At 43.2% G+C, this 144,179-nt stretch overlaps 1 protein-coding gene and 1 long non-coding RNA gene across 5 annotated transcripts; one reads left to right on the top strand and one right to left on the bottom strand.

The window, feature by feature from the left end:
- Nucleotides 1-72,511: 72,511 nt before the first annotated feature.
- Nucleotides 72,512-116,093, bottom strand: tdh (L-threonine dehydrogenase). Of its 3 annotated transcripts, none has more exons than XM_039749465.1 (9): nucleotides 115,954-116,093; nucleotides 99,852-100,045; nucleotides 97,246-97,288; nucleotides 94,868-94,938; nucleotides 94,544-94,693; nucleotides 86,080-86,252; nucleotides 81,336-81,426; nucleotides 77,970-78,239; nucleotides 72,512-72,955 (listed from the first exon to the last, which is right to left on the bottom strand). In XM_039749465.1, the coding sequence occupies exons 2-9, from the start codon at nucleotides 100,033-100,035 to the stop codon at nucleotides 72,816-72,818; spliced, it is 1,122 nt and encodes a 373-aa protein (XP_039605399.1). In that variant the 5' UTR covers nucleotides 100,036-100,045; nucleotides 115,954-116,093; the 3' UTR covers nucleotides 72,512-72,815. The 3 variants fall into 3 exon arrangements, with proteins under 3 accessions (XP_039605399.1, XP_039605398.1, XP_039605400.1); XM_039749464.1 differs by lacking the exon at nucleotides 115,954-116,093 and adding an exon at nucleotides 114,905-115,032; XM_039749466.1 differs by lacking the exon at nucleotides 115,954-116,093 and adding an exon at nucleotides 114,253-114,446.
- LOC120526323 lies at nucleotides 102,986-139,438 on the top strand. 2 transcript variants are annotated; one of them, XR_005633115.1, is made up of 3 exons: nucleotides 102,986-103,206; nucleotides 135,525-136,311; nucleotides 139,402-139,438. It is a non-coding gene; the product is annotated as an uncharacterized LOC120526323 (long non-coding RNA). The 2 variants fall into 2 exon arrangements; XR_005633116.1 differs by lacking the exon at nucleotides 102,986-103,206 and adding an exon at nucleotides 115,087-115,230.
- Nucleotides 139,439-144,179: the final 4,741 nt, after the last annotated feature.

Here is a 144,179-nt window from a genome sequence, read left to right as displayed (position 1 = left end):
TTCCAACAGAAGGCACATCTCAAATATTTGCAGGAGTAAAATGCATTTTGTTTGCCCTTCTAAACAGATGGCACATCATAAACAGTTGTAGTAATAAAATGCATGGGAGTTGCCATTCCAACAGATGGCACATCGCAAACAGTTGTAGTAATAAAGTGCTGGGCATTTGTCATTCCAACAGATGACACATCATACACATTTGTAGTAATACAATGCATTGTATTTGTCATTCCAACATATACCACATTACAGACATTTCTATTAATAAAATGCATTTCATTTGCCCTTCCAAACAGATAGCCATCACAAACAGTTGTAGTAATAAAATGCATTGCATTTTTAATTCCAACAAATGACACACCATAGATATTAAAATTGCTTTTAAAACTCCTTTATCAAATGTTATATAACAGAGGCATACCCATTGCTGGGGAACAAGTGTGACAGGACAAGGTAACAAAATTAATGACCACAAGTGGAGAGCTCAGAACAAAACACAAGTGACTTAGAAGTCCTGGGTTACAAAAACCTAACAGACAATACCAGTTAGACAGAAATTCACCAAAGAAGAGGGTCTTCAAACGCTTCTTAAACACATTGAGGGAGTCAGATTTTGGAATGGAGGTGGGCAGCTCATTCCACCAGTGCTCAGCGTGATGGTGTTTCCAATGTGGACTATCCTGGGTCTTTCTGTCTGGAAGTCCAGGATCCAGGTGCATAAAGAAGTGTGGTAGCCTGGCAGATTCAGCTTCCTAATGAGCTGACCTTACATCGCTTGGTGAAACTCTTAGATTCAGAAAATTGAGGTCTCATCTCTGGACCACCCACCTGACTAAAGCTACGTGGGGATCATGCTTTCCAGTCATGTAGTGTCGAGGTTATGGAGTCATCTCCCTCTTGTCTTCCTGCGGCAGGTTCATTCCATTGAGACGCTCAAAGGCCAGCGTAAAATATCCTTGTTCAGGCACACCGTGGGGCGGCCCGTTTCTGTGTGTCATTTTGTTCTTTTTTTGCTTCTTCAGTGTATCTCCAGTGCCTGCTTAACTAATTGTATCATTGATTCTGCCATGGATGTTTAGAACTGTGTATATAACTGTGAAATTGCATTGTGGGTGGTGCTGGTGAAAGGCGCTTTATAAATGCATTTTTAGTTACTTTTAATTTATACTAAATATCAGCATTGCTGTGGGTTCCATTAATTAACTGACTGCCTTGTCTTCGAAGACTTAATGTGTAAAACTTATCTGAGTGAATTCTCACCTTGGGTCCTGTTAAGCTAAAAAGACACAAGACCCCCTGTGGCCCCTAAATAACTGTGTGTGTGTGTGTGTGTGTGCAAAGTGACTGAACGAATGGCCCATAACTTGCAGTGTCACTAGACTTGATGTCTTCCCGGTCGAATTATGTGAATTTCCCCTTGGGATTAATAAAGTATCTATCTATCTATCTACTCTACTGTACATTGGTGCAGCAGGTCTAAGTCAGTTCCAAAGTTATCCACTAAGAGGCGATGTTTCCCCATATAAACTAAAAATATGAACACCTAAGAAATGTTAACAAAATAAAGGAGATTACTGAGAATCAGATTCACTTTTATTAGCCAGTACTTCATGTAGAGGAGTTTAGCTTCATAGCTTTGGAGCTGCTCATAACAGGACATAACATCACATACAAATGACATAAAGGGTACAGCAGTGGCTTTGTGGCTAAGTATCTGGGCTGGGACCTGTAAGGTTGCTGGTTCAAATCCCATTACTGTACTGCCAAAAGGGATCTTAATCCGACCTTAACCTGACAATTGATCCAGGGGTGCTGTACAATGGGTGACCCTGTGCTTTGACCACCAAAGGTCATGCTAAAAGAAAATTCCCCTCAGAGAGTAACAAATAATATACATTATAATGTCAATCATCTGCGGTGGGCTAGCGCCCTGCCTGGGGTTTGTTTCCTACCTTGCGCCCTGTGTTGGCTGGGATTGGCTCCAGCAGACCCCCGTGACCCTGTAGTTAGGATATAGCAGGTTGGATAATGGATGGATGGATGTCAATCATGATAAATAAATGTAGACCTCAGTGTTAACATTTGCAGTGCACCACCTATTGGAATATCTTTTGTAAGGCGTGTAGTAATACAATGCATTGCATTTGTCATTTCAACAGATGGCACATCACACATAGTTGTAGTAATACAATGCATTACATTTATCATTCTAACAGATGGCACATCACACACACACATTTTTAGTAATACAATGCATTGAATTTGTCATTTCAACAGATGGCGCGTCACAAACAGCTGTAGTAATAAAATGCATCTGCATTTGCCATTTTAGCATTTGGCACATCACAAATCAGTTGTAGTAATACAATGCATTGCATTTATCATTCCAACAGATGGCACATCACACACATTTTTAGTAATAAAATGCATTGCATTTATCATTGCAACAGATGGCGCATCACAAACAGTTGTAGTAATACAATGCACAGAATTTGTTATTTCAACAGATGGCGCCTCACAGTTGTAGTAATACAATGCATTGCGTTTATCATTCCAACAAATGACACTTCACACACATTTGTAGTAATACAATGCATTGAATTTGTCATGACCCGGGTTCACTTCCCAGGTCCTCCCTGCATGGAGTTTGCATGTTCTCCCCGTGTCTGCGTGGGTTTCCTCCCACAGTCCAAAGACATGCAGGTTAGATGGACTGGCGATTTTAAATTGTTCCTAGTGTGTGGTTGGTGTGTGTGTGTGTGTGCGCCCTGCGGTGGGCTGGCACTCTGCCTGGGGTTTGTTTCCTGCCTTGCGTCCTGTGTTGGCTGGGATTGGCTCCAGCAGACCCTTGTGACCCTGTAGTTGGGATGTTGCAGGTTGGAAAATGGATGGATGGATGGATGAATTTGTCATTTTAACAAATGGCGCATTACAAACATTTGTAGTAATACAGTGCATTGCGTTTGTCATACCAACAGGTGGTGCATAGCACACATCTGTCATAATACAATGCATTGAATTTGTCACTTCAACAGGTGGCGCTTCACAAACATTTGTAGTAATAAAATGCATCTGCATTTGCCATTCCAACAGATTACGTATCACAAGCATTTGTAGCAAATAAACGCATTGTATTTTTTATTCTAACAAATCATAAATATTACAATGGCTTTTACAAATGCCATACCAAATTGCATATAACAGAGACATATGCATTTCTTGGATACAAGTGTGATAGCAAAATTAAAGACCATAAGTGGAGAGCTCAGAACCACTCCCTGGGCACAGTGGTGGGCTCTCTTTTAAATGTGACCTAATGGTAGTACCGACACCAAAAAGGTTTGGTGTGAAGCACATCCGAGTCAGGCAAAAAAAAAAAACCTGGAACAGGGGATTCCTTTTCCAACAGTTCCACTTGGTGGCCCACAGGGAACCCAATAGCCCTATGGGACCACAATTCCCATGGTGGGCTTGCAAACAGGGGCTCACCATAAAGCAGTGGTTCTCAAACTGTGGGGCGTGAAGATGTGAAAAAAATATGAAAAAAAAATCTGTTGAAACCAAAACAAATTAACTTAAACTACATTCTGATACTAGAAAAATAAATATAGAGTTAGATAAATGTCGATAAAAGTTAAGTAGGTAAAATAAAATATGCATCTATGGTATATCATAGAACAAACTGGTATTAGTGGGCTCCTTTCAAAAAAACTTTAGGTGGTGCGATTAAAACTGTTATGAAAACTCGGGTCGCAAATAAAGTTTGAGAAACGCTGCCAATAAGGGATGCTGCCATCCAGTGTACAGTATTTGGAGTCTAGGAGGCAAAATGCTACTGTCCCTTATTTCTTCTAGTGTCTCAACTGAGAAAGGGGTCACTGGCCACCCCTGTTGGAATGTTTCTCCTTCCCGGCCATTGGCCTCCCTGGTGGGTAAAGGATTTCCATCCTCTCTCAGTGTACCAGCTGTCCCAGTGTCCCTTCATATCTGCCTCTTGGTCAGGACAAGGACTGTCACAAATCCCAGAGAATGTGGGGTCCATTCAAGCTGGGTTGCCAGTTCCTCTGTGACCGAGTAAATCTGTAAGGCCGAGAAACCGTATGGTGCCTGATGGACAGCTGGTGACCGATCACCACCCCAAAGTTGCGCACCAACTTGGCAGGTGTTTGCGGTAATGAGACCTGCACCTCCTCCTCTCCAGTCACATCCTTTTCCTTCAGATCTTCTTTTCATTTTGTCCATCCACCTCCGCTTTGGCCTCCTTCGCTCTCCCTGAGATGGGGCTGCAGAGTAGACGGACAGGCTGGTATAGCAAGAGGGTCTATCTTTGCCAGGTTGATCTGGAGGTGGTGTTCCTTCGTCCAGGTTGCAATATCAGTGAGACATGCAGAGATTTCAGCTGATACCGTGCGGTCCACTGCAGGGGATGACATGCAAGGCTATCATATCAGTACTTATAGGAAAAACTTTTAGTTTGTAGAACTTTAGTTAACAACAGTTCAGGAACAATGATGTTGAATGCTAAACTCAAGTCTAGTTTCTTGTACCTTCCTAGATGTCTCTCCCACTTTTGTTGTACCTCTGATGGCCTCATGTCTTATTCTGTCCTTTTTTGTAACTCCACACATCCATCTTAACGTTCTCGTTTCTACCACATTCAACTTCTTCTCCTGTGTTCACTTCACAGCCTATGTCTCGGCTCCATACATCATCGGTGGTTTTAATAACCTCACCTTGAACCATCGCCTTCATTAATCAATCACTCCTGATACCTTTTTCCAATTGTTCCATCCACACTGCACTCTGTGGCTTATCTCTGACACTAATTCTCCATCTTGGACTACTACCTATATATTTAAACATATTCACTCTTTTCAAAAGCTCTCTCTGGGGGCTAACTTCTTAATCCTAATCATCATTAAACATCAGATGTTTTGTCTTCTTCTTCCTATTTATCTTCAGCCCTCTGTCTTTTAAAGCCCTTCTCCATTCTTCCAACTTCCTCTCCACTTCCTTGTTTTCTGGTGCTACACAACACAATGCCATCAGCACAAAGCTTGCACCTTTGGGGCTGGTCTGTTATCCCATGAGTCAACACATCCATGACCAGATCAAAGAGGTCAGGACTTCAAGAAGACCCCTGGTGCAGACCTCGTCCCACTGGTATCTTGTCTGTTATCCCGGAAAGAATGAAACTGTGAGCCAAGACATTCCATTAATGCCCATTTGGTTCACATCCCAGGTCCTTCTTGCATGGAGACCACTTTGAGTAGTGAGAAAAGTGCTATATAAATGTAAAGAATTATTATTATTATTATGATGATGATGTTGGGGTGGCACGGTGGTACAGTGGGTAGCGCTGCTGCCTCGCAGTAAGGAGACCTGGGTGTTCGCTTCCCGGGTCCTCCCTGCGTGGAGTTTGCGTGTTCTCCCGTGTCTGCGTTGGTTTCCTCCCACAGTCCAAAGACATGCAGGTAGGTGCATTGGCCATCCTAAGTTGTCCCTAGTGTGTGCCCTTTGGTGGGCCGGCGCCATGCCCAGGGTTTGTTCCTGCCCTGCACCCTGGGATTGGCTCCAGCAGACCCCCGTGACCCTGTATTAGGATATAATGGGTTGGATAATGGATGGATTATTACGTTGAGACTGATGAACATCTTGGTTCAAAGTGTGATTCATTTATTTTGAGGCAAAGTAGCAGACGTGATGGTGCAGTACGTCTATGGCTGGCTTCTTGGTAAAGTAACTGGCTGAACCCTCAGTATTTTCATATGACTTCTACTATTCATTGTAACCGTAATCCCATCATTGCATGTGCCAGGTGAGAGCGGCTACTCGCTCCGAAGCTGGCACCTTATTCCTTTCCTTGACCCCCAGAATGCAGAGGAGAGTCACTATAATGCCACACTTGGTCTTGAACTCTCAGTTGCAGAGCACAGGCTGATGCTTTTGAATGCAGGTGGTAGGGTCTTGACACTTCAGGTGGGAGGCTGCGATACCAGCCAATGAAGTTCTGCAGCATCCTGTCTGCATATGCATGAGGTTGATTAGCCTGCTCCATATTTGGATGTTTCAGGGTGATGTTCAAGGAACGTTCCTCTATTTTTGGCATCTGTCATTTAGGGGTCGCCACAGTGGATCATCCGTCTCCATCCCTCCGTCGTTTACATCATTTTCGGCCACACCGACTGCCTTCGTGTCCTGCATCACCACATCCATAATCCTCCTCTTTGGTCTTCCTCGTCCATCCTCCACATTCTTTTCCCGATGTACCCCTCACCTCTTCTCTGCACATGTCCAAACCATCTCAATCTCGCCTCACTCACTTGGTCACCAAACTGTCGTACCTGTGTAGTCCTTCTAATATCCTCATTCCTAATCCTGTCCACCCTCGTTACTCCAAACGAAAATCGTAGCATCTTCAACTCCACCATTTCCAACTCTGCTTCCTGTCTTCGCGTCAGTGCCAACGTCTCCAAACCATACAACATGGCTGCTATCAGTACCGTTTTATAGACCTTCCCTTTCACTCTTGCAGATACTCTTTTATCACAAAGCACTCCTGACACTCTTCTTCACCCAATCCACCACCTCTCTTTTTCACCTCCCTGTCTCACTCTCCATTGCTTTGGACTGATGAACCCAAGTATTTAAATTCGTCTGTCTTCTCCAACTCTTCTCTTTACAGTCGACCCCTTCCACCACCTTCCCTCTCATTCACACACATGTACTCTGTCTTACTCCGACTGACTCTCATTCCTCTTCTCTCCAGTGATTACCTCTGCCTCTCCTGGTTTGTCTCAAAAACTATTTACTATCACTACATATGACAACGTCATGTGCGAACATCATAATCCACAGAGACTCCTGCCTGACCTCATCTGTCAAACTGTCCATCACCTCTGCAAACAGGGAAGGGCTCAGATCTGATCCTTGATGTAATTCCACCCTCACCTTAAACCTGGCTGTCATTTCTACCAAACACCTCACCACTGTCCTCATATCCTGCACCACCTCACATACTTTTCTGCTACTCCCGACTCCCTCATTCAGTACCATAACTCCTCTCTTGGCACCCCAACATATACTTTCTCTAGATCCACAAACGCTCAATTCAATTACTTCTAATTTTCTCTCTACTTCTCAATCAAAGCAAACATCACATCTGTAGTACTCTTTGCTGGCATGAAACCTTATTGCTGCTCACAGACTGCCACCTCTTCTCTCAGACGAGCATTCATCACACTTTCCCATATCTTCATGGTGTGGCTGATCAACTTTATACCCCGTAGTTATTGCAGCTCTGCACATCCCCCTTGTTCTTAAAAATTGATACTAATATACTTCTTCTCCACTCCTCGAGCATCTTCTTGCTTTTAAAGATTTTGTTAAACAATTTAGTTACAAACTCTACTACCATCTCACCTAAACATCTCCATGACTCCACTGGTATATCGTCCGGGCCAACTGCTGTTCCACTTTTCATCCTTTTCGTAACTTCCCTCACTTCAGCCTTGCTTGTGATTTACTATCTCCGCTTCATCCATCCTGAACTCTCTCTCATTTTTTTAGATTCATAAGCTGTTCTGAGTACCCCTTCCACCTTTTCAACACACTCTCCCCACTTGTCAGTAAATTTCCATCTGGATCCCCTATCACGCTGACCTGTTCGGTCCCTCTGCCAGGCCAATCAACACAAGTGCTTTTCTCCTTCCTTTGTGTCCAGCTTCTTATATAGCTCAATATCTGCTCTCTCCACCTCTATCTTCAGTTAGTGTTGCATCCCTTTGTACCTTGTTCCCTTCTGTCTGCTTTCGTCATCTCTCTGGTTATCAAAACCTTTTTTCGGTAACTTCTTCTTCATACTTTCCTGTACTTTCTTGTTTAACCACCGAGTCTCTCTGTCTTCCTTCCTCTGTCCAGTCGTCACACCAAACACCTTCTTAGCTCACTTCAGCTTTGATGATCCAATCATCCATCCTGTCTTCACCACCAATGAGAACCTGTCTTACTTCCTCTCTAAATTTCACACAATAGTCTGATCCTTGGATACACCTGATCCCTGGTTCCATTCTCACTCTCTTCCTGACCATACATTGCTCTTCTCTCTTGTTAAATGAATCTTTTCCTGAAGAGCTCTATTAATTTTTTACATTTACGATGTCTCACTTAAAGGTTCTACGATGTTGTTACTTGTCCTAGTGTCTATATAAACACAAAGAACTCCACTTTCTGTATTATATCTTGCCTGAAGAAGGGGCCTGAGTTGCCTCGAAAGCCCGCTGTGGTCCCCGGCCGGGACGCCCAGGAGGACGAGAGGAGGGCTTGTGCCTCCTCCAGACCGCGAGGGGGCGTCCGTCCTGGTTGTATTGGGGGCCACGGGTAGAGGGCTTGGAAGCCCAACCCTGTAGGGGCCTGTGGCCACCGCCAGGCGGCGCCCCGATGCCGGTTTATCCCGTGTGGTCCTCGGCCGGGGCTGGAGCCCGGCCGGGACGCCTCGGAGGACCAGAAGAGGGCGTGTGCCTCCTCCAGACCGAGAGGGGGCGTCCGTCCTGGTTATGCAGGAGGCCTCGGGTAGGGGGCTTGGAAGCCCAGCCCTGTAGGAACCCGTGGCCACCGCCAGGCGGCACCCCAGTGCCTATTTGTCCCTGGAGCCCAGCACTTCCGCCACACCAGGAAGTGCTGGGGGGAAGACTTAGTGTGGCGCCCGGAGAGCTGCCAGGAGGACAGCCGGCACTTCCGCCACGCTGGGGCGTGGCCAAGGAGGGAATGCCGGGAACACCTGGTGCTCATCCGGGAGCGTTATATAAGGGGCCGCCTCCCTCCAGTCATGAACAGAAGTCGGGTGGAAGAGGACGGAGCGAGAGGAAGGACTGGAGGCGGCCAGGAGAAAAGAGGCACAGGACTGTGTGGCCTGGACTTGGGGGAATCGATGCTGAAGGCACTGGGGTTCGTGAGTGCACAGAACATTGTATATATTGTAAATAAACGGTGTGTGGGTGAACAATATGTTGTCCGTCTGTGTGTGTCCGGACCAGCGTTCACACCGCATATTGTAATCTTTTTAGTTAGCCAATAAAAGGGGTCATTTTGCTTGACTTCTCACTCTTTTTAACCTCAAAATGTATCCTGCATACCACCAGTCGATGCTGTCTAGCTACACTATCTATCCCCCTGCAACCACCTTACCGTCTCTGATCTCTTTCACATTCCATCTATTTAAAAAGTGTGCATGTGCAAGGGAGACAGCTGAAGCGCACAGGTGATGGTCATTCTCCACCAACACTGAGGGTGGTACTGTGTGATGACATTCTTTCTTTTCCTTTTCCTCCCTCGGCAGCAGTGATGTGCGGTGATGTCAATGGCTGGTTACTCCTTCAGAGTCAGATTTACAAATATATGTACCCCAAAGAGCAGCTTATTGACAATTCAGCTGGCAGCCAGCATGCACATTGGCTGCTGGTTATGTTTCATATCTCATCAGCATTCTTTACACACACATAGACAGGTAAGGCGCATATTTAGATAATAAAGAAGGTTACATTTATAGTGTGTCTGCGTGGGTTTCCTCCCACAGTCCAAAGACATGCAGGTTAAGTGCACTGGCGATTCTAAATTGTGCTTGGTGTGTGTGTGTGTGTGTGTGCGCCCTGCGGTGGGCTGGCGCCCTGCCCAGGGTTTGTTTCCTGCCTTGCGCCCTGTGTTGGCTGGGATTGCCTCCAGCAGACCCCCATGACCCTGTAGTTAGGATATAGCAGGTTGGATACTGGATGGATGGATTATTATTACTACTTCATTCTTCGTATTTTGAGTGGCACGGTGCCGCAGTGGTAGCGCTGCTGCCTTGCAGTAAGGAGACTTGGGTTTGCTTCCTGGGTCCTCCCTGTGTGGAGTTTGCATGTCCTCCCCGTGTCTGCGTGGGTTTCCTCCCACAGTCCAAAGACATGCAGGTTAGGTGGACTGGCGATTCTAAATTGTCCCAAGTGTGTGCTTGGTGTGTGGGTGTGTGCTCTGCAGAGGGCTGGCGTCCTGCCTGGGGTTTATTCCTGCCTTGTGCCCATGCTCTGCTCCCCATACCAACCAAGGTGGCTGCCCTCTCGTGGTTTGGAGGAGGCGTAATCCCTCTTCCGGTCTTCAGCCCCCAGCCACTCGTCACAGTATTTAGAAGGTAGAAATATGGTTAGCTTTAAATGTTTTTTCATTTTTTTTCTTTCCTGCAGCTGATAGGTGGCCAATGAACTTTGACGACAACAACGCACGTAACGACTGGGGCTGGAAACATGACTATGATCTTCCAGAGCTGGTGACGACAATGCTCAACTACATTGGCTCGGATTCTCGGATTGCTCGGGCCAACTGAATTGTGGAAGGGAATGATGGTCCTTGGAGGGGACTAACCAGAGCCAGTGTATATAATGTAAAAGCTTTATATATTTATATATATTAAGAGAAGTAATGGTGTGTAAATAATTACTTCTTTTCGCTCCAAAGGCTGCTGTTGCTTGGTACCCCGCTGATCTGCAGGAAAGTGGTGTTTAAAAGACTGACTGGCATGAGCAACTTTGCAGAATCTATTTTTATTATTATTTTTTTGTGTATTTCTCAGATGAGTATCACAAGAAACAAATCCACTTTGAAAATTGAATAAAGCTGGTCAGATGGCAGTAGCTGCTTCTTTTTTTTTGCATGCATGTAATGAAGTGTCTTGTGAGATTGGAAGAGGTGTATGACAATAGTGGGCAGAGAATGGCTTGGCACTCCATGATAATAGTGAGGGAGATGTGCATTTGCTCGATAAGACTGCGCCACCTGCTGGTCATTATATGGCATAAATTCTTCCCGTTCAAGTAGAGGCTGCGCCATCTGCTGGTCAACAGTCACAATTTAGGGTCTAATTTTTACTTCCAAGTAAAACTGATGCCAACCAGCGGTCAATGCTCACGATTAATGGCTGAGTAGATGCTATGCCACCTGCTGGTCAGCGGCCCCATCCTGCGACTTGTAGAAATGTCTGTTTCACTCAGCGTGACAAAACTGTCTTTGGAAACTAAAACAAATGCTTCCTGTATATTTGGAATTTTAAGTACAGGAGGAGCACTCTTTAATTTTCTAAAAATAAATGGTTTGACTGCGGTGGGTTGGCGCCCTGCCCGAGATTTGTTCCTGCCTTGCGCCCTGTGTTGGCCGGGATTGGCTCCAGCAGATCCCCGTGACCCTGTGTTAGGATATAGCAGGTTGGATAATGACTGATTGACTGACTTCATATTTTTTTTTGGCATACACATTTTCCTGTTTTTTTGGTGCAGGCCTATCTTCACACGTAATCTACATAAAGATTCATAAATCAGTCACTCCTGAATCCAATTTCTCATGGGTTTTCATTTTCACAAGGTAGCTGGGAAAACAGGTTTTAGATGGCGGTGCCAAAAATGACGCCTGATCCAATATAACTAATATTTATCTTGCCACAGCACCATTTTAGGAACTAATATGAGCAAGGGCCCATAACAAGTAGAATGGGACATCTTTGAATTAAACCCGTTAAATATTCTGGTGGACTAAAAGGTGCCTTTTACCAAACGGGTACCCCCTTGCTGGATTGGCACCCTGTGCCAATGGAAACCCTGAAATGAATAGCTAGGTTAGAAACTGGATGGAACCTAAAACACTACCAAGGAGAGTCAAATTATATAAAGTGTTCAACGAGAAGTCCCTGACTCAGATATTGATAGTGATTCCATTGAAGCCCCTCTGAGTCACTATGGCTCTGAGAGCACAGATCTGCTCAGCCCTGCGAGACCGCTTTTAAGACGGGTACCCAGAGTGTGGCGCTCACTGCAGCTGTGTTATTCAATCAGATAGGGCTGGTCGCTGCTGGCACACGTTCTTCCTAATCAAAGAAAAGAAAGAAACACAAACATGTTATGTAACTCTGCAAATCGAAGTGAAAGTAAAGGCCGAGCAGCAGTATGGTATTTACTGAGAGATTAGTCAGGTGCTCCCTTATCGTCCTCAAAAAGGGGACAAAAAGAAGAATAACAACTGCACCCATCCAGGATATTGACATTTCCAGGTGTTTATTGACACTCTAACCTTGCCCTGGCATTTGCACATTCTCCCCAAGTCAGCAAGGGCTTGTTTTCCAGCTTCTCCAAGGCAGTGTGGTGTAGGTGTTAAGGCTTTGGACTTCACACCCTCAGGATGTACGTTCAGATCTCACTACTGACACTGTGTGACCATCAGCAAGTCACTTGACCTTCCTGGGCTCCAATTGGAAAACCAAAAAGAAATGTATCATAAATGTTGCAAGTCACCATGAATAAAGACATCAGCCAAATAAGTAAATGTAAAATGTTCTCCAGTCTTCCTTCCGCCTCATCAAATGTGCGCTGGTTTGATGAATTGATGATTCCAAATGGGCTCAATTAAAAGGTGTTGTGCTTCAGTCGGGGTTCCTTGATGGACTGGGTGTCGGCTTCTGGTCCACAAAGAGAAGAGAATTTCACCTTCACGGCTCAACACCTTCTTAGTTTGAGATACGATTTGAGAAATTCGTTTTGCAGAATGTGCACAGAATGCCCCTGGGAAAACTTCCAGAGTTCTCTAGAATTCCCTTAAGAATTTCAGTGAGTGTGTTTAATTCCCAGTTCTCCAAGTTTCTCTTTGCTTCACCCCGTTCTCTGCTGCTTGTTCTTCTTCCCCTGAGAGATGGAGTGTGTGCAGTTTTAAAGGAAGTTTGAACCTTCTCCTGATTGGAATGAAAGTCACTTCCAGTTACAAGATCAGTGTCTTCTAATAGGCGAGTTCTTCTGTATATCTTAGTTGTCATCCCTTCAATTATAGGTCTTTGTCCTTACTCGAGTCCATTGTGTGCCTTCCTGCTCAAGACATCTGCAGAAATGCCTCTGAGAGGAGAAGCTGCAGTCAGGACAATTGTAGGCCTCTGATAGATCTGAGCACTTCAGAAATTATTAGGCATGGAACCTCTTTGTACTCGTGAGAAAAACGATAATGTTTATTTTGACCTGTTGTAGAATTGTACAGTTAGTAAATGACTTAACTGGATTCAGTAGACATTTTTAATGTGATGTGCTGCTTTACTTAGAAAACTGAATTTACAGTTTGGTCCATAAATATTTGGACAGAGACAACTTTTTTCTAATTTTGTTCTGTACATCACCACAATGAATTTGAAATGAAACAACTCAGATGCAGTTGAAGTGCAGACTTTCAGCTTTAATTCAGTGGGTTGAACAAAACGATTTCATAAAAATGTGAGGCAACTAAAGTATTTTTAACACAATCCCTTCATTTCAGGGGCTCAAAAGTAATTGGACAAATTAAATAACTGGGAAATAAAATGTTCATTTCTAATACTTGGTTGAAAACCCTTTGCTGGCAATGCCAGCCTGAAGTCTTGAACTCGTGGACATCACCAGATGCTGGGTTTCCTCCTTTTTAATGCTCTGCCAGGCCTTTACTTGCAGTTGCTGTTTGTTTGTCGGCCTTTCTGTCTGAAGTTTAGTCTTCAACAAGTGAAATGCCTGCTCAGTTGGGTGAAGATCAGGTGACTGACTTGGCCATTCAAGAATTTTCCACTTCTTTGCTTTAATAAACTCCTGGGTTGCTTTGGCTGTATGTTTTGGGTCATTGTCCATCTGTATCATGAAACAATCAATTTGACGTCATTTAGCTGGATTTGAGCAGACAGTATGTCTCTGAACACCTCAGAATTCATTCGGCTGCTTCTGTCCTGTGTCACATCATCAATAAACACGAGTGTCCCAGTGCCACTGGCAGCCATGCACGCCAAGCCATCACACTGCCTGACTCCACCGTGTTTTACAGATGATGTGCTATGCTTTGGATAATGAGCTGTTCCACGCCTTCTCCATACTTTTTTCTTGCCATCATTCTGGTAGAGGTTGATCTTGGTTTCATCTGTCCAAAGAATGTTTTTCCAGAACTGTGCTGGCTTTTTTAGATGTTCTTTAGCAAAGTCCAATCTAGCCTTTCTATTCTTGAGGCTTATGAGTGGCTGGCACCTTGCAGTGCACCCTCTGTATTTACTTTCATGCAGTCTTCTCTTTATGGTAGACTTGGATATCGATCACCACCAAGCCCTGGAGTGTTGTTCACTTGGTGGGCTGTTGTGAAGGGTTTCTCTTCACCATGGAAATGATTCTGCGATCATCCACCACTGTTGTCTTCCGTGGGCGTCCAGGTCTTTTCGTGCTGAGTTCACCAGTGCTTGCTTTCTTTCTCAGGATGTACCAAACTGTAGATTTTGCCACTCGTAATATTGTAGCAATTTCTCAGATGGGTTTTCTGTTTTAAAGGTTGGCTTCTTTCACCTGCATGGAGAGCTCCTTTGACCGCATGTTGTCTGTTCACAGCAAAATCTTCCACATGCAAGCAGCACACCTCAAATCAACTGCAGGCCTTTTATCTCTTAACTGATAAGACATAACAACGGACTTGAACACACCTGCCATGAAATAGCCTTTGAGTCAATTGTCCAATTACTTTTGAGCCCCTGAAATGAAGGGATTGTGTTCAAAAAATGCTTTAGTTGCCTCACATTTTAATGCAATCTTTTGTTCAACCCACTGAATTAAAGCTGAAAGTCTGCACTTCAACTGCATCTGAGTTGTTTCATTTAAAATTCATTGTGGTAATGTACAGAACTAAAATGAGAAAAAAGTCGTCTCTGTCCAAATATTTATGGACCTAACTGTAATTCTTTTACACCAGGGGTCCCCAACGCTGGTTCTGGAGAGCCCCAATGGCTGCAGGTTTCCATTCTAATCCTTTTCTTAATTAGTGACCTGTTTGTGGTGCTAATTAACTTCTTTTTTATTCATTTTATTTGACTCGCTCTTGAAGACTCAGACCCCTCAATTAGCAGCCAAACAATAATGAGATACAAAATTAAACAAAACACGACCAACATTGTCAATCATACAATATCTGAAAATAAAGCAAGATGAAGGTCTCAGGAATGTTGATCTACTCAGGACCACAAAACATTTTACCAGTGGTCTTAGAAAAGAGAAAATCAACAATTTCAGAAATGTCTGCTATTGCACAATGAGAGCAGCAACAAGCCACGGAATTAAAGAACGGGTTTAATTAACAACGAGAATCGGCACCTGATTGAGCAACTGGTGGGAGTGAAATTGGTTGGAGTTTCAGGCCCTGACTTAGGTGGTCTTCTGTAGGCTCACTCACTTCAAATGTCATTTCTGTTTGGGTGCCATTTAAGGAAAGAAATGAAGCAATTCAGAGGAACAAATCTTAAAAAAACAAGTCAATTAAAATTAATTCAAAGAGGGTCACTCATTAAGAAAAGGGTTAGAATGGAAACCCTGCAGCCACTGGGGCCCTCCAGAACCAGCGATGGGGACCCCTGTTTCACACTAAAAAGTTAGGTTGACTTATGGCAATATATATATATATATATATATATATATATATATATATATATATATATATATATATATATAGTGGTAAAATAAAGAGACTTGCAGACTGAAAAATAGTTGGGGGAATTGCCCCGTATAATGTGCAGTGGACTTGTGAAAGAATTGAAGAAATATTGATCAAAAATCAGAGAAATTTGGCAACATATTGCAGTACGTTGGTGGTTTTTACAGACAAAATGGTGACCGGAAGGAAGTATGAATGGAAATGATGTCACAGTGGGAAAGGCGGATGTGATATCATCAATCTGAGATCGGAGGTGAAGTCATCATGTTGAGCCAGAAAGTGACATCATCATGTTTGGGACCGGAATTGGTGTCATCAGAATGAGGCAGACGTGGAAGTGATGTCTTGTCTTAGAACGTCACTTTGTGCATCTAAAATTGTAGGCGGTATGTCAAGTATTTCATTATTTTTCTTCAGTAGTTCTGGTGAGAGAAGAAGAGAGGCATTAAGGCTCAATAATAGACCTTTATCTTGCGAGGATTCACTCACCTCAAGGCTTGTTGGCTGTAAGTGCTCGTGTGTGACTATATATACATATATTTATTGTGAGCGCTGGCCCTGGCACAGACAGACGGACATCATGTTGTCACCACACATCATTTATTATATACACTATTTACAGTTTGCTCACGTGCACCCCAGTGCCTTCTTGCACCGATTTCCCCAAGTCCAGGCCACACAGTCCTGTGCCTCTTTACTCCTGGCGCCTCAGTCCTTCCTCTCGCTCAGTCCTTCCTCCCGACTGGAGGGAGGCGCGGGCCCTAAATAATGCTCCCGGATGAGCCCCAGGTGTTCCCGGCATTCCCTCCTTAGCCACGCCCAGCGTGGCGGAAGTGTCGGCTGTCTTCCTGGCAGCTCTCCGGGCGCTGCATAAAGTCTTCCCCGGCACTTCCTGGTGTGGCGGAGGTGCCGGGGGCCCGGAATAATTAGGCACTGGGGCACCGCCTGGCGGTGGCCATGGGTCTCTACAGGGCTGGGCTTCCAAGCCCTGTACCCGAGTCCCCTGCATAACCAGGACGGACGCCCCACTCGGTCTGGAGGAGGTACTCGCCCTCCTCTGGTCCTCAAAGCGTCGGCCGGGCTCCAGCCCAGCCGAGGACCGTGCGGGATAAACCGGCATCGGGCGGCGCCTGGCAGTGACTACGGGCCCCTACAGGGCTGGGCTTCCAAGCCCTCCACCCGTGGCCCCCAACAGAACCAGGACGGGCGCCTCGCGGTCTGGAGGAGGCACAAGCCCTCCTCACGTGGAGCCCGGCCGGGGACCACAATATATATAGTGACAGATAGGGGGCGATATTGTCCCCTTGAACCCTCAGACCACACATTAGACACCAGGTCTAAGAAATGAATTTAATATTTCTATAATGTGCACAAAGCACCTCCATCTCCACTATACACAATAAACAATCAATAATCAAATACAATAATCCTCTAATCCACCCATACAATAATCCTCTAATCCACCCAACTTGGCTCCGCCTGCTGGGGTTTCCCAGAGTCCTTTTATATTTCTTGACCCGGAAGTGCTTCTGTCCCTCAGTCCATGTGATTTCCCAGCACTTCTGGGACAGATAAAAACTCCTTCTTTTTTTCAGCCTGGAAGTATTTAGTTTCTTCTGTCCCCGTGACTAGGGAGTACTTCCGGGCTATATGGAAAATACAACTCCCTGTTCTTCCCTGCAGCATCCCCTGGTGGCCCCCACGGTATCCAGCAGGGCTGTGAAATAAAACTCCTAAAAATCTGTTCTTGATTGGCCAGCAAACTCGCCTGACCTTAACCCCATAGAAAATCTATGGGGTGTTGTGAAGAGGAAGATGCAACACACCAGACCCAACAATTCAGAAGAGCTGAAGGCCACTATCAGAGCAACATGGGCTCTCCTAACACCTGAGCAGTGCCACAGACTGATGGACTCCATGCCACGCTGCACTGCTGCAGTAATCCAGGCCAAAGGAGCCCCAACTAAATATTGATTAAATTTTTTTTACTTATAAAAATGAATACATTTGACATTATTTGACCATCAAGCTACTCTTAATAGCCCACAAGGACAAAGTGACAACATGTTGTGGTCCCCGGCGGAGCAGGGAGGACGAGAGGAGGGCTTGTGCCTCCTCCACACCGCGAGGGGGCGTCCGTCCTGGTTTTGTTGGGAGCCACGGGTCGAGGGCATGGAAGCCCTACCCTGTAGGGGCCCGTGGATACCGCCAGGCGGCGCCCCGATGCCGGTTTATCCCACGCAGTCGCCGGCCGGAGCTGGAGCCCGGCCGGGACGCCTTGGAGGACGTGAGGACGGCTTGTGCCTCCTCCACACCGCGAGGGGGCGTCCGTCCTGGTTTTGTTGGGGACCACGGGTCAAGGGCATGGAAGCCCAGCCCTGTAGGGGCCCGTGGTCACCGCCAGGCGGCGCTCCGATGCCGGTTTATCCCGTACGGTCCGCGGCTGGGGCTGGAGGCCGGGCGGGGCGCTCTGGAGGACAAGAGGAGGGCGAGTGCCTCCTCCAGACAGAGTGGGGGCGTCCGTCCTGGTTAGGCAGGGGGCCTCGGGTACAGGGCATGGAAGCCCAGCCTGTAGGGACCCGTGGCCACCGCCAGGCGGCGCCCAGGGCCTAATTATCCCGGGAGCCGGCACTTCCGCCACACCAGGAAGTGCGGGAAGACTTTGTGTGGCGCCGGAGAGCTGCCGGAAAGCAGCCGACACTTCTGCCACGCTGGGGCATGGCTAAAGAAGAGGCCGGAAACACCTGGGGCTCATCCGGGCATTATTTAGGGCCGCCTCCCTCCAGTCATTTGGTGGAAGTCGGGAGGAAGCGGACTGAGCTTGTCGAAGGACTGGAGGCGGCCAGGAAGGCACAAGGACTGTGGGCCTGGACTTTGGGAATTGTGCGAGAGGCACTGGGGTGCATGGCGCCGGCAGGGTGCAAGTAGGTGCACGTGCACCCCTAGCTTTTGAAAAAAGGAAATGGAGAAAAAAATAAATCTTTCAATAATAAGAAAAAACGCGAAAAAATAGTTTTTATTTTAAATTTTTAAATTACAATTAGACGTTTACATTTTACAACTATACATAAACAATCATTCACTTTGTTTCTAAAAGAGCATCTCAAGCCTTCTTTTTTGTTGTCCAAACTTGTCTACAACTTTGTCGATAAATTTTGGACAATTATTTATTCTTTTTTTGTGTACACTAAGCATACATAATCCACTTAATCTATCGTCACTCATTGTAGATCGGTTCCAAGTTTTGACGCGTAATGTGCTAAAAGATCCTGCAGGTTGTTGCAGGAAGTGTCATGCCAATCTTGAGTGCCTCGGAAACAGCCGGATAAAACTTCGTAGCCTCTTCAATTAAACTCATGCAATCGGTAATTTCGTTTGCAATGTTTTTATTTTTCCACATCTCATATTGCCGTGTGTGTGAGGGCGACCGGCGGCTTATACTGTCCGATTTTCACGTGGTCGTGTATGACGGTGGTTGCTCTTATAATATAAGAGCATACATATTATGTAACCAATCAACTGCATTTGCTTAAGACAACTGGGCGTGTCTTAAGCAAAAGGTAGTATCTAATTATAATTTGAAGCTTCGATAGTGGTATATTTTTGTCATTTGCATTCATTATTTTGTAATTATTACGTAAATAATAATATTTTGCATTCAGAGCGTGCTATTATTTGTGTATTGTTATTATATGTATAGGTGTATAGCTACAAAATGTATTTTCAAAATAATTATGCAAATGCGAAAAAAAATGTAAACTTTTTTTAAAATTTATAATTCCCCCAACCCCTTCTTTCTACGCCACTAATACTTTAAAACCCGAAAAATAATTATATCTATTTTACCAACATACAAGTATATAGTGTACAGCTAGATCTCTTTTACGCGATGTATAGTTCCGATTTATGGGAGAACAGTGCTTTAGAGAAAATATTTATCATAAAAGTTGTAGAACTTATCAATGTCTACAATTTTTATTTGAAATATTTTCTCTAAAGTGTACTGTTCTCCCAGAAATCGCAACTATTAACCGTAAAAGAGTCTAGCTGTATGTAAGTGCTTACAAAATTACATTAAAAACTTAAGGAAAAAAGCACTACCTATGCCACTGAATACATCAATAACATTTTTAACTATATTCCAGTGATCATATGATAACAAAAAAAAGTCGATGATTTTTTGTCAGAAAATTAAAAATTAGGTCATGCCTTAAGTGGTTAATCTATCTATGCAAAACTGACTGCTCTGTACTGTTCAGAGATAGCGACTGTATTGGCAGGTATTTAATGGGCACATACATATACAAAAAGTTTTTGTTGCGGGAGCGTAGAAAGAAAAATCTCTTTATGCACCCCTGAATTAAATCCTGGCGGTAATGGGTGCACGTGAGCAAAGACTTTGTAAATAGTGTATAATAAACAGTGTGTGGTTTGGAAAAATGTTGTCCGTCTGTCTGTGCGGGCCAGCGTTCACCATGTCTACAGAAAAGGTTTGCAAATTTATTAAAAATCAAAAACTGAACTCTCCCATTTCTAGAAGTACTCAGATGACCCTTTGCTTTGGCACTCCACATTATGGTCAGGTTCCTCCTGTTTGCTTTACTTCTCCTGGAGATGTTTCTAGAACTTGACTGGAGTCCACCTGTGGAACAATGAATTGGCTGGATGTCATTTATAGAAAGGCACACATGTACCTGTGGATAGAAGGCCCAACAATTCACACTGCACATCAGGACAAAAAGCAAACTATAAAGTCCAATGAACACTCTGTAGACATTCACAATCAAATTGTGGTGAGGCATTGATTGGGGATAAAACCATTTGTAGAGCTGTAAGTGTCCCCAGAAACACAGTGACCTCAAGAATTGTGAAATGGAAGATGTTTGGAACCACCAGAACAATCCCTACAATTGGCCATCTGACCAAACTGAATAACCAAGCAAAAATGGTCTTAATCAGGGAGGCAACCAAGAACTCAAAGGTCACTCAAACAGATCTTCAGAAGTCCTCTGATGAAATGTAATAGCCAGTTGGAAGGACCACTATCTCAGTAGCGCTCCATCAACTAGATAGATAGATAGATAGATAGATAGATAGATAGATAGATAGATAGATAGATAGATAGATAGATAGATGTGAAAGGCACTATATAATAGATAGATAGATAGATAGATAGATAGATAGATAGATAGATAGATAGATAGATAGATAGATAGATAGATAGATACTTACTTTATTAATCCCAAGGGAAATTCACATACTCCAGTACCAGCATACTGATAATAACAATATTAAATTAAAGAGTGATAACAATGCAGGTATAACAGACAATAACTTTGTATAATGTTAGCGTTTACTGCCGGGTGGAATTGAAGAGTCGCATAGTGTGGGATCTCCTCAGTCTGTCAGTGAGCAGGACGGTGACAACAGTCTGTCTGTCGCTGAAGCTGCTCCTCTGTCTGGAGATGATCCTGTTCAGTGGATGGCAGTGGATTCTCCATGATTGACAGCAGTCTGCTCAGCGCCCGTCGCTCTGCCACGGATGTCAAACTGTCCAGCTCTGTGCTTACAATAGAGCCTGCCTTCCTCACCAGTTTGTCCAGGCATGAGGCATCCCTCTTCTTTATGCTGCCTCCCAGCACACCACCGTGTAGAAGAGGCTCTTCACAACCGTCTGATAGAACATCTGCAGCATCTTATTGCAGATGTTGAAGGACACCAGCCTTTTAAGGAAGTATAGTCAGCTCTGTCCTCTCTTGCACAGAGCATCAGTATTGGCAGTCCAGTCCAATTTATCATCCCGCTGCTCTCCCAGGTATTTATAGGTCATCACCCTCTGCACAGTCACCTCTGATGATCACGGGGTCCATGAGGGGCCTGGGCCTCCTAAAATCCACCACCTGTTCCTTGGTTGTGCTGGTGTAAGTGGTTTGAGTCGCACCATTTAACAAAGTCCTCAAATAGGTTCCTATACTCCTCCTCCTGCCCACTCCTGATGCAGCCCACCATAGCAATGTCGTTAGTCAACTTTTGCACGTGGCAGGACTCCGAGTCGTATTGGAAGTCTGATGTATGTTGGCTGAACAGGACTGGAGAAAGTCCAGTCCCTCTTGCGCTCCTGTGTTGCTGACCACAATGTCAGACCTGAGTTGCTGAGACGCACATACTGAGGTCTGTCTGTAAGATAGTCCATGATCCATGCCACCAGGTTTGAATCTACTCCCATCTCTGTCAGCTTGTCACTAAGGAACAGAGGTTTTAGGTGTTTATGGTAGAGTTGGCAGACAGAAGCCACTCTTGAGTAAAAGGCACATGACAGTTTAAAGTACCCTGAGAGCTAAGGACAAAGAATTCTCTTTTTAATATACTTTATTAATCCAGACCTGCTAGGAAAGAGGGAAAGAGGAAGGCCAAAGAGAAGGTTTATGGATATGATGAGAGAGAACATGCAGGTGATGGGTGTAACAGAACAAGATGCAGAAAACAAAACAATATGGAAGAAGATGATCCACTGTGGCAACCCTTAACAAGAGCAACCGAACAAAGAAGAAGATTAATCCATCCATCCATTTTCTAATCCGCTGAATCCGAATACAGGGTCACGGGGGTCTGCTGGAGCCAATCCAAGCCAACACAGGGCACAAGGCAGGAACCAATCCTGAGCAGGGTGCCAACCCACTGCAGGACGCACACAAACACACCAGGGCCAATTTAGAATCGCCAATCCACCTAACCTGCATGTCTTTGGATTGTGGGAGGAAACCCAGGGGAGAACATGCAAACTCCACACAGGGAGGACCGGGAGGCGAACCGGGTCTCCTAACTGCAAGGCAGCAGTGCTACCACTGCGCCACGGTGCCACCAGAAGATTAATCCCCAAGGGAAATTGTCTTTTAATGACCTTAAGCGGGTCCACGCCCAGGCTGAAGAGACAAGAAAAGATTAAAGTCCAAGCACCATGTCCAATGAAGACTAGGCACTGCTCATCACCTGCCTAATACCATCTCTACGGTGAAGCATGGTGGGCACAGCATCATTCTATAGGAGTGCAGGGACAAGGAGGACTGATGAAAACTGAGGAGAGGATGAATGCAGCAAAATTCAGAGGGTCCTTGAAGACAATCTGTGCACACCACATCACCAGTAAAGACAATTTGAAAATTACGGTAACCACAATGGACGAAAGAAATGAATCGATACAACACTTTTGCAATGGCTTATGGGTAGTTGGATCACATACACAGTAGCACAGCTCCTGCTATTAATCCAGCTGGAGCCAAGCTGAAATGAACATGGACGCTCTATTGCAGGATTGGATCATTGGATTGAACAGCGTGCCATAGTGAGATTTGTTAGGGAAGGGCGAGTGAAATCTGCTCCAGAGTGCACACCACATCAGATTAACTTTCAGCATCACAATGGCAGCCAAGACAATGTTGGGCGGCTTTGGGACGAGTCTGACTGTCCTTGACAAGCCCAGACTTAAACCCCAGAGACCAAAGGGTACTCCGTTACAATCCTGGAGAGTCGGTGGCAGATTTTGACTTTCACCAGTTTCTTAATTAGAACCCTTTTATTTATTAACAAAACAAATTGTAGGTGTTTAGTTTTAGTGAACTTGTTTATGATTCAGACCCCTTCATTATCCATTTTAGTTTTAAGCGGCTGCATCTCGGTTTAAATTATCACCTGTTTTCATAACCAGCTAACAGCTAATAATAAGATGCAGATATCAAAGGAAGCAGCAGCTCTCCAGCTAACTTGTTTCCATTTAAACCTGTGCACCTTCATCATGAAGTATCTGTGTTAATACAATGTTTTGAGATAAAGAGAAGTGAAGAAGGACCAAGAGGTACAAATCTGTTCGAACCACAAAACAAAAGATACACAATTTTTGTCTTGAAAGGATGAAAGCACTAACAAGTTTCATTATCTGTCAAGCCCGGCTACTACAGTTGGGCTTGAAAGTTTGTGAACCCTTTATAATTTTCTATATTTCTGCATAAATATGACCTCAAACATCATCAGATTTTCACTCAAGTCCTAAAAGTAGATAAAGAGAAACCAGTTAAACAAATGAGACAAAAATATTATACTTGGTCATTTATTTATTGAGGAAAATGATCGAATATTACATATCTGTGAGTGGCAGAAGTATGTGAACCTCAAGGATGATCAGTTAGTTTGAAGGTGAAATTCGAGTCCAGTGTTTTCAATCAATGTGATGCCAATCAGGTGTGAGTGGGCACCCTGTGTTATTTAAAGAACAGGATCTATCAAAGTCTGCTCTTCACACACATGTTTGTGGAAGTGTATCATGGCACGAACAAAGGAGATTACTGAGGACCTCACAAAAAGAGTTGTTGATGCTCATCAGGCTGGAAAAGGTTACAAACCATCTCTAAAGAGTTTGGACTTCACCAATCCACAGTCAGACAGATTGTGTACAAATGGAGGACATTCAAGACCATTGTTACACTCCCCAGGTGTGGTCGACCAACAAAGATCACTCCAAGAGCAAGGCGTGTAATAGTCGGCGAGGTCACAAAGGACCCCAGGGTAACTTCTAAGCAACTGAAGGCCTCTCTCACATTGGCTAATGTTCATGTTCATGAGTCCACCATCAGGAGAACACTGAACAACAATGGTGTGCATGGCAGGGTTACAAGGAGAAAGCCACTGCTCTCCAAAAAAACATTGCTGCTCATCTGCAGTTTGCTAAAGATCACGTGGACAAACCAGAAGGCTATTGGAAGAATGTTTAGTGGACGGATGAGACCAAAATAGAACTTTTTGGTTCAAATGAAAAGCGTTATGTTTGGAGAAAGGAAAACACTGCATTCCAGCATAAGAACCTTATCCCATCTGAGAAACATGGTGGTGGTAGTATCAGGGTTTGGGCCTGTTCTGCTGCATCTGTGCCAGGACGGCTTGCCTTCATTGATGGAACAATGAATTCTGAATTATAATATCAGAGAATTCTAAAGGAAAATGTCAGGACATCTGTCTATGAACTGAATCTCAAGATGGGTCTGTGGTGTTATGGGTCCACAGCTCGTTGAGAAAAGGCCATTCATTTTAAATAAATAATCACCGCACCCGAGGCGGCTTGTGAGGGCGTTGTTATGTAGCGAGCTGGGGGCAGTCGTCGATGTGGCGTTTCTCACCGTGTGCACAGGTGAGGAACTGCCCACATTCGTGATTGCTCCGTGGCTAATGCTACAGCTGGAATGGCCCCTCACGTTTTAAAAGCGCGAGTTGGTTTTGCGGGGAGGGGTAGAAAGCGATCGGAGAGAAGAAGGAAAAGAAACGATAAGAGGGGAAAAAGTGGAGAGAGAAAGGAAAGGAGAGGAGAGGACGGAGGTTACGGGAGCAGGAGAGGAAGCAGGTCGGTGAAAGAGAGAGCGCGCGAAAGCGGCGGAGGCGGCGAATGGCGCTCGTGGACAGCTGCGTGGAAGCTGGGTGTTAGGCCGACACCCAGGTGTTTGTGTTGATGTCGCTCCCGCTGAGCGATCAGGTAGCGGGAGTGACCAGGGAAGGCGACTGGCGCAGAGAGGCCATGGAAGGCAGCGGAAGTCGGGAGACTTGGTGGTGGAATCCCCAACATGGCGACCTGGCGTTGTGGGAAACCAAGTTCTCGGGACTGGGATGAGTGCCATACGGAGCCAGGGTTCGGAGGTCTCAGTCTCATGCGTGTGTTTCAGGAGGGCAGCTGCAGAGGCGTCTTGCCTGCTGCTTGGCCCAAGCAGGGATAAGCAGGTGAGGCGCTAATAAGCGATGCACTGGATTTGTTGTTTTAAAGAACTGCTTCCTAGAGAAGATTTTAACCTCTGGTTTTAAGGATTGTTTTTTCTATTTATTGGTTTTACTCCCACGTTCTTTTATGGATTATTTATTGACTCTTTTGAATGAACTGCACTATTTATTTGAGGGTCATGCAGCAAGACAACGACCCTAAGCACACAAGTCGTTCTACCAAAGAATAGTTAAAGAAGAATAAAGTGAATGTTTAGGAATGGCCAAGTCAAAGTCCTGACCTTAATCCAATCGAAATGTTGTGGAAGGACCTGAAGCGAGCAGTTCATGTGAAGAAACCCACCAACATCCCAGAGTTGAAGCTCTTCTGTACGGAGGAATGGGCTCAAATTCCTCCAAGCCGGTGTGCAGGATGATCAGAAGTTACCGGAAACATTTAGTTGCAGTTATTGGGGGTCACAGCAGATACTGAAAGCAAAGGTTCACATACTTTTGCCACTCACAGATATGTAATATTTGATCATTTTCCTTAATAAATAAATGACCAAGTATAATATTTTTGTCTCATTTGTTTAACTGGTTTCTCTTTATCTACTTTTAGGACTTGAGTGAAAATCTGATGATGTTTTAGGTCGTATTTTTGCAGAAATATAGAAAATTCTAAAGGGTTCACAAACTTTCAAGCACAACTGTATTTATGAAACTGATTGTTAGGAAAACCTGCAGCCTCTGCGGACCTCCAACACTGTAATTGAGGACCCCCTGCCATAGAACATGTGTAGAGAGACCTGAAGATGTCACTTTGCAGTCTAATAGATCTTGAGAGGATCTGCTAGGAAGAATGGGATTAGCTGCCCAAATCCAGGAGTACAAAGCTTGTAGGGACTTACCCACAAAGACTCGAAGCTGGAATGGCTGCCAAAGGGGCCTCTACAAAATTGTGAATTAAGGGTCTGAATACTTCTAGGAATGAGCAATTTCCGTTTCTGATTTTTAATTAAGTTTGCAAACCTTTCCAAAAACTTGTCATTCTGGGTGACTGAGTGTAGACTGACGGTGTACAATGGAAAATGTATCTATTTATACTTAAATCTCCAACACAATAGAGAGTGCAGAAAGTGAAGGTGTGTGAGTACAAGTCCGAGTCCACCGTAAATGAGAGACAGGACCAGCCCTCACACAGGCACCTCCAAGTTTTCCGCACCCAGATAAGCACATCTTCTCATTTCAGTCCTAACTGGACTGCCCGCAACCCGGGTTTAGTAAGCTCTAGTTGGTCCCATGCTGTGAAAAAGTATTTGCCCCATCTCATTCTTCTACCTTACTGTTTTTCATATTAATATCCTCCCATCGTCGACTGTAGTTCTACTTTAAATAGAGGGACCCTCCTGTAAGACGTGCATCTTTTGTTAGGTCACTTTGAATAAAAGCATCTTTTAAGCAAATAAATATAAATGTCAAAACTCACCTCAAAGCGTGGAGTCTCCCTTCCTTTGTTCAGTGCACAGGGTTGGTCAACGCTGCAATACTCTGGAGCAGAAATGAAGGAAGTTAATTCAATTAAAGAATTGTGGAGCGACGTACATCAGGGTGTCACAATGCAGCTGAAAAGAAAAGACAGAGACGGGTTAGAGGGTGCAGACCCCTGGGTTCAAATTCCAGCCCAGTAACTACTTGTATGCACTTTAAACATTCTTCTAGTATCTATGTGAGATACCCAACAATCCCACCACAAACCCCTGAACCACCAATGTTCTCCAGTTCTCCTCTGACATACCAAACGCATTAGTTCTGCTAAATTAGCCCGATGTGAGTGTCAAAATGGGTGTGTGTGGGATTGGCTGGCATCCCATCAAGGGTTGGCACCTGGTAGATTATCAAAAATTTCCAGTAATTATAATGAGAAAAAATGTTACAATGCCAGGAAATTACAAAACAGCAATCACGACAATTGTTGAGTCTAATTAAGTCTGAAGCATATTGCAAGGGCAGGAAAATAATCATAATTTTCTTTCAAGGTTTTTATATCTCTTTTAGCTTTGCTGGTCGAAGTCTAAACAGGGTGGGGGACAGGAAGGGTGCCCTTCAATGTATAGACGGTAGTCAGTATTAAGCCCAGTTTATACTGACCTCATGAACTTGGCATGGCAAAGCGCACACACGCACGGGGAGCAACCAAAACACATTCATACCTGAGTGACCCGTCCAATCAGCACACTGATATTCTGCTAGTCCATAAGTGACACCAGGGCTGTTTCTGGGAATACTCAGTCTAGGCAAGCGCCTGGGATGCCCTCTAGGAGTCAAGGCGCATTACTGGAGACCCATGTAGAGATTCCTACCTTTATTTTGGTTTGAAAAATGTGTCCGGCCTGAACCGCAACACAGAGAAATGCACAGCACAGTCTGTTGTCCAGAAACGACTCTGGGTGATGCAACATTATTTTGTTACAATACAGAACAGTTGGACACAAAGCAAATGTGCAATTATAATGTTTTATATTATTTCGCATACTAGCGATGTTTGTCTTAATGTCTGACGACGTCTACGACATTCTACTTTAATGACAAAATAAACTATGAGATTAAATTGGAAATTTCCACTTTAATCACGAAAAAGACTTTTTTTCGTCATCGTGTACCTAATTGTTTTTACTCTGTGGCTTAAATACGCTTCCGTATAATCTGATCTTGTTGCAATTGTGCAAAAAAAAAAAGACAGCACAGAAGATTGTATTTGAGACCTTTAAAATGTATTGCGTCATTGCCTATGCAAAAAACTGATGAAGAATTTCAGTTTAATAATTTGCTTAACCACATCGAAGCATTCATCAAACTCTGAAGCATGTACACTGATCCATCTGCCAAGCGCGTTGACTGTAAACGGAGACTCTGACGTCTCATTTCAACTTGATCACACTGTGCACCCTGACTTATTGCTGGCACTGGAACTCACATGCGTCACGTTAATTTCTGAGGACTTGCTCAGAGGATGCGTCAAATGAATGCTGGGGATGTGTGGCAGCTATGATGCACGTGTGTACGTGCACTGAGTGCAAAGTACAGACCACCCCTTACCAGTTATATGTTGAAAAACAGTTAAGAGTAACCCTATGTGAGTTTATTTAGGATCTGAAAAATCTGTGGTAAGAAGATGCAGAGATGGCGTATACACTCACCTAAAGGATTATTAGGAACACCTGTTCAATTTCTCATTAATGCAATTATCTAATCAACCAATCACATGGCAGTTGCTTCAATGCATTTAGGGGTGTGGTCCTGGTCAAGACATTCACATTGTGAATTTCCCCTTGGGATTAATAAATTATCTATCTATCTATTATATAGTGCCTTTCACATCTATCTATCTATCTATCTATCTATCTATCTATCTATTATATAGTGCCTTTCACATCTATCTATCTATCTATCTATTATATAGTGCCTTTCACATCTATCTATCTATCTATCTATCTATCTATCTATCTATCTATCTATCTATCTATCTATTATATAGTGCCTTTCACATCTATCTATCTATCTATCTATTATATAGTGCCTTTCACATCTATCTATCTATCTATCTATCTATCTATCTATCTATCTATCTATCTATTATATAGTGCCTTTCACATCTATCTATCTATCTATCTATCTATCTATCTATCTACTATCTATCTATCTATCTATCTATCTATCTATCTATCTATCTTCTGAACTCCAAACTGAATGTCAGAATGGGAAAGAAAGGTGATTTAAGCAATTTGGAGCGTGGCATGGTGGTTGGTGCCAGACGGGCCGGTCTGAGTATTTCACAATCTGCTCAGTTACTGGGATTTTCACGCACAACCATTTCTAGGGTTTACAAAGAATGGTGTGAAAAGGGAAAAACATCCAGTATGCGGCAGTCCTGTGGGCAAAAATGCCTTGTTGATGCTAGAGGTCAGAGGAGAATGAATGGGCCGACTGATTCAAGCTGATAGAAGAGCAACTTTGACTGAAATAACCAACCGATGTATGCAGCAAAGCATTTGTGAAGCCACAACACAGTGTGCTAAACTGAAGTTGTGAGTCTTCAGCTGATATTTAAAAGCTGACACCGAAGGGGCATCTCTTATAGTAGCAGGCAGACCACCCCACAGTTTAGGGGGTCCTGTAACTAAAAGCTCGACCTCCCACTGTTATTTTATTATTCCTTGGAATCATAAGCAGACCGGCATCTTGAGATCTTAATGTGCGCTCAGTTTTGTAAGTCATGAGTAAGTTGGAACTCAGGCATTTAAAGCTTTACATGTTAAAAGGAGGATTTTGAAATCTCCCCTAAACTTAACCGGGAGCCAGTGTAACGACTCTAGAACTGGGGTTATGTGTTCGTATTTTCTTGCTCTTGTAATAATTCTTACAGCCGCATTTTGGATTAACTGGAGGCTGAATAAAGAACAGTTTGAACATCCAGTGAGTCAATCCTACTAGAAATAAATGCAGGAATTAATTTCTCAGAATCCTGTTTATTTAGAAAGCATCTTCATTTTTAAGATGGAAGAAACATGTTTTGGACAACTTTGTAATGTGCGCTTTAAATGACCTGCTAGAGTCAAAGATAACTCAGTAAAAATAATGGTGATTCCAGCTGAGTTAAACGATGACAGAATATTGTTGTGGTCAGCGTCATTCCCTCCAACAATTAACATCTCTGTTTTATCTGTGTTTAAAGTTTACCTTGATATTCTGTATATGCATTTAACTATTTAACTATTTAACTATTTATTTTTAACTATTTTTTTATCATGGCTCCACAATCCGTATTAATCCTTACTTTCTCTGCTGTTCTTATTCTGGTTTTCTGCGCCACCACCACCTGATCAACGCACCATACAGCCCCTACATTAATGGATGGAAGGCCAGAGGTCCACATGACCATCATCATCAAATTCTTCTACTTGAAGCCTGAAAGCCATGAGGACTGATTGAGATTCTTGATGTTAGGTAGAATGGAGGCTGGGTGGTCCTCATGGCCTCGGACCCCCTGCAGATTTTGTTTTTTTTTTTTCCTCCAGCCCTCTGGATTTTTTTTTTTTTATGTCCTCCTAGCCACCGGACCTTACTTTATTCTTTATTAATTAGTATTGCCTAATTTTTTATATTTTTCTTGTAAAGCACTCTGAGCTACACCATTTGTATGAAAGTGTGCTCTAGAAATAAATGTTGTTGTTGTTACGGAACTCAAACCGTCAACTTTCCGATTGCTGGTGCAGATCCCTACTCACTGAGCCACCACTCAGCCCCACACCTTTAGCTCCAAATTAAATCTTGTGTTCATTACAAAATGCTTCTCTTTACGGAAGCCGAGATTGTTTTTTAAAATTGTTTCCCAGAGATAACGGACTAATTTTATTGAGATCTCGAGAAAGCGAACTTTGTTTTCTCGAGATAACGGAATAATTTTATCGAGATCTTGATAAAACAAAAGATCTTGTTTTCTGAAATTTATGAAATATTTGTATCTAACGTTTAATGTTTAGCTTATTGAAGCCACGTCCTGTTTTAAATGGCAGAAAAGCAGAACTGTATTGATCAGCATGTCACATTTTTGTTCAATCAAGGGCTGACGCAGGCTGAAATAGGTTTATGCCTCAGTTTAGAAAATAATAACGTTAGTGTCCGTCGTTTAAGAAGACAGTTAGCAAGTCTTCAGCTGTATATGCGAGCCTGATGCCAAGAGCAAAGGTTAAGTTTCGTTTATCTCGAGATCACAAGAAAAATTATTCCATTATCTCGATAAAATTAGTCTGTTATCTCGAGGAGACAATTGAAAAAAATAACGATATTGCACGTCCTCTCTCGGCGTCCGTATCTCTTAACTTAACAAAGCTGCAAAGGATAAGTTTGATATTTTTTAAGTCAAATTTACTTCTTCACAGACATTGTAAATGTGTCATTTTCCAGATAAAATTGTGTTCTAAAGTAAAGCGTTGTCTAGAAATTTAACAAAATACATTGCTAGTCCTATCGTTTTATACTGGAATGAATGAACAGGGAACGAGGCAGAACAAGAAAACGAAAAGCCTAAAAACTTTCTGAATACATCCTCTTTGATGCAACAAAAGTTTCGATACAAGAAAACACACCGTCAGTGTTTCCAATGCCTACCTGTGACTGCGAAACGGTTCTGGAAATAATCATTTTATCGCATGTTCCTGGTGTTGCTGTTCTCAAGGTTCAGTAAGGATAAGTTTTCTATTTGTTTGTGTGATTATCACAGGAATTTTGAGTGAAATCAAAATGAAACCAAGTTTGCTGTTGATGCTAAAATTCAGAACTCCAACTCCACCTCCAACTTAGAAAACGCACTCCGAATTACTACTCGCAAACTCGGGCCTGATCTCTCAAGTTTGTCCAACCTCATATTATTATGTCAAGCCAATATGGCAGTGTGCACTGCAAATAGGGAGTAACACTTTATAGGTTTAATTTGTTTATTAGAAGAGTTTACTTTAAAAGAATCCCCAACTGTGGACCACCCAGGCTGGCACTGCCACCTGAACCCGACACAGACAAGCGTGTGACACAAGTTCAAAGCACACACTGATTTTTTTTCTTTTTACCTTGTGGGCAACGCCTTCCCCGTTACCACAAGCTCAACACAGTCCAGCACAAGCGCAGCACAAAAAAAAATTCTCTTCCTTCTCTTAATCTCCTTTCTCTTCCTCGGGTCAACCTTTGTCTTCCTCCTCCCGACTCTGGCTCTCTGAGTAGTGGCTGCTGGCTCCTTTTATAAGGCACACGGAAAGACACCAGGTGCTTGATGTTGTCTCATTTCTGGCAGCACTTCCGGGTGTGGCATTAGAACTGCCCATAAGGACTCAGCAGGTCCTGCTACAGCACCTCCTGGTGGCGAACGCAGATCTCAACAGGGCTGTACCACACTCCGACTCCCATGAAGCCCTGCGGGAGTCCGAGGCACCACTGCAACCTAGAGAGGGTGCCAGGTAACGCTCTGTCCATGTTTGATCCCCCAGTCCTCCCAGCACGGTGGTGTCCGGCCATATGCTACACACCTCAACCCATAATACTGAATACTGAGAAGGTAAACATTAACATGACCAGCATGAAGAGTAGCGTACTCACTGATACAACAGCATTTATTTTTTCACACAAATGATGTATCTAAAAGTGCTATGCAAGATAGATAGATAGATAGATAGATAGATAGATAGATAGATAGATAGATAGATAGATAGATAGATATTTATTAGATAGATAGATAAATGAAAGTATCTAGATAGATAGATAGATAGATAGATAGATAGATAGATAGATAGATAGATAGATAGATAGATAGATAGATAGATAGATAGATAGATACTTTATTAATCCCAAGGGGATATTCACATACTCCAGCAGCAGCATACTGATAATAACAATATTAAATTAAAGAGTGATAAACATGCGGGTATAACAGACAATAACTTTGTATAATGTTAACGTTTACCCCCCAGGTGGAACTGAAGAGTCTCATAGTGTGGGGTCTCCTCAGTCTGTCGGTGGAGCAGGACGGTGACAGCAGTCTGTCGTGAAGCTGCTCCTCTGTCTGGAGATGATCCTGTTCAGTGGATGCAGTGGATTCTCCATGATTGACAGGAGTCTGCTCAGCGCCCGTCGCTCTGCCACGGATGTCAAACTGTCCAGCTCCGTGCCTACAATAGAGCCTGCCTTCCTCACCAGTTTGTCCAGGCGTGAGGCGTCCTTCTTCTTTATGCTGCCTCCCCAGCACACCACCGTGTAGAAGAGGGCGCTCGCCACAACCATCTGATAGAACATCTGCAGCATCTTATTGGACTGTGGGGGGAAACCGGAGTGCCCGGAGGAAACCCACGCAGACACGGGGAGAACATGCAAACTCCACGCAGGGAGGAACCGGGAAGCGAACCTGGGTCTCCTAACTGCGAGGCAGCAGCGCTACCACTGCACCACCGTGCCACCCTCTATGTTAACTAGTGTTCCCTAATTTTAATTATTTTTCTCTCTTTCTTCATCATGTAAAGCACTTTCAGGTTTCTTGTTTAGAAATGACATGTATAAGCAATTTTACAATGTGTGTGTGATCTCAAGATGCAGATCATCCATTCATCCATCCATTATCCAACCCGCTATATCCTAACTGCAGGGTCACCGGGGTCTGCTGGAGCCAACACAGGGCGCAAAGCAGGAAACAAACCCCAGGCAGGGCACACACGCCCACACCAAGCACACACACGGGACAATTTAGAATCGCCAAAGCACCTCAACTGCATGTCAAAGGAAACCCACGCAGACATGGGGAGAACATGCAAACTCCACGCAGGGAGGAGCCGGGAAGCAAACCCAGGTGTCCTTATTGCGAGGCAGCAGCGCTACCCACTGCGCCACCGTGCCATCCAGATGCAGATCAATGCTTGACAATTTTCTCGACTTGCAAAATGAACATATTCGGTAAGTTTTTTGTCTTTGCTTTTCCAGTTTTACCCCATGTTCGGTTAATAATAATAATATTAATATCAATATATTAATTAATTAATTAATTAAAAAATAAATAAATAAATAATTAATTAATATTATTATTTATTATTATTAATTGATACATTTAATTTTTAAGTAGACATCTTTCTAAACACTCAAGGACACCAACCAATAAATAAAACACACATTATAAACTCAATTAAAAAATACAAAAATTAAAATCAGTCAGAGCAACTATAATCAAAGAGAAAAAGCAGTCTTAAACAGATGAGTTTTAAGTTTCGATCTGAAAAAAGAGAATGATTCAATATTTCTAAGCTCCGATGGTAGTGAGTTCCAGAGCTGGTGGGCAGAGCAACTGAATGATGTGCCCGCCATGGTGGTAAGACGGGTGAAAGGGACGGTCAAGTGGATGGAGGAAGAGGATCTCAGGGTGCAGGAGGGAATGGCAACATGGAGGAGGTCAGACAGATATGGAGGGGCGAGGTTGTGGATGGCCTTAAATGTTAGCAGGAGAATTTTGAAGTTAGTACGGAACATCACCGGAAACCAGTGACGCTGCTGCAGGACGGGAGTGATATGGTGAATAGAGAGGGTTCTAGTAATGATGCGGGCAGCTGAATTCTGGACCAGTTGAAGCTTATAAAGGGATTTGTGAGAAAGACTAAAGAAAAGGGAATTGTAATAATCAAGACGAGAAGTGATAAGGCTATGAACCAGGATAGCAGAGGTGTGGGGCGAATACGATTCATGTTACGCAGGTGGAAACATGCAGACCGGGAGATGTTATTGATGTGGGACTGAAAAGATACGAGTACTCGAGTACTAATAGAGTAAGGGTTCTATTGTAAAACATCAGGACTGGCTATGTATATATTTTTAAAATTTATAGAAAACGCTTAACTTTAGAGCACAATTTACTGTGGCAAATGCACATCCTTATACCATACAGTGGTGTGAAGACATAACCTTGACTTGAAAAATACCCAATTTATCCTTCTGCTTAAAACGCATTACTTTAACATGGCCTTTTATAACTTCACTTTAACTTAATCCTGATACTCTGTATGTTCAATTCCTCATAATAACTATTCATGGTGGCTCTAAAATCCGTACTGACCCCCTACTCTCTCTTCTGTTTCTTTTTCCGGTTTCTTTGTGGTGGCGGCCTGCGCCACCACCACCTACTCAAAGCATCATGATGCACCAACATTGATGGACTGAAAGCCAGAAGTCTACGTGAACATCATCATCAGGTCCTTCCATGAAAACCCTAAATACAAAGAGGACTGTTTGACTTATGTTAGGTAGATTGTCCAGAGGGGACTGGGCGGTCTCGTGGTCTGGAACCCCTACAGATTTTATTTTTGTTTTTTCTGTCCACCCTGGCCATCGGACCTTACTCTTATTCTATGTTAATTAATGTTGACTTATGTTTATTTTTTATTGTGTCTTCTATTTTTCTATTCATTTTGTAAAGCACTTTGAGCTACATTTTTTTGTATGAATATGTGCTATATAAATAAATATTGATTGATTGATTGATTAAATGACCAAGCTCCATCTTGTCTCTTTGACCTTTTAGTCCTTCCTGCCCGCTAACTCTGATTATCTCAAATCAGCCTTCCGTGTTTCAGCTCCAGCTGTGAGGAACGCTCCTCCTCAGACGCTCAGAGAAGTCAAGTCACCACCATTTTACTAAAAGTACCCTTAAAACGTATCTTTTTATGTATTTCTAACCATTTTTATTATTCTTTGTACTGCATCCTTGGGCACTAAAATTTCTTGTAATCTCCCAAAGGATATGAGGAGTCCACAGATAATAGCTGTCTGGCAACCCCATTTAATAGAAGCAAACAAAAACATGAGGGACACAACAGACAATAGGCCAACTTAGCCTGTGATATAAATGCAACATGTCAGTTCATGCAGAAGCTCTGCCTTCTACCAGGCGCAGGTACAAAATGAGACACCACTTTCCTGTCACGACCCTTTTTTATGATTTTTTTTTCCGCTGGTAGGGGCGGGGCCTTCTCTGGGCACCTTGGGTGGGGTCAGATACCCTCACTGGGTCTGTTCTCAGAGCTACAGGTGGAAGAGAAAGCACAGTTACCAACAGCGCCACCTCTTGGTATGTGTTGGTGCATCTCTAGATGCATACAGTATGTGTGACAATATGTTATAAATAAAATTCATTATTATTATGTGCTTAATTACTTATTTATTGAGCTTATGTGAAAAGACAAATTTCCTCATGGGACAAACAAAGTTCTACTTATCTGTAATCATAAGAATACTATATGCAATTTGTCACTATTTAAAATTAAGACTAGCGTTTCTTCATGGCGGCAGTATGTTTTGCTTTTTATCAAGTGAGATCAAACCAGCACAGCCCGTCTTCTCTTCTTTCTCTTTTCCTGTTCTTAGCCAGAGCCAATGATGCTTCAGCTTCATTCAATTTCCTGAACGCAAAAGGATGTCCGCATCCTCACTGCAGCCTGAATTCACATCAGCAGACTTGTACTTATTTTTTGTCTCATTTTGCTAGTCACGTTGACTCAGCACACAGGCAATGCATAGTCAGGTTACAGTCATCACCAAGGTGTCACTTTCACACCTTAGCTGCAGGTGGAGAAATGCCAAAAAGAGACGAATCGTGTCAGGGCAGGGCCTTCTGAGAGGCGATGGAGTTGGTGCGGTTCACTTCTATGTCTGCGCTTCTTCAAGCAGTTGGGTAACACTGAGATAGATAGATAGATAGATAGATAGATAGATAGATAGATAGATAGATAGATAGATAGATAGATAGGAAAGTCACTATATGATAGATAGATAGATAGATAGATAGATAGATAGATAGATAGATAGATAGATAGATAGATAGATAGATAGATAGATAGATAGATAGAAGGGCACTATATAATAGATAGATAGATAGATAGATAGATAGATAGATAGATAGATAGATAGATAGATAGATAGATAGATAGATAGAAGGGCACTATATAATAGATAGATAGATAGATAGATAGATAGATAGATAGATAGATAGATAGATAGATAGATAGAAGGGCACTATATAATAGATAGATAGATAGATAGATAGATAGATAGATAGATAGATAGATAGATAGATAGATAGATAGGCACGTCTTCCCCGTGTCCCTCAGCTACAGCACAGTCCCAAAACACACCAAATGAAAACACCAACACATTCTTCTTCCTCCACTTCTCCCAGGCAGCTTTGTCCTCCTCCTCCTCCTCCTCGAGTAGTGGCTGCAGGCTGCTCTTATAGACCACCCAGAAGTGCTTCAGGTGATAATCAACCTAATTCAGGCTGCACTTCCAGGTGTGGCTGCATTCAAGCCCACATGGGCTTATTAAGCCATGTAGCTCCTCCGTGGTGGTGACCACGGAACGCAACAGGGCTGAGCCCTGAAGTTCCAGGCCTGTGGCCCCCCATGTAACCCAGGAGGGCTGCCACCATACATTCCGGGGGACATAATGTGCATCAAATGGCTGCTCCCCTGGATCCAGTGTCAAAGGGGCGTCCCAGCCGGGCATGGGACTCGGCCATCCACCAAAATAGATAGATAGACAGATAAGGCACCGTATACTGTACAATACAATACAATACAATACAATTTATTTACAATTTATACAATTTACAATATACAATTTATTCTATAGCCCAAAATCACACAGGAAGTGCCACAATGGGCTTTAACAGGCCCTGCAGCCTTGACTCTCTAAGAAGACAAGAAGAAACTCCCAAAAAAAACCCTTGTAGGGAAAAAATGGAAGAAAACCTTGTGAAAGGCAGTTCAGAGAGAGACCCCTTTCCAGGTAGGTTGGGCAGGCAGTGGGTGTCATATGATAGACAGACAGATAGATAGATAGATAGATATGAAAGGCACTATATGATAGATAGATAGATAGATAGATAGATAGATAGATAGATAGATAGATAGATAGATAGATAGATAGATAGATAACAAAGCTCTGTAATACTGACTCATGTAATATTTAACAATAACAAAATTAACAGTAATATACAGTCCTGTTGTAGATAGATATACACACACACTTTGATCTGGATACACACTGGAATGACCATATCACAGACATTCACTTCCGCATATATAATATATATATATATATTTATAAAAAATAACATATTTAATTAAATATAATATATATATACAGTATATATATAAACTGTATATATATATAAACTATATATATATATATCCATCCATTCTCTAACCCGCTGAATCCGAACACAGGATCACGGGGGTCTGCTGGAGCCAATCCCAGCCAACATAGGGCAGGAACCATATATATATATATATATATATATATATATATACTGTATAATATATTGTGAAGGATGGCCATTGATGCTGCCCGGACGGGACGCCCTTTATAAGAGAAGACCAGGGGAATGGGCATACTACCAGGAGTACCTCCCCTGGGACACCAGAGGACAGCCCCCTGGGTTTACATCGGGGCCACAGATTTGGAGCTCAGAAGCTCAATCCACTGGGGGTCCGTGGTCATCACCAGGGGGCACCTGGACAGCTCCAGAGTCTGGGCATACAGAACTTCAACCACACCCAGAAGTGCTGCCGGAGGTTAATTATGAGACACCTGGAGCACTTCCGGGTGCTCTATAAAGGAGGCCGCCTCCCTCCATTCAGGAGCCAGAGTCGGGAGGAGGAGGACGAAGCTTGGGAAGAGAGGAGTAGAGGCAGCGAAAGGAAAGAAAGGGAAGATTATTTTGTTATTGGAGCACTGTGTTGTGTGCGGGACAGTTAAAAGAAATAAACAGGTGTATTCTGGACATTCTCGGTCTGTGTGTCTGTCTGTAGCCGGGCTATATTCTACAATATATTTATATATAGAATTTATATATATACACATGGAAGTGAAGGTCTGTGATTCGGTTTGCATATTTGTAGCTAGAGAACCACAAAGGGAGTAAATGAGTCGCGTATCTTAAAATAGTTTTTTATTCTAAGCTAAGCTTTCTACAACCTGGCAGGAATCAAAGACAATACATAGCAAATGAGGAGGGGGGAGTAGGTGGTTGTTAGAGTTGGGGGGGGGGTTAATAAGTTGGGTTTTTGGAGGGTGTTGGTTAGATAAATGTTAATAAAAGTTAAGTAGGTATAATAAAATATGCATCTATGATATATCATTAATTAAAATGGAACAAATTGGTATTAGTGGGCTCCTTTCAAAATAACGTTAGGGAGGCGAGATTAAAGCTGTTATGAAAACTCAGGTCGCAAATACTTAAAGGTTGAGAAATGCTGTGCTAAGCAAATAAATATAAATGTAAATACGTGTAAAATGGGCTGGGAGCAGAACAAGATTTCCTAAAGTCAGCAATCATCTCCATGGTTGCACACACATGAGGTTAAGGTGAATATCCCAGTTAAGGCAGAAGCCTGGTTTCTTATTAATAAACTGTTTTCTGAATTATCATTAGAGCGGAAGTAGACCTTCAAGTGCCATTAAGTGCCATATTTACAGTAGACACTTCAGGTGTGGCACGGTGGTGCAGTGAGTCGCTTCCCCGGTCCTCCCTGCGTGGAGTTTGCATGTTCTCCCCGTGTCTGCGTGGGTTTCCTCCCACAGTCCAAAGACATGCAGGTTAGGTGCATTGGTGATTCTAAATTGTCCCTAGTGTGTGTGTGGGTGTGTGTGTGTGTGCTTGGTGTGTGTGTGTGTGCGCCTTGCGGTGGGCTGGCACCCTGCCCAGGGTTTGTTTCCTGCCTTGCACCCTGTGTTGGCTGGGATTGGCTCCAGCAGACCACCATGACCCTGTAGTTAGGATATAGCGGGTTGGATAATGGATGGATGGATGGACTTCAGGTGTGGACTCCTAATGATAAATTTAGATCTTCTTGAATAAAAGTAGCTTCTTCACGCAGGAATTCTGAGCGACCTTTTCTTGCACTCCTACCTGACGTACAGAGTCACAACTCTGAGCACATGATTTTGAAGTCAAGCAAAGTGCACATGGCCACTCTGCGGGCGAATCACCAATCACAAAAAATGTGCACTGGCCAGGGCCCACCCCCTCAAATTTAACGAGTGACAATGACAGTTTTCACTTCAGGGCTTATTTCATCCTAGAGGTGGCCAAACGGAATAACCAGGCAAGAAGAGCCATGGTCAGGGAGGTGAACAAGAACCCAATGGGCATCTAACAGAACTTCAGAAGTTAATTGCTGAGCTGGGAGAACCTCTCAGGAGGACAACCATCTTAGCAGCAGCTCATCAATCAGGTGTTTATTGCAGAGGTGGAAGCCACTCTGGAGTAAGAGGAATGTGACAGTTTAAAGGACTCCGTGCGCATGAAGAATACGATTCTGTGGTCTAACGAAGCAAAGAAACAAACACTTTGTGTCTGGCCACAGAATTTCAAGCACTATGTCTGGTGAAGACCAGGCACTGCTAGTCACCTGCTTAGTACCATCCCTATGGTGGAGTATGGTGGTGGTAGCATCATGATATGGGGATGCAGGGACATGGAGACTGGTCAGAATGGAGTGGAAGATGAATATGGCCAAATACAGAGAGGTCTTTGAAGAAAACCTACTCTGGAGTGCACACGCCAGGTTCACCTTTCAGCATGAGAAGCATACGGCCAAGACAACGCTGGAGAGGCATCAGGGTGGTGTTCTTGAGTGCCCAGCAAAAACCCAGACTCCCCATAGAACATCTGTGGAGAGACCTGAAGATGGCAGCTTACAGATGCTTCCCGTTTAGTTAGAGAGGATCTGCCAGAAAAAATGGGACCAGCTGCTAAAATTCAGGTATGCGAAGTGTGTAGAGACTTACCAAGACGTACAAGGGGTTTCTAGAAAATACTGAATTAAAGAGTTGCAAACTTCTAAGAAGGAAACATTTCCGTTTTTGATGTTTAATAAATTGGCAAATCTTTCTGACAACATGTTGTCACTTTGTCATGACGGGCTATTGATTGTACCTTCCATCCATCCATCCATTATCCAACCGGCTATATCCTAACTACAGGGTCACGGGGGTCTGCTGGAGCCAATCCCAGCCAACACAGGGAGCACGGCAGGAAACAAACCCCAGGCAGGGCACCAGCCCACCGCAGGGCGCAGACACACACACCAAGCACACAGTACGACCAATTTAGAATTGATAAGCAAAAATGGCAAATTTCTGCTTTTCACAATGAAATCTACAACACAACCAAAGTGTCAAGAAAGTGAACGGGGGTCTGAATACTTTCTGATTCCACTGTGAGTGTCAGGGACTCACCATGTGCTGCCTAAGACATTGTCAGAGTCAACAGCATGTGTCGGACCAAAAGGACTGTCAATGAAGGGGCTATGAACAGCATCTCACTTGACCTAAGGTCCTGCCAGTGGCCTGTCATATGTCCTAAAGGCCTGCCAGTAGCTTGTCATCTGAACTAAGCGGCTGTCGGTGGCCCATCCCCTGACCTACGCGGCTGCCAGCTACTCACATTATTAATAAGGAAACATGAACTTGGTGCACCTGGCAGCTCCCCATTACCTCACTTTCTGTTTGGCTGACACATTCCATTGTGGTAGGTGTCCTTGGCTGCCGATCTGAAAGTTCTAGACAGGATCTTGGCTCTAAACTCTCTCTCAGTAGCCAACTCCGATTAATGTTGCACAAGCACTGGCCCTGTTTGCCGACTCCAGAAATTTTATCCAGAAAGTGTGGATGGAATCATTACATTAGCAGAGTTCAGACAGAAGTGAATCTAGCATCCCAGAGTGGAATAACCTATGCTGATGTTCTTAGCAACATGGTGTCGTGCATGTGCGTCGGAGGACCACTTCACAGACTCGATTGGGGTATGCGATAACCTACCGGGGGCAGAGAGGGCGCTGTCGCTAACGTTCTTTTCTCCTTCTCTCCTCGTAACTCAGAGGAACCGCTCAGTGAGGGCCCTTAGCCCCGCCCCTTCCGGTGTTCACCCTATAAAGAAGCACAGAAGGAGTCGTCATTCACTCACGAGAGCAGACCGCCAGACGGAGCATCCCAAGGACAACCCCTCTTTGCTAAGAGCCAAGACTATGTTTTTTGTAAATTGCCCAAGAGGCGGTTTTCCTTTCTGCCTACTGGCATTTTTTTTTTGGACTTGTTTTTGAATTAAACGGGACAACCTAGTTGGTATCCAAGATTGGCCACAATGGGCACTTAGGGCACATCCCATAAAGTAACATCAGGAAATTAAATGAAAATTGATTGTTAAATCCCAACAGGATCTAAAAACTACAAATCTTATCTTATATATATATATAATTTGACAGTAAAACTATTTCAACCATTCTACGATCTGCTTCTTGCAACTGAAAGAGGGCACCGTGGCGGACGTTAGCCGACTTGCTGACCAACCACAAGCGTTACCTGGTAGGTAACCACCCATACAGTCAGATTGTGATTCAGACTACGAATGCCTTGAATGTAATTACCGCGATCTACATACTGTCAAATAAACGAACCACGCGGCGTGGCGCAACGCAAGAGGCTTCGCCTCTAGCGCTGACATCTGAGGTTCGATTCCCAAGAAGGGGTGCAGTATGCCTGATGAGCCCAGAATTAGGGAGAAACACGTGTCGCGTACTCTTTGCATTATTTGACAGTAAAACTACTTCATATATTATAATATATATATATATATATATATATATACTGTCGGAGATGACTGTGGGGCGGGCGATCTGGCTGGGACGCTCAGCAGGACTGGAGGAGGGCTCACACCTTCCCCAGACCATGTGGGGGTGACTGCCCTGGTACCCTTGGGGGCCACAGGTACAGAGCTTTGAAGTTCAACCCTGTAGGAGCCCGTGGTCACCGCCAGGGGGCGCCCCTATGCCTTTGCAGCCCTAGACCTTCCCCCTGGGGGGAAGAGGAGCAGGGACACCTGGAGTGCTTCTGGGGATGCAGCCGGCACTTCCGCCATACTGGGGTGAGTCTGTGAAAGATTGCCGGGACACACCTGGAGCACATCCGGGGGAGTATAAAAGGGGCCGCCTCCCTTCATACAATGACTAGAGTCGGGTGGAAGAGGACGAGGTCCCTGGAGGAGGCAAGGGGGTGGCCTGAGGAGAAAGTGAGGCATTTTGGTGTTGGCTAGGACTTTGGGGGACTTTTGGGGTTTGTGCACTTATTGTAATTATAATTATGTATAATAAACGTGTTGTAGTTGAAAATATGATGTCCACCTGTCTGTGTCCGGGCCGGTCTCCACAATAAATACTGTATATATATACAGGGTGGCCCTCGAAAAAGTAGCCCGCCTCCCTGGCGCAAAAAGGTGCCATTCCATAAAGAAAGAAAGAACTTGAAATGCAAAAATCTTTACTCACTCTTTACAGAAAGTGCTGAAAATGATCTCCTTGTGCGTCAATACGTGTCGCTCAGCTCGTACTCACACGTTTGCACTACGTCTACACAGCTTTCGTGATGAGGGTAGTCAATCGGCGCGCCACTCTGGCAAGAAGGCGGGCTACTTTTTCGTGGGCCATCCTGTATATATATACTGTATATATACACACACACACACACACACACACACACACACAAGTCAATGTATGTATTTATGTATGTATGTATGTTCCAGCATCACGTGTGAACGGCTGGAGCGATTTTCATGAAACTCGGTACACATGTTTCTCATTGGTCGACTAAAAGTACTGTAGGATGAAATCAACCCTAACCCACTGCCTTCTGGGTAGGATGAGGGGTGATCTTGCACTGTTGTATGCATGTTATCATCCAGTTGACACTTGGAACGACCACCAGAGGGCAAACTGGAGGTGACTGCCAGCACTCTTTATGTTTGAGCAGCACCCCTGCGCCCACCTGTTGCTTTTCAAATTAAATACAGTTGGCCGGTTCTGAGCGTCAACTGGATGATAACATACATACAAGATCGCAAGACACCCATATTAGTGAGACTTCATCGTTTGTTAATTTATTTTTATTTTTAAAGATTTTTTTTTTAATTATGTTTTTCTTAAACAATCTATCTATCTATTATATAGTGTCTTTCCTATCTATCTATTATATAGTACCTGTCCTATCTATCTATCTATCTATCTATCTATTATATAGTGCCTTTCCTATCTATCTATCTATCTATCCATCTATCATATAGTGCCTTTCCTATCTATCTATCTATCTATTATATAGTGCCTTTCATATATCTATCTATCTATTATATAGTGCCTTTCCTATCTATCTATCTATTATATAGTGCCTTTCCTATCTATCTATCTATTATATAGTGCCTTTCATATATCTATCTATCTATCTATTATATAGTGCCTTTCCTATCTATCTATCTATCTATTATATAGTGCCTTTCCTATCTATCTATCTATCTATCTATCTATCTATTATATAGTGCCTTTCCTATCTATCTATCTATCTATCTAATGAAATGAAATGAATTTGGCTCCGTGTGTGTCCGCCAGGGGCCATGTAATGGACTGACATGTCATGTACATAGCTTTGGTTTCTGTCTTAAATTCATTGCGAATGGGATAGGCCGTGGCCCCCAGCAGTCCTGAACTGGATTAAGTGAGTCTGAGACTTAGATCATAAGATTTGATACATGTAGGCAAAGATACTAAAACAAGCAGTGATTATGGAATTTTCAGTGCCTCTGGGATACATTTCAGTCACCTAAGTAGGCTTAAAAAGAAAACCAATGGATGAAAATTACGATATTTTCTGTTAGGGTCCCTAACCTTAATTGCTCATTTCAATCTTAAACAGCTGTATTTGCCTTTTTAATGGCTCCTTATTAACAATAAGATGTAAATGAGAAAACAGCCAGCAGTTCTCCATCTAGCTTGTTTCCATTTACATCAGTGTGTTCATCATACACTGTTTGATTTAATAAATCACTCAATAGAAAAATGTGACAGACTGAAGAATATCCGTTTAAGGCTTCAAATCATTTGGATGATATCTTTGGAAGGGATAAAATCTATGATATAAGAACCTTGCGTTGTAGACTAACAAGCCATAAAATTAAATAAGGTCTGAGATTAGCAAGGACTGGTTTCTAATTAAGCAATTGGGTTGGAGTGAAAACCTGCAGCCACTGTGGCCCTCCAGGACCGACACTGCCCAGCCCTGGACTAGACAGTAAAATACGAAATTGCAGGTCCACACACTAAATCACTGTAATCCAGAATAAGTCAATAAATCTGCAACAGCAATATCAAAAGACTAGAACTACCGTGCTTATAAAAAATATTCACCCCCTTAGAAGTTTTCACATTTTCCTGTTTTACAAATTTCAATCCTAGTGGATTTAGTTTGGTTTATTTAACAGTAAAAGGCCCTTCAATGTCAAAATGAAAAGAGATCTCTGCAAAGTGGTCTAAATGACTCTACGGTCGGACACATGCGTGAGTAGTGGGCATTCTAAGGGCTCGTGCACAGGTTGCAATTCCACTCTGAGTCAGGAGAGGGCGATGTCATTCATATTTTCTTCTCTTTCATCCAATGAACAGAGGCTCCAAGGGTCGAAGGTGGAAATACAATGACTCTAACTGGCTGGCAGTCTTCTTATGGATTCGAGTCAAGAAAGCCATTCCTCTCATTGTCCATCCATCCATTATCCTACCCGCTATATCCCAACCACAGAGTCACGGGGGTCTGCTGGAGCCAGTCCCAGCCAACACAGGGTGCAAGACAGGAAACAAACCCTGGACAGGGCGCCAGCTCACCGCAGGGCGTGCACACACACACACACACACTAAGCACACTAAGCACACACTAGGAACAATTTAGGATTGCCAATGCACCTAACTTGCATGTCTTTGGACTGTGGGAGGAAACCAGAGCACTCCTAACTGCGAGGCAGCAGCACTACTCACTGCGCCACCGTGCCTTCCTGTCCGGAGGAAACCCACGGAGGCACGGAGAGAACATGCAAACTCCACACAGGGAGGACCTCCTCTCATTATCTGCATTGCAATTGTCTCATATTATACAGAGATCACTGGCTGGTGCGTCAACTCTACTTTGGTGTGTTTAACACTCTAAGAAAGTTAAGCTGACCATCTGAGAGAGCCTGAAATCAAGTAATCAATGCCGACCGCAGTGTTAACGTTTCTAGTGCACCATCTACTGGAATGTACTTTGTATTGCATGTAGTAATAAAATGCATTGCGTTCATCAATTCAACAGATGGTGCATCACAAACATTGATCATGATTAAATGTATTACTACAGATGTTTGTGATGCGCCATCTGTTGGAATGACAAATGCAATGCCTATGTCTCTTCTATATGCCATTTGGTATGGGATTCGTAACATCAATGTTAAATGTATGTGATGCATCTCTTGAAATGACAAATTTAATGCATTTTATTATTACAAATGTTTGTGATGTGCCATTTGTTGGAATAAAACAGACACAGCAACTGAATGGACACACACATGCACAGACACTTACCCTTTAACTAGTTGTGCTACATGCCTAAGATGGGTTGAAACCTAAATAATCAATGTAGCTTAACGTTTGCTGTGCACCATGCAATGCATATGCTTCTGTTATATAATAATAATAATAATAATAATAATAATTCTTTGTATTTATATAGCGCTTTTCTCACTTCTCAATGCGCTCAGCAATTGCAGGTTAAGGGCCTTGCTCTATTTGAGATTTGAAATTGGAATCATAAAGTTAGTGTTAATGTTTGTGATACAGTGGGATGCAAAAGTTTGGGCAACCTTGTTAATAGTCATTATTTTCCTGTACAAATCGTTGGTTGTTACGATAAAAAATATCAGTTAAATATCTCATATAGGAGACACACACAGTGATATTTGAGAAGTGAAATGAAGTTTATTGATTTACAGAAAGTGTGCAGTAATTGTTCAAACAAAATCAGGCTGGTGCATAAATTTGGGCACCACAAAAAAGAAATGAAATTAATATTTAGTAGATCCGCCTTCTGCAGAAATTCCAGCCTCTAAACGCTTCCTGTAGGTTCCAATGAGAGTCTGGATTGTGGTTGAAGGTATTTTGGACCATTCCTCTTTACAAAACATCTCGAGTTCATTCAGGTTTGATGGCTTCCGAGCATGGACAGCTCTCTTTAACTCACACCACAGCAGGTCTGGGGACTGAGATGGCCATTCCAGAACGTTGTACTTGTTCCTCTGTGTGAATGCCTTAGTGGATTTTGAGCAGTGTTTCGGGTCGTTGTCCTGTTGAAAGATCCAGCCCCGGCGCAGCTTCAGCTTTGTCACTGATTCCTGGACATTGGTCTCCAGAATCTGCTGATACTGAGTGGAATCCATGCGTCCCTCAACTTTGACAAGATTCCCAGTCCCTGCACTGGCCACACAGCCCCACAGCATGATGGAACCACCACCATATTTTACTGTAGGTAGCAGGTGTTTTTCTTAGAATGCTGTGTTCTTTTTCCTCCATACATAACGCCCCTTGTTATGTCCAAATAACTCCATTTTAGTTTCATCAGTCCACAGCACCTTATTCCAAAATGAAGCTGGCTCGTCCAAATGTGCTTGAGCAGACCTCAAGCGGCTCTGTTTGTGCTTCCTCTTCATCACTCTCGCATACAACATCTCCTTGTGTAAAGTGCGCCGAATGGTTGAACGATGCACAGTGACTCCATCTGCTGCAAGATGATGTTGTAGGTCTTTGGTGCTGGTCTGTGGGTTGACTCTGACTGTTCTCACCATTCGTCGCTTCTGTCTATCCGAAATCTTTCTTGGTCTGCCACTTCGAGCCTTAACTTGCACTGAGCCTGTGGTCTTCCATTTCCTCAATATGTTCCTAACTGTGGAAACAGACAGCTTCAATCTCTGGGACAGCTTTCTGTATCCTTCCCCTAAACCATGATGGTGAACAATCTTTGTCTTCAGGTCATTTGAGAGTTGTTTTGTGACCCCCATGTTGCTACTCTTCAGAGAAAATTAAAGGAGGAGGGAAACTTACAATTGACCCCCTTAAATACTCGGATTCACCTGTGTATGGAGGTCAGGGGTCACTGAGCTTACCAAGCCAATTGGAGTTCCAATAATTACTTCGAAAAGTTTGGGAATCAATAAAATGACAACGGTGCTCAAATGTATGCACCTGCCTGATTTTGTTTGAACAATTATTGCACACTTTCTGTAAATCCAATAAACTTCATTTCACTTCTCAAATATCACTGTGTGTGTCTCCTATATGATAGATTTAACTGACATTTTTTATCGTAACAACCAACGATTTATACAGGAAAACAATGACTATTAACAAGGTTGCCCAAACTTTTGCATCCCACTGTACGCCATATGACAAATGCAATGTGCTTCATCACTAAAAATTATTGTGATGTTCCACCTGTTGGAATGACAAATGCAATGCATATTTCTCTGATACATGCCATTTGAAATATAAACTGTGAAAGTCGTATCCATTTTTGTGATATTCCGTCTCTGTTGGAATGACAAATGCAATATTTATGCCTCTGTTATATGTCATTTGGTATGGGATTCATAAAAGAAGTGTTAATGTTTGTGATGCACTATCTGTGTGAATGACAGAGACATAGACATTCAGCTAAAGAGCTGAAATTTGCGACTTCTCTCATCGCGCTAAGAATCATAGTTCACTTGCATGAGCGATATGTTCACGCGAATCTGAGAGAGAGGCTGCGGGCCAAGGGGAGGAGGAAGTGTGACGTTAGAAGTGGGGAGCCGGGCGGGACCCTCACTGTCCAGTTTCACTTCTACGCGGGCCGAGCCACGGGGGACAGCTAGTCAGATATAAAAACAAAGTATAGAACTTTCAAAAGTAATATGGTGTTTATTACGTGAATAGTAATAATACCCAATAGAACAAGGAATACTAGAAACTAAGATTGTACTAAGATGTAGTCTTAAAGAAAGCTTACCGAAAGAAATTAGAGATGTCAAGGATGAATGTTGCAGGGCGGCGTTGATTTAGCAATCGATGTTCGTGAAATGCCGTTAACTGACGATCGGATTAAACTGATCACACGTGTCTTTCTTTTCTCTTCTGTCGTCACTTTCAGACGAGATATCCTCTTGAATCAAACCCTTGTGTGCGTCCAGGTGTCCGTGTGTGTGTGTCTTCTGGTGAAGTGCGCATGCGCGGGGCCACACAGCACGTGTTCAGTCTCTTCTTGTGCATTCCCTGTGCAGAGAGATACACACACAGGCGCGTGCGCGTCACACACACACACACACGCCACGCGAGACACACACACACAGACAGACAGACAGACAGACAGACACACACACACAGGCGAGACACACAACACACACACACACACACACACACGCACAGCACATGCACATGCACATGCACATGCACATGCAAGACACACACACAGACACACAGACAGACAGACACACACACACACACACACACACACACACACACACACACACACACACACACACACACACACACACACACAGGCAAGACACACACACACACACACACGCACATGCACATGCAAGACACACACGCACGCACGCACGACAGACAGACACACACACACACACACACACACACAGGCGAGAGACAGACAGACAGACACACACAGACACAGAGGTGCGCGCTTAAGAGACACACAAGAGCGAGAGAGACACACACACAGGCGCACGTGTGCATTGTTTCAATGCTACTTTTCTTGGTTGTTTATTAAATTACAGATTTTTCAAATGTTCATTTTTTCCCCTGTGCTTAAAACTCATTAAAAAAAGAGTTTTTAGCGAGCGGGTCATAAGGCTATAGCGCAAATTCTTGCAGTGTTAGTTTTCTCTGTTGTTCAAGGTTTTCTTAGTGTTAGTCAATGTTTTTACATTTAGTTTACTATTACGCTGTGCTTTCTATGGTATCGTAAACTATATTTGTGCTTAAAAACGTAAAAAAAATATATATTTACATACAGTTCATACGGTCTGGAATGGATTAATTGTAGTTACATACAATCCTATGGGGGGAAATTACTTCGATTCACGACCAAATCGGGTTACAACCAGAGTTTTGGACCGGATTATGGTCGCGAGCCGAGGTTCCACTGTATTACTGTCAGACAAAATTACAGGCATTTCACGGAAATACAAACCAGTATTACTGAGAGAGAAACATAAAGGCACACAATACAGTGACGTATATTACAGCCACATACAAGGTCCCTTGCCATTTAATATTGACTGTTCCTACTAATGTTTATGCACTATTGTTCTAGCGCACGTTATTGTAACGGGCTTAATGTCTAGTATTTATTATAAAATTCTACATGGGTTTCGCAACACATTATTGTTAGATATTCTGTCAATATGACGGATGAATTTGCTCAGATTCTTTAATCTTCTTTGAGTAAGTCCATTTTTTTTTAAGGAATAAAGACTCTAATGTTTTACTGATCTCCAGTCTCAAGCTGTGATTTCCAGTCCCATATCATCTCCTTCTGGTCACAGGTTGTAAAGTAATCGGATGCAGCTTGAACCACAGCATGTCTTCCTTTTCCAAGCTGTAAACCAATTTAGTCCTAGTGGCCTTCCCTTCACTGGTGATAAAATCATCGATACAGCTTGAGGCGGCTCCTGAATTCCTGACATTAGTAACAATTCAGGAAGACGGATTGCCTTTGATGTTAACTGTCCATGCAGGTGACCTTAAGATCATCTGCTGTTTGGTTTTGAGCAAAATATAATGAAACTATAGAGCAATAAGGACAGATGTTGCACACCACAGCAGAGATCGCCAATATGTCACATGTATGCTATCAATGTGGTCCTAATTAACTAATGTCACATACAGTATGTATGGCAGAGGATCATCGAGAGGGGGTCCTGATGTTAATCCCATCCTCTCCCTTTCCCTCCAGCTCTGCTGAGAAGATGGCAAGTGAGGGCAACTGGCTCTGCCCCTTCCAGGTCAGCAGCCCGTAGATTCCGAGTTGGGCAGAAAGGGGCATCTTTAACTGATTGAAAAACCCCAGCCAGACAAACAGCCAAGGAACTGTGTTGTTTGTGAGAGACCCCAGAGGGGCTATCTTTGGATTTATGTTCACAGATCGTGCCATCCTTTTTGTTTGTACTGGACAATTAAGGGCTTTGAAGTAAATGGGGACAACCTGGCTGGCACCCCAACATTTCTTCTATGGGACTGTCATTCCTCGCACGACCAGCACACTAACATGTCCAAACTTTGAGCAGCATAACAAAAGCAAATACAACTTAAGACGAAGTCCAGCACATGGACTTCCAATACAACTTGTGCAAAAGTTCGCTGACGACACTGCTATGGTGGGCTGCATCAGGAGTGGGCAGGAGGAAGAGTATAGGAACCTAATCAAGGACTTTGTTAAATGGTGCGACTCAAACCACCTACAACTGAACACCAGCAAAACCAAGGAGCTGGTGGTGGATTTTAGGAGGACCAGGCCACTCATGGACCCCGTGATCATCAGAGGAGACTGTGCAGAGGGTACAGACCTATAAATACCTGGGAGTGCAGCTGGATGATAAATTGGACTGGACTGCCAATACTGATGCTCTGTGTAAGAGAGGACAGAGCTGACTATACTTCATTAGAAGGCTGGCGTCCTTCAACATCTTCAATAAGATGCTGCAGATGTTCTATCAGACGGTTGTGGTGAGCGCCCTCTTCTACACGGTGGTGTGCTGGGGAGGCAGAATAAAGAAGAGGGACGTCTCACGCCTGGACAAACTGGTGAGGAAGGCAGGCACAGAGCTGGACAGTTTGACATCCGTGACAGAGCGACAGGCGCTGAGCAGACTCCTGTCAATCATGGAGAATCCACTGCATCCACTGAACAGGATCATCTCCAGACAGAGGAGCAGCTTCAGCGACAGACTGCTGTCACCATCCTGCTCCACTGACAGACTGAGGAGACCCCACACTATGCGACTCTTCAATTCCACCTGGGGGGGTAAACGTTAACATTATACAAAGTTATTGTCCGTTAAACCTGCATTGTTATAACTCTTTAATTTAATATTGTTTATTATCAGTATGCTGCTGCTGGAGTATGGAATTTCTCCTTGGGATTAAAAAACTATCTATCTATCTATCTATCTATCTATCTATCTATCTATCTATCTATTTATCTATCGGTCTGTCTTATTAGAATTAGAATTAGAATTAGAATTAGAACAATCTAGACGAGAACAGGCCATTCAGCCCAACAAAGCTCGCCAGTCCTATCCACTTGTTTCCTCCAAGAAAACATCAAGTCGAGTTTTGAAAGTCCCTAACGTCTTACTGTCTACCACACTACTTGGTAGCTTATTCCAAGTGTCTATCGTTCTTTGTGTAAAGAAAAACTTCCTAATGTTTGTGCGAAATTTACCCTTAACAAGTTTCCAACTGTGTCCCGTGTTCTTGATGAGCTCATTTTAAAATAACAGTCTCGATCCACTGTACTAATTCCCTTCATAATTTTAAACACTTCAATCATGTCACCTCTTAATCTTCTTTTGCTTAAACTGTAAAGGCTCAGCTCTTTTAATCTTTCCTCATAATTCAACCCCTGTAGACCTGGAATCAGCCTAGTCGCTCTTCTCTGGACCTTTTCTAGTGCTGCTATGTCCTTTTGTAGCCTGGAGACCAAAACTGCACACAGTACTCAAGATGAGGCCTCACCAGTGCATTATAAAGGTTGAGCATAACCTCCTTGGACTTGTACTCCACAGATCGTGCTATATAACCTAACATTCTGTTAGCCTTCTTAATGGCTTCTGAACACTGTTTGGAAGTTGATAGCTTGGAGTCCACTATGACTCCTAAATCCTTCTCATAAGGTGTACTCTCGATTTTCCGACCGCCCATTGTGTATTCAAACCTAATATTTTTACTTCCTATGTGTAATACTTTACATTTACTGACATTAAATTTCATCTGCCACAAATCTGCCCAAGCCTGTATGCTATCCAAGTCCTTCTGTAATGATATAACGGATTCCAAATTATCTGCTAATCCACCTATCTTGGTATCATCTGCAAACTTAACCAGCTTGTTACTTATATTCCTATCTAAATCATTTATATATATTAAAAATAGCAGCGCCCTAGCACTGACCCCTGTGGAACACCACTCTTAACATCAGCAGTTCTGATGAGGTTCCTCGCACCATCACCCTCTGCTTCCTGTGTCTGAGCCAATTCTGCACCCATCTAAAAACATCACCCTGAACTCCCACTTCTTTTAACTTGATGCCCAACCTCTCATGTGGCACCTTATCAAATGCTTTCTGAAAGTCCAGATAAATAATATCATAAGCTCCACTTTGATCGTATCCTTTTGTTGCCTCCTCATAGAATTCCAACATGTTAGTAAAACACGACCTCCCTCTTCTGAACCCATGCTGACTGTTCAGAATAACTCCTGTCCTTGTCATGTGTTGCTCAATCTTATCCTTAATAATTCCTTCCATTAATTTTCCTGTGATGCTTGTTAAGCTTACTGGCCTATAGTTGCTTGGATCTGCCCTGTCACCCTTTTTATATAATGGGATGATATTTGCCATTTTCCAGTCCTTTGGAATCTCTCCAGTGCACAGTGACTTCCTAAAAATATGTGTCAAGGGTTTATATATGTACTCACTAGCCTCCTTAAGAACACGAGGATAAATATTATCTGGGCCTGGTGATTTGTTTGATTTCATCTTATTTAATCTGAGCAGCACTTCTCCCTCTACAATTTCCAAATCCCTCAGTACCTCCTTAGTAGTTGTTTTACCTCTGGCAGGTTATCCACTTGCTCACTTGTAAACACCTCAGAAAAATGTAAGTTTAGGGCATCTGCTATTTTATTGTCTGTATCTTTTAATTCTCCTTTACTATTCCTGATGAACTTGACCTCCTCCTTAACTGTTCTTTTACTACTAAAATACTGAAAGAATCTCTTGGGGTCTTCTTTCGCCTTATCTGCTATATTCCTCTCCAACTGTCTTTTAGCCTCTCTGATATCCTTCTTAATGGTTGCCCTCATGTTCTCATACGCTACGGTTCTCTTTGCAGTCATTAGTCTTATATGCCTTATACAGCAGTTTTTCCTTTGCAACTTCTTTTTAAATCTTTATTAATCCATCGTGGAGTTTTTTAGTTTCCTATTACTTCCAAATTTAGGTATGTATCTGTCCTGCATTACATGTAAAACATTTTAAACCTGTTCCACTGCTCCTCGACTGTCTCCACATTTAAAAGCTTATCCCAGTCTATCCTACTTAGACTTTGTCGCATCTGCTCAAAATTAGCCCTACTAAAGTTCAACTTAACAATTTTAGTCTTTGCATCTGTACTCTTACAAAATACTGAGAATTGTATTACATTATGGTCACTTGACCCTAGTGGTTCAATCACCTCTACACCCTCAATTCTATCCTGATTATTACAGAATACTAAATCCAGACAGGCTTCACCCCTTGTTGGTGCTTTAACATGCTGTGTTAAAAACAGTCGCTGATTACTTCTAAAAACTCCTGCTCTTGTGCTCCTCCATCTGTAAGGTTATCCCAGTTAATATTTGGATAATTAAAGTCCCCCATGACTATAATATCCCCTGTAAACTTGCCTTTTGATATTACTAAAAGATGTGTGTTGAAATTACTGTCTGAATTGGGTGGTCTATAACACACTCCTAAAATGAGACCTTTTCCCTAATATTTTCCAGGCGAAGCCAGATGTCCTCACTAAGATGGGGCTCATCATCCAACTGAAGATGACTTACATTTAAACCCTGTTTGGCATAAACAGCAACCCCACCTCCTTTTCTGTTCTGTCTATCCTTCCTAAAAAATGTGTATCCCTCTATGTTACACTCATCCCCATCTTTATTATTTAGCCAGGTTTCCGTTATTGCTATAATATCATAATTGTGCTCAGCTACATACAACTCCAACTCACTTACCTTATTTTTGATACTTCTAGCATTAAGGCAAGCTATTTTTAATGTGTTAATCCTACCTTTACGTGTTCGCTTAAAATTTACATTACTATGCATTTTTATTTCTACACCATTGTTCTTCCATGTATGGATCTAATTCTGGCCTGTCCTAAACTCCCTGCCCCCCCATTCCCTAGTTTAAACAATCCTCGACTAGCCATATAGTGCCTTTCGCTCTATCTATCTATCTATCAACATACAGCGCCGGGCACCTCAGCTGACAAGAACTTTACTAATCGAGCCCCACGCCTCCATAAGTCTACACAGCTGCCACTCAGTCCTGTGCCTTTGGCTCGATAAAAGACCTAATCTGTCTGGTCACCTCCAGTGATTTTATTTGTTTGAAGTGCCCTGAAGTGGATAAACAGAGCCAAGCAGAATGGTTGCCCATTGGAGGAAAGCGAGGGTGGATGTTGGCATAGCTAGAAGCTCAAGTTATTAATGGTATAATGAGATATAATCACTGGGGAAAGGACTGTCCCTATGTGCTGAGAGGAGATTGCCAAGCCCACTTGGCAGAGAGTCACCACAAACAAGAATGGCAAACACAATGGGAACCTACAGTACTTGCTGACAGTCCCACGCCTCTCAGATATGCCCACCCAGCCAGCCAGCCAGCCAGCCACACTGCAGCACTGTTAGGGTCAACTCCGTTCATTTCACACGAATCTGTGGAAGTAACGTTTGTTGGAGATATCAATCTACCAAGTGTTCCAGGCAATGGAAATACATCTCCCAAGTTGAGGACATCAACTTCTCCTTTTCCACAACATGAGTTTCAAACTGTCCACTGACATTAGAACAATCTAGATGAGAACAGGCCATTCAGCCCAACAAAGCTCACCAGTCCTATCCACTTGTTTCCTCCAAGAAAACATCAAGTCGAGTTTTGAAAGTCTCTAACGTCTTACTGTCTACCACAGTACTTGGTCGCTTATTCCAAGTGTCTATCGTTCTTTGTGTAAAGAAAAACGTCCTAATGTTTGTGTGAAGTTTCCCCTTCACAAGTTTCCAACTGTGTCCCCGTGTTCTTGATGAACTCATTTTAACGTCACCATCTCGATCCACTGGACTGATTCCCTTCATAATTTTTAACAATTCACTCAGGTCTCCTCTTCATCTCCTGTAAAGGCTCAGCTCTTTTAATCTTTTCTCATCACTCATCCCCTGTAGTCCTCTAATCAGCTGAGTTGCTCGATAAAAGTTAAGTAGGTATAATAAAATATGCATCTACATTTCAAAATAAAATGTTAGGGGGGACACGATTAAAACTGTTATGAAAATACCTAAAGGTTGAGAAACGCTGCCTTAAAATCATCTGGATGATATCCTTAGAAAGGGGAAGAAAATCTCGGATATGAGAATGAGCTGACAAGGCAGAGTTAAAACACTAACAGGCCGTGAAATTGAATTATTGGCAAGAATTGCTTTCTAATTAAGCAACTGGGTTAGAACAACAACCTGCAGCCACTGCGACCCTCCAGGACTGTGATTGAGGACCCCTGCTGTAGGGGGTGCCAGTGAGCTCCCAAACTCTCCAACGCACCAACACAAGTATCAATTCAAGTAGTGATTTACTTTAACAAATACCTATACAGGTGATGTACAAATTCTGCACAGGCACACTTCCTCTTATGTTCTCGACTTTTCTTCCTCTCCTTTTGCTACTCCAGGCAAGCTTCATCTATGCCCCCCTGCCTCTGGCTCACCCGGATGCGCTCGAGTGGCTCCTTTTATTTATACCGGTGTCACCCTACTACACGTCAGGATGAGGTTCCTTGAAGTGGGGACGATTTGTCCCTGCAGCTCCCCCTGGTGGCACCCATGGAACACAACAGGGCTGCATTATTAGACTACAATTCCCAGTATGCCCGGTGGGTATCCAAGCAGGCACTGTAGTCCTAGAGGACTGCAACCTATTGTTCTTTGGGGGTCAAATAGTTTGTGCTACTGGTCTTTCCTTTAAACTGGAGTAAGAGACCTTTTACCATCCCAGTGGGGGCTCTAGTCCATACCTGGTGACAATCTCACACACACAAACACATGGAGAAGGTGCAGACTTCACACCAGACAGCAGTCAGGTGGGTTTGAACCCAGAAAACACCCCCATGCTGTGAGGCTGTAGTGCCAACTAACTTTTAAGTAGATCCCCCTCATAAGCCCCACTTCACATTTCTCTACATTTGCCACACTCGCTCAGTTTTGCCCCTTGCCTCGCTCTTCATCACATCAGCGGGGGCCACCTCATTTAGAACAGAGCCTGCAGTTTGGAAATCGGTGACCTCCACGGTCCACAAAGCTGTCACCGGTGAGCACACGACAGGACCATAAATAGTATCGCCCTGCGATCTGCAGAGTCCCAAAGGGAGCGAACGTGCAAATGAAATGCAGTTTTAATTATGGAGGCCAAGAACCTCCATGGATGAATGGGTTTCTGAAGTAGAGCAGCAGTGGTGGCCGCATTGAAGGACGGGGGATCTGACAGGGACGATAAATGGCAGGCCGCCGAGCTCCACATCACAATTGGCTGGGTGGCCTCTGCAGACGTAAGCGACTAATAAACGAGTTTTACAGTGCGGTAATTAAAAGGCCTACGCAAGGCCCTACCCTTGAATTATGACGTTATGAAGGACACTTGGAGGGTCCACAACACTAAATCAGTCAGGAGAGAACAGTCAGCAAGTGATTTACACCGCAGGGTGCAGAAGATGCAATCAGATGGTGAAGGGGGGCTTTGAATGAGAAAGTGGGTGGCTGTCAGACTTTGCGTCCATTTTCAATTCAAAAACAAGTCTTCAGTGGACGTAGCTTTATCTTATATAGCGCCTTTCACTACCGGAAACACCACACGTAAAAAGCAGGTGCTGCAGGCAGACTGACGTTCATACAGCCTCAAATGAGCTGGCTGGTGGTTCAAATCGGACTCGCTGGACTGTTGGGTCTGCCTTTATTACCCCTCTTTTTCTAGGCCATAGCCCACCAGCCAGAGTTCTCCCAGATTTCTCGGTCCTGAGCGAGTTGCTCCAGCTGCTCCCCTCTCATCTTCTTAGCCTCTACCTTCATGTCACACCAGCAAAGAGTTTCTTGGGCAGCCTCTTCTGCTCTTCCCCTTGGAGGGGGTTCCATGTGACGACTTGTCTGGTGATGCTTCAAGCAGCTTTGTGGAGGTCCACCTCCATCTCTTCCTTCACTTGGTCTTGGCCCTGGATTGTTAAGAAGCCTAAAAAGTCTCCCGAATGAGAAGAGGAGAGCATTCAGCTCTGGTGGGAAAGAAAGAGTGGAGCAGAGGGAAGGAAGCTTAAAATACTAAAGCAGAAAATAAACACTCACTGAGAACAACATGAAGGATGTTCTGGAAAGGACTGGGCAGAATTGCTGGCCTCAAGTGCTTAGAAGGGGATGTGGACACACCTGACCCGGTATTTTACGAGATTTTTCCCTCCTTCCACCAACACCACCACCACCATCTTCCTCCGATGACCAGTCCCTCCACACCATCCCTACTACATCAACAACTCCTACCACTTCAGGGATGGCCAGTGATGAGTCCAACTCTGATCGTCAGTATGGGCCATCCATAACTAAAGACCAAGTGAGGAGCTACGCACAGGAAAATCCATAGGACCGGATGGAGTCAATCCTCAAAGACACAAGGCTTGTGCTGACCCAACCGTGTGGGTTGTCCTCGGTCACTTAGGTTTCAGATAGTTCAGTTGCTGTGAAAATTCAGTTAAATCAATGTTCTACCAAGTTAAGGTCCTAGATAAAGACACTGATCTCTTACACTTTTTGTGGTGGCCTAAAGGTCAAGTTTTGAAATAATTTAAAATAACAGTACATTGCTTTGGTGCTATTTCTTCACCCAGTTGTGCTTCTTATGCTTTGCGTAGAACAGCCAAAGATGGCAGAGATACAGAGGAAGCTGTTAACACGGTACTCAATAACTTCTATGTAGATGAATGCTTAAAGTCAGTGGCAGCAAAAGAACAAGCAATAAAACTGGCAAAGGACCGTCAAGTTCTATGCCACAGAGGGGGATTCCACCTGACCAAGTGGGTGAGTAACAGCAGAGTACTTGTATTGTCTGTTGCTGAAGAGGGCAGAGCTCTTGAACAGCAAGGACATTGTTAAGTTGGGCGTCTCTTGCCCCTCATTACTACAATAATGTACAACGTGTGCAAACTGATCAGTGCAAGATCTATCCTGGTGGAAACCAGTTTGAGGGACCTTCAACGGTGTCCGTTGACTTATTACAATACAATACAATAAAATGTGTTTTTGTGCAGCCCACAATCACACAAGAAGTGCCGCAATGGGCTTTAACAGACCCTGCTTCTTGACAGCACCACAGCCTTGACTCTCTGAGGAGACAAGAAAGAAACGCTTGTAAGGAAAAAATGGAAGAAACCTTGGGAAAGGCAGTTCAAAGAGAGACCCCTTTCCAGGTAGGCTGGGCGTGCAGTGAGTGTCATAAAGAAGGGGGTCAATACAACACAATACACAGAACAGAACAGAAGTAATCCTCAATACAGTATAAAAATAAAAAAAAATGTACAAGTACGGAGCAGAATTTAACAGTAGATGATATCCCATAATAGGATTTGGATTTGTTCAGAGTCTTGGAGACCTCAGTCATCGAGCTGCCTCCCCCTATTGGCCACTCCACAGCTGAGATAGTCCTGAGCCAGCCAATCCAATGAAAGGTTCCCTCTAGCCCACAATTCCTGTGATCCTCCATCAGGGATGACTTGACTTTAGGCAGGCAAAACAACTTGGCAGGTGGGCCGTGGCACCGAGTGCCACATTTGAGTACCGAGAAGAGAAACAGAATAGGTGAGGGTGAGTAACTAATTATAACGATCTTGTTACTTATGTTTTAGTGCTCATGGCTAACAACAGAGATGCAGTCTGTACAGTTAATCAGCAGCTCTAGTCAGGGTGTGCTAAACTGAAGTCGTGAGTCTTCAAAAGCTGAGACCGAAGGGGCATCTCTTATACAAGTAGGCAGACCAGTCCACAGCTTAGGTGCCCTGTAACTAAAAGCTCACGACCTCCTACTGTTTTTTTATTAATTCTTGGAATCATAAGCAGACCGGCATCTTGAGATCTAAATTGAGATCCTGTTTAACACCGTGGACAGACTGGACATGTGCAGGAGCGGAGGTCACCATTCTTTATGATCCTAGTGAGGTAGCCCTCCTTCCATTCTAATGGTACGTTTTTCTTCCCAGATCTTCTGGAAGAGACCATCTCCACAGTGGTCTTGGTGACAGCATGTAGCGCAGGGGACTCCAACTCGGGTCCTGGAGGGCCCCAGTGGCTTCAGGTTTGCATTCTAACCCTTTTCTTAATTAGTGACCTGTTTTTCCTACTAGTGAACTTCTGTTGAATTCATTTTAATTGACTTGCTCTTGAAGACTCAGATCCCTTAGTTGTTTCATTTTCCTCAACTCTTTCAGGGTGGATGTCAACTTTTGTCAAAAGGACGGGTGGACGGTGGCACTCAACTGTAAACGGTGACCAAACCCACTGTTATGTTATAGTTGGACTCTTTGCTAGAAGGAAAGTTAGCTTCATTGGTTTGACCGTGTCTCCCGACACTCGTGTGGGCAAAAATGGCATCAAGAAGCGAATGCATAAAGCAAAATACTCCATGGATGACATTGTGTGTATTATCACTGAGTTGAACTCTGACTTGTCAGACAAACAAACGTGAGGTACCACATCAGCTGATCGGTCCTCAGCTGATCGTGGTGCTGAGCCCTGTAGTGTAGCTGACGGGGCAACGTTTGCCCGGGAAGACCTCCACTTACAATGACAAACCAGATTGTAATGCACTGTGTCCGCAACTGCCGCTGCTGCCCCCAAACCCATGAAGAAAGCCCGGCAGATAGCCTGCCACGCATTCCTACCAGCTGTTGTGCCATCTGTGATTGGCTTGAGCCGCTGGAGACTGTGAACTAGTGGCCATGGCACATAGCAACAGACGTTTTATGTTGATTTCTGACACCATTGCTTTGTGTGCTTTTCAGAAAATTGAGTTTTCATCCCTCAAAGAGTTAATTAGCAGCCAAACAATAATGAGATACAAAATGAGCCAAAACAACTGGTGACCATCATATAGTATCTGAAAATAGAGAACGATGAAGGTGTGGTGTTATGGGTCCACAGCTCGCTGAGCAAAGGCCATTTAAATAAATAATCTCCGCGCTCGCGGCTTCGTGAGGGGGCGTAGTAGTCGTAGCAAGCCGTGGGGCGATCTGCGGTGTGGGCGTTTCTCACCTGGTGCACAGGTGAGTGACTGCCCACATCCATGATTGTTCCCATGGCTAATGTGCTGCAGCTGCTATGGCCCCTCGCTGTATAAAAGAAGCGCGAGTCGGTTGGGAGAGAGAACAGAAAAAGGTCGGAGAGAAAAAAACAAGGAAAAGAAAAGAACGAGAGAAAAAAACGAAAGAAAGGACGGAGGTTACAGGGAGCGAGGAAGCAAGGCGGTGCAAGAGAAAGACGTGTGGGCGAGCGAACGAGTGCTCGTGGGCGGCCGCGAGGAAGCTGGGTGTTAGGCCGACACCCAGGTGTTGACATTGAAGTCGATCCCGCTGAGCGAACAGGTAGCGGGAGTGACCAGGGAAAGGCGACTGGCCGTAGAAGACCGGAAAGGCAGCGGGAGTCGCGAGACTTGATGTTGGCATCCTGAAGAACGAGGAGTCCAAGTCTCAGGCCTGGGATGAGTGCCAGACCGAAGCAAGGATCGGGAGGTCTCCAGACCTGTGTGTGTGAGAGTTGAAAAGGGCAGCTGCAGAGAGAGCGTCTCGCCTGTTGAAGGGTCCGTATGGGAGAAGCAGGTGAGACGCTAACTGAAAAGAAGCACCGAGTTTGGCATGATTTTAAAAACTGCTTCCCATGAAACGTTTTAACCTCGTTTCAAAGGATTGTTTTTTTGTGTATTTTTAACCTCCACGTTTTCTTTTATGGATTATTTATTGAACTTTGGAACTGCACAGCACTATTTATGGAAAACTTTGATTGTTTTGTTGACTGTTTTTATTAAAAGCACTTTGCACCTTTTTGAACCATCCCCTTGCTCAGTTGTTATTGCCTCCACTGACTAGCTCATCGGTGACATTACCGACGGTGTTGGGTTCAAGGGCTCCCGAACAGCGATGGGAGCGTGGAGCCGAACCCGCATCGTCGCAGAAGGCCTCAGGAACGTTGATCTGCTCAGATCCACAAAGCATTTTAACAGTGCTGTTAATTTTAGAGATGTCTGCTATTATTGCACAATGAGAGCTGCAAATAGCCATGAAATTAAAGAACGAGTTTAATTAACCACAAGACTCTGCGCCTAATGAAGCAACTGGCTGGAGTGAAATTGATTGGAGTTTGAGGCCCTGACCTAGGTGGTCTTCTGTTGGCTCCCTCACTTCACATTTCATTTCTGCTTGGGTGCCACTTAAGGAAAGCAATTCAGAGGAACGATGAAGAAATTCAGGGGAACAAATCTTACAAAAAGTCAATTAAATATAAATTGAAAATAAGTTAATTAGCAGCAAAATCATGTCAGTACAGGTAAAATTCCATTACAATGAATATCTTTACAATGGAATTATTTTTATTGGTTCCGACAGTTTCCCCATATGACGCAAGTCTTTAGAAATCCCGTTACTATGAAGAACATTCAGCAGATAGTTTATTAAAAGAGGTGACCTTGAAATGCTTGAATGGATCATCCGCAGAGCAGTTAGTTCTGTGGTCGCAGCTCAGTTGTGCACAACGATCCCCAAACAGAAACATTGTACGTTTTTTTTTCTTTCTTCGAACTTTCCTCGTACTGTTTTTTTTGCCTTGTTTCCTGTGGGCTGACGCCCTGCCCGGGGTTTGTTTCCTGCCTTGTGCCCTGTGTTGGCTGGGATTGGCTCTGGCAGACCCCCGTGACCCTGTAGTTAGGATATAGCGGGTTGGATAATGGATGGATGGATGTTTCCTGTGGTTTTCAGTGATACCTTTTGCTTATCGCTCGTCAACATTTGAAAAACACCCATTGGAATTGAACTCATTGTCACCCTCCTATAGAAACGGCAGACACGAAAAAACGATTCATTTTAGGAAAAAAAAAAAAACGTTACATTTTTGCAGCTCTCGATTGCGGAAAAAAGAAAAAAAAGACGTTGCCAGTGAATTCGGAATTTCACCATCGATGCTGTCAACTTTCTTGAAAGACCAAGCAAAAAAAGAAGAAAAAACTCAGGTTGCAAACATATGTGAACTGCTGCATTTGAAGACGTCGATAAAGCCGTTTTTATGTGGTTCAGTGATGCTCATTCTATTAATGTGGCACTCATTCAAGAAAATGTGAGGTTTGTAAACTCTCTTGGGACCTCACACAACTGGACAACACGCCGAAGAGCATCCTGAAGTGCGATCACCGCATCTGTGGAAAACTGTTTATCTGTTGCCGGGGCAACAGCAGGCTCACAGCTCTGCTGCGTCTCTCCGCCAAAGCAAACAGAAAAGATCTCGATGGGTGTGTGACGATGTGGGTTCTGGCTCCACGCTCCCTTTGATGTTTGGGAACCCTTGAACCCAACACCGTCGATAATGAAACCGAGTGAGCTAGTCAATGGAGGCAAATAATTGAGCATCTGAACAAGGGGATGGTTGAAAGTGCAACAGTGCTTTTATTTAAAAAACAGTCCATCAAAACAAAAGTGTTCCAATAAATAGTGCAATTCTTTCAAAAGTTCTTCATTAAATAAATCCATAAAAAGAACGTGAAGGTTAAAACAATAAGAAAAACAATCCTTTAAAACGAGAGGTTAAAATGATCAGGAAGCAGTCTTAAAACGACAACAACTCTGGTGCTTCTTTTCTGTATGCGTCTCTGTTAGCGTCTCACCTGCTTATCCCGTATGGGCTTAGCAGCAGGCAAGACGCTCTCTGCAGCTGCCCTCCTACAACACACGCGAGACTGGAGACCTCCCGATCCCTGGCTTCAGTCTGGCACTCATCCCAGTCCCCGAGACTTGATTACCCCAATAGCCAGGACGCACATATTGGGGACTCCACCACCAAGCCTCCCGACTTCCGCTGCCATTCCACGGCCTTCTGCCGCTCGTCGCTTTCCTCTAGGCACTCCCGCTACCTGGTCACTCAGCGGGAGCAACCTCAACTCAAATGCCTGGGTGTCGGCCTAACACCCAGCTTTCTCGCAGCTGCCCACGAGCGCTCGATCGCACGCTCAACACACGCACGCACAGCCTGCTTCCTCGCTCCCTGTAACCTCCGTCCTCTTTCCTTTCCTTTTTCTCTCCGATCGTTTCTTTTTCACCCCGCAAAACCGACTCGAGCTTCTTTTTAAAACGTGAGGGGCCATCACAGCTGTAGCATTAGCCATGGGAGCAATCACGAATGTGGGCAGTTCCTCACCTGTGCACACGATGAGAAACGCCCACATCGACGACTGCCCCGCGGCTCGCTACAACATCGCCCCCCTCAAGCCGCCTCGGGTGCGGTGATTTATTTAAAATGAATGGCCTTTTCTCCACGAGCTGTGGACCCATAACACCACAGGGTGATGCAAGATTACTTGGTCACTGACCTGACCACAACCCTGCCTGACTGCTGTGCCTGTGTATAGCAGAGTGGCACATCACGCTACAATAAAGAAGTGTGCCGTTTCTGTTTCAACCTGAATAAAGCTGGTTTTGCTAAAGTACTGAGACTCAGCCTTCTGTTTTGTGGTGTAAGACAGGGACTTATAGCGTGACCCCGATCTTTTAGGATTTGCTTCTGTGTCGCTTCACTGCTGCACTATGAGCCTCCTATTGCCCTGCCCCGGCAACGGACAAACAATCTTCTACAGATGCCGCAATCGCGCTTCGGGACGCACTTCAGCGTGTCGTTCCCATTGGGTGAGGAGGTGGGGGTCTCAAAAGAGTTCAGAAACCTCACAATATGAAGAAGAAAAGGATGATTCGGCTTCTGATTGATAACTGTGCTGCCCACGACATGCTTCCACATTTAGATAATGTTTGGATTGAATTCCTCCCACCCAGTTGTACAGCAGCGCTTCAGCCATTGGATTTGGGGATCATTCACACCCTGAAAGTGTATTAGTGCAAGGAAATGCTAAGAAAAATTCTCGTCAGCATAATTTGTAGGCAGAAGAAGATTAAAATTAACACGAAAGAAGCTACTGAAATGATTGCAAACGCCTGGGCGCAAGTTAAAGAAAGCACTATAGTAACAAATGCAGAATCTCATTACAACAATATTTTCGTTACAACGAAATATTTTTTAGGTCCCTGGGAGTTCGTTGTAACGGAATTTTACCAGTAATTATTTAGAAAAGGGTTAGAATGAAAACCTGCAGCCACTGCGGTCCTCCAGGACTGGAGCTGAGGGCCCCTGCTTTAGCTTCTCCTCCAGCATCCTGTCAGGCCCTGCTGCCATTTTATGGCTTTGCAGATCTCTTCTTGTGTACAGTGAGCCTCCGCTATACTGCGGTTCAGCTATCGTGGCCCCGCTATATCTCGGAAAAATTCAGTAAGTACATCCTACTTATAGCGTACTTTGCAGCCAATTCATAACAAAGCATCATCAGTCACTACGTTTAGACCATTCTCTAACCTGCCTTTCTTAAGTAAAATTCTAGAGAAGGCAGTCATTATGCAGTTAAATGACCACCTCAATAAACCTGCTATTCTTGATAAATTTCAGTCGGGTTTTAGAACAAATCACAGCACAGAAACTGCACTTTTTAAAGTAGTAAATGACTTGCGGATGAATGCAGACAGAGGCCATTTATCTGTTCTCATCCTCTTAGATCTGAGTGCCGTATTTGATACCATTGATCATAATATTCTTAGTAATCGCCTTAGTCAATGGGTGGGCCTCTCTGGCAGGGTCTTAAATTGGTTTGAATCCTACCTGGCAGGTAGAAAATTCTTTGTTAGTTGTGGGAATTACAACTCGAAGACACATGATATCCAATATGGTGTTCCACAAGGCTCTATCCTGGGTCCGCTGCTCTTTTCGATCTACATGCTTCCGTTAGGTCAGATTATCTCAGGGCACAACGTGAGCTACCACAGCTATGCTGATGACACACAGCTGTACTTATCAATAGCACCTGATGACCCCGATTCTCTTGATTCACTAACACAATGTCTTACTTGTATCTCAGAATGGATGAATAGTAACTTTCTCAAGCTAAATAAAGAGAAAACTGAAATCTTAGTGATTGGCAATAATGGATACAATGAGGCTATTAGAAATAAACTGGATACATTAGGATTAAAAGTCAAGACGGAGGTAAAAAGCTTAGGGGTGATTGTTGACTGTAATCTGAATTTTAAATCACATATTCATCAGATCACTAGGACAGCATTTTTTCACTTAAGAAACATAAGTAAAGTTAAACCTCTTATATCTTTGAAAGATGCTGAGAAATTAGTTCACGCGTTTGTTTTCAGTCGACTAGATTACTGTAACGCACTCCTCTCAGGGCTACCAAAAAAAGACATCAATCATTTACAACGAGTGCAGAATGCAGCTGCTAGAATCCCAACCAGGAAAAGAAAATCCGAACACATTTCTCCAGTTTTGATGTCACTACACTGGTTGCCTGTGTCATTCAGGATTGACTTTAAAATACTGCTTATGGTTTATAAAGCCTTAAATAATCTCACCCCATCTTATATATTGGAATGTCTGACACCTTACACTCCAAATCGTAACCTTATATCTTCAAATGAGTGTCTGCTTAGAATTCCAAGAGCTAAACTTAAAAGAAGTGGTGAGGCGGCCTTCTGCTGTTATGCAACTAAAATCTAGAATAGCCTGTCAATAGGAATTCACCAGGCTGATACAGTGGAGCAGTTTAAAACACATTACTTTAACATGGCCTTTTTATAACTTCACTTTAACTTAATTTAACTTAATCCTGATACTCTGTATGTTCAATTCATCACAATAACTATTCATGGTGGCTCTAAAATCCGTACTGACCCCTGCTCTCTCTTCTGTTTCTTTTTCCGGTTTCTTTGTGGTGCTGGCCTGCGCCACCTCCACCTACTCAAAGCATCATGATGCTCCAACAATGATGGACGGATTAAAAGGCAGAAGTCTACATGACCATCATCATCAAGCCCTTCCATGAGAATCCTAAATCCAAAGAGGACTGTTTCATTTATGTTAGGTAGAATGCCCAGAGGGGACTGACTGGTCTCATGGTCTGGAATCCCTACAGATTTTATTTTTTCTCCAGCCGTCTGGAGTTTTTTTGTTTTTCTGTCCCCCCTGGCCATTGAACCTTACTCTTATTCGATGTTAATGTTGATTTATTTTGTTTTATAATTGTGTCTTTCATTTTTCTATTCTTTAATATGTAAAGCACTTTGAGCTACTGTTTGTATGAAAATGTGCTATAGAAATAAATGTTGTTGTTGTTGTTGTACGTGTGCTAGACAAAAGTTCGTTAGAACAATATTATAATTTATAATAACTAACGTATGTGTAACATTTAAGCAATACACTAGTAAATCATAAAACATACTGCTGCGTACAGGAATACGTAGAAAGAGTCGCAATTCATAATGAAATGTACATACGCTTTTCATTTGTCACTACGCGTGCTAAACAAGAGTTCGTTAGAACAATACGTATTATAATTTATAATAACTATAACATAACTGTAAATATTGACTAAAATGCAGTGAAAAGTCAATATGTATATAAAATAATGAACATTTAAGCAATACAGTACAGTAAATCATTAAATATACATACATTGTACACTACGGTAGACAAAGAGTTTCGCGTTACAGTACCCAGATGATTTCTTACAAGGCCCGTTATTGGCTGAAAGAGGAGACTCAACCAGTCACAGCGGGATTTTCATTCACTTGGGCTCTGATTGGCTGCTGCTAACGTGGTGTAATCTCGCAAGACCAGTGAGCATGAGTCCTCGACGTATCTCAGTTCTCTGCGTATCGCGTACCTTGCTTGTGGTCCGATTGTCGTGAGCAAACTTTTTGTGAGCTTTTCATTTTGTTTTAAGCCCTACGATGGCTCCCAAGCGTCCTGCATCTTCTAAGCCTTCTGATAGTAGTGAGCCTAAGTGCCAGAGGAAGACCTTGACCATTCAGGAGAAGGTAAGACTCCTGGATATGCTTTGGAAAGGAAAAAGACGTCGCTCACCATTACAAGTTTACATGTGTTTAAAGCGTGTGGGAGGGGTATTTTAAGGCTTAAACTATAAAACAATGTCATATGAAAAAGTCTGGGAAGCCCTCTTAATTCTTTGGATTTTAGTTTCTCATTGGCTGAGCTTTCAAATTAGCAACGTCCTTTTAATATCTGACATGCCTTATGGACACAGTAGGATTTCAGCAGTGACATTAAGTTTATTGGACTAACAGAAAATATGCAATATGCATCATCACAAAATTAGGTGATAAATGTGGGCACCCAACAGAGATATGACATCAATACTTAGCTGAGCCTCCTTTTGCTCCTATAGCCTTTGATGAGTGTCTGGATTCTGGATGGAGGTATTTCTGTCCATTCTTCATACCAAATCTCTCCAGTTCAGTTCAATTTGATGGACAGTCTGCTTCAAATCATCCCATAGATTGTCGATGATATTCAAGTCTGGGGACTGTGACGGCCATTCCAGAACATTGTACCTCTCCCTCTGCATGAATGCCTTTGTAGATTTTGAACTGTGTTTTGGGTCATCGTCTTGCTGGAATATCCAACCCCTGTGTAACTTCAACTTTGTGACTGATGCTTGAACATTATCCTGAAGAATTTGTTGATATTGGGTTGAATTCATCCGACCCTCGACTTTAACAAGGGCCCCAGTCCCTGAACTCGCCACACAGCCCCACAGCATGATGGGACCTCCACCACATTGGACAGTAGGTAGCAGGTGTTTATCTTAGAATGCGGTGTTCTTATTCAAGTGCTTTTTGTTCTGACCAAATAACTCCATTTTTGTCTCATCAGTCCAAAGCACTTTGTTCCCAAATGAATCTGACTTGTCTAAATGAGCATTGAATACAACAAGCGACTCTGTTTGTGGCGCGAGTGCAGAAAGGGCTTCTTTCTCATCACCCTGCCATACAGATGTTCTTTGTGCAAATTGCACTGAATTGTAGAACGATGTACAGATACACCATCTGCAGCGAGATGTTCTTGCAGGTCTTTGGAGGTGATCTGTGGGTTGTCTGTCACCATTCTCACAATCCTGTCATATGTCGCTCCTGTATTTTTCTTGGCCTGCCAGACCTGAGTTGGTTTAACAGCAACTGTGCCTGTGGCCTTCCATTTCCTGATTCCATTCCTTACACTTGAAACTGACAGTTTAAACCTCTGAGATGGCTTTTTGTCGCCTTCCTCTAAACCAGGAGACTCAACAATCTTTGTTTTCAGATCTTTGAGAGTTGCTTTGAGGATCCCATGCTGTCTGTCACTCTTCAGAGGAGAGTCAAAGGGAAGGAAACACAACTTGTAATTGACCACCTTAAATACCTTTTAGCACTCATGATGGACACTCCTGTCTATGAAGTTCAAGGCTTGACGAGCTCATCCAACCAAGTAATCAGCACCGAGCAGTGACAGGCATTCAAATCAGCACAATGACAAGGGGACCCACATTTGTGCATAGCCAGTTTTTCACATTTGATTTAATTTCATACGACTAAATACTGCGTCACTAAAAATCTTTGTTCGGAAAACACCGCAGTACTCAGATGTTCCTAGGAAATGAAAGACATACCACTGGTATCTTTTATGTTGAAAGGAGAGTCACTTATGCAGACTTCCCAAGCCTTTTCATGACTGTAGATGGTCTTTCTATATTGCGGATTTTCACCTATCGCTGATGGGTCTGGAATGTAACTTCTGCAATAGGCAGGGGATGACTGTAGTCTATTGGTTAGGAGGTGCTTGTCTAATTAGTAGTTCTTCAAAATGCTCTACCTGTGGGCTCTTTTGACACTCCTATTGACCACACTCCTGGGGGGCCGTACACTCTGGTGTACAATCTCCAGCCCCGGTGTGTTGTTCTCAAGAATCGCTTCTGCTTCATGACATGGCCACCCTGGCCCATCCTACCGCGTCATGCTCGAGTGTTGTTCTTCCTACGTCAGCTGGACTAATTTAGATGCTCTACAACTTGAACTACAGGCGACAGGACAGGCAGCCCCCAAGACTTTGAACTGGGAAGGTTTGAAAGTGGATTGGTAATTGGTAGGACTGATGCTTACTGTTCACTTCGTGGATGGTGGGATCTCTCACGTTCTCCCAAGTGTTTTTCTAGAACCTCCATTGTGTCTTCAGATTCCAAATCCATGCTTTATTATAAATGGTTAAGGAAACGTGGCACAATGGGCAGCATTGCCATTACCCTGCCATGTGTGCCCCACTGGTTCAATTCCTATCTGCCAGAGTGGATTCAGAAAGTATTAATAGCCCTTCACTTTCTGCACTTAATACATTTTTGCCCATCAGTCCTCACTCAATGCCCCATAATGACAGTGAGAACATGTTTTTAGAAAGGTTTGCAAATTTATTAAAAAAAAAAAAAAAATCAAAAAACTGAAATCTCATTCATAGACATTTTTCAGATTTTTAATTCAGTACTTTGTGGCCCCTTTGGCAGCAACTCCAGTGTTGAGTCATTGAGTCGAAGTCTCTGCAAGATTTGAACTCCTGGACTTGGGCAGTTTATTCCATTCTTCCTGGCAGATCCTCTTAAGCTCAGTTCAAGTCTGCCCACCCCTACATGTGTTCTATGGGGATTAAGTCTGGGCCACTCAAAGACACAAAGACTTGTCCCAAAGCCACTCCAGTCTTATCTTGGCCGTTATTGTGAAGCTGAAAGTTAAAACGTTGCCCCAGTCTGAGGTGGTGTGTGCACTCTGGAGCAGATTTACTCCCACAATGGAGCATCCATGTTCATTCGAGCTTCGCTTCAGCTGGACTAAAGGCAGAGCACTGCACAGTGTGTGTTCCAACTACCCATAAGCCATTGCAAAGTGTTGTGTTGTACGGCATTCGCTTCTATCCGTTGAGGTTACCACAAAATTTTCAAACTGCCTTTACTTTGTTTACCCTCATACATTGTATGAAAATGTGCTATAGAAATAAAATGCACTGCAATCATTTTTGTTATGGAGAAATATTTAACATTAAAATTAAATGAATAAGCAAATCCATCCATCCATTATCCAACCCGCTATATCCTAACTACAGGGGTCCCAGCCAACACAGGGTGCAAGTCAGGGTGCACCTAACCTGCATGTCTTTGGACTGTGGGAGGAAACCCACGCAGACACGGGGAGAACATGCAAACTCCACGCAGGGAGGACCCGGGAAGCGAACCCAGGTACTGCGAGGCAGCAGCGTTACCCACTGCGCCACCGTGCCACCCTAAGCAAATACATGTATTGTGAAATGTGACAATAAATAAAAATTAAAAAAAAACACAAATAGGTAGGGATAAATCAAATGTTTTACATATCTTTAAAATTATTCCTTCATTTAAGAAAAATCACACCACACAAGCCATGAAAACACCCTGGAATGAAAACTGTCATTTCCACCTGTCACAGTTGAGAGGGCGGGCTCTAGTCAGCACTCCGTTTTGATTGGTGCATTTTCTCCATAGCACGTCTATAAAATCTTCAGCTTTATATACAAGCAGACACCACACATTAGTTCAAGAAACTCTCAGGACTTGGCAACTAAAAAGTGCGATCATTTCTCACACTTGTGTCTGCCACCGAGACTCACACAACCCAAATTATTGAGCATGCACTCTGCTTGCTTTGGTATTACTGGCTGATAGGCACATCCAGAGTTGTGCCTGTGAACGACGACTAGCCAATCAAAAACACAGCGCTCACTAGAGACTCACCAATCAAAACACAGCACTCACTAAAACATGCCCCTTCCACTTTGACAGGTCATAATGACAGTTTTCCTTTCATTGTATATTTCATGTTGCTTGCTGTATCACCGAAATAAATGGTGAAATAAATGCATAAAGGAACAAAAACATATTTCATGACAATTATTTAAGCAGAAAAATCACTGTATTTATTGTCACATTTCACAATAAATATATTTACATATTTATTTTGTCCAAGATATTCCTCCATTGTTTGACAATCAAACCATTCAGTCAGTCAGTCATTTTTATATCCTAACACAGGGTCACGGTGGTCTGCTGGAGCCAATCCCAGCCAGCACAAGGCGCAAGGCAGGAACAAATCTCGGGCAGGGCGCCAACCCACCGCAGTCAAACCATTTATTTTTAGAAAATTAAAGAGTGCTCCTCCTGTACTTAAAATTCCAAATATACAGGAAGCATTTGTTTTAGTTTCCAAAGAGAGTTTTGTCACGCTGAGTGAAACAGACATTTTTACAAGTCGCAGGATGGGGCCGCTGACCAGCAGGTGGCATAGCATCTACTCAGCCATTAATCGTGAGCATTGACCGCTGGTTGGCATCAGTTTTACTTAGAAGTAAAAATTAGACCCTAAATTGTGACTGTTGCCCAGCAGGTAACACAGCCTCTACTTGAACGGGAAGAATTTATGCCATATAATGACCAGCAGGTGGCGCAGTCTTATCGAGCAAATGCACATCTCCCTCACTATTATCATGGAGTGCCAAGCCATTCTCTGCCCACTATTGTCATACACCTCTTCCAATCTCACAAGACACTTCATTACATGCATGCAAAAAAAAGAAGCAGCTACTGCCATCTGACCAGCTTTATTCAATTTTCAAAGTGGATTTGTTTCTTGTGATACTCATCTGAGAAGTACACAAAAAAATAATAATAAAAATAGATTCTGCAAAGTTGCTCATGCCAGTCAGTCTTTTAAACACCACTTTCCTGCAGATCAGCGGGGTACCAAGCAACAGCAGCCTTTGGAGCGGAAAGAAGTGATTATTTACACACCATTACTTCTCTTAATATATATAAATATATAAAGCTTTTACATTATATACACTGGCTCTGGTTAGTCCCCTCCAAGGACCCTCATTCCCTTCCACAATTCAGTTGGCCCGAGCAATCCGAGAATCCGAGCCAATGTAGTTAAGCATTGTCGTCACCAGCTCTGGAAGATCATAGTCATGTTTCCAGCCCCAGTCGTTACGTGCGTTGTTGTCGTCAAAGTTCATTGGCCAGCTATCAGCTGCAGGAAAGAAAAAAAAATGAAAAAACATTTAAAGCTAACCATATTTCTACCTTCTAAATACTGTGACGAGTGGCTGGGGGCTGAAGACCGGAAGAGGGATTACGCCTCCTCCAAACCACGAGAGGGCAGCCGCCTTGGTTGGTATGGGGAGCAGAGCATGGAAGCTCCACCCTATAGAGGCCCGTGGTCACTGTTGGGGACACCCGGATGCCCGAGAAGCCCTGGACGTCGGCACTTCCGCCACACCCGGAGGTGCTAGGGGAAGGAAAACCAGGGACACCCAGAATGCTTCAGGGTGGCTCAGCCGGCACTTCTGCCATGCCAGGGAGTGCCGGCGGAAGTTCATCGGGAGGCACTTGGAGCACATCCGGGTGAACATAAAAAGGCCCGCCTCCCTCCGTTCAGGAGCTGGAGTCGGGTGGAAGAGGACGAAGCCTGGAGGAGAGGAGTGGAGGTGGTGAATGAAAGGCGTTGTGACAGAGGGCTGGACTGAGGGGGATTGGTGCGGGAGCACTGGGTTGTGCGTGGTGTAAGTAGTGTAAATAAAGCGTGTGTGGTGACTTTAACGATGTCTGTCTGTGTCCAGGCTGTTTCCCCACAATACACACAACCCCCCGAATGACCACCTGCACTCACATAAATCTAAGATAACCCAATCCCTTTCTCCTAACCTTCACACTCAATCCAACCCCAACTCCATAACCTACCCAGTTGTTCACCCGAGATCACAATCAGAACCAAATGAACGGAGCAATGGCAAGATGAACACAATGTCAAAGTCAAATCACAACCCTAACTCTAGGGGGTCAACTTGAAATAAAGCTAACCAATGCTAAAGCTGATGTTGCGTTACGACTTCTAGTTGGTCTGGTATGCCAGACTTGATGTGGTTAGAGATCTCATCACTGGAGGATATCAAATTACACGTTTCAGAAGAATTGTGAGCTTGGCCCTTTTCTTGACCACCAACAATGTACTACCCGATTGATCCGGCGATGTATGAAAGCTTTCCAGGAACATTGAGGTCAGCTGCAATCTCAACCCTTTTTATCTTTTTTCCATTCAGTCATGGTACATAAAACACAAGACATCAGACAGGTTAGCCTCTCTGCCGTTTTCAAGGTCCAAAACACATGTTTCTTATTCCTGCCCTCTACGTTCCGAATATTCAGTTTCTGCACTCCTATCTGTTGTGTTTATATCGTTGGCGAGTTTGGAAGCCGATCCCGAAATGGAACATACAGTCGCATACATGGTACTATAGACTTGCCAGTGGTCGTGATCAGGCTTGATTGAGTTTGAAAACTTATATCAGAGAAATGAAGAGATCAAATATCTCAGCACCACTCGCAATGGTGTGGCGTTTTCAAGGTCCAAAACACACATGTTTCTTATTCCTACATTCCAGATTACCAGTCAGTGCCTGATACTGTTGTGCTACTGAAGCTGTGATAACGAAGGCATGTCAATGTCACAGGTAAATGAGGGTTGTTTTTCTGCAGTTATATTTTTGAATAAAAGTGCATTTGTTCTGTTATATTTGAACCTTTTGTGAAAGTGTTTCTTTGATATTTGGAATTCAGGCTTCACACATCCATCCATCCATCCATCCTCTTCTGCTTATCCGAGGTCGGGTCGCAGGGGCAGCAGCTTAAGCAGACAGGCCCAGACTTCCCTCTCCCCGGCCACTTCTTCCAGCTCTTCCGGGAGAATCCCAAGGCGTTCCCAGGCCAGCCGGGAGACATAGTCCCTCCAGCGTGTTCTGGGTCTTCCCCGGGGCCTCCTCCCGGTTGGACGTGCCCGGAACACCTCACCAGGGAGGCGTCCAGGAGGCATCCTGATCAGATGCCCGAGCCACCTCATCTGTCTCCTCTCAATGCGGAGGAGCAGCGGCTCTACTCTGAGCTCCTCCCGGATGACTGAGCTTCTCACCCTATCTTTAAGGGAAAGCCCAGACACCCTGCGGAGGAAACTCATTTCAGCCGCTTGTATTCGCGATCTCGTTCTTTAGGTCACTACCCATAGCTCAGGACCATAGGTGAGGGTAGGAACGTAGTTCGACTGGTAAATTGAGAGCTTTGCCTTACGGCTCAGCTCCTTCTTCACCACGACAGACCGATGCAGAGCCCGCATCACTGCGGATGCCGCACCGATCCGCCTGTCGATCTCACGCTCCATTCTTCCCTCACTCGTGAACAAGACCCCGAGATACTTGAACTCCTCCACTTGGGGCAGGATCTCTCCCCCAACCCTGAGAGGGCATTCCACCCTTTTCTGGCTGAGGACCATGGTCTCCGATTTGGAGGTGCTAATTCTCATCCCAGCCGCTTCACACATTATATAGTTTATACCTACATTTTGTCAATTATTACCAAAACATGAAAACGTTTCCGTTTTAAAAATGTGTTTAAACAGATTGCTGTAGAAACGAAACACAAATAAAATGTGTGTGTTCCAAATGACGATCAATTATTTCCACTCTAAAACTCCACTATACTCCCAGATAATCAATCAAGGCATGAGCTGGGAAAAGTTTGTGCACGTTCCAAGTCAGTGGGGGGGATGGAATAGCCGGCTGCTTGCAGCTTGTCTTTAATCGGCACATTTAGAAGACAAAAGACGCTGGCGGAGAGGTGCAAATGGATTTAAGAAGCAATTTAAGGTGGGACGGATCTACGGGTTTTTTCGTAGGCTCTGGTAATTCTAGTGTTAATTAACATTTAATATGGGAGGGAGAAAGAAGCTTCTCTTTTCCACTTCACGCCTAACAGACAAACGCCTTACTATTGAATCCATTTGAGTAGAAGGACATTAACAAGTGCTTTGACAAAGACGTCGTGTACCTTTGTAAGAAATCGTTAAAACCGTCCATTTTTATTTTAGTCTGAAAAAAAAATATATACAAATGCATTATACTGGCACCTGCCAAAAATCTGAATTATTCACTCAATGTTTGGTTAACATTATCTTGATCTCGATCTGTTCTTAACTCTATTTTTCTTTTTGTAAAAACTTGATTGCTTTGTATGGAGTGCAATAAAATTAATAAAAAAAAACATTATCTTGACTAACGATGTGCTTTAAAAATGGAGCTTCCATTGAGATACAATAAATGAAATCTAATAGTGTTGAAGTGCCATCAGAAGTAGTCATATTACAGTATTAATATTAAAGTAGTATTACTGTATTTCAATAATTAATAATTATAATTAATTGTAACTATTATTTATTATTGGGATTACATCAGGGATCAGCTCTGAGCCCTTTCTTATTTGCACTGGTGATGGACAGGTTGACAGATGAGATTAGACAGGAGTCCCCATGGACTGTGATGACATTGTGATGTGTAGTGAGAGCAGGGAGCAGGTTGAGGAGACCCTGGAGAGGTGGAGATCTGCTCTATAGAGGAGAGGAATGAAGGTCAGTAGGACCACCAAGACAGAATACATGTGTGTGAATGAGAGGAAGGTCAGTGGAATGGTGAGGATGAGGGGAGTAGAGCTGGCAGAGGTGGAGGAGTTTAAATACTTGGGATCAACAGTACAAAGTAATAGGGATTGTGGAAGAGAAGTGAAGAAGAGAGTGCAGACAGGGTGGAGTGGGTGGAGAAGAGTGTCAGGAGTGATTTGTGACAGACGGTATCAGCAAGAGTGAAAGGGAAGGTCTACAGGACGGTGGTGAGACCAGCTGTGTTATATGGGCTGGAGATGGTGGCACAGGAGACAGAGCTGGAGGTGGCAGAGCTAAAGATGTTAAGATTTGCATTGGGTGTGATGAGGATGGACAGGATTAGAAATGAGGACATTTAGGGGGTCAGCTCAGGTTGGACGGTTGGGAGACAAAGTCAGAGAGGCGAGATTGAGTTGGTTTGGACATGTGCAGAGGAGAGATGCTGAGTATATTGGGAGAAGGTTGGTAAGGGTAGAGCTGCCAGGTTAAGAGGAAGGCCTAAGAGAAGGTTTATGGATGTGGTGAGAGAGGACATGCAGGTGATGGGTGTGACAGAACAAGATGACGAGGACAGGAAGATATGGAAAAAAATGATCTGCTGTGGCAGCTGAAAGAAGAATTGTTATTTAATGTAACCTAAACCAAACATTAGCATAATACAGTGGCTCTCAAACTGTGGGACGGGCGCGAAGTAACAAAAAGGGGGGCGAGAAGATGTGAAAAAAAGAAAACGAGAATCAAAACTATGAAAAATACAAATATTGAAACCAAAACAAAACTAACTTAAACTACATTCTGATACTAGAAAAATAAATACAGAGTTAGATAAATGTCAATAAAAGTTAAGTAGGTATAATAAAATATGCATCTATGAAATACTGTATCATTAATTAAAAAAGAACAAATTGGTATTAGTGGGCTCCTTTCAAAAAAAATGTTGAGGGGGGGTGGGCGCTCGATTAAAACTGTTATGAAAACTCGGGTTGCAAATACTTAAAGGTTGAGAAACGCTGGCATAATACACACTTCAGGTCAGTTTAGCTAGGAGTCGGTTACGTCAGCTCAGGTATATACTTCACATGCCGTCACAACGAAAATGGCACAAAGTGACATCCCTGAAAGCTGCAGTACACAGAATGCAGCAATGTAAATGTGATGCCTTGTTTGCAAAGTCAGTGAGGCAAAAATGACCTCAGACACAGAGGTACCCCCTCACCCCCTTAATATGGCATAATGTGCTTAACAACAAAAATCGACTAATGGAGTACTTTTTGGAACCATATGCCATCATTGAGACAGACACAACCTGTACTGTAATATGAATTTTGGGCCCTATTGCCCCCTTCCCCAATCCTTGCATACCAGGTCAACACAATCCTTACCCACTCACCAACACAGGGCCAACTGAGTCCTTTCCCTTTTAACCAACAAGTGGCAAATCCAGCTACCACCCCCCTTAATTTTTATAAACTATTCCACCCAATCCTCACTCCAAAATCCTTGCATAACTGGTCAGCAGAACAAACCCCGCCATCCCAGATATAATACATTTCACACTCACCAATCGCCTGTCGCACATGATCCAGGTTGTAGGAGATCTCAAAGTCGGGCAAATGTTTGCGGAGTTCAACGGCCAGCTCTTCTGGAGTGAAGCTCATGGCGTTGATGTTGTAGGTACGCATGCTCAGCTGGTCTGCTGGTGCTTCCATTATTTCCAGTGTCGCTCGCAAGCAGTCGTCAATGTACATCATTGGCAAGCGGGTGTCTGGCTTCAGGTTGCACTCAAATTTTCCACTTTTTATGGCATCATGGAAAATTGCCACCGCATAATCTAAAAAAGAATATGAACAAGAAGTGTTTGTACAGCAAATTGTGATGGTGAATGCTAGGAAATGTGCTACGTAACAGAAACCACATAAAACTAAAATGACAATCTGCACCCAAAATTAAGAAAACTGTCAAGTAATGGCGGTTACTGCAAATTGAGCTATAGAATATGAAACAGGCCGACTTATCCTGTGTGTCCAGGCCTTTAAAACAGTGTGCAGACCAGCACCATTGACTCCATCATAAAGCTGGGAATGTAGGAGGGTAATTTCCGTGCCTAAAAATGGGATAGTGGCTCAGCAGGAGGGGAGAGGACATAGGCCAGCTGTAACTTTCCACGTCCCAGGCTCTAATTTCAAGAGTTCAGCTCTCCGACAGCTGGAGGCCTCTCTAAATACATTTCAGCAGGATTTGGGAAACATGGCGTCCTTAAAGGAGAACCTTGAGCTTTAAAATTCACTTATGTGAAAAAGTTTACCCCCATTCATTTTTTAACACATATGGACATAAAGATTTCATCTTCACTTGAAGAGCATCTTTAGATAAAGGTGATAACACAAATACATCAGGTCATGAGTATATTTTGTAGTGCACTGGACGGATAGGAAAGGCACTATATGATAGACAGACAGACAGACAGACAGACAGACAGACAGAAGTGCTTGGAAGAGTTGAACTGAAGAGTCGCATGTGTGGGGTCTCCTCAGTCTGTGGCTGAAGCTGCTCCTCTGTCTGGAGATGATCCTGTTCAGTGGATGCAGTGGATACTCCATGATTGACAGGAGCCTGCTCAGCGCCCGTCGCTCTGCCACAGATGTCAAACTGTTCAGCTCCGTGCCTACAATAGAGCCTGCCTTCCTCACCAGTTTGTCCAGGCGTGAGGCATCACTTTATACTGCCTCCCCAGCACAGCACCACACAGAAGAGGGCACTTGCCACAACCGTCTGATAGAACATCTGCAGCATCTTATTGCAGATGTTGAAGGACGCCAGCCTTCTAATGAAGTATAGTCGGCTCTGACCTTTCTTACACAGTGCATCAGTGTTGGCAGTCCAGTCCAATTTATCATCCAGCTGCACTCCCAGGTATTTATAGGTCTGTACCCTCTGATGATCACGGGGTCCATGAGGCGCCTGGTCCTCCTAAAATCCACCACCAGCTGATTGGTTTTGCTGGTGTTCAGTTGTAGGTGGTTTGAGTCGCACAATTTAACAAAGTCCTTGATTAGGTTCCTATACTCCTCCTCCTGCCCACTCCTGATGCAGCCCACGATAGAAGTGTCGTCAGCGAACTTTTGCACGTGGCAGGACTGCGAGTTGTATTGGAAATAAATGACCAAGTATAATATTTTTGTCTCATTTGTTTAACTGGTTTCTCTTTTATCTACTCTTAGGACTTGAGTGAAAATTTGATGATGTTTTAGGTCATATTTATGCAGAAATATAGAAAATTCTAAAGGGTTCACAAACTTTCAAGCACAACTGTAGATAGATAGATAGAAGGCACAGACAGACAGACAGATGTTGAACTTGCACATCTTTGGGATACCCAGAGGCAACTCCAGCGACACAAACAAATGACCAGGAGGGTTGGTTGGTGGCACTCAAACCTAGATATTCAACCCGTCAGTCTGTGTGCCTACAGCGTCTTACATGCACTTGCTGTCATGTGGCACTTTCACTTAATCCACACAGTAAAGAACGGGTTTGCTTGCATTACCACCTTCAACAACGTAATGCCCACTTAGGTTGGTCCAACAGAAGCCTGGCAGGTAATTCTTCTACCATTAGAAAGAGGCTAAATGATTAGCTCTACATGGGACGTGTGACAGAAGGAAATGGTTTTGTAGCGAGAGGACAAAAACTGTCCTGGTACACAAGATGGAGGGTATTAGTGGGTCAGTGTCCTACTCTTTCCAATCACAGTTTACATAAAATAACAGATTAATTTACAACTAAGAACAGTTTACAGTACAGTGTCTCCTTAATACATTAGTGGGATGCTGGTGTAGAGGGATGAGTGCCCCCCACTGCCTTACCATCACTTGGTCTTTATTTAAAAGTCTACCGTCCAATGTGTCAACCAAGCCCGGCCAGCACCGGCTTTTAAAATTGGACGTGTCCAAACTGCAGATGCTTTATCTAGCACTACTCACAAGGCATGAAAGAATACAGATTGAAGTCACAGATGCAGTTTCTTTCATTTTAAACAACCAGCCTGATAAAATGAGAAAACTGCAGGACTTAAAAACAGAGCACAAACCTTGGAGAACAAGAGGCCCGGTGAGTCAAAAAGCTCAGTGCTTATAAAGGGTGCCCACAAGAGCACTCCTTGATTTTAAATGGTTGCAAAAATCAAAACGTATTGGAATGTGTTTATAAATACGATGACAGCAAATACATTAACTCAAAACATTTCTTCTTTTCCCCCGCAGATTCTTCTGTGCACTCCTTATACTGCTAGCGGACCGTGAAAGTCAACATGGCGCTCACCCGACAGCAAAACACAGCTGGTGTGTGTTGGAATTTCATACAACACAAAGTGTTGTGACTGTGCAGCGTGCTTTCAGACAAATATTTCATGTGAATCTGCCTACTAACGAGTCCATTTTGTTCCTTTGGGGGTACGTTAATGACAGAGTGTACATACCTCCACTACCCGCAACTATGGATGATCTGCAGGAACGCATCACTGAAACTATAAAACGCGATCACGCCGGATATGCTTCGGAGAGTCTGGTCGAAGCTCGATTATCACAACGATGTTTGCCGAGTAACAGGTGGGGCGCACATCAAGTGTATGTAATCAACAGATACCATATGAAACTGTAGCCTCAAAGGTGAAATATATCCCAATAAATTTGGATTTTGTAACCATTTAAAATCAAGGAGTTTTTTTGTGGGCACCCTGGAGTCCTGCGACGTCCCTGACAATTTTTTGTTAGGCAGACTCAGAGTTTGCACCTTTCAAAGTTTAACTGACTTTTAGAAACGAGATTCCAGCTCACCGTTCTTGCCAGCAAGACACATACAGGACAGCCGAGTGAGGCAACAACCTAAGTGGACACAGTCAAGGAGGAAATCCTTAATAAAGACCTACCTGTCGTTCCACCTCCTGGCTGGGAGTCAGCAGAAATTATGCCAGGATAACGGAGGCAGCGGAAGTCCAGGCCATATCGATGGTGGTAATACTAGACAGGGAGAAAAGAAAGCAAAAAATGAGCCGCTAAGTAAACACAAACTCACGACTGGTGAAGCATTTTCAACATCAAAAGGAATCCTTGTAGTACAGGAGCACAGAAATGTGTTAGTTTGCCATGTCAGTGATTTATAGAGGGCCATAGGGAACAAGGTTTTGTCACACCTAAATCCATTTCACCTTTCCTTGAATTCCCCTAAAGTAGTAGGTCTCAAGCTTGGCTCTTGAATGGCCATAATGACTGGAGAATTTTACTCTAGACAAGTTTCCATACCGGAGACTAACTCGTGCCTTACATCCGATTCCGTCTCTTTCCTAGTGTTTGTCCCATGTGAACGTAGGGCCTGCTGCGGTCGATGCCCTTCTCCACTTCTTTCGGTCTAGGGAAGGATCTCAAGCTCCAGTCCTGGAGGGCCGCAGTGACGGCAGGTTTGATTCTAATTCAAAAGAAGTTAATCAGAAACAGGTCACTAATTAAGAATAGGGTGAGAATGAAAACCTGCAGCCACTGTGGCCCACCGGGAATGGAGTTTGAGGTCTCTGGTCTAGGGCGTCTTTCAGGTTGACGCTGATTTGTCGCATATCCTCTTTGATCCCATTAAGCCAGCGCTTTTTGGGCCTCCTGCGCGGTTACTCGCCCAGACTGAACTGAATCTTAGGGATATCGGAGCCAATATTCCTTCTCCGCTGTGGAGTACATGTCCATACCATCTCAGACGGGCCTCTCATCTTTTTGGTAATTGGCACTACTCCCATCAACTTCCTAAAGTCTACATTCACGAGATGGTCCGATCACATGAGGCCAAGTGACCATCAAAGCATTTTCATTTCCATTGGGTGGAGCGCTTGTTCTTGCTGTGCAGTCGTCGGCCAGCATTCGACATTGTAGAGGGTCACAGGTCAGGCAATGGTCTTACACATTTTCACCTTTATATAGTTAGGCATTCATTGGTCACACAGGACTCCTGTATCTTGCCACCACTTGAGCCAAACTGTGGTGACGCATGCTCAGGCATCAGAAGAGCGGACACCTTTGGCGCATATACAGGAGCCCAGGTGCTTGAACTTGGCAGTTTGGTTCAGGTCTTGACCGTCCACACGTATGGTCCAGACTGTCTGTGGGCCGCTTTTGAGGTCCTCAGTTTTTCTGATGTTTAGTTGTAGGCCATTTTACATCCAATTATTGTCAGGATTATCAACAGCTCACTACAATCATGGAAATAATGAAATTACAAAACAGCTGGATAGAAAGCATTAAACATCTTTTCTAAGTTTGTTATGGGTTGTCTATCAGTGGCTAAGCAAGTTTCTCTCTCCTCGGAGGTTTCGTTTTACCGATATGCTCGCCTTACTTGTCTATCAGCAGCTAAGCGAGTCTCTCTCTCCTCGGAGGTTTCATTTTGCCGATGTGCTCGCCTCGCTTGTCTATCAACAGCTAAGCGAGTTTGTCTTTCCCTGGCTGTTTCACTTTGGCGATGGAGCTGCTTTCTTTCAGCTACATGCTATAACCTCGTTCTTCTTTCTTCTTCCGACTCCTTAATTTGGGGCCGCTTTGTCTTGGAGGTTCACGCTGTAGCCTCACACTTCTGGGCCGGCCAAACAGACACACACACTTCTACGTGTAGACGTTTATATGTAAGATAGTTATGGAAATTCATGAGGTTGAGATGCACATGCATGTTGTGTCATAATGGTTGCAGTTACACCACTATTCAAGTCAAGGACTTGTGTCTAAACTCTAGAGCTATGACACACCATAAGGAGATGGACAGTACTTGATGCGTCTCAGGGTAGAAATTTAGCTTTTAATAGCAGCTCGATAAAAAGGTATTAAACCACACCCCCAATTCACACACGACCTGGCTAGATTATATCTTGATTCACTGACCCTCAATGTCTTACTTGTGTTTCTGAATGGATGAGTAGTAATTTTCTCAAACTAAATAAAGAGAAAACAAATTTTAGTGATTGGCAAAAATGCACATAATGAGGTTATTAGAAATAAACTTGATTCATTAGTCTTAAAAGTCAAGATGGAGGCAATAATTTAGGGGTAATTATTGACTCTGACCTGAATTTTAAATCACATATTAATCAGATTACTAGGCGAGCATTTTTTTTACTTAACAAAAAGAATAAAAGTTAGACCTTTTATAACACTGCAAGATTCTGAGAAATGAGTTCACGCTTTTGTTTTCAGTCGACTAGATTACTTTAACGCACTCCTCTCAGGACCACCGAAAAAAAGACATCAATCAGTTACAACGAGTGCAGAGAGGAGCCGCTGGAATCTGAACTAGGAAAAGAAAAGCCGAGCACATCACACCAGTCTGAGCGTCGTTACACTGGTTACCCGTGTCATTTAGAATTGACTTTAAAATACTGCTGAGGGTTTACAAAGCCATCAAAAATCTGCTCCATCCTATAAATCAGAATGTCTGACACCTTACACTCCAAATTGTAATCTTAGATCTTCAAAGGAGGGTCTGCTTAGAATTCCAAGAGCTAAACTTAAAAGAAGTGGTGAGGCGGGCGGCCTGCTGTTGTTATGCAGAGTCTGAGTACATCACCCCAGTCTGAGCATCACTACACTGGTTACCTGTGCCATTTAGAATTGACTTAAAAATCCTGCTTATAGTTTACAAAGCCTTCAATAATCTGCTCCATTTTATATCTCATAACGTCTGTCACCTCACACTCCAAATCGTAACCTTAGATCTTCAAAGGAGGGTCTGCTTAGAATTCCAAGAGCTAAACTTAAAAGAAGTGGTGAGGCGACCTCAAATCTGGAATAGCTGACCGACAGAAATTCACAAGGCTGATATGCACTTTAAAAACTGATAAAAACTCATTATTGTAACATGGCTTTCTTATAGCTTCATCTTAGTTTAATCCTGATGCTCTGTATATACAATTAATTGTCATTATTAGTCATGGTGGCTCTGTAATCCGTACTAACCCCTACTTCTCTTCTGTTCTTTTTAAAAGTGCATTTGACATTTGAAATATGGAGTATAAATGTCGTTATTATTATTATTATTATTATAGTATATGCCCGCTTTCTCGTACCCCACCTCCGACTGCAAATACACAACTGTTCGGTGCTCCAGGCTCTGCACTGTAGGTTGATGTTAGCTGTACAAAAGAATCTCAAACTGTTTTTGTTTGTTGGTTGGTTGTATGGCTCAAACAAAAAGATGTAGTGGTGAAAATATTTAAAAAAAAAAGATTAAAATAAATTTTTTTAAAAAAATTTATCGTTAAATCTTCTGAACTCACTGTGGCAATATTTGAAACAACTGTACCACACCTATCCTACACACAGTCCTGCTGTGCCTAATGAAAGGTGCCATATAGAAAAGCACTGCTTATTCAGCCCTCACTAGTGTCTTACTGTGCCACCCCGATAGGTTAATTTAATCTGCCTGACATCCTACTTTAGAAATACAGAAATCAACCACAATTTAACGTGTTGTGGCGGATGGCCACGGCCCTTGCCCGGCCAGAATGCCCAAACTATGGAAGGACCTGGGGAAAGAGGATTGCCAGGACAGTTTCTTGCCTGGGGAGATTTAGGGCAGCCCCCTGGGTTTTCAGTGGGGCCACGGGTTATGAGCATGGAATCCGTGGCCACCGCCAGGGGGCGCATGGACTTTTCCAGGGCCTTATTTGGTCACACTTTGACCACACCCAGAAGTGTGGTCAGAAGAAGCTCATCAGGCACCTGGAGTCAATCCAGGAGCCGCCTCACTTCATGAGGGGCAAGAGTTGGGAGGAGAGGACAAAGCCTGAAGAGGAGTGAAGGGAGAAGGACTGGTGGCAGAAGGGACTGAAAGGTCTTAGTGGTGCTGTGTTGTGCTTATGGCTATTGTCGACTGGTGAGAAAACTGTAAATACACGTGTGGTGTGTGTGGTCTCCTGCCTGTCTGTGTCTGGGTGGTGGTGCGCCCCCTAGTGGCTCACAGCGTGAAGTGACATCCTTCACCATCTTCAACAACTCTGTAAGGGCCAGCGTAGTGTGCTTGGTTGGTAACATCACATCAAGAGAGGCCCACCGAATCAGTAAGATAATTAAAAGAACAGGACACACTCTGGACATCCCGGGAGGTAGCAGAGAAGGAGAGAATGAAGACAAAACGGAGTGGCATTATGAACAACGCTGCACATCCTCTCTGAGGACTTTCTGCCAACGAAGTGTGTCAAGAAACACTACAGGGGGCTCCTTTATACCAACAGCAATATGCCTGCACAGAGCTTCACTTGGACTGCCAAGTTAGAGGTTCTCTCTATTTTTTAATTTTCTTGCTTGATTGGCATTCTGGTGTGTGTTCAGACCAAAGTGTGTGCATGTATATTAGATAATTATCTATTTATGCATTTATTTAAAGCACTTTTGTAAAAAGCTACATTTTTCCCTGGGGATAAATAAAGTTCTATCTGCAAAGCATTGACAGATGCCATTAGAGATTAAAGGTCCCATTAATAATAAAAAATAAAACAAAAATTCAAGGTATCTTTTTAGTCCCTACTGTGTATCCCTGAGCAGGTCACTTAATGGGACTCTACTACCACTGGACAAATACCAAAGTGGTGTCACTTCACATGTAACTTGTGTTCAGTATGAATGGTGCTGCATAACACTCACCTCTCCCATGAGCTCAGCGTGCACCTTGGAGACGCCATAGATGGTTCGGGGACGCTGAATGCAGAGGTCTGGCGTGGGGTTCCGTGGAGAAGTGGGGCCAAAGGCTCCAATGGTACTGGGCACAAAGAGACGGAGGCCATGTTCAGCAGCGATGTCCAGAATGTTGTGCAGGCCTACCAGGACGCAAGTACAAGATAACAAGCGGTCAACAAGAATTCTCTCTCAAAAGTTAAACATACATTATAATGCTGAATCCAAATTTAAATAAGATTTTGTTTCTGTCAGGCTTGGTTTTCTTGTGATACCACCTTTATGTTTTCATCATGGGATAAAATGTATTATTAATAAGTTAATAACTTTTTTTTTTTTGAAGAATTCTATTGATTTTATTAAAATCAAATAACATTCCATACAAGCAAGTCAAGTTTAACAAAACTAGATCTGAAACAAAATCAACCCCTACCCATGGGAAAGGGAGCTAAGGCCAGCAGAGTAAAACTTTTAATAGTAGGAAAAATAAGTAAGTAAATGAATAAAAATAAATAGCATAAAAACGAGGGGAGGGAATCGGCTTCCTCAATTGCTTGTTCTAAAATGTTAATCGATCAGATCCTGCCAGGGTTTGAAAACATTCTGCACTGATCCTTGAAGTGAGAATTTGATTTTTTTTTTCCAATTTCAGATAATATCTAACATCAGTTACCCACGGACTTCGAGGCGAGTTAGGATTCTGACACTATTGACCAGGAGATGTTGCTGTCGCAGCTTGAACATCTTGTTGGGCTTATAGGGGCTGCTCTTAACTGGTTCAGGTCACATTTAACTGGTAGACACTTTTCAGTGACTTTAAATTCCTCTTTTTCGTCTCCTGCTCCTCTTAAAAGTGATGTTCCTCAGGATTCCATTTTGGGTCCTATCTTATTCTCTATATACCTTCACCCTATTGGAGTTATTTTTAGGAAATTTCTGTTCCCTGCTATGCTGACGACACTCAGGTTTATATTCCCGTCTGCAACTCAACTCCACAACTGTCTTTCTGAACTAAGATCCTGGATGGCTAATAATTTTCTTCATCCGAATCAAAATAAAATGGAGGTGCTTATAGCGGGTCCATCAGCTGAAGCCCAAATTGCTCTTGGACTTCTCGGCTCTCTCTGCCTTTTCCAAACCTCAAGTCTGCAATCTTGGTGTTATCTTTGACAGTAACCTCTCTTTTGAGAAACAGATGAATTCTGTAGTCAAGAGCTGCTTTCTCCAGCATCGTCTTTTAGGTAAGAGCAAGCCTTTTTTATCTTCTAGGGATCTTGAGAAAGCTACTCCTGCTTTTATCTTTTCTCGCCTCGATTACTGCAACTCGCTGTATTCTGCTATTAGCAAACCCCTGACGCGCAGGTTACAGTTGGTCCAGAGTGCTGCCACTCGCTTAATGGTTTGGGGCAAGAAAGTCTGATTCTGTTTCTCCAATTTTAGTTTCTTTACACTGGCTGCCTGTCAGTTTTCAAATTGATTTTAAAATCTTGTTGCTAGTATTTAGATCTTTACATGGGCTCGCTCCTGCCTATTTATCTGAATTTTGTGTTTTACACCAGCCATCCAGAGTGCTTAGATCTTCTGGTCAGTTGTCTCTTGTTGTCCCTAAGGGGAGCAGACACACAGGACTTTGACAGCCTCGCCTGTGGAACTCTTCACCTCATCACATAATGGAGTCGTCTACAATTCAAAACGAGATTAAAGACTCATTTCTACTCACTTGCATTCCGTGACCTTCAGTAATACTGATGGTTTCCTCATTGTGATTATGTAACATTACTTCTATTTATTATTTATTTTATTTATGATCATATATTTTATTTCAATGTATGTTATTTGTATGTTTTCTATTATTGCAAACCACTTTGGCCACAGCATTCCTATACTGTTTTAAATGTGCTATATAAATAAATTGACATTCTTCCAGTTGAGCAAGGGAAGTCTACGTACTAATAGTGAAGTAAAGGCCGTTACAGTTTGTTAGTCCTTCTCCACTTTAAGTCCCTCCGTGTGCCCACCAGACACAGCTGTTCATGGATCAGGAGGGATTGTGACCCCAAGGCCATCTGATAGGCATTTAAAGATTTTGGTCTCCAGAATGATGTTAATTTGGCGCAGGCCCAGAATATGTGACCTAGTGAGGCTGGAGCTCGATTGCAACGTTCGCAGGTTGGATCTTTTCCTGGAAACATTTTGGACAATTTTAAATGAGACAGATGTGCTCGATATATTATTTTAAGCTGAATAATTGTATGCATATGGAGCTCTAGTGAATTCTGTGCATTGCTACCTGCCACTCCTTTTCTGAGATGTTGAGTGAGAGATCCTTTCCCACAGCACTCTGGGATCTTTGAAAGGGAGGGACTGTAAAATGGTTTTCTATATTACAGAAATGCTGCCCGACAAGACTGAGTAATATTTTATTTTTCCGGCATACAGAGAGGTGGGAGGTGAGGAAAATTGGGCAGGTTTGGCTTAACAAAGTTTCTACTTTAAAAGGTAGAGAAAGAAATGTGTTGCTGGAAAGTTACATTCGGAGTATAGTTGTTCGTAGGATTCAAAGGCGTTGTCTATGTACAGATCTCGAAGTGATTTAATGGTGAATGTTTTCCAGACATTAAAAACTGCGTACGTTTGAGAGGGTGGGAAAAACGTGGTTATCACGTAGAGGTGCCACAGATAAAAGCTTCTCTATCTTAAAATGCTTCCTACTTTGGCTCCATATTCTGAGTGAGTGAAACACAACTTGGTTGTTAGTATATCGGCGATGACTTTTATTTATTGGGGTACAAACCATTGAATATAAAGAAGTAGTGCAGGATTTTATTTCTATTGCGGACCAAGCCTGTGTCTGCTCATCTATTTGTGTCCATGTTCAGGTTTTTATAGCTTGTAGGTTTTCTGCCCAATAATAAAACTGAAAGTTAGGTAGAGCCATGCCACCTTCTGCCATAGGTCGCCCTTTAGATACGTGGAGGTTTTGAATTCCAAATAAATGAGGTTATGATTGAATCTAATTTCTTAAAAAATAAATTTATTGATGTATATTGGAATGTTCTGAAATAAAAAAAAGCAGCTCAGGAGGGATAGTCATCTTAACAGTGTCGATTCATATTTTGAAGTCCGTTTTGGAGACTCTTCTCCATAAAGGAATTAGATTCTCTTCTTAAAAAATATAGCACAGGACATTACCATGAGAACATGAAGTTACTTTGAGAAAATATTCATCGTCCGAAATAGAAATGGAATAGCAGTGGAGATCTAAAGGCGATTGCACTTTTGCTTGGCTTTAATGTTCCGTTACACCAAATGTGGTGGGTGGCACAGTAAAGACAAGAAAGAACCACTGTGCTAAGAAAGCTCAGCCACTTCTTGCAGAAAGTTCTTGTTGACCCAAAGAACTTTTTCAAACCTCCCGTGCCAATCAGACTTGTGGAAACCTTTGTTAAAGCAATGGATAAAATACAAATGAGATTCCTATAAAAGGGCGGCATTTTTGTGGGTCCTCAGATTAGAGATGAGAACAGATTTGACAAGAAAGGGGAGTGAAGCTGATAAAGTTGGTGGCAGAGCTTCAAAATATTCTGCACAAACATTTTAGGAAATTGTACGGTTGGAAACGATCCCGAAATAGTTGAGTGACTTTCTCAAGTCATACCAATCAGTGGTGTGCGATCGGCCATTAAAGATTCAGTACTTGGACTTTTTCCCCCTGAATGCCTTGGTGTGGCAGTTCACTGGGCGAAAATGCCTTGTTGACGCCAGAGGTCAGAGGAGAATGGCCAGACTGGTTTGTGCTGATAGAAGGGCAATAGAAACTCAAATAACCACTCATTACAACTGCGGTATGAAGAAGAGCATCTCTGAATAATACACGGAACCTTGAAATAGGTGGGCCACAGTAGCAGGAGACCACCACACCGGGTGCCACTCCTGTCTGCTAAGAACAGACCACTGAGGCTAAAATTCACATGGGCTCACCAAAATTGGACAATAGAAGGTTGGAAAAACGCTGCCTGGTCTGATGAGTCTCGATTTCTGCTGTGATATTCAGATGGTAGGGTCAATATTTGGCATCAACAACATGAACGCATGGATCCTTCCTGCCTTGTATCAATGGTTCAGGCTGGTGGCGATGGTGGTGTAATGATGCGGGGGATATCTTCTTGGCACACTTTGGACTCCTTACTACCAACTAAGCATCGTTTAAAGTATGGTTGATGACCATGTCCATTCCTTTATGACCGCAGTGTACCAATCTTCTGAAGGAGACTTCCAGCAGGATAAAACGTGCCACGTTACAAAACTCAAATCATCTCAAACTTGACAATGAGCTCACTGGACTCAAATGGCCTCCACAGTCACCAGATCTCAATCCATTAGAGCACCGTTGGGATGTGGTGGAATGGGAGATTCGCATCACGCATGTGCAGCGGACAAATCTGCAGCAACTGTGCGATGCTTTCATGTCAATATACACCAAAATCCTAGAGGAATGCTTCTAGCATCTTCTTGAATCTATGACATGCCGAATAACGGCAATTCTGAAGGCAAACGTTGGGTCCAACCTGGTACTGGCAAAGTGTACCTAATAAAGTGGCCAGCGAGTGAGTGTACAGCCAGGCCACCAACAATATGCATAGCCCGGCGCTCCTTTTGAAAATGTAGGTACAGAGTTTACTTCCTTCTCTAATACAGGTGGCAACAATCCTGTATTCTTGTTTTGACGACATTGTGTACAATTAAGCGATTAGCAAGGAGACGCTAGAAACCCGAGAGCCTGGAGCTCACGTAGGAGACTCCTGCACGGAGGTAGTGCGGCCTGACAGATACCGTGCTGGACCACAAGCCATAAAAGCTTCCGTTTCACAACTCGGACAGATTGAGTCACTTCACCTGCAAAATAAATAAACTAGGGATCTGCACCGCGTACCTTAAAAAGATGCTATATGGCATAAGGCTTGACGATTTTCTTCATTCGCCGGGCTTCAAAATGTAGACAAAGCACAGCACAGTGTCGCTTCAATGCAATGGTGGCAGCCCGATTATGCAGGATTTCACTCTTCATTGAGAAGAAGGATTAATTCAAGTTCAACTATGTAGTCAAACGGAGTTCACTAACTGGCATGAGGTTAAAGAAACCATAAAGCCTTAAATAATCTCGCTCCATCTTATATATCGGAATGCCTGACGCGTTATATTCCAAATCGTAACCTTAGATCTTCAAAGGAGTGTCTCCTTATAATTCCAAAAGCTAAACTTAAAAGAAGTGGTGAGGCGGGCGGCCTTCTGCTGTTATGCACCTAAAATCTGGAATAGCCTGTCAATAGGAATTCGCCAAGCTGATACGGTGGAGCAGTTTAAAACACTGCTGAAAACACATTACTTTAACATGGCCTTTTTATAACTTCACTTTAACTTAATCCTGATACTCTGTATGTTCAATTCCTCATAATAACTATTCATGGTGGCTCTAAAATCCATACTGACCCCTACTCTCTCTTCTGTTTCTTTTTCTGGTTTCTTTGTGGTGGCGGCCTGCGCCACCTCCACCTACTCAAAGCATCATGATGCACCAACATTGATGGACTGAAAGCCAGAAGTCTACGTGACCATCATCATCAGATCCTTCCATGAGAACCCTAAATACAAAGAGGACTGTTTGACTTATGTTAGGTAGATTGCCCAGAGGGGACTGGGCGGTCTCGTGGTCTGAACCCCTACAGATTTTATTTTTTTCTCCAGCCTTTGGAGTTTTTTTTTTTGTTTTTTCTGTCCACCCTTGCCATCAGACCTTACTCTTATTCTATGTTAATTAATGTTGACTTATATTTATTTTTTATTGTGTCTTCTATTTTTCTATTCATTTTGTAAAGCACTTTGAGCTCCATTTTTTTGTATGAATATGTGCTATATAAATAAATGTTGAAATTGAAATTGAATCAACCACATCCATGTGCAATGACAGAGGAACCACACACGTCTATTGTCACTGGCTTCACGGACAGTGAAAATGACAGTGCTGGATTTTACCACAAACGTACATTTTTATTATTAAAGATCTGCTTAGCCCAGTCAGGGCCATGAAAAGGCAGATCCTTGACCGCGATAGAACACGCTGTACCAGGAACAGTTTAGAAAATGTTTAGCACTATTTAGGTTTCCTTTTATCTGAAGGGGAATGGACTGCCACCTGGCACTGCCGTCTCACAGTTCCAGCATTTCGAGTTCAAATCCCACATTGCCTCTGCAGTTTACACATACTTAAGATTTTCCTCCCGGTACTCGGAATTCCTCCCAGGTCCCCAAACATCTCTATTAACGGGTGGTCTGGCAATTCTAAAATTGGCCCTGGATGAGTATAGGGGTGTAGTATGTGTGTGTCCACGTGTAATTTGTGTCCACGTGGCTATTTTATTGTGCTCAATGTTGCTCCAACTCACTATGCAATCCTCCATTTAGCCTGATCCATTAAGTATCATTTGTACCAACAGTATGGAGTGCAGGCTAATATGCCATACACAGAGGCAGCCTTACGGGGGTACGTGGCTGGTTATGTCAAACGCGGGTACCGGTTTGTGTGGACTGTATAAACATACACGGGAATTTAAACAAAAAAATAATGTTAACCTACACCGGATTTTCTCACTGCAGTATTCAGCTAAATGTTTGCAACACGCAGACTTTATCAAAATATAATGATATATAAATCTATTAAAAAAGTGCAATTCATAATTCATGACATTACCACAACAGTGCGAAATGCGACATGGTGTCATGTGGAAATGAACAGGGCCTCTTTTAGAAAAGTATACAGAGTCTCGACATGCAGGAGTCCTAGTCATAACTCACGGTGATGTCATGTCAGCTGGTTGTCATTAGTGATGCGTGTTTTTGTGCATTAATGTTTGGACTATGGAATGTTTTGAATGATGTACATATACGGAATTTGACCTTGAAGAGGGATTTTAAAAGGGTTCATCTTGGAAGCAACTCAAATATCACACACACACACAATGGAGAATAGAACTTGACAAATCCACTCAAACAGGACATGCAGACCTCAAACGCAGGGCCCCCCTTAGGGTCAGTCACCCCACTTGCCACCCCCCCAAGTGCCACTCTTGGCCATACAGCTCCAGAACCCCACAACCAGTCAGTCTGGTTAGACATCTCCTCATGTCTGCAGAGGTTTGTCCTCCAGTTATTCTGGCTTTCCCCCCAGTAGATATGGACGTTTAGATACTTTTTGGATTCTATAGTGGCTTTATTTGAATTCCCTGTGAGGGATTAGTACTACAGTCAGGACTGGTTCTTGTCATGTGCGTTGATCCTTAAGGACTCTGAATTGGATTACATGAATTTGGGAATGTTATGAGGAACAAAAGTTACTGTCACAGCATACAGGTTCAATAATGCAGTTGACAATAGGGGATGTAAACTAATTCCTTCTTTTTTGGAATACCTCACGGTACTCTCTAATAACTTTTCACAAAGTTGCTCTACAGCGTGAGAACGTGAGTCTCTCTCACACACACACACACACACACGGAATATGAAAAGTGGAATCATACGAGGGAAGTTCAAAAGTTTCCGCATCTGTTTTTTTTTTTTAAACTGGTTATTAAGAATTTCAACAACAAATTCCAGCATTTTTCTACTTTGTCACCTTCATTTGCGATGCCATTTTCCCAGCGTCATACCAACTTTTTAATGCCATCAGCAAAAAATGTTTTTGGTTGAGCGCATGGCCACCGCTGCACCATCACCTTCACCACATGAAAATCTTCTCCCTCTTAAAGCTTCTTTGAGTGGTCCAAAACGGTGGAAATCAGATGGCGCTAAATCTGGGTGTTCCAGAACCCCCCCACTTCCGTTGGTCTGAGGGTTTCCAATGTGTGGGTTGCAGTGCGAGGGCGGGCATTGACGTGGCGCAACACAACTCCCTTTGACAGATTTGTCTGTAGCTGGATGTCCAGAGCGCTCTCTGCCTCTGTCACACTAGGACGGCCATTTTTGAACATTTGAATCCACTCATAGACGACTCTACGAGAGAGAACTTTATTCCCATACTGAGCACACATGCCGAGGAGATGAATTTGTTCTCCCGGCACACTTTCTGCCCACAAAAAGAGTATCACAGAATGTCGTTCCAATTTATAACTTTCACAGCCATCTTTACCACAGGGTGACAACTCTTATACTAAACTGCAAGGGCAGCCGGCTTGCCAGACAGAACGAGTCACATGACGTTCTCAGACACGCCCAATCACTACTCCTCCCGCCTTCCAACTGCTTCCAACAAAAACATAAAAAGTGCGGAAACATTTTGAACGTCCCTCGTATAATACATTGCACCCGCCCTCATAAAAATGAGCGTTTATTATACTTCTACCACTGTGGCCACTCAGTCCGGCCAATTGGGACGACTCACCGGTGATGTTGACAGCCCGGGCAAGGGGGACATTGGCTTCCCCGACGGCACTGAGCAGAGCACTGTAATGAACAAGCCAGGTAATACGGTTGTTCACCACAATCTCACGAAGGTTCTTGTAGTCCAAAATGTCCGAATAGATGAAAGGCCCTAAAACAGATAAACAAGCTCAAGAACAGGAAACCTCAAAAATCATCTTTTTTTGGCTTTGTTGCTATTTTTACAGCACCCGTGAAAGGCTAAGCTTCTAATAATTTTTGTGGGTTGAATTTTCTGGTGGAGAATCAATAGGTTGGAGACCAAACTATAAAAGGGATGACTCACCACTGTGGAACACTTGACTGCTCGGCTTCCTAATGTCTGACAGAATGACGTTGCTGTTCCCAAAACGTTTCCTAGAGGAGGAACATGCAAAAAATAAAAAAAAAATGGAAAAATATTAAAATCAAGTGACACACATTCCTCCATTATCAGCTACATGCTAGCTATAAAATGTCACATTCTTAACTACGATGTTGGTGGCGACGCCCGAGGGTTTGGCGATGATCATAAAAGCATAAAAAATAAAATAAAATACATTTTCATAAAATTGATGCAGGTGTTTACTGGATAAAAACCAGATGGTGTCTCAAGCCAGTCTACAGATCTCTAGATGTGCAGTCAGAAATTCAGGAGAACCAATTCCTAAATGCAATTTCAAACTGCACCCATCGATACCAAACACCATACTCTAAACCTGGCAGTGCCAACTTAAGGGCACATCCACAACTGAATGTGTCCAATTAGGGAGTGGTAGTCCCTGGATTAAAACCACCAACTCTGCCACTAGTGGGCAAACTACATCACTCTCTCTATTGTATCCATCCATCCATTATCTAACCCACGATATCCTAACTACAGGATCACAGGGGGTCTGCTGAAGCCAATCCCAGCCAACACAGGGCACAAGGCTGGAAACAAACCTTGGGGAGGGCACCAGCCCACCGCAGGGCACACACACACATATATACCAAGCACAAAAGGGTCAATTTAGGACCGCCAATGCACCCCACCTGCATGTCTTTGGACTGTGGGAGGAAACCCACGCAGACACGGGAAGGACATGCAAACTCCACGCGGGGAGGACCCGGGAAGAGAAGATCCCAGACAGATCTCCTTACTGAAGAGAAGATCCCAGCCACCCTATATATATATATATAAAACCTCTAAATGCAAGTAGTTCTCTCTGCTCACCCATATATATATATATATATATATATATATATATATATATATATATATAGTATATATATATATATATATATATATATATATATATATATATATATATATATATATATATAAAAAAAAAAGTCTGTCTGCATGCATGTCTGTTCGCTTTCCACGAGAGAACTACTTCACGGATTTAGAGGTTTTATTTCTAGAATTTGCTTGAACATTCTGGTTGATTTTGCGACTTCTCTCATCATGCTAAGAATCGTAGTTTGCTTGCGGTACCGATTTATTTTTGCACATATGAGAGGGACGGGGTGGGCCCTCCTCACTCACATGCCAGCCTTGGAGCGTACCTTACATCCGCTTAGCTAGTGAACGAGAGAACTACTTCACGGATTTAGATCCTATAATTTGCTTGAACAAATCCAGCTGATTTTGAGACTCCTCTCATCGTGCTAAGTATCATAGTCCGCTTGCGGTACCGATTTATTTGTGTGAATCCAAGAGAGACGTAGTGGGCCGAGGGGAGGGAGGGAGACAAGGACCCCCTCACTCACGTGCCAGCCTCAGGTCGTTCCTTACCTCCGCTTGGCTAGCGAACGAGAGAACTACTTAACAGATTTAGATCGGGTGTCTTTTCTAGAATTTGCTTGAACATTCTGGTTGATTTTGAGACTTCTCTCATCACGCTAAGAATCGTAGTTTGCTTGCGGTACCGATTTATTTTTGCACATATGAGAGGGACGGGGTGGGCCCTCCTCACTCACGTGCCAGCCTTGGAGTGTACCTTACATCCGCTTAGCTAGCGAACGAGAGAACTACTTCACGGATTTAGAGGTTTTATTTCTAGAGTTTGCTTGAACATTCTGGTTGATTTTGCGACATCTCTCATCACGCTAAGAATCATAGCTCACTTGCAGGTGCGGTATATTCGCGCTTATCTGAGAGAGAGGCTGGCTGCAGGCCAAGGGGAGGAGGAAGCGCGATGTCAGGAGTGGGGAGCCGGGCAGGACCCTCCTCACTGTCCTGTTTCACTACTTCATGGGATTATGGCTTGCGATAAACCAGTAAAAGGAGTTACCCCATCATATGGGTCAATTTATAAAGGGTCACCAGGAGATTCCCTTCAGAATGGTGTTTATCAGCTCCGACAATGGGTGCTAATGTAGCTGCACTTCCATTAGGAGGTGATGGTCAACCAAATCTGTGTAATCTACAATATTCAGTGAAGTCTATGGTTAAAATAAACCCCCAAATATTCCAGGAGTGGCCTTCTCCCTACTTAGACCCAGCTCATATTCCCCGAGAGTGGAAGTAAAGGCAAATCTAAACCACAGAGCGAGCCAGGAGAGCTATAAGGTGACAGGCTTCCACAGCCTCACTGTCATGCGTGGTGAGACCTACAAGCCCCATTGCCTTATTAAGAAGCCTGCATTAGTAATTCACACTACATTATATAACCACAAGTCAACAAAACCCTTCCTTACCTAAGCAGTTTAGCCAGCCCAACTCCAAGCTGCCCCAGACCCCCTACAAAAAAAATAAAAAGAAAACAAGCACGGCATTAGATAGGAGCGCCATTCACACACAATGTAGTGCTGGCAGGGTGACAACAGCGCGGGCCGCCAGCCAGCCAACAATTTAAAGCCGTTTCGGTTTCAGTAGGAATAACTCTTGGCACCGGGACAGAGGGTCTACTGTAAGGGCATTTGCAGTTCATGTGAACTCACTTTTTAGCAATGTGGAAATGAGATAAAACGGCCGAGCGAGATTCCAGTGTGAATTATGAGCAATCCGTCAGTCGGGACAGGCCTGCTGCTTTGACCGTACTGGAGAGAAGTCTGAGGGGGCTTCGCTTGTGCTGATCCAGTGGCTCCACGGCTGAATGACAGAAGTGAAAGCAAAAAAAAAAAAAAAAAAAAAAGGCTTTTGTCCCATTACTTACTGAAACCCATTTTTAAGGCGTTTGCTGTGAAAAGACTGCTTTGATTTTGTGTGTATTGGCCAAGTTTGCAAAAAAAAAAACCTAGAAGGAGCCACACTGCTACAATCAAGCATCACACACTCATTAAAAATAAAAATTAATAATTAAATTATATATTATATATTACACACACACACACACACTAGCCGAAGCCCGCCGTAGCATATGGCGGTGTAAGAATAGGAACGGAAAACGTTAAGGAATTCAGAAATCAAGAAGAAAGAAATACTTCTTGAAAGACGCAGTTGTGAACAGATGTTTTGGTGGAGACGACAGAGAAGACTCCTGTCAATCATGGAGAATCCACTGCATCCACTGAACAGGAACATCTCCAGACAGAGAAGCAGCTTCAGCGACAGACTGCTGTCACCATCCTGCTCACTGACAGACTGAGGAGACCCCACACTATGTGACTCTTCAATTCTACCAGGGGGGGTAAACGTTAACATTATACAAAGTTATTGTCTGTCTGTATATCTATTATCACTCTTTAATTTAATATTGTTCTTTATCAGTATACTGCTGCTGGATTATGTGAATTTCCCCTTGGGATTAATAAAGTATCTACCTATCTATCTATCTATCTAATTAGTCGAAAGATCTAACCCTGGAAAAAGCCACGTACAACTGACCGGTTGTTAGAATTATTGTGAAGAGTAAACAGCATGTGGGTATGAGGAAGGCCGCGCTTCCGAAATTCGATTACGTAAATATAATCAATAACAACCCCAAAAACATGATGTTGTTGTAGAATGTCGCTAAGGAATTCCTGCAGCTTAATCCAAAAGACTCGTACTATAATATCAGGTCTGTGCTCCGGTCTTTGGGTATCCGACAGTGCATGTAGAATTTCTGGCCAAGCAGGATTACATGTTATAGTGATAAATAAATGAGGCTAACGGCATCCTGCTAGTTTTGTTGCACGTATCTTGGACTTCCTGGAAAAGTGGACGGTAATACGATCATTCTGCCTACACATACGTTATTTTCAGCGTTTGCTTGCAGTGCGTCTGATAGTCCTTTGTATTGTTCCACGTGCAGATCTTGTTGATCTAATCTGAGATAGTTGAGATGCGCGCCCTCTGTTTTAACATACGCATCTACGACGGACTGTTGGAATAGTTTGCCGCTGGAGTGCAAAATACTAAATGTATTCCTCATTGCTAATCTGTATGGATAAAATTGTCATTGAGTAAGCCTGATTCGCCTGGCGGTTCTTTTATCGGGAACATGTTGTAAATCTTTGCGCCAGCCAATGTCTCGGTAAGGGAAGTGGGTAAACCATAGGATCGCAATTCATATTGAGTGTGGAAATCTGTTTACAGGAGTTGCCTCTGGGATAGATGGAGATGTCCCTTTCAGCAGGCGGTTTACCATCTTCTTTGATGAAAATCGCTGCAACATCGGTGTGACATGTCGGGGCATTGTATCGTCATAAATCCGGCCTAGGGTGTTCCTTGAAAACCATTCGTACAGATGCTGTTGGATTGGACTGAGCGATTTCATGCATGTGTTTGTATGATTTAGCGAAGGGGTTGATGGTTCTGAGCCTGGAATCTAGCTGGAGAAGTACATTTTCGCTGCATGCAGAGTTTGCTTTATTTTGTAAGCGTACTTCAGAAGCTTGTCGAGAAATGCTGTGTCGACCTCATGTGGGCGGGGCCGGTTTTGAAGAGGAGCCGCTGGCAGCGTGGGGAAGGGTTTGGAAATGGACGAATAGGAATCGAAAAATGCCGTGTCGGCTGCGTGTGGACAGGGCCGATTTTGAAATGGAAGCAGGACGAACCAGAAGACAATAAATATACACACACACACACATCATATATATATATATATATATATATATATATACGATGTATGTATATATATATATATATATATATATATATATATATATATATATATATATATATATATATATATATATATATATATATATATATATATATATATATATATATATATATATAATATGCACACACCCATAGAGTATATGGGCACCTTTCAAAATGGGCAGTATGACAGGCCTTCCAAAGAGTGCTGTACAAGGCAGGCCACGACCCAATATTATTATTATTATTCTTTTTTTAAACATAGGAACACAAATACCTGTGATTAAAACTTTTGGGTGGTCCGTCTCAGAAAAGGAAACCGAATGAAAGCTTGCATCCGAGGTCACTTGCCGAGGAGAGAAGCTGATTGTCCGCACGGCAATGGCAGCTGTCTGGCACCCGCAGCCAGGGGTCAGGAGAGCCTGCTTGGCAGCTTTGGTCAAAACTCGTGCAAGTGGCATTCTGCTTAACCTGAAAAAACAAGCGATAAACTTAAAAAAGGTAAAAGGGAAATGGTCTTTAATGGAAGAAACTCTTGTTAAGGGTGAAGATAGTACACCATCCAAATCTTTGATTTGTATTATACATGGCTATCTTGTTAAAACTGCCACCCTACAAGCCAGTTTCTCTTGAAACCAATCTGTTGGTTGTGCCAGCCTTACCAAGGTCGAGGATAGCGAATTACACAAATCTGTAAATCTCACGGTTAAAAATCTAACTGCACTGCACAACTCTGGTACTTTCAAATCTAATCAGGCAAGTCGTGCTCCTCTTGTTAAGACTGAAGATATCATACTATAAATCAGCTGTGCCCATTACATAACCTTAAATGTATGCCTACCTTCTCAGAGTTGAGGATGCCACGTAAACACAAGCCTGCCAATTTCAACACAAACCTCTAATAGCTGTGCTTCACTTATTAAGGTTGACGGCACCACACTACAACAAAGCTACTACTCTTGATGTATTTCATCAGTCAAATTGAACTTATAAAGAAATAAAAAGGCAAAGTCGCTCAACATCCAACCAAGCACCTTTTTTCTAAAACTTGTAATAAATCACTTGAAAGACACACACCTGGCCCAGAAGCAGCATGCATTCAAATTTATTAGCTGAATGCGCATCAAGAAAACATGGCAGCTCCATCCAGGAGGCACAATGCCCAGTGACTCAATGCCACAATGCCCACTATGTAAATAAAGACTGGCCAGCAGCTTATCATCCGATTGGTTGAATGTTTCTCTAATGTAGAACTTCACAAGCGTCACCCTTCTGCTATCATGGAAAAAACTGCATCGTCAGAAAGGTGTTATTCACCCTTATTTAACAAGAATTTTCATATTTTTGTGACTCATAATGCCATTTTATTTGCATACAGTTTTATTGGCTGGCAGTAGACTGGCACCCTCTTGGATTAGGCTTCAACCCTTGTGACTCTGAACTGAATCAAGTGCGTTTGAAAGTATGAGAACTTTATTAGGCTTTATAGCCTTGAGTGATTTAGTGGGACGGAAACCCTGCACGTCAATGCCTAGTCTTCAATCGCCAACCCCACTTCAGACATTCTTGTAATGAGCAAACATTGACACTGGGAGAGTTAACAATACGGACATCTTTTTAAAAAATTGCTTCTTCTGTTCAGGCTCGCAGGCGGCAGCGCCCATTAAAGCAGCTTTCGGCAGCAGGCAACGTTCAGCCTTGGATGGGACGCAAGTCCATTGCTGGGTAAACACTGACACCCACCCGCCATACTTCTTACTGCACCAGTTTACAATGTCCAGTTAAATCTCACTCGTTTGTCCAGGCCAGCAACCAACCACAACCTTATAGTCTTTAAAAGAATACATTAAAAGTATATTTGTGTTCAGATAGACGTGAAAGGAATTATATAGATAGACAGATAGAGGCACTATATAACAGAAAGACAGATAGATAAAGAGGCACTATAAAATATAGATAGATATGAAAGGAACTATAGATATACAGTATAAGATAGACAGAGACATGGAATTATATAATACAGATCGATATATAGATAATAATAATTCATTACATTTATATAGCGCATAATATAGGCACTGTCTGTCTATCAGCCAGTTGGTTATATACTGCCTTTTTACCTACAGTATCGGTTTCTCGGTCTATTAGAGAGATAAAAAGACACTATATGACAGATCTGCCTTATTAGACAAATAAAAAGGTACTATAGGACAGATCTATTAGACATAAAAAGGCACTACATAACAGGTAGATAAAAAGGCACTATATGACAGATCTGTCTATTAGACAGATAAAAGGGCACTATATGACAGGCAGATAGAAAAAAGGCACTATAAAATATACATAAATAAGAAAGGAACTATACAAGATGGCTAGACAGACAGACTAATAAGAAAGGAACTATAAAAAGATAGGAAGAACTTCTTTTGTCCTAAGAGTATGAATACAGCTTTTTACAGCTCCTGATAAAAAGGTGATGGGTTCCCAAATCTTCGATCCCTTTTTTTAAAAGGACATTGTTGTAATGAACAAGTTATGACACCCTAAGAGTTAACAGTCCATCCGTCTTTCTAAAATTACTTATTCAGTTTAGGTGCCAATCCCAGCAGCACTGGGCACAAGACGACATTCAACCTTGAATGTGACACGATTCCACTGCTGGGTAAACACTGGCACCCATCCACCATATTCTTACTGCACCAGCTTACATGAACATTACATTATTTTATTTGGCTGACGCCTTTATCCACTTGGCTACATTTCTTTTGCTTTTCCAATGGCAGCTCATTCAGGTGAAGTGACTTGCTCATGGTCACACAGTAGCAGATTGATAGATAAATAATATCCCAAGGGGGAAATTTTGCTTTTTACAGGAGCTCGGGATGTATTATAACAATCGCCTTCCTTAAATTCACTCAAGAATAACAGAAAAACACACTTCTAACTTGGCTAAAGATAATGTAGCAGTGACAGTATGGCATTATGAAGGTGTACTGCCGTAGTGAATATGGAATCTAAAACACTAAGTGATAAAGCATATAAAGGAAATTTTTTGTATACAAAAGTATACCTTTTACTCATATTAAAATTCGGACTAAATGATTTTAAAAAGTTTTGCAGCGAACTCCTCAAGTTCAGCCCACACGCACTCTCATCAGGGGGCTCCGATCGGCTTTACACCACCACACAAGGCAGAAGGGCTGCTTCGCACTTGCGGCAGGCATCAGATATCACGGATTAAAATATCACCAGCTACGGAGAGAAGTAGGACAGAAAGCGGAGAAGGGGAATGGCAACACAAAAAGGACCGCAGCAATGAAGCCTTGTCCTTTCCGAATCAAAAGAGCGAGCGCGACGGTACCTTCAGCACGTAGACCAGCCCGTATTGTATATCGCATGTCTGCTGTGGGGTGTGTTACTGGTGTCCTCGGGCTAATTACAGACTACGCGCACGCAAATTCTTTGAAACCCCAGCTTTCCAGGGGGTGTGAAGTGTACGTGCTCTTTGAGAGCAGTTAATCAAAAGACGGTGACAATCCATTGGTGGGCTTCACTTTGATCTAAACGATTTAAAATTTTAAAAAAAGAGAGAGAGACAAGAGATCGGAGGAGCTGCTGGTGTGCTTCGCGAGGTAAGAATCAAACCGCTGCCTTTCTCGTGCTCTGCTGCGCTTCAACCAGAATATGCTGGTTTTGTGAAGCTCCCTTTTTAATTCTTATGACCCGAATACCCCTGATACTCCATTCTAACGGTGTACAGTGGACCGTCAACACGTGTGACTCAAACTAAATCAAACTACGCAGCGCCCGTAATTCACTGCCCCATCACGAGCCTGCGATTGAAGTTCGGGAAACGTGCAAGAAGCCAAAATAAGCGGTTAATTGCTAGCCACGTCCCCATGATATGGACATGCAAGCAGCTGGATGGGACTACGCAGCTATGATATGTGCGTGTAAAGCCGTACTCTTACCTTCCACTCCTGTGCCTTTAAAAAAAGAGAAGAGAGGAGGCGGTGGCGTCGCTTAATTTATAAGGACACTGCCTTCAATTGTGGCCAATCAGGTCACGCCGAAAGTAGGTGTCGGCCGAGACGCACCTCCAAAAATGGGCGGAGCCAGCTCTCAGCTGCGGCTCTCAAGCACACACCTCCCCAGAAGGGAGGGGGCAGCTCCAGGCTACGGCCACAGGCCGAGATTATCTAAGAAGCTGCAGGAAAACAAGAGGGTGGCGCGCTCGCTGCTGTTTTCAACTGTGAACAGGCAAAACAAAAGTAAAACACTCGATAGTTTCCTATATAATCGATTTTTTTTTCTTCACGGTCCGTTTAGTAAAAGAATGTACGGCATCTTCAGAACTGAGAGCATTATAAATGACGCAATTGTCATACGCGATCTCCAGCCATTTCATGGACCCTCCTTTTGTTTTCAAAAATCCAGACTCGAATTCTGCTGCAGCAGAAACCAAAATTGGAAGAAACGCTAATCCACTTAATCAAACTCATTCTTATACCATCTTCCAAACCTGGTGATCCAGCGCGGTGACGTGGGGATGCTAGAACCAATCACAATCCCTGGACGGGACGCCAGTCCATCGCAACTTCAATAATGTGCCATAAATATTAAAGCCGATGCATGGAAGGCAAGATTCAAGAGTTTTTTTCGTCACACTTACACAGGTACACCGTGCAGTGAAATGAAAAAGCTAGCCTACTCCAAGATGGTGCAAAACAAAAGCAAACACACAATAGAATAGTAAAGTGAAGAAAAAGATCAAATCTGAAACAGCCAGGGCCGGATTAAGGTGGGTGCTATTGATGCTGCAGCATTAGGCCCATTCCTGAAATAGGCCCAGATGAAAACAGAAGAGAATTTTCCGGAAGCTGAACAGTTTTCCTTTGCTATATTAACCTCAAAATAATTCTTAGAATGAAATTTGGAGTCCGACTTTCGGACGCCTAGACACAGCGCTACTTATTATACGGTTACTATTGTTCTTTGCGCTGTGACGTAACTATAACGTCGTGTTTATTGTTAACCGAAGATTTCAAGTTAATGCTATCAATTTTATGTTAAAACAGTTTACTTAGCAATTTAGCTGCGTTTTTTGCAATATCTTGGGGATTCTTGCCACTTTATTATTGTTCGGTAAGTGCCACGTAGTAAATTTTTCACCTTGAAAGTTAGTTGTACAGTAAAAATCGATGGCTATTTAAATGGTTATCTGTAAAAGGAAAACTAAAAGCCGGCTCGCAGGCCCGGCGTGGATATTTAGAATGTTTAAAATCATCGACAGGATTCTGGTCTATTATGAAATTTAAATCATGGACAAATTTTTACCCTCAAGAGCCTGAACTGAGTCACTTTGACCCAATGGCTCTGCAAATTCATTTTTTCTTACTCTGTTTCGTAAGAGAATTGCGAAATTGTGTGCATTTCATTGTTAGGTTTTCTGCATTAAGTGCACTTTTCAGACAATTGCTATTGAATGTTGATGTTACGTAGTTTGATGTTAATCTCGAGTTGTTATGATACTACGTCGTTATTATTATTCATGTTCAATAAAGGATGGCTGGTTGCATCGTAAGCAATTCAGGCTCCTTGGTCGGTCAGAGTGCGCATGTACGGTGAGTGTCGAATGCACCAATGGCGAGATAAAATAGGCCTTTTTTGCGCTGCAGCATCAGGCCCAATTTCATCTTAATCCGGCTCTGGAAACAGCATAAAGTATAAAGTGACTGTGCGGTAAGTTGAAATAAGCATGCAATGAATTTTAGGTTCAGATGTTTCGTTGGCGTGTCAGAGTTCAGGATCCTAATGGCCCGAGGGTCTCTCGGTCTTTGTTAGGCTGCACAGCCGTCTGCCCGAGTCAAGCAGGCGGACGGGTCTGTTGCTGGGGCGGGTCGACACCATAATTATTTTAATTGCTTGGTGTAGATGTCCTGCAGAGAGAGCAGCACCGACTTTACGATGCGCTATGTTGAACGGACCCCTCCCTGCAGAGCTGAGCAACTCCCAAACCATCATGTGCAGCTCTGTGTCTCGATGGCGCCCATGTAAAAGGTTTTCAGAACAGACCTTGAATTTCCTTAGCCGCCTTAAGTGACAAAAGGCGCCGTCTTGCCTTCCCGACCTGGGTTTGTGGTGCTGTGTCCATGTCGGGTCCTCATTTACATTTATTTATTTATGTTCAAGCAACTTACAACATTTGATACACAATCGGTTCAATTTCTTTTCTTCAAATGGAGCACAAGCGGGTGAAGTGACTTGCTCAGGGTCACACCAGTGTCAGTGGCCGGTGATGTACACACCTGAAACCAACATCGGAAAGGAACTCTTAATCCATTTCAAATCACACTCGTTCATAAACTATCATCCATCTTCAAAAGCTTGCTTGATCCTCAGCTGGGTCATAGGGAAGCTGGAGCCAAACCCAGCAGGCAAAAAAAACGAACGGTTCTTTCCTGGCACTTGACTGGCTGGTGTGGGTCTTCATTGAATGATTGCTTGACAAACTGACATTTTAATTCTGTGAAAGGTTCTTGACTTATGAAATGGGCTCTTTGGACTTTGAAAAGGTTCCCAAGACGTGGGCAAAACAAAAATCTTTGAAAGTTTAAGTAGGCTACCTAAGCAGGATACTGACAGATCATTCGTGTTTCAGGGTGTTCCTTGTGCGATTCTGGACTGTACAAGAAATAAAGTGCTTGGTGTTGTGACTCAGAGAGACCGTCAGGGGTCTAAACAAACAAGTTCTTTCTAGAACCTTCATTTGATTCTTTTAGGAACCTAAAAGGATTCCCTTAGGTCATCGCTCTGAAGAACGGCTTTGGCACCAATGGTACAGAAACTGTCCCAGGACAGATTGCCAGTCTATTGCAGGGTTGGGAACGTGGCACAGATATTCAATCTTGCTTGTTAATTTAAACTTAAGTAAACGTTAATAGGTAGAGCTTTGACCAGGAATCAAAATTGGCGTTTGTCCACGTTCTCATACATCGCCGTCATGATGCCATACTACACAAACTGAGCTTTTTACGGGGGGAAGTCAATTTGAAAGTTATGCAGTAACTAACCGTAACAGCCAATGCATTACAATACGTTCTCAATGGCTTATGGGTAGTTGGATTGGTCTAGTTCAGGGGTTCTCAAAGTCAGTCCTGGGGACCCCCTGTGGCTGCAGGTTTTTGTTCCAACCAGCTTCTGTTTTTAATTGGACTCCTGGGCTAATTAAGTGAACTGTTATTTCCCAGATTCTGTGCTTGGGAACAATATAGAAATTAGAAAACTAAGTAAAAAAAAAAAAATTCTAAAATGTACTAAGTAGTTATACAGGAATACAGTAATCCCTCGCTATATCGCGCTTCGACTTTCGCGGCTTCACTCTATCGCATATGTAAGCAAAACTAAATATATAACGCGGATTTTTCGCAGCTTCGCGGGTTCTGCGGACAATGTGTCTCTTTACTTCCTGTACACGGCTCCTCAGTTGGTTTGCCCAGTTGATTTCATACAAGGGACGCTATTGGCGGATGGCCGAGAAGCTAACCAATCAGAGCACGCAGTTAAGTTCCTGTGTGCTGAATGCGATTTTAACCAGGAAGTCTCGTCTCGCTCATTCAGCATCAACATGTTTCGCTGTGTAAAGAGTTCACTTTTGTGTTTTCTTAGCCCTTCATTATGGCTTCAAAACGATCTGCTCCTGCTTCAATGAGGCTATGATTCTTTTTATTTAAAAAGTAGGAAAGAAATAGAAGATCTACGGCCGCAGTGTCCTTTTAACCAGGGTGCAAAACGAGTTGTAAGTGGATGTAATAAGGCAGTAGTCTGGATGGAATCTGCTTAAGGGATTTGGATTGAAGTCTGCCAGAAGAAGAACAATGGCGGTGATTTTTAGTTGCCTGAAGAGGCTCCTTTAGAAGAGCTGTAACGCTCTCCTTTGTTGTGCAGTAAAACTAAACTTATTGTTATCGGACAAGTCATCGTGTCATTGTTGGTGAGTAACCATAATTCATTTTCTACTTACAGTACTTAGTACATGTACGTACGTTTAGTGTCACTGTACACACACATTTACTGTATACTATTTTTGTTGCATTGTACGTATTTATTGCTGGTGGCATGTCTATCGTAATGGCTGTAACTTATGTGCTTTCGGAGACACTCGATATCTTTAAAATAATATTTAGCTTTTACTGTATATAAACAGTGTATTTACATACATAATTTCAATGAATGTTACCTAATATCTATGAGAATACAAAGGGATTATGCTGTATAACTCTGTGGGGAATATTCATAAACAGTGTGGGAGAGTTTATAAGGGCTTAAAATATATAAAAATAACCATACAAACATAGGGTTTCTACTTCGCGGATTTTCACCTATCGCCGGGGGGGTCCCCGTGATCGAGGAGGGATTACTGTAATGTATTTTTTTTTTTTTACGATATTTTCATCTTGATGTTCATTCTGTTTTTCCAGGTGTTCTAATTGTTTCATTAATCCATTGTTTTCAAATTAATGGGTCCCAACGCTAAAGTAGTTGCAGCCTTTGATGATTCAGTGTCTGCTCTGCTCGTTTTTAATTGTCATTATTAAGAAACAAGGACGGGAGCAAACTGCACAGAGAAAGGGCAAATATATAATGAAAGCAACAAAAGTGAGTTAAGCACTTTAATCTATAGCAAAAATGGAAATATTTCTAAATGTCTTATAAATGTAAAAATCATGCCTCTGTGCTTTAATTTAGAATAAGATAAAAAAAATAATCAGCTAACTAATTGAGATCAGTGTTATCAGTTGTCTCCATTTATGAATATGGTTGAAGCAAAAACCTGAAGCCACAGTGGGGACCCAGGATCGACTTCGAGAACCCCTGGTCTAGTTGAAGCCAAGTTCAAACCAACGTGGGACACTCCGCTGAGAGATTGCACCATTATTGAACAAACTGGGATGTCGTGAGATTTCTTTGGGCAGAGGAAGTGAAACCTGCTTCAGGCTGCACATCACCTCACATTGGGGTGACAGTTCAACTTTCAGCATGACAAGGACCTGAAGTAAAGACAACGCTGGAGTGGCTTTGGGACAAGTCCAAGTATCATTAAGTGACCAAGACTTCAGCCCCATAGAAAATGAGTGCAGAGAAACCTGGAGATGGCAGTTCACAAGTATTGTCCATCCAATCTCAGGACACTTAACAGGATCTGCCAGGAAGAATAAAATAAGCTACCCAAATCCAGGGGTGCAAAGCTGGTAGAGCAAATGTGTCAAACTCCAGGCCTGGAGGGCCACAGTGGCTGCAGGTTTTCATTCTAACCCTTTTCCTAATCAGTGACCTCTTTTCACTGCTAATTAACTTCTTTTCCTTTCATTTTAATAGCCCCGTTTTTAAGGATTTGGTCCTCTGGATTGATTCCTTTCTTCATTCAATGACAGCCAAGCTGAAATGAGATGTGAAACGAGCCAACAGATGACCAGCTAAACTGGGACTTCAAACTCTAACCAATCTCTTAATGAGAAGCTGATTCTTGCTGTTTTTTAAAACCCATTATTTAATTATGATTAAACCTTATGAGAAGGATTTAGGAGTCATAGTGGACTCTAAGCTATCGACTTCCTGACAGTGTTGAGAAGCCATTAAAAAGGCTAAGAGAATGTCAGGTTATATAGCGCCTTGATGTGTGCAGTACAAGTCACAGGAGGTTCTGCTCAGTCTTTATAACACACTGGTGAGGCCTCATCTGGAGTCCTGGGTGCAGTTTTGGTCTCCAGGCTACGAAAAGGACATAACAGCACAAGAAAAGGTCCAGAGATGAACAACTAGGCTGATTAGAGGACTACATGGGATGAGTTATGAGGAAAGATTAAAAGAGCTGAGCCTAACGCTTGCATTAAGTTTAGGTTTTGTTAGGTTTGAGTGCACAAATAGGAGGTCTGAAAATTGAAAGAACGCCTTATGAGAAGGACTTAGGAGTCCTAGTGGACTCGACACTATCAACTGCCAGATGGTGTTAAGAAGCCATCAAGAAGGCTAACAGACTGTCAGGTTATATAGCGCCTTGATGTGTGGAGTACAAGTCATAGGAGGTTCTGCTCAGTCTTTATAACACACTGGTGAGGCCTCATCTGGAGTACTGGGTGCAGTTTTGGTCTCCAGGCTACAAAAAGGACATAACAGAACCAGAAAGGTCAAGAGAAGAGCAACTAGGCTGATTAGAGGACTACAGGGGATGGGTTATGAGGAAAGATTTAAAAGAGCTGAGCCTTTACAGTTTAAAATGAAGGAGATTAAGAGGAGACCTGAATGGAGTGTTTAACATTATGAAAGGAATTAGTGCAGTGGATCAAGACGGTGACTTTAAAATGAGTTCATCAAGAAGGATTGAGGAGCTTAGTGGACTCGACATAATTAACTGACAGTGTTCAGAAGCCATTAAGAAGGCTAACAGAATGTCAGGTTATATAGCGCCTTGATGTGTGCAGTACAAGTCACAGGAGGTTCTGCTCAGTCTTTATAACTCACTAGTGAGGACTCATCTGGAGTACTTGGTGCAGTTTTGGTCTCCAGGCTACAAAAAGGACATAACAGCACTAGAGAAGGTCCAGAGAAGAGCAACTCGGCTGATTAGAGGACTACAGGGGATGAGTTATGAGGAAAGATTAAGAGAGCTGAGCCTTTACAGTTTAAGATAAAGGAGACTAAGAGGAAACCTGACTAAAGTGTTTAAAATAATTAAGATAATCAGTGTAGTGGATCAAGTCTGTGACTCAAAGGTGAGTTCATCAAACAGGACTTAGGAGTTGTAGTGGACTTGACACTTTTCAACTGCCAGTCAGTGTTCAGAAGCCATGAAGAAGGCTAACAGAATGTCAGGTTATATAGCGCCTTGATGTGTGCAGTACAAGTCACAGGAGGTTCTGCTCAGTCTTTATAACACACTGGTGAGGCCTCATCTGGAGTACTGGGTGCAGTTTGGGTCTCCAGTCTACAAAAAGGACATAACAGCACAAGAGGTCCAGAGAAGAGTGACTAGGCTGATTAGAGGACTACAGGGGATGAGTTATGAGGAAAGATGAAAAGAGCTGAGCTTTTACAGTTTAAGACAAAGGAGAAGAGGAAGGACCTAAGAGGAGGTTTATGGATGTGGCGAGAGTGGCCATTGCAGGTGATGGATGTGACAGAGCGAGATGACGAGGACAGAAAGATATGGAAGATGATTCTCTGTGTCGACGCCTAATGGGAACAGCCGGAAGAAGAAAATTAAAAGAGCCGAGTCTTTACAGTTTAAGCAAAAGAAGACCAAGAGGAGAGGCCTGACTGAAGTGTTTAAAATTATGATGTGAATTAGTCCAGTGGATCGAGACGATGACTTTAAAATGAGTTCAACAAGAACACGGGGACACAGTTGGAAACTTAAGGGGAAATTTCACACAGACATTAGGAAGTTTTTCTTTACACTGAGGACAATAGACACTTGGAATAAGTGACCAAGTAATGTGGTAGACAGTAAGACTTTACGGACTTTCAAAACTCGACTTGATGTTTTTTTGGAAGAAATACGTGGACAGGACTGGCGAGCGTTGTTGGGCTGAATGACTTGATCTCGTCCAGAGTGCTGTAATGTTCTAATTCCGTGGCTTATATAGATGATATTGAAATGTACTAATTTGTGTATTGTTCCCAAAACACAGAATCTGGGAACTAACAGTTTACTTAAATAGCTCAGGAGTCGAATTAAAAAGAGGAGCTGGTTGGCACAAAAACCTGCAGCCACAGGGGGTCCCCAGGACCGACAGAAACACTGAACTAGACTAACGGCACAACGCTGCGAGGTGCTTGTTCGTACTACCCATAAGCCATTGCGAATGTGTTGTAATAAGTTACCATGCAGCTTTCAAATTGCCTTTACTTTGCGACTTACCCTCGTCAATTGAGCACCCAAATGCCTTAATGTAAAACTGCCCCCATACATTTGACAAGGGTTAATTAACTCGTGTGTTCCCGCTCTCTCATTCGTACCAGCCACCCTAACTGGCAGTAGCTTAATGCACCCTGGCGTGAAATATAACCCAACGGGGTGCGGGGAGACACGCTATAAGCCCTCACAGCAGACACAACTAAAGCTGCGGGACTGAACCGGGAGTAAGTGTTGTGGGGGTGGCATCGATTCTCTCACATTGCATTGTTCATTTCGCAATAGGCAATTTTTTTTTTTTTTTTTACTTTGCCAACTTGTGCACACAGCTCTAAGCCAATAGAAAACTGCTCGCTGTTAAAAGATACCAAGGCTGCACGCTTCCAATCCGGGCACCAGTATCGCTAACGCTCCTATCAAAGCGCCATGACATAATACTTACCAGCAGCATTGCTCGGCATACTTTTCAAAATTCAAAAATAATCTTCCAAGGTCAAAAACAGATAAGACTTTCTGTTATCTTGTCCCAAATACCAAGCCGTGTCAAAACGAAACTAACCCTTCTCATAAATGACAAAGTGAAAGGGAATACCAGTCCTGCTTGACGGAGAAAAAGGTCGATCCTGCTTTGAGGAATGGCACAGATGAGGCGAACATGCAAACTCCACACAGAAAAGGACCTGCGGATCTCAAACTGTGGTTTTTCTTACTGCCCTTACCGCTGCGCCACCCTTTTCCGTACTCGTGTAATTCACGACCCACACATACGGTAGTTTAAGAAACACTGCGTTATTGAAAGACCGAATTTGCTCAGAAATTCCGGATTTTAGCAGATGGGTCCAGTTGTGTTACATTGATTTGTCTTTTCTTCCTGCACATTGTCAGCTGATTTATGCAAGTTTTGATTTATTGCCTGCATTTTTGAAGACGAGTTTAAACTCATCCATGACCACGAATACCAGATGGAACGAGTTTGGAACTTGGAGTCAAGCACACAAAAGTCGCGACGCGCACTTTTAAAAACGACGCCTCGAATCAATTCAGCGTATATTTGTCGGTTGAGTTGTTTTCTTTGTGCTGCGCCACTCTTTAGTGCAAGACAGCCAAAAACAAAGCGAGCCGAGGCGTGTGCTCTCAGCAGATTTGGGTTCCACAATAATGCAGCGTCATCGTGAAGAGCAGCAGTTCGCCTGCGTCACTGTGCATTGTTCGAACTACCGGGCATTGTAAAGCCTCCCGTTGTGCGCGTTACCGCACACGCACGAGCCTGTCGCAATTGTAACAAAAGCCAAATAAAGCCCACGGCACTGCGGGCACATATATAGCGCCATGGGTTTTCAAAACGTTTTTTTTTTTATTATTATTCGGACTAACTAATGATTTTACACAATTTAATTTGGAGTTACCAATTTTTCAAATCAGGTCATACTCCGGTCCCGGGCAAATACACAAATAAATGGTTTACTCTGCAACCCATCAATTAACTGTGCGTTTTCAAAGTCGCCATCTCCGACTCGCCGCTAATTACTATGAAGAGCAAAACGAAAAACATCAGCTTTAGGATGAACTTTAAAATCCCTCAACCCACAAGCTATAGACGCCCACTAGTCGAGTCGGGTTACAAACTTTGGGGCTGCTAGTCTTCATCGGCGGCTCACTTAACACCGCGAAAAGTTATGGAGTGCCACAGTCCGGCAATTGGTGTCATCTTCGCCTATTCTTTAATTGTCCGATCTTGGTGATTCTTTGTTAAGCTCTGGGGGGTGCAAAGCAAAATAACAGTACACTTTTTAACTTAAATTGAAGTGTGTGTGCTTTCTTCGCAAAACATGCTAAATGAGTTCTGAATTTGCCCTATGAATGGGTGGACATTGCAATGGACCGGCGTCCCTTCCCGGACTGGTGCAAATCTTGCGCCCAGTGTGAAACTATTTAAAACGCGTAGGTAGTGCTCTTTTGGCATAACTTGACGCAAAAGTATAGAATGGCACGATAACTCCGGCGAACCTGTAATGATCGTATAGCGTTAAATGGCCGATTCAATTCCTAGTTCATATGTTCATTCGTTATTATGCCGCCGGCATTGCTTCCGACTGCCGAATCCCCAACCGAGACTTATATAAAGCCAGTTGGATATTCCCAATCCAACAATGATTTAGATTAAGCAGGTCTGATATAACGGGTTGGAAAATGGATGGACGATAAATATATACAACTGTAGCGCTTTAAGACCGGACTCCCAGCATGCCACACGATGCCGCTGACTTTAAACTGGACATCTCACATCTTTCTGTTCTGAAAGAAAGCAGATGTATCGTTGAGACGGCAGCAGTGGTTGTACTGACGTCCTGATCTACTTCTGCGGTAAATGTTTGGTAAAGATTGGGTTGCACCATCAGTCTGAAGGACTGGGTTTCGCAAATACAGAGGCGATGCTGGCAGTGCAATTATCACAAATAAATGCAGTCTTTTCATTAAAGGAACCTCTTTCACTACGATACGATAAAATTTTTGGCCGGGAGAGAATGGGCTCTGACGGAGTGGTTTTCATCCCGGGTTTAGTTATTCTCCTTTGCGCCATTCGGAAGAAACTCCGGGTCATGTCACCTAATCCACAGGCATCGAATTGCTTTCACAATTGTCGCCGTAATGCGTACACACTTTCCGACCACCTCAAATCCGTCCCATCAGGCTGCAAAAATTCAAACCCCTAACGCCTCTTACATGACGTTGTATGGCGCAGACGTGGTTATCCGTTTCTTACCTTTAAAAAGTCTTTTGTGTTGCCGCTTCTTTTATTTTACATGTTGAATATACCAATTGACACGACATTTTTCTTTACTAGCAAAGTAGGTCATCGACAGCCATCCATCATCCTAACCCGCTCGCGCTGGGCAGGGTCGCGAGGCAGCTGGGACCCATCCCGTGCAATTATGGAGCGCAAGGCAGGATCGATACCTGGGCGGGGTGCTGGTCCACTGGAGGGCAAGCGGACGAATATCCACACCATTATAGCAACACCAATCATCATAACCTGCATGTTATTGGGCAGTGGGAGCAAAACGACGCGAAAACAAGGGGCAGAAACACAAGTCACTTCTCCTTAACTGCCTGCAGGCGCTAGCATCGCGCCACCGTCGACGACCACTCCAAAAAAAATCCTTAAAAGTCGATAATTAAAATAAATTTAATTTTAGGTTACCTGCTGCGGAAAGACAAAGTGTGTGTGTGTGTATATATATATATATATATATATATATACATACACACACACACACCTCTCTTCTAATATACGTTGTTGCTTTTGTCTTTTCGCATAGCCTTTGGGAGTCAGAGCGCAGGGTCAGCCATTGATATTTGTATGTATATTTTTAAACTCGCCTTTCTACATTAATAAGTGGTGCAAATTAAAATACCTTTGAAATAAGCATCCCCGATCTCCCCCAGTATAAAGAGTAAATGTCACTGCGCAAAAACCGAATATTAAATTATCTGAAAATACATAAACGAGAAATTGAAAGACACGCATCACTTTGTTATTAAGTGGGTGGTTGTGCTGAAGCAATTACCTTGTTAAACTCTGACCATAGCCCTTAACGACCCCCTAAACAGCTGATAGATTTCCTACAACTAAAATGTTAGCAAAGTGACACGCGGACAGATTGGCCGCCAGTCTCGCGATGATGACAGCTTGTCTGCGTTAACTGCAGCAGCGGAATGCATCAGAGGCTTTTGCTTTCAGGTAACGGTTTCTTTAAGACGCCGTTTACAACTATAGCAAGTTTTTCCAAATGTCTAGTGGGCGTAGTGATTTTCCATGCTTGCAAAAAAGGATTCAGCACCTACTGATTTTCAGTTCAATACCTTAGCCACCGGTCCACAATTTATTTTACATTAAACAGAATTCCTCCCAATTGTTAAAAATAACATTCCTAAAACTGATTATTTTACTTAGCGCCTTTCAATTGTGAAACTTTTCACATGGTGGATCACATAGGAAGTCAGTGAAGAATACACCCTTAAGATATTATATATCGATTTTTATATTAGCTCAAGGTTCTATGCAGACTATTGACCGGTTGGTGACATCTGAAAAATGAACGCGATAAATAAATCGTGATTTAAAGGAATAGTTAGCTGATGGAATCGTTCAGAGTTACCCAGCAAGGCGTCTGAATTACACCATCATTGTAAGATAACTGAAAAGGCTGCCATTCCTTCACTGGAAACACATCCCAGTCTTTATGCTGTGGATGCAAATTCACCCGAGACAAGGAAGAGTATTTTTTTAAAGTGTTACACTGAGGGAACTCCGCTAGAAACCGAAAAGAGAACACGCGAATCATTCAAGTTCTGCGCCATCATGCAGCCCGGTATCCAACACAATTACATTTTCTTTACAGGTTAACACATCTGAGAGAGATGTCTACAATGGGTTTATAGCTATGGATAGAGGCATACACACCTGTCTGTCTTACAGTACTACGTCTTGTACTTTAGATTTTAAAACCAGGTCCCGTCTCCACCGTTCACCGCTTCGGTCCACCAAACTTAACGGTACCGTCCCGATGAGAGCTGCTTGCTACCTGCCGCCTTCTGCTCGACAGCCACCTCGGTGCTTAACACTAAAAAGCACATGGGCGGTAAGAGCTGCAAGGTTGCGTCAGCCTGCCGGTCATACCGCGCCCACTTCCTCGTGACGTAAACACTACTTACGCTTCTGATTGGGTGTTGCTGGTGGGTGCGTTTCTCCACCCTCCACGCGGCAAACACATGCTGAGCGGGCGACGAAGTGCAACTAATGGCATGCGGATGGAGGTGTTCTCGCTGCTTTTTTTCCCCAAAGACTAACGTTCTTGGGGGTGCAGATAGAAGTAAGTTATATATAACCGGCACGTCATTAATGGATTGGGAAAGTCGGGCACATGATTCGGCTTCATTTTATGTCAAGTCAAGGACCATCTATTGTCATCGCAGCCATAGTCAAGTACACGGTGGGACGACAGCATAAAGTGTGACACATTTGCAGAAGACAATTCAGTGCAAAATAGGGTGCCTTAGAATAACACGTATAAAAAATTCTGAAGTTATTTCCTTAGTTGTTATGTTATTAATCAAAGTTATTACACCAAACTGGAATACAGTATAAGAATAGTTACGGATTAAAAGGAAAAAAAATAAAATATGTGAAGCGTTCAGCATGAAGAGAGAGAGAGTGAGGTTAGGAGTGAGTGCTGATCCAGCGCATTGCCACATCCACCACATGACAAACCAACTCAGGATCCCAGATTAGGACCCGAGTGCAGCCATGCGACGGGTGACACCTCAGCACCACACTAATTCAGTGGGAGGTAGTTGAGGCATTTATTAGTCTGACAGCCCGTTGTTTTGTTTCTTTTGAGTCTGTGCCTGTACGTGAAAGCTGATGTATATTGTGTGGCCTGACTGAGTTAGACGTGCTGGTCTGAATGAGCTTCCCAGCCCAGCCCTGGCAGGCGGCGTTTCTTAAAAGATGTCTTGATAAGGGGTCTTGTTCAAAAAGCGGACGCCATCTTGTTCAAAAAGTAAATTAATTATTTATTTATTACGAGGGAGCTCCGTCCCCTGCTCGCTTCGCTCGCCCTCCCCCGGGTTTTGTTTACCGGATATACAATTTAAAGAGATTGTATTTTTTATGGGAATTGTTACATATGCATTATTTTCACTTTTACTTTAAGTAAAAGTAATACTCCAGCGTTTCTCAGCCTTTTAAGTATTTGCGACCTGAGTTTTCATAACAGTTTTAATCGCGCCCCCCTAACATTTTTTTGACAATTTTTATCGACATTTATCTAACTCTCTATTTATTGTTCTAGTATCAGAATGTAGTTTAAGTTAATTTGTTTTGGTTTCAACAGATTTTTTTTTCATATTTTTGATTCTTGTTTTCTTTTTTTCACATCTTCACGCCCCCCTTTTTGTTACTTCACCCGCCCCACAGGTTGAGAACCACTGCAATACTGTACTTGTCCTTTATTTCCAGCCCCGGGCATGATTAAAACTGTTTCTCGCAAGACGTATAACGCTGTTCGCGTTTTGAAAGGGGGCGGCTGAACGCATGCTAAGGAGATGCCATCGGATTATCTGCTGGCTTCCTGCTGCTGCTGCTGGCGAGCTGCGTGTTCTTTTTGTCGCGCTGCACGTCGATCATTTCAAAGCCTGTACAGCAGCTGTCCTTTTGCCACTTCGTGTCTGTGCTGCTCGCCTTGTGAAGGGGGGGCTGAACACACGCTAAGGAGCTGCAGTCGGATCATCTGCTGGCTTCCTGCTGCTGCTGGTGAGCTGCGTGTTCTGCTTGTTGCTTGTCATTGTTTTTAGAGCTGGGAGCACATGATGCTTGTCTGTCAAAAGCATTCTAACAACTGCTTGGTTAGATGTCCGTGAACTTGTTTTAAACGTTGTCTCACTGCCTTGTCTTGCGTGACCTTAAAAAGTGTCTCTCACGGAATGTCAAATTGTCTTTGCGTGACCTTAAAGTGTCTCTCACGGGACATCAAATTGTCTCCGCTTGACCTTAAAGTGTCTCTCATGGGACATTAAATTGTCTTCCAAGAAGATCACGTCTTGTCTCCCTAGACTCCCTCCCAGGATATTTTTTACAATAGAGAGATTTATTATTTAAGATTATTTATTTAGTGTAGTGCAGTTTAGGATTATTTGTGTACTAGTACTAAAATATAGAAAATTCCAAAGAAAAAACAAGTGGCGTCCGCTTTTTGAACAAAACTTTTGGTAAGAAAGGCAGAGAACCACCAATGACGGGCTCAGCTCATCCTCACAATCCACTGGGCCATCCTACAATCATTAATGCTGCAGTTCCTTAACCACACAGAGAGAGCGCTATTTAATATGCTGTCTATAACACCCATGCAAAGTGTGGTAAGCATGGAGGAAAGCGAGGGTTTGCTTTCCTCACCAGTCTCAGAAAAGTAAAGCAGTTGTTGAGCTTTTTTAGCAAGAGAAGAAGAGTTATGGCTCCATGTGAGGTCCTCCGTTTCATCTATTCTGAGGAGCTCGATACTTTGGAGAGCCGTGTATGTAGAGTGGGCTGTATGCAGAATGAGACGTACTGAAGTCAGAAGTCATCTCTGGTTTCTTTCCACATTGAGAGAGGGAGATTGTTTTATCTCTCCTCTGCATACCCAGTCGCGTCGTCGTCATCATCATCATCAACAACAGCATTAAGTTCCATCCATCCATTTTCTAACCCGCTGAATCCGAATACAGGGTCACGGGGGTCTGCTGGAGCCAATCCCAGCCAACACAGGGCACAAGGCAGGAACCAATCCCGGGCAGGGTGCCAACCCACCGCAGGACACACACAAACACACCCACACACCAAGCAAACACCAGGGCCAATTTAGAATCGCCAATCCACCTAACCTGCATGTCTTTGGATTGTGGGAGGAAACCGGAGCGCCCGGAGGAAACCCACGCAGACACGGGGAGAACATGCAAACTCCATGCAGGGAGGACCCGGAAAGCGAACCCGGGTCTCCTAACTGCGAGGCAGCAGCGCTACCACTGCGCCACCGTGCCACCCAGCATTAAGTTCTGTAGCACATTTTCATACAAGCCATAGAGCTCAAAGTGCTTTACAAGATGTGAAAAAGCAATTACATGCAAACAAAAATTGAAATTAGAAAAATGATGCATAAATAGTAATAATAATTCATCCATCCATCCATTATCCAACCCACTATATCCTAACTACAGGGTCACAGGGGTCTGCTGGAGCCAATCCCGGCCAACACAAGGTGCAAGGCAGGAAACAAACCCCGGGCAGGGCGCCAGCTCACTGCAGGGCACACACACACCCACACACACACACGGGACAATTTAGAATCGCCAATCCACCTAACCTGCATGTCTTTGGACTGTGGGAGGAAAACCACGCAGACACGGGGAGAACATGCAAACTCCACGCAGGGGGGACCCAATAATAATTCTTTACATTTATTTATAGCACTTTTCTACAGGGGTGGGTAGAGTAGCCAAAAATTGGATTCAAGTAAGAGTAGCGTTACTTCAAAATAATATGACTCAAGTAGAAGTAAAAAGTAGGCATCCAAAAAATGACTCAAGTAAGAGTATAAAAGTATTTGGTGAAAAGACTACTCCAGTACTGTGTAACTGTTTGATCGTAATAATTTTTTTTTTAGAAATGTAATGAGACAGACAAAAATATAAAATAATGTGCAAATCCTGCTATTTCCAAATAATAAAAATAAAAAATGAGTAAAAATAAATAACATCTTCACAAAATAAAGATGCACAAATAACACAAAGTTCCAAATCTCAGTTTTTCACAACAAAGCTTTTGAAGCCGATACTCACAGTAGGTGACATGTCTGTCTGAACAGTGCAGACTCCTTACAGTGACGAGATCTTCTGTACGCTGACAGTATCTTCTTCTTCTTCTTCTTCTTTTGGCTGCTCCTATTAGGGATTGCCACAGCGGATCATCTTCTTCCATCAATTCCTGTCCTCGTCATCTTATTATGTTACACCCGTCACCTGCATGTCCTCTCTCACCACATCCATAAACCTTCCTCTTCTCTTCTTCCCTGTCAGCTCTATTCTTAGCACCCTTCTCCCAATATGCCCAACATCTCTCCTCTCCACATCTCCAAACCAATGCCATCTTGCCTCTCTAATACTGCAGATTCACTTGTCCTCCAAATAGCACAGCTGATAGAAAATAACATTAGAACAAGGCAGCCTGTGCAGGTCCAACAAGTCTCACTTTACCTCGACTGTCTGTGTCTGCGCAGGTTTCGTTAAGACGTGCTTGTTCTTCACTCAGTGAAGTGATGTACAGTAAGTTAAGCTTCAGCAGGAGTTGCTCTCATCTTTCATGTACAGTGGAACCTTGGATTGTGCATAACTTGGTTTATGAGTGTTTTGCAAGACGAGCTAAAATTATTAATAAATTTTGACTTGATAAACGAGCGAAGTCTTGCAATACGAGTAGTCCGTATACGCTTTGTCTGCTGAGCGTCACGTGATCACAGCTGAGCCGATGGGTCTTCTCTCTCTCGCTGTGGGATTGTGGGTAATCGTCAGTCAGCGTGCCTCACTCGTATAGTCGACATCTGTATGAGCGTATACTGTTTACTACAGAATTGTGACCGTGTGTGTGCGCTGTGACGTGTGAGTCTCTGTCTTGCACCCCAAAACAACGAAGCTGAGTCTCAATACTTTAGCAACACCATCTTTTATTTAGTTTGAAACAGGAACAGTGCGGGTTATTTATTGTAGTGGGATCTGCCACTCTCCTATACACTGGCACAGCAGTCAGGCAGGGTCTATGCCGCCACGGTTTGTGTGTGGTCACTTGACTGCATGGCGACATCTGATTTGGTAAACGGAGTCTTGTGATTATCGTCGCTACGTCTGATTGGTGAAACAGCCATGCAGTAGATCCACTGGCGGCTTCTCTTAATGTGTACATGGAAAAAAGTAACGAGTCGAGTGTTGCTTAATATAGCAGAGTAAGAGTAGCGTTTCTTCTTCACAAAAGTACTCAAGTAAAAGTAAAAAATATGGTGCAGTAAAACTACTCTTAGAAGTACAATTTCTTTTAAAAGTTACTCAAGTAAATGTAACGGAGTAAATGTAACTCGTTACTACCCACCTCTGCTCAAAGCACTCGACATAGTGAGTGTGTGGCCATTTCATCCTTCACTAATGTGTAGTGTGCACCTCGGTGATGCGACTCCAGCCATTTCTTACACCAGTATGCTCACCACGCAAGAGTTGTTAGGTGCTGAAGTGGTAAGAGATAGTTAGCCAGTTAGAGACAAGGGATGATTAGGGGGCCAGGATGGATGAGGCCATGGTGGGCAATTTAGTACCATGTGGACAATACAATACATCCACCCATCCATTATCCAACCCATTATATCTTAACTAGATAGATAGATAGATAGATAGATACTTTATTAATCCCAAGGGGAAATTCTACAGGGTCACGGGGGTCTGCTGGAGCCAAGCCCAGCCAACACAGGGGGCACAAGGCAGGAACAAATCCCAGGCAGGGTGCCAGTCTACCGCAGGGCACACCCACACACCAAGCACACACTAGGGACAATTTAGGATCGCCAGTGCACCTAACCTGCAGGGTGCCAGCCCACCTCAGCAATACAATACAATACAATACAATTTATTTTTGTTTAGCTCAAAATCACACAAGAAGTGCTGCATGGGGCTTTTAACAGTCCCTGCCTCTTGACAGCCCCCCAGCCTCGACTCTCTAAGAAGACAAGAAAAAACTCCCAGAAAACCCTTGTAGGGAAAAAAATGGATGAAACCTCAGGAAAGGCAGTTGGTAGGTGGGTGTGCAGTGGATGTCAAAAAAAGGGGTCAATACAATACAATACAATACATGGAACAGAACACAAGTAATCCTCAATACAATACAATACAGTACAGTACAATAGAATACAATACAATACAGTACAATACAGTACAATACAATACAATACAGTACAATACGATACAATACAATACAATATATGGAACAGAACAAATCCTCAATACATTATAAAAATACCACAAGTATGGAGCAGAAGTTAACCGTAGATGATATCACATAATAGGATTTGGGAAATGAAATCAAAGGACAGAGCCAAATGGTGTTCAACCCTAGCTTCAAGAAAATGAAGAGACTTTTATTATTATTATTATTATTATTATTATTATTATGATTAGGGGACCAGAATGAATGGGGGCCATAGTGGGCAATGCAGCCAGGACATCGGGATACACCTGACTCTTTACGTAGGGCTTTTTTATGGCCACAGTGAGGAGTCAGGACCTCGGTTTTACATCTCATCCAAAGGACGATGCCATTTTTACAGCATAGCGTCCCCATTACTACACAACATTAGGATTCACATTCAAACCAAAGGGTAAGCGCCCCCCGCTGGCCTCACCCACATGTCTTCTAGCAGCCACCCAAGATTTTCCAAGTACTGGCCGGGCCCAGATATGCTTAGCTTCACGTGGATGACCTGTTCTGAAGGGAACGAGGTACGGCTACTGGCTCAAAAAATAATAGTATACGAATAGTATTGTAGGCAGGCTCTATTGTAGGAATAAAGCTGGACAGTTTGACATCCGTGGCAGAGCGACGGGCGCTGAGCAGACTCCTGTCAATCATGGAGAATCCACTGCATCCACTGAACAGGATCATCTCCAGACAGAGGAGCAGCTTCAGCGACAGACTGCTGTCACCATCCTGCTCCACTGACAGACGGAGGAGACCCCACACTATGCCACTCTTCAATTCCACCCGGGAGGTAAACGTTAACATTATTGAAAGTTATTGTCTGCTTTTACATGCATTGTTATCACTCTTTAATTTTATATTGTTTTTTTTTTTTGTATCGGTATACTGCTGCTGGATTATGTGTTATTCCCCTTGGAATTAATAAAGTATCTATCTATCTATCTAGTATACAAAAAACGAATGCACAGTTACATGCAGATATATAATTAAGAGAAACAGAGTCCTTAAGTCAAAGTCAAAAGGTCAAGTCAAAGCAAACTTTATTGTCATCTCAACCACATACAAGTATACAGATAGACGAAATTGTGAAGCTCAGGGTCCACAGAGTAACAACATGACGTGCAAATAATGCATTAAAATTAAATTAAAAATATAATTAAAATTGAAATTTAAAATTAAAACACAAACAAGACAAGACAAAGAAGTAGCAGCAATATTAACGTGTAGTTAGCAATATGAGCATTGATGCAAGGTATGGTGTTTGCAATCTAGATACATAAATATAGTCAATAGATATATAATACAAGTAATCCCTCCTCGATCGCGGGGGTTGCGTTCCAGAACCCCATCGCGATAGATGAAAATCCGCGAAGTAGAAACCATATGTTTGTTTGGTTATTTTTATATATTTTAAGCCCTTAGAAACTCTCCCACACTGTTTATAAATATTCTCCGCACTGTTATACAGCAAACCCTCGTTTATAGCAGTTGATCCGCTCCAGACAGATAAATGGATTTCCAAGAAGTAGGATTCTTTATTTATAAATCTAATATTTTCGCAGTTAGAGCATTGAAAACCTGCTTACGACCTTCTAAATACGTTTTAAAACATTATTAGAGCCCTCTAGACATGAAATAACACCCTTTAGTCAAAAGTTTAAACTGTGCTCCATGACAAGACAGAGATGACCGTTCTTTCTCACAATTAAAAGAATGCCAACATATCTTCCTCTTCAAGATGCACGTCAGGAGCGGAGAATGTCAGAGAGAGAGAGAAAAGTAAATAATCAAAAATCAATACGCGCTGTTGGGCTTTTAAGTATGCAAGCACCGCGATAAAGCGGCGCAATGAAGTGATCAACGTGAAGGTAGCCTTTCAGCATTTTTTTACAGGCGTGTCCGTATCTTCTAAGCAAACAGCCCCTCCGTCAGGAGCAGATAATGGGGCTAATCATACGTCTCCCTGATGGTATTGCATGATGGATAAGTATCTGCCTGTATTTCTCAGAGAGAGTGAGACACAGAGAAAAGCAAACAATGAAAAATCAGTACGGGCTGTTAGAGCTTTTAAGTGTGCGAAGCAGCGCGCGGGAAGCATATCGTATATCATTGAGGAGTTTTAGTTAATACGTAATACGTGCTCTGATTGGGTCGCTTCTCAGCCATCCGCCAATAGCGTCCCTTGTATGAAATCAACTGGGCAAACAAACTGAGGAAGCAAGTACCATAAATTAAAAGACCCATTGTCTGCAGAAATCTGCGAAAAATCTATGATATATATTTAGATATGCTTACATTTAAAATTCGCGATGGAGTGAAGCCGCGAAAGTCGAAGCGCGATATAGCGAGGGATTACTTGTATAATAAATAATAGATATAGATAATACAGAAATGATAAGTGTATGATGATAGTTGTTTAAGACATATAAACAATGACAGGTCAGAATGTTTCACAGCAGAAGGACGTCAAAGTGCAAAATCCTTAAAGGTCAGTATGAGATCTTCAGTTCTTTTCTACCTGCACACTGGTCTTTACAGGACAGTGGTCTGCATGTATAAAAGTTCTGTTTTCAGGTGGTTGAGGCCGTGTAGAAGATCCCGGGGGCAGCCTGGTGTTAAGGAGTCTGACAGCTTGGGAGTAAAAACTCTTCTGCAGCCTGGCAGATCTGGCTCTGATGCTGTGGTATCTTCTCTTGGATGGCAGAAGTGTGATAAGTCCATGTGAGGGGTGTAAGGGGTCCTGCTCAATGCTGCAGGCCTTGTGGACACTGCGTTTGTAAAATATGTCCTGTAGTGAAGGGAGAGGCACCTCAATAATGTCCTCTGCTGTCTTCACTATCCTTTGCAGGTGCTTGCGGTGGGATATGTTGCAGTTGCCATACCAGACATTGATGCAGCTGGTCAGGACACTCTCAATGATGCCTCTGTAGAACGTGGTGAGGATGGAAGGGGAAGACTTGCTCCCTTCAGCCGCCTCAGGAAGTGTAGTCTCTTCTCGGCTTTCTTGATTAGTGATGAGGTGTTATGTGTCCATGTAAGTTCCTCAGTTATGTGCACACCGAGGAACTTGGTATTCCTAACAGTCTCCACATCTAAACCGCTGATGCTGAGTGGGATGTGAGCAGGATGTGAAGTCCACAATTATCTCTTTTGTCTTGTCGACGCTGAGAGATAGATTGTTGTCTTCACACCATGCGGACAGCCCCACCACCTCATCTCTGTATGCTGTTTCATCATCCCTGCTTATCAGTCCCTGCACCGTCGTATCATCCACAAACTTGATGATGTGGTTGGTGTTGTGCGTGGCTGTGCAGTCGTGAGTCAGCAGGGTGAAGAGCAGAGGACTAAGCTCACAGCCCAGAGCTGCTCCAGTGCTCAGTGTGATGATGCTGGAAGTGTTGCAGCCCATCTGAACTGACTGGGGTCTTTCTGTCAAGAAGCAGATGATGGTGTTCAGGCCCAACCTGCTCAGCTTTTGAGGGATGATTGTGTGGAAGGCAGAGCTAAAGTCTATGAATAGCATCCTGACATATACAGTAAATCCTATATACAGTGGGTATGGAAAGTATTCAGACCCCCTTCAATTTTTCACTTTTTGTTATATTGCAGCCATTTGCTAAAATCATTTAAATTAATTGTTTCCCTCATTAATGTACATACAGCACCCCATATTGACAGACAAAAAAAAAGAATTTTTGAAATTGCTGCAGATTTATTAAAAAAGAAAAACTGAAATATCACCTGGTCCTAAGTATTCAGACCCTTTGCTGAGACTCTCATATATTTAACTCCGGTGCTTTCCATTTCTTCTGATCATCCTTGAGATGACCTTCATTTGAGTCCAGCTGTGTTTGATTCTACTGATTGGACTTGATTAGGAAAGTCACACATCTACCTGTCTATATAAGACCTTACAGCTCACAATGCATGTCAGAGCAAATGAGAATCATGAGGTCACAGGAACTGCCTGAAGAGCTCAGAGACAGAATTGTGGCCAGGCACAGATCTGGCCAAGGTTACAAAAAACTTTCTGCTGCACTTAAGGTTCCCAAGAGCACAGTGGCCTCCATAATCCTTAAATGGAAGACGTTTGGGACGACCAGAACACTTCCTAGAGCTGGCCGTCCGGCCAAGCTGAGCTACCGGGGGAGAAGAGCCTTGGTGAGAGAGGTAAAGAACCCAAAGATCACTTTGTCTGAGCTCCAGAGATGCAGCCAGGAGATGGGAGAAAGTTGTAGAAAGTCAACCATCACTGCAGCCCTCCACCAGTCAGGGCTTTATGGCAGAGTGGCCTGTCGGAAGCCTCTCCTCAGTGCAAGACACATGACAGCCCGCATGGAGTTTGCTAAAAGACACCTGAAGGACTTTGAGATGGTGAGAAATAAGATTCTCTGGTCTGATGAGACCAAGATAGAACTTTTTGGCTTTAATTCTAAGTGGTATGTGTGGAGACAACCAGGCACTGCTCATCACTTGTCCAATACAGTCCCCACAGTGAAGCATGGCGGTGGCAACATCATGCTGTGGGGGTGTTTATCAGCTGCAGGGACAGGACGACTGGTTGCAATCGAGGGAAAGATGAATGTGGCCAAGTACAGGGATATCCTGGACAAAAACCTTCTCCAGAGTGCTAAGGACCTCAGACTGGGCCGAAGGTTTACCTTCCAACAAGACAATGACCCTAAGCACACAGCTAAAATAACGAAGGAGTGACTGTTCTTGAATGGCCCAGCCAGAGCCCTGACTTAAACCCAATTGAGCATCTCTGGAGAGACCTAAAAATGGCTGTCCACCAACGTTTACCATCCAACCTGACAGAACTGGAGAGGATCTGCAAGGAGGAATGGCAGAGGATCCCCAAATCCAGCTGTGAAAAACTTGTTGCATCTTTCCCAAGAAGACTCCTGGCTGTATGAGCTCAAAAGGGGGCTTCTACTAAATACTGAGCAAAGGGTCTGAACACTTAGGACCAGGTGATATTTCAGTTTTTCTTTTTTAATAAATCTGCAACAATTTCAAAAATTTGTTTTTTTTGTCTGTCAATATGGGGTGCTGTGTGTACATTAATGAGGGAAAAAATTAATTTAAATGATTTTAGGAATCAATATAACAAACCGTGAAAAATTGAAGGGGGTCTGAATACTTTCTGTACCCACTGTATATATCCTTAAATATAGAATGTAAATTTTTTTTAGTCTAAATGACGGTCCAATGAGAAGGTCAGTTGGACAGAAGAAATGCCACCGCTGTATTATCCACATACCTGACAGTGCAGTCGTGTGTTAGTAGAGTGAACAGGACAGGAGAGGAGACACAGCCCTGTGGTGCACGAGTGGACAGTGAAATGCAATACAATTCATTATTTTGGATAGCGAACTTCACTGAGTGTATTCACAGAGAGCTGTGAACAAGTCTCAGTTCAAATTCAAGGATAGATGCCACTAATTCCTAACTACAGAACTGGTATACATATGGATGCAAGGTTTGTTAAAACACACAGAGAACAAGGTAGAAACCGATTAAACACAAATCAAAACCCACAATACCTGTCCACTAATTAATTGATGAACTATGGCCGGTTGACAAGAGTGCAGATTAAAAATGTAAAAGAGAAAGTCAAAGTCCTCCCCGTTCTAAAGTGAAATCCGTGCTGGCTATCTAATCTGACGAGAGAGTCTTTCCATCCGATGATTCCAGGTCTCCTTTATCTGAGATGACTTTTTAAACAACAACAACATTTATTTCTAGAGCACATTTTCATACTAATGGTGTCGCTCAAAGTGCCTTAGACAGATACTTTATTAATCCCAAGGGGAAATTCACATGATGAAGAAAGAGAAAAAAAGACAAAATCAATTAGAAAATAGAATTAGGGAACACTCATTAACATAGAAGAAAAGTGAGGAAACAAAAAACTCTAAACGGCCAGAGAAGGAAAAAAAATAAAATCTGCAGGGGGTCCGAGGCCACGAGACCACCCAGCCCCCTCTAGGCATTCCAACCTAACATAAATGACCTCACAATCAGTCCTCATTGTATTCAGTGTTGACATGGAAGAACCTGATGATGATGATGACGGTCATGTGGACATCTGGCCTTTAATCCATTTAGTAACATGCATGCGAGCAGCCTGGCAGTAGGACAGTGGTACCATGTGCCACATCCAGATGCTGAGAAGATACACAGAATAGCAGAGGGTTAGTAACAGTTTAGAATATTGTGATACTTACTGTTGTGGCAGACGGCCAGAGATTTTGGCCCACCGGGACTCCTGGAACCCAGAAGGACCGGGAGAGGGGCAGTACCTCCCTCTGGACGTAACAAGGCATACCCCCTGAATTCCATCAGGGCCATGGATCTGAGAAGCTCAGCCCTGTGGGGGTTCTTGGTTGCCACCAGGGGGTGCCTGGATGGTTTCTGAGCCAAAGAGAACATCACTTCCGCCACACCAGGAAGTGCTGCCAAAACAGGAACAATGTATGCCTGGAGTGCTTCCGGGTGCAAAGGCAGCACTTCCGCCACACTAGGAAGTGCTGCCGGAAGACCATTATGGAGCACCTCACTCCATTCGAGGAGCCGGAGTCGGGAGGGAGAAGACGAAGCTTTCGAGAGAGGAGTGGAGGCTGCTGAAGAGAAGTACAAAGGACTGAGCCTTGTGGTTTGTGCACAGCATTGTGTGTGCAGTAGTTCTAATAAATAGTGCGTGCGTTTGGGACATCTGGAGTCCATGTCTGTATGTTGCCAGGCTGATCTTTCACACTAGAGATGCTTAGTAAACAGAGATGCAGTATGCCCAGGTAATCAGCAGCTTAAGTCAGGGTATGCCAGGCTAAAATCATGAGTCTTCCACCTGAAGCTGAAGAGGCATCTCTAATATTAGCAGGCAGATGATTCCATCGCTTTGGGACAAACTGTTATTTTATTAATCCTTGGAATCTTTAGTAGGCTGGTATCCTGAGATCTCAATGTGCTCTCTGGCTTGAAAGTAATGGTAAGCTCAGATAAGTAAGCAGGGCCTTGGCCGTTTAAAAGCTAAAAGGAGGATTTTGAAATCCGCTCTGAACTTAACCCGGGAGCCAGTGTAGTGACTCTAGGACTGGGGTTATGTGTTGTAACAAGGCGCTATATAAACGCCTGACCCGACACAGATGGACACAGGAGGCACATATAAAATAAATAAACTTTTATTGTTCTTCACCTGTTGGGTACGTCTTCCCCGTAATCACGACAGACACAACACAGTCCAAAGTGTACAAATAAAGCACTTAAAACACAGCACACTCCTCTCTTTCGGCAACACCATTCCTCCTCTAAGCTTCGTCCTCCTCCTCCCGACTCTGGCCAATGAGTGGTGGCCACTGGCGCCTTTTTATTAGGCACCCAGAAGTGCTCCAGGTGCTTGATTGCCGACATCCGGCTGCCCTTCCGGGTGTGGCGAAACCAGTGCCCAGAAGGGTCCAGCAGCTCCTGCTGCAGCACCCCCTGGCGGTGCCTGCGAACCCAACACAGGCTGCACCAAACTCCGACCCCCATTAGGTCCTGCGGGAGTGCGAGGCACCACTGCAACCCAGGGAGGCTGCCATCTAGCGTCCAGGGGCAGATATTGGGTTTCCCATGCTTGCTCCCCTGGAACATACAGTCATATGAAAAAGTCTGGGAAGCCCTCTTAATTCTTTGGAATTTTGTTTCTCATTGACTGAGCTTTCCTTTTAATATCTGACATGCCTTATGGACACAGCAGGATTTCAGCAGTGACATTAAGTTCATTGGATTAACAGAAAATATGCAATATGCATCATAACAGAATTAGACAGAGCATAAATGTGGGCACCCAACAGAGATAGGACATCAATACTTAGCTGAGCCTCCTTTTGCTCCTTTGATCCTCTCGACGCTGTTCTCCTAAAGACTCTGATGAGTGACTGGACTCTGGATGGAGGTATTTCTGACCATTCTTCATACCAAATCTCTCCAGTTCAGCTCAATTTGATGGACAGCCTGCTTCAAATCATCCCATAGATTGTCGATGATATTCAAGCCAGCGGACTGTGACAGCCATTCCAGAACATTGTACTTCTCCCTCTGCATGAAGGCCTTTGTAGATTTCCAACTGTGTTTTGGGTTATCGTCTTGCTGGAATATCCAACCCCTGCTAACTTCAACTTTGTGACTGATGCTTGAACATTATCCTGAAGAATTTGTTGATATTGGGATGAATTCATCCGACCCTCGACTTTAAGAAGGGCCCCAGTCCCTGAACTGGCCACACAGCCCCACAGCATGATGGGACCTCCACCAAATGTGACAGTAGGTAGCAGGTGTTTTTCTTGGAATGCGTTGTTCTTCTTCCACCATTCAAAGCGCTTTTTGTTCTGACCAAATAACTCCATTTTTGTCTCATCAGTCCAAAGCACTTTGTTCCCAAATGAATCTGACTTGTCTAAATGAGCATTGAATACAACAAGTGACTCTGTTTGTGGCGCGAGTGCAGAAAGGGCTTCTTTCTCATCACCCTGCCATACAGATGTGCTGAATTGTAGAACGATGTACAGATACACCATTGCAAGCGAGATGTTCTTGCAGGTCTTTGGAGGTGATCTGTGGGTTGTCTGTCACCATTCTCACAATCCTGTCATATGCCACTCCTGTATTTTTCTTGGCCTGCCAGACCTGAGTTGGTTTAACAGCAACTGTGCCTGTGGCCTTCCATTTCCTGATTCCATTCCTTACACTTGAAACTGACAGTTTAAACCTCTGAGATGGCTTTTTGTAGCCTTCCCCTAAACCAGGAGACTCAACAATCTTTGTTTTCAGATCTTTGGAGAGTTGCTTTGAGGATCCCATGCTGTCTGTCACTCTTCAGAGGAGAGTCAAAGGGAAGGAAGCACAACTTGCAACTGACCACCTTAAATACCTTTGACCACTCGTGACTGGACACTCCTGTCTGTGAAGTTCAAGGCTTAATGAGCTCATCCAACCAAGTAATCAGCACTGAGCAGTGACAGGCACTCAAATCAGCACAATGACAAGGGGACCCACATTTGTGCACAGCCAGGTTTTCACATTTGATTTAATTTCATACTACTAAATACTGCGTCACTAAAAATCTTTGTTCGGAAAACACCGCAGTACTCCTAGGAAATGACAGACATACCACTGTTATCTTTTTGGTTGAAAGGAGAGTCCATTCTTATGCTGGCTGAGATGGGTTCCCAAACTTTTTCTTATGACTGTATGCTGCATGGGCCCCGGCCATCCATCACAGTTCATACTTTATGGTTCTTGTGACAATTCTTGAAGCAGCAGTTTGAATGAACTGAAAGCTGCATAAAGAACAAATTGAGCAGCCAGTGAACACCACATTGCAGTAGTCAACCCTGACGGAAATAGACAACGTGAATTAATGTCTCAGTATCTTGCATATTTAGAAAAACGTCTTAACCTTCCAACATTTTTAAGATGGGGAAAACATGCTTTGGATATTTTTGTGTAGTCTGATTGTACTGGAAGTGTGAGTGCCGTACAGCAAGGAAATCCAACCTTACAGTTACATGGTGCTATATTCAGGCCTAGTTCACTGAGTTTCAGAATTTACTTTGGTGGGATTTTTGTGTTGAATGCGAGGCTAACACGAATCAATAGCATTCTTACATAACTGTTCTTTCTGTTCAAATGAGAAAGGCAGAGATGTAGGAGAATAGAAATTGTGTCACCAGTGGACCGATATAGATAGACATGAAAGGCACTATATGATAGATAGATAGTGTGGAGGACTGCCGGCTTTCCATGCCGGTCTTCACCCCCAGGCCGCCAGGAGGAGCTCTCCCGACAGCAAGATTGTGCCCCGAGGTCCAGCAGGGCCTTATGGACTTTGTAGTGTTTATTCACAGCCCTGCTGGATACCTTGGGGGCCACCAGGAGTCGCTGTGGAGGGGGCTTATGGGCTCTTTTGTGCCATATGACCCGGGAGTACGTCACGGTCATGTGACGGGAAGGAACGACGTGCTCCCGGGTTGAAGAAAAGGACTGATTGCCCTGACCCTGAAGGAATAAGGAACTGTGGACTGATGGGACAGAAACACCTCCGGGTCAGGGGCTATAAAAGGGCGGTGCCTCAGTCCAGACGCTGAGCTGGGCTGGGAGGGAGAGGAGCAAAGTGTCTGGGCGAGGAGGAGATTGAATATTTGGTTTATTGTTGTTTTGTATGAGTAGTGTGGAAGGTGCTTGGTGCACATTGGTGGAAGACGAAAATAAAGAGTCTTGGACTTTTACCTGGTGTCTGGAGTTGTACCTGAGGGTTCAAGGGAGCACTAGTGCCCCCTACAGCCACAATAGATAGATACGAAAGGCACTATATAATAGATAGACATGAAAGGCACTATATAATAGATAGATAGATAGATAGACATGAAAGGCACTATATAATAGATAGATAGATAGATAGACATGAAAGGCACTATATAATAAATAGACATGAAAGGCACTATATAATAGATAGATAGATAGATAGATAGACATGAAAGGCACTATATAATAGATAGATACTTTATTAATTGCAAGGGGAAATTCCCATACTCCAGTGGCAGCATACTGATAAAGAACAATATTAAATTAAAGAGTGATAACAATGCAGGTATAACAGACAATATCTTTGTTTAATGTTAACGTTTACCCCCCCAGGTGGAATTGAAGAGTCGCATAGTGTGGGGTCTCCTCAGTCTGTCAGTGGAGCAGGACCAGGGCAGGACAGGACAGGACGGCTTGCAAACTGAGGGGCCAGGGGAGCTTAGCCTTGATGTTTGACATGTCTGTTCTCTCAAAGCACTTCACGATGGAGGAAGCGAGTGCAAATTAGCAAATTTATTGTCATAATTAGATAAAGTGAAATATAGGCAGGCACTTAGAATATGTTCTGTCTACCCCAACAAATGCATTATGACTAGAAATGGAAAAATTACCACTGCAGCTCAAGAAGGAACATGCTGGAATTAAACTATTGGAAATGTCTCTGTTATAAAAAAAAAATCTTGGAGAGAAACACTAGGGCGACGAGACGTGATCTTCACGTGAAGATCATGGAAGACACTTAAAATACCCGCGAGACTAAAGAGATTGGCCACGGAGCGTCTCGCGGGGACCTTAAACATGAGACTTTGTGCCAAGAGACTGACTCAGGACCGTCTCGCGATGACGTAGAACATGAGATTCTTGCAAGACACGGCCTACTTACAAATAAATATCAAATAAGAGAAGGGGCAGCAACACACTCAGTCGCGTTTTGGCTTTGAGCAGACACAGACCCAGGGCTCTCAGCGCATATAAGGCGTATAAGGACAATACGTTATAAATTATGGCAGGCCGTTTTAACATTTAATCTGTTTTACATGATATCAGCAGTTACAATGCTGATATCGTTGCTTTTAAATTTGATATCAAGGTTTTGAAACTTAATTTTTAAGAAAGAGAGTTTAAATACTTTCATAGTATGGCAGGTCACTTTAACATTTAATCCATTTGTCTTTTTATGAAATTTGGTATCGAGCTTTTGAAATGCTCGATATCAAATTTCAAAAGCATGCTAACACATTTCAAAAACTCAATATCAAATTTCAAAAGCAACAACAACAGCATTTATTTCTATAGCACATTTGATACAAAAAAGTAGCTCAAAGTGCTTTACATAATTTAGAAAAATAAAAGACAAAATAAGAAATTAAAATAAGACAACATAGAATAAGAGTAAGGTCCGATGGCCAGGAAGGACAGAAAAAAAAAAAAAACCCAGACAGCTGGAGAAAAAAATAAAATCTGCATGGGGTCCGAGGCCACGAGACCACCCAGTCCCCTCTGGGCAAAAGCGTGATAACACATTTAAAAGCAATAATATCAGCATTGTAACTGCTGATATCATGTAAAATAAGATTAAATGTTAAAATGGCCTACCATAATAAATGAAACGTAGACAACTAAGTGAAGAAGAAAGCAGTGTGGAGAAAAGAGACTCAAAAGAAGAATCGAGGTGCAAATTCAGAAAATAACGAAAGTAATTATCAGCCCGGAACAAGCGGAATTGAAAAGGCAGCAGGTCTGATCCAGACATTGGCGCTAAACACACGCAGAGCAGGTTAGAGATTATGAAAGCAGTGGAATTGGAAAGGCTCAAAAAAAATAGTTGGCGCGATACACATGTGGAGAAAGTTAAAGAATATGAAAGCAGGAAAATTAGAAAGTATAAAAAAAAGAAAGTAAAGATCGCAGTAGCGCAAACAAATGGAAATTATCACTCGAAAAAGGGAAAATAATCACCACGGACCAGGTGTCATTGAAACAAAAGCAGGATAAAGCGAGGTCAGAAAGAAAAGACAAAGAGTAGAAAACAAAGTAAAACGTCATAAAGAGGTTAAAAAAACAAGGGGGCCAAACACATGCAGAGCAGGTTAGAGAAAATGAAAAGTGGAATTCAAAAGACTCAAAAAAAAAAAAAAACGTAGGCGTGAAACACATGCAGAGCAAGACAGCAGAAAAAAATGACAGGGTCAAAAAAAAGAAAGAAAGTAAAGGTCGCATTAGCACAAAGAAAGAGAAATTATTACTCAGAGAAATAACGGAAAGGCGAATTGAGATCGAATATATGGACCCAGGTGATATGTCAGAAGTATGGAAATATTGTAAGGCTTTGAAGTTTAAGTCAAGACAATTTCAAAAACGGAGTTTACCTCACATGCATTTATTGGTTACTTTGCAAAAAAAAATGATTAACTGCTGATGTTGAAGATCACTTTGTCTGTGCTGAAATTCCAATCCTGAATTACGGTACAAAGTCATTAAACGCGTCTCACTGACCTCATTAAAAAGATTCAGCACGTTGGGACTCGAAAGATTTCAAATATTGTTTTTACAGAAGTTCTGAAATAAAAGAGAAACTAATGAAATAGCAACAATTCAAAGAAAAAAAAAATCTTACAAGTGTGTATCCGGAAAGCCAAAAATGGGGGTTGGCGAGCAAAGCGAGCAGGGGGCGAAGCCCCCTAGTACTTAAAGTAAAATCCACAGCATCCAATAGACACAAAGAGTACAAGATTGCTGGGAATATCAATAATGGGGGGCATGAAACACGACACATACTGTAAAAGACTCTTAAGACTGGCAGAGAATTCTGTTTTTTAATAATTATCTTATTACATCGGATGAGATTTCAGTCTGGTAAAACCTATCCTTGATTATACAACAAAGGATGTAAGCATTGTGATTTCATTTTTATGGCAGAGTCAGTTATTGAATGATTATATGGAACAGAAGTATACACGTTACACAAATTTACAATGAATAGTCAAATGACTCCTTGTGTAATTCAATAGCCTGTCCATTTAATGCTAAATATTTGGGGAGAATCTGCTTACTGGCTCTGTTGAGGTAAGTAATAACCCGCCAGGGCAATAGGGGGCGCTGTCACTAACAGTGTCTTCTCTTTCTGTTCCCCACAGCACCAAGAAGCCGCCCAATGCGGGCACCTAACTCCACCCCTTCTGGTACCTCGACCATAAGAACCCCGGCTGCCCAGAAGGAGGCGTCATTTTGGCAAGTGTGAACCGCCAGACGGAGCTCCTGGGCAAACAGACTCTGATCCTTTGGGTGAAGCCGAACCCTTTTTGTTTATTTGTGTGGCCGAGGACAAGACGGCCAACGCCTCGGAAGCGTTTTCTTTTGTTTTAGAATTTGTGTGTTAGTTAGATGGCACCCTGTCATTCCTTCACTCGGTCACAATAGTAAAGGCATTGGGATATTAGATTAATTATCTGTTTTGTTTTTTAGTACAAATTATTATTGCCTTACAATGAACACATGAGGTTCAGCCCAATAGAGCAGTTGCTTTAACAGGCTCATTATCAACTTTGTTGGCCTTTACTGATCTTTTGTTAGAAGTGAAACGTGCCTTAACTGGCTTGTATTTGAGTAATACTTTACTAAACCATTGGCTAAGCCCACCTAATCCTGAGGGGGGTTTGGAGATGGTCTCAGTGAGCATATGGCACAAGGCAAGAACAATCCCTTGGACAGGGTGCCAGTCAATCGTAGGGTGACACACTCAAACCCACGCCACCCTGGAGCCAATTTAGTGTCACCTGTTCACCTAACCTGCATGTCTTTGGATTGTAGGAGGACATCCATGCAGACATGTAAGCTCCACTCAGGGAGGATCCGGGACATGAACCCCAGTCCCCATACTGCAAGACAGCAGAGGTACCACCGTGCCACCCGTATTTGAATAAAGTAATTGTGACATTTTTTTTGTTGATTTCTGCATATAAAGAAGCATAGAGAAATAAAGGGGCAAGTAAGTTAGCTGTCAGTTAATATAATACATTTTATTTATATAGCACCTTTCCCACCCCAAGGCACTTACAGAATATAAGATAGAACGGCAGGGTATACAGTATACAGCATTGTACAAACCAGATCAATAAATAAAGAAGATTACGACAGGGAATTCATTTACTAAGCCACTTTGTCCTGAACAGGGTCACGGCAGCCATACAACAGGTGACACCTCAGCACCACACTAGTTCAGTTGAAATGGAGCAGTGGGAGTTTTTATGGTGGCTGGAGTGCCAATTCTGCCACCAACCCCCAGGTTTTTCCCTGCAGGTTGGAGGACCCACATACGGGGCAAACACACATATATACCAGTGACGTGCGGTGAGGTTCATGGCTGGTGACTCCAAAAGAGTCAGATTTACAAATCTATGAACCCCAAAGAGCAGCTTATTGACTATTCAGCTGGCAGCCAGCATGCACCTTGACTACTGGTTATGTTTCATATCTCATCAGCATTCTTTACACACACACAGACAGGTAAGGCGCATATATGTAAGAAAGAACGAGAGAGAGAGAGAGAGAAAGAGAGATTGGAGAGGCAGCGGAGAGAGAGTGAGAGAGCGAAAGAGAGAGGAGAGAGAAAGAGTGCAGAGAGAGAGAAAGAGAGAGGAGACAGAGAGGGAGAGGAGAGAGAGAGAGAAAGAGAGAGAGTGGAGAGAGAGAGAGAGAGAGAGAGAGAGAGAGAGAGAGAGAGAGGGAGCAGAGAGAGAGAGAGAGAGAGCGAGAGAGAGAGTGAGAGAGAGAGAGAGGGAGCAGAGGGAGCAGAGAGAGAGAGAGCGGAGAGAGAGTGAGAGAGTGAAAGAGAGAGAGCAGAGAGAGAGAGAGCGGAGAGAGAGTGAGAGAGTGAAAGAGAGCGGAGAGAGAGAGAGAGGAGAGAGAGAGTGGAGAGAGAGAAAGAGAGAGTGGAGAGAGAGAGAGAGAGAAAGAGAGCGGAGAGAGAGAGAGCGGAGAGAGAAAGAGCGGAGAGAGAGAGAGAGAGAGAGCGAAAGAGAGTGGAGGGAGTGCATTTGCTCCTCAGCCTCCATGTGCTCTAAATTTGCCGTTGCGATTCCACAATTCACACTCATTCAATACAAATGAAAGTACAGAGTGGAGTGCAAAAAAACAGACTTTAATTTTGAACTCAATTGAAATATTTAGTTGTTTTTAAAAGCTTTTAATTCTGATGCTTTATAATTCAATTGTAATACATACTGTTCAAGAAAAGGATAGCAAGAAAAACAAATCAATATTTTAAGGTCAAAATTTTTTTTTTAAATATTGAAGTGTTTTTTTCTTACTCTGATCCCATTTTCTAAAAAACTGAAAACCGTTTACGGTCTTACCTTAATTTGTAAATGAAGTCCATGCACCTATCCTTCTCCACGAAAATCTCTGTCACTTTCTTGTAGTGTAAGTGTAAGTCCTCCTTACTTTCTTTTAGTTTTAAAAATCTTAACCTTCCATTTTGGCATTCAGTCGGAACCAAAAAATAAAAATAAATGGAGCGCTGCAGTGCCCTTGACTTTCTGATGTCGCTAACTTTATTGACGCCTCAGCGTAGAAGAACAGCAGCGACGAGCACCTGTTGGGCTCACATGCGCTCCCTTCAGGGCAGCACAGTACTGTCAGCCTCACTTATCTTGTGCCTTTTCACTACGGCTTTATGTCCAATCAGCAAGACTAAATATGTCACACACATTCATTAAAGATATTAGCCAGACTGTGGAAAGTCAGGGTGTAAAATAAACGTGTCTGCAAACATTATATTGGTGGCATACAGAGAGACAGCAACAAGACACGCGCCAATCGCAGGCATCAACCTTATGTGTAGGGAGAGTGCAGTCCGAGGTGAGGCGAGACTCGCCGCTGCCTCACCTCTCGTTTCTCCTCAGTATTTGAACAGGAAATGCACCAATTCAGTGATTTTGACTATAAAAATTATCAAAATTATTGGAATCATACAGAAAACAAATTTATAGCACAGACCAGTGGACATATTTATTTTATGTTAACCTGCAATTGCTGACCGCTATGAGTAGTGAGAAAAGCGCTATATAAATGCAAAGAATTTTTATTTATTATGTTATCATTATTAGTTTTTTTTTTAATTTTCATGATGACAGGTGAGGCTCTGCCCTGGCCGCATGTCCCTGATACACACACCCCAACCACACACAAGGCCCAATTTAGTATCACCAGTCCACCTAACCTGCATGTCTTTGGACTGTGGGAGGAAACCCACACAGAAACGGGGAGAACATGCAAACTCCACGCAAGGAGGACCCGGGAAGCGAACCCTCATCTCTTTACTGTGAGGCCGCAGAACTACCACTGCGCCACCGTGCCACCCCTGACAGACATTGTATAAAACTGAAATGGTGCTTGTAAGCAAATGTGATTTGAAATATATAATTAAAAAGGCAGTTTTTAGGGTGTGGCAAAAACATTTGGGAGGACAGTGAAAAAAGAAGGCATTTGTTTTTGGTTAAAACCTCTCCTAAGGGATAAGAATATTACTCATTATTACTTGGTAGACGCCTTTGTCCAAGGTGACTTTGATTTGAAAGGGGATTTGAAATACAATTAGTTGCATTTTGTTTTGTTCTTCCATTTTGGAGCACAGGCAGGTGAAGTGACTTGCTCAGGGTCACACCGTATCAGATGCAGGATGTGAATCTGAAAACTCGGGCCAAAGCCAACCGCCCTGCCACCCGATGAAGAAGAGGAATACTTGCTGTCATCAAAATAGAAAAGAAGAAATTATTTGAATAGATTACGGGTTGTCATGTTGGTTTAAACCAGGGGTCTCCAACCTTTTACGACTGAGAGCTACTTTTACAAAATGAAAATGGTAGAGAGCTCCTCGTGTGTTCTGACATTTATCCTCATAGCTTATTTCAACCCAAACACACTGAATACACTTGAATAACTTGATACACACTGATTAACTATTCATGGTGGCTCCGTACTGACCCCAACTCTCTCTTCTGTTTCTTTTGCCAGTTTCTTTATGGTGCGGACCTGCACCACCACCACCTACTCAAAGCATCAGGATGCTCCAACATTGATGGACTGAAGGCCAGAAGTCAACGTGACCATCATCATCAAGTCCTTCCGTGAGAACCCTAAATCTAAAGAGGACTGTTTGATTTATGTGAGGTAGAATGCCCAGAGGGGACTGGGTGGTCTCATGGTCTGGCATCCCAGCCGATTTTATTTTTCTCTCCAGCCGTCTGGAGTTTTTTTTTTGTTTTTTCTGTCCTCACTAGCCATCGGACCTTACTCTTATTCTCTGTTAACATATTTTATTTTCTTACTGTGTCTTTTATTCTTCAATTCTTCATTATGTAAAGCACTTTGCGCTATATTTTTTGTATGAAAATGTGCCATAGAAATAAGTGTTGTTGTTGTTGCCTGAACATTTACAAAATGTTGGCGTCCACGACTCACATTTTGCATTCAAACATCACAAAAAAGATTTAGTTCACATTCAAGGGCATTTTGTACGTCTGTATGGATTTTCTAGTGTATCTCACACTATTGCATGAAGACAATGCAATTCCAAATCCACAGATCCGACTTCTTCACTTGTCATTTTGTCACACGTCACTGTGTCACTTTATGCGCATGTGTGACGTGTTTTTCAAGTCAGTCAGATGACTGGCACTGAGGTGTCTGGTGGAGTGAATCCACTTGACTTGATCATTCCTAGTTCTCCTCCTCTTTCTCTCTCTGTACGTTTACCATTCGTTTGCTCGGAGTTTGATGCGCTTGCTTCTTCCTGAGCAGCTCTTCTTTTCTCCACCCTAGCGGCCTGCAGCTTCTCTTCTTTCGTCGGCTCCTTTTCACATTAAGACCGATTGTCGGCGTTTGTGTTGCAGTTACTTAGTACGTTTTTCTTCATTTTTCACTTAAGCTGGCACTTAAGCCTTCAATCTGCCTCAAGAATGATTTAAGATATGAAGAGGTAGAGGAAGTGATGGCGGTGGTAGGGATGAGAACGGCGCCCGTACGCATGTGCCGCACGCCCGCCCTGCTGCCAAGAGTTGATTCTACAGTAAAATAAAATAAAAAGAGGAATAACCTTGGAGGTCAATCATCACCCAGAAGTCGGACAGTAGACATCACGTAGCACATGTGTATCAAATTTCAGGTCAACAGGTCAAACGGTTTGTGAGTTTCAAGTGATTTAAAATCCTGGACAGACAAACGCACGGCCACGGTAGCGTATTATTATATAAAGCTATAAAATCCAATATCTGTCTGTCTGTTCGCTTTTCGCAAGAGAACTACTTCACGGATTCCTTCTGTAATTTTGCGACTTCTCTCATTTCGCTGTGTATCAGAGTTCACTTGCGGTTTTGATTTATTTGCACGAATCTGAGAAAGACGCAGCGGGCCGAGGGGGGCGGGGCCTTCCTCACTCACGTGCCAGCTTTGGGGGCGTGGTCCTTAACTCCGCTTAGCTAGCGAATGAGAGAACGGCTGAATTCAACTTTGTTTGATATTTAAAATCAAGTGTTAATTTAGGTCTTGATGAGTTTGAGTCCGGATATTCTCTTAAGTGTACGCCACATTGTAAAGACAGATTGCGGATCGTGATTTTGTGTTAAAAGATTCGTGATAGGATTTATTGGAAAGATCGGCCACCTTCTAATTTGACTAATCAAGTTTTTAAACTTATGTAGGATTCATTAACCCTTTGGTGAGCTACTTGGAAAGGGGGGGTGAGATACAGGTAGCTCGTGAACGACGTGTTGGAGACCCCTGGTTTAAAGTAACACTTATTAGCAGGCTAATGTGAATAATGTTGTACTAGAGAAACATTCGATCATTACATGGCCTGGTGTTTAAAGTATAGTAGGTAAGACAACATGTCATGTCGCGTCATTTTCTGACCCTTTTAGACCTGAACAGGGTCGTGGGGGGTGCTGGAGCCTATTCCAGCTAGCATAGGGTACAAGGCAGGAACAAACCTAGATAAGGTGCCAGTCCATCGCAGGGCAAACACACAAATACACACCGTGGCTGACACTTGGGGCCCTTGCTTAGTCGGGACGCCACTATAATAGAAAGTCCAACGGAGAGAGCAGATTCAGGACATTACCTCCCCCAGAACGCTAGAGGGCAGCCCACAAGTTTGGAGCATGAAAGCTGAACCCTGCTGGAGCCCGTGGCCACCACCAGGGGGCACCTGGACGACTGCTGAGCCCCAGAAGTGCTGTCAGGAGAAGGGCGCGGAGCACCTGGAGCACTTCAGGGTGCCTTACAATGGGGGCCGACTCACTCCATTCAGGGAGCCAGAGTCGGGTGGAAGAGGACACAACTTGATAGGAGGAGGGGAGGCAGACAGACAGTGAGAGACGGAAAAAGAAAGAAGAGAATCGTGAATTTGTGAAGTACTTTGAACTGTGCTGTATGGGAAGAGGGAAACACACAAGAAAAGAGGAAAACATAAAAGCACGTCTCTTATTTTATTATAAAACTTTTTTTTTTTTTTATTGTGTCTTATTTTTGTCCAGCGTCTGTCCGTGACGGGTTTGGGCAGCGGGACCGCCCTCTGGTGGCCACAAGTGCATTACCAGCGGAGGTAATGCCCTGAATATGCTCTCTCCCCCAGCCCTTCCACTATAAGGGCATCCCAGCCGGGCCCGTCCGCCACAACACACACACTGTGGCCAAGTTAGTATCATATTTAGTTTCCATAAAACAAAATTTAATGGAAAGATGAAAAAGGTAAAAAAAGACACCTCTTTAGTACGTCTTAGTAAGACACCGACAGCTACTATAACAGAGAACAGAAGTGTTTTTAAAGTCTTCACTAAATATTTAAAATGTGTTTAGAAATTCTAGCAGTGTAAAGAAAATATGCATACAGTGGGTATAGAAAAGAATCCCCCCTTTGAAATATTCCCATTTATTTTACTTTCCAGCCTTCAATGAACACACAAACTAATATTTCTCCTCAGCTTTACTTACTCAAAGCAATCTCTAACATCCAAGTGAACAATATCAGAGCTACAGTACAGAAAATATGATAAAAAATCAAAACCAAGAAATCCTGAGATTAACAAAGGATCACCCCCCCCATGGCAATGTCATTTTGTTGACCCCCCTTTGGCTTTAATGACAGCCTTGAGTCTGTTGGTTCTTCTCTATCAGCTTTGCCCACCTAGATTAGTCATATTTGCCCCCCACTCTTCTTTACAGTTGAACTCTTCAAGTTCGGTCACATTGGATGGTGAGCGTTGGTCTTCAGATCTTTCCACAGATTTTCAGTGTGATTCAGGTCTGGACTCTGACTGGCCACACCAGGACATTAACTTTTCTCTCCTTCAGCCACCGTGTGGTCCATTTTGCTGTGTGTTTCAGGTTGTTGTTGTGTTGAGAGGTGAACATTCTGTCCATCTTCCACTTTCTGGCAGAGGGTAGCAGGTTTTCCTCCAGAATTTGACAGTATTTTGTCCCCTCCATTTTTCCTTCTACCCTAACGAGAGCCCCAGGCCCCCCACAACATGATGCTGCCCCCTCCATGCTTTACTGTAGGTGTGGTGTGTTGTGGATGGTGAGCTGCATTGGTGGACCGTTTGAGGCCAAGTAGTTTGATTTTGGTCTCCTCTGACCATAAGACCTTTTTTCCACTTGGCATCAGAATCTTCAAGGTGCATTCTGGGAAAGCTGAAACAAGCCTTCATGTGGCCTTTCTTGAGAAGTGCGACCCCCCTAACAAGCCACAATTGTGGAGCGCTTGTCAAATTGTTGTCACCCGCACACCATTAATGACCACTCTTTGCCATCAAATCCTGTAACTCCTTCAAAGTGGCCATTGGCCTCTTAGTAGCCTCTCTTACCAGTTTCCATCCAGTTTGGATTCAGGGAGGGTCCTAGTAGTACCAAACACTTGCCACTTCTTTATTATGACTTTACTGAGCTCCTTGGGATTGATAAAGCCTTTGAGATGTTTTGGTCTCCATCTCCTGCCTTATGTCCATCCACAATTCTATCCCTGAGATCTTCTGAAAGTGACTGGCCACCCCTAGTCAGTTGTTTGCTGTCAGTTGCACCACAAAGCAAGGGAATGAATGGACCAGGAACAGCTTCACTGATCACACTCATTACAACTGAGCACAGCTGGGAGGAAGCCAGTAACCGCAATGGGAACTGTGGGCACTGACATCTGATGGAGTTTAGGAGGGGGGGTCCTTTATTAATTTCTTGTTTTTGATTTTTTATCATTCTTCTGAACTGTAGCTGTGATGTCGTTCACTTGGATGTTATCGGTTGCATTGAGTAAAGCTGGGAAGAAATATTAGTTTGTGAGTTCATTTAAGGCTGTAAAGCAAAAAAAAAAAAATGGGAATATTTCAAAGGGGGGATTCTTTGGATTCTTTTCTATACCCTCTGTATAGGGTGGTCCAGATCTAATTATACAATTTTCATTACGCTATAACTTATTAAGTTTATTACATAGAAAATCCATCCATCCATCCATTCTCTTCCGCTTATCCGAGGTCGGGTCGCGGGGGCAGCAGCTTAAGCAGAGAGGCCCAGACTTCCCTCTCCCCGGCCACTTCTTCCAGCTCTTCCGGGAGAATCCCAAAGCGTTCCCAGGCCAGCCGGGAGACATAGTCCCTCCAGCGTGTCCTGGGTCTTCCCCGGGGCCTCCTCCCGGTTGGACGTGCCCGGAACACCTCACCAGGGAGGCGTCCAGGAGGCATCCTGATCAGATGCCCGAGCCACCTCATCTGACTCCTCTCGATGCGGAGGAGCAGCGGCTCTAC

The sequence above is a fragment of the Polypterus senegalus genome, chromosome 3, assembly GCF_016835505.1.
Source record: "Polypterus senegalus isolate Bchr_013 chromosome 3, ASM1683550v1, whole genome shotgun sequence".
Classification (NCBI taxonomy): domain Eukaryota; kingdom Metazoa; phylum Chordata; class Cladistia; order Polypteriformes; family Polypteridae; genus Polypterus; species Polypterus senegalus.
Note: the sequence above shows the minus strand (reverse complement) of the source record. Positions and strands in the feature narration are given on the sequence as shown.

Coding starts and splice junctions, on each gene's coding strand:
- tdh (XM_039749464.1), bottom strand. CDS start 115,017: ATGCGTGTCTTTCAATTTCTCGTTTATGTATTTTCAGATAATTTAATA. Junction 97,289..99,851: donor CCCAAAAGTTTTAATCACAG/GTATTTGTGTTC, acceptor TTTTTTTTGTAG/GGGGTCTGGGGCAGCTTGGA. Junction 94,939..97,245: donor GGGCTGGCTAAACTGCTTAG/GTAAGGAAGGGT, acceptor TTCCTCCTCTAG/GAAACGTTTTGGGAACAGCA.